Raw genomic sequence first — 118,090 nt, 5'->3', positions numbered from 1 at the left:
TCCATATCATAGTTTTCTTCTCTCCACATACGATTCAGTTAGGTTACAAAGGTATGCGGTTAACTCTAACATTGGCTTCATATCAGATCCAGTTTCAAGGCGAGTATTGGCCCAGCCAAGAGGATAAATGTTAATGACAATCATTACTGTAGACAGGCACGGCAAGATTGGTACATCTACCATTATCGCGCTCAGCTCTCCACCCGCACTCCCCCTCAATCACTGACTTAGAAGTGCTTCCTACGGTATTTCCGAGAAACGTGAGAATGCGCACGACGTTACTAGGACTGGTTGGTAAAGTCTTTGAGTAATGCCGTTCTACTACCAAAGCCTGCTACCGTACAATCAGCTAATCAAATTAGAGTTTTGTTTGCAGCATTGTTCCCTCGTCCCTTCATCTGCGTTATCGGAAGATCACTTCACAGCCATCCGGGGAACACCCCGGTAGGACAGATATCCTTGAACTCGCAATGCATGTCAGAGATCTTTACCACGATTAGGCGATGAACCCTACCTACAACATCACGTTAGAACATCCACTGAACGCTCTTCGCTAAGCACTACGGTAGAAGTAGATTACCGTAGTTACGCCGTTCTCCCTCATTCTTCATTCTTTAAGCTTATGACCTGAGAAAAGAAAGGAAAATAATTCACCTAGCCCCACTTTGTTTAATCCCGTATTGATTGCGTACTTGGCTAACTTCTTCTGTATGTCCAGAATAGATATATAATGAAAGTCTAAAGTCAGATTACTGCCCAGGTACAGCGCCCGTACGGTATACAATTCTTTCAAAAGCGCTAAAGCTATATGCATTACTAGGATACCTCCACACCCGCCACACCATCCCGGGAATGGCAACTGACAACCGCATGACAAGAGTCAAAATACAAATTAGTCTTTGGTAAACTCGGAGGTGCGTTCAGGCCAATCACCTAGCACGCACGAAACACCCGAAAATCGTGATGTTATCATCGAGATATCACAAAAGATATAGCGTCTCGACAGATAGATCCCTTCTTAATTTACAAATAAATACGTAACCCTCATCGAGCGGCGAAGTGCTTCTATTTGTTGCCATGAGTATTGGCCCACCTATCTACAGAGGATTACGACGTGGCGGTCACTCTCGTTTAATTTAACCTTGAGACGCCAAGGCGAAATTACTACAAGCATAGCCGTCAGGCAGAATCCGCAGGTGAGAGCGTGTGTTTTATAAGGCACATGCACAGTGTGTTAGCGCTGTCTTACCTCGCTAGGCGCCAGGAGGCTCAACTTTTGCGCTACATGTTTGGCTGCCAAGAATAAACCATTGCGGGATCGATCCTTGAGCCAATCAAATCGCCGCCCTCTTAATGCGCATGTCCCACGCAGAGAACGCCCCCACCAAAGGCTGTCGAGCCTCATCACGAACGTTGGAGGCTCTTGACCCCGAATTGCGAAGGGGACGCCGCCCAAACACCCCCGAGTTACATGTAACTACATACATATAACCGCTAATACATACTTAGTAGATACGGCTACATATATCGGAACGCTCTGTCAGCATGAAAAATAAGCACTTCTCAAGCTCGATATTAATACATATAGTGTGTACAATGTTCTACAAATTATCGTCATTTGAAAAGTCTATTTTTCGATTTAACTCGGTTCTGGTATCTCTAACAATCGATCGTGACCACGATTCGACAAAATAGAAATCGATTCACAAATATTCCAAATTCTATATAGCTATATTGGTGTAGGGTTTGTTTTCGAGGCCAGCCATTGGTGGTCGGCTTTGATTTAGGGTGCAAATCGACTTAAAGCGAACCACATGCATTGCAAACCACATTGCGAACCACATTGGGAACCACATTGCGAACCACGGATCCAAGACGCACCGCAAGAATCATCAGGCGACTGATATCACGTGATTTGAGATTACAAGTGATACCTTGCGAAGGTATGTGGAAAACTTGGGGTTGTCGGCTAGTTTGTTGTATCGCAAACTTATTGTCCTACGAATAAGTGACATTCACAGTGTCGTATAATCGATTATCATTACTTCTCGAAACCTTGGACATAATTCTTTGATATACCTCCGAAGCCTACATCCGACGCCCATATCCGACCACACAAAACACATCACAAAGAGATACCGGACGCTATCAGGATTCCCTGATAAGGTAAAGAAGGACAGAAAATGGTTGCTCGATTTGGGACTATCATGCTGTACTAACTCTAGCTTCCTAGATCCACATGAATAAAAGAACGTTATTCAAAAAGACTAATGCCACAGAAGGCTATCTGAATTTTATTCTAGACATGTGTGCCAATAATCCTGGAGGCACTTGAGAGTCACATATTTGTCCGACATGAATTTTTAACAAAAGGCTCTCCGTTGGTAAAGTATTCCCTCCTCAGCCTTGGAACACATCAGGTCGGGAATACCTGCGCCTGAAACACCGGCCGCTAATCTCATGCTTTATATAGTTTGGGCGTCCAAGGGCAGACATTGGTGTTTCTATGTTTGAGAATTTAAAGGTTAAATCAACGTATCAGTAATTACGTGAGCTTCTTTGGACGCCGGCGTTTTTACATACTTGTAACTACAACCATATTTATGCTAGGATCGGAAACTAGCCACACCCAAGAACGAGTGATATCTCATTATTGCATTACCACTACTGCAAAGCTACCCATTTTCTATCCAAAGCGATAATAGACCAGTTGTTGGACAGGCGGTACAGGTAAATCCAATATTTTATAATGGACTTGATCTAGTCAACCTGACGATTCGGCTTATCGGGGGAGATAAGGCAGTTGACCGGTCAAGTCAAGAATATTCTCCGATAAACTGGATTATCCCCAGATTGACTGTCTTCCTGGGCTGACGGTCAATTCAGGAATATCATAACACCAGTATATAATTGGGAAGTGTACCCGACAAATCTCAAAGGGTATTTTCAGAGACGGTATGTCAACAAATGCCATGGATAAAAAGCCTCTACTATCAGTAAATGTTATTATATATATAGGTCAAAATACCTCTTACTAATTAGCGGATATGAAATGGATAAAAAGCCTCTACTATCAGTAAATGTTAATATATATAGGTCAAAATACTCTTAATAATTGGCGGAAGGGTTCAAAGTTAGGCCAGTGCGCCGCCCGTGTTCCAGTACCAAAAGGTTGAAATTATCTTGGTTAGCTTAGGGATACGTTAGACAATGTGGCGATATTCCTGGCTTGACCATCAACCCGGGACACAGTCAATTCAGGGATAATCTAGTTTATCGGAAAATATTCTTGACTTGACCGGTCAATTGGCTTATCTCCCCCGATAGATTGTATCCACAGCTTGACTAGAACACTAATAGCGGCCAAAATCCGGACCTCCGGCTTTGAGTTGATAACAACGTCGACCTCCGGATTCTATTCGACTTGTACACTAAGAGTCTAATACCATGCTCAGATATTAACTTCTATCCACTTACCCAAAGCCTAGGAAACTTAGACCACAATCAACCCGACACGACGAGCAAGCACTCCTAACCCTTATTCTCATATCAAATAGTAACGTCTTTGATGTACCTGGGCCACACTGCCTTTCTATGTGATCACAAGAGTTAGGTTATGAGTAAATATATTCAAATATACTACAAGCGCAATCCTGGTCAATCATCACAACACAACCTTTTTTCGCATAGTACAAGTCCATTCGTAGCGTCGTTTGCCTCTTACTGTTAAGTTGTTCCTACTCAAACACACATATCAGAAAATTTTACACTACTCCAGTGGTCAGTTTATATGTACCAAATCGACGCAACCCTTCTCCAACCAATTCAAACCGGCGGGAACCACTCCGCTCTCTGCCCCTAACCCATCGTCTATTTTCTGCTTTTTCCATATTATCAGAAGTACAATATCAAATGACGGCCTCACTCCCGAGCGGGCCTCCCTACAGCAAGAAGGCGAGGATGGGGGGTACTAATATCTTTCATGCGGCTCAGTGATGAACTCTGGATAAGATGGAGGCACCGACACCTTGTTCTGTCGGCAATTCCAATGATATCATTGCCAGGTCAGAAAAACCGAGTGATATTATATGACTAAGTCATCATCCCCGAGGTTCAGAATATGGACACGTCTACCCCCACCTAAGCTTATACCGTCTGTACAAACAACGCCTTACCCTGTGAATCGAGTGTATGAGGAAAGTACCTTCGATACCACCTTTCATCTAATCATGATCGTACACACAAGCCACCTCCTCCCACTACCCCCGAGCGATATTTTCCGTCTACACTCTGAGGCTATCTCTAGATACTCCTCCCGTACTACCAAGACCGCTCTTGGAACTTAACACGTTCAGTGGGCTCTCGTCGTAGCACACCTCTCTGTCTCTCCACTCCTTTCGCCACATGTTCGGCATCAGAGGAGCGGGGAGGGGGGGGGGAGATATGTAGCTCAGTCGCAGTCGGAGGTCATTTGGCTTATGTTACGATTCCCGGAAGACATTCGCTGACCCTTCTTTATAAGGTTGAGAGCAAATAATCGTTCAAAAATGCCACGCTGATTTTAGACTTTTTGTTATAGCTTTTGGGGGGGGGGGGGGGGGGCAGATGTATATCAAGATATATCTGTTAATAGTGGAAGATTATTTTGTGTTGGGTACGAAGGGAGCTAAATGGGCATATCTGTAAGTGGGTCTCTACCTTACAACATCCAAGTAGCAATGGAGTTTAATACATTCCACAGTTCCTTATCCACAGAAAACACACTGGATATTCACACACGATTAGACAATAGATCAATCAATTAATAATCAATCTGTATATTTCACCAATATTACTGGTGATACTGTCATATATTGTCATAGCCTCCGGGCTCCTCACAATTAATGAATTATGAACCATTTAGTCGCCGGATACCAGTCGGGAAGAGCGATATCCCATGACTCCACTTCCAGGTCGGGGGTGCATCACATCCACACCTACACCTCCCTGGAGGTGACGCTACCAGTCCCCCGCTCCGATACCTTTTGCACCGGGGGTGGGGTCACGTACCTTCGATATCAATCTTCATAAAAGTCGGCCCACGGTAGTGTCGTTCTCGACGTGTAAACCCCCCCCCCCCCCAATTCCACGACGCAGTGGCATTCCTCACCCCACTGCATGCCCCCACCGCCAACCGTATAGGATCTCACAGGTGCATCGAATTAAACGTCCCAGCAGCTGTTCTGATAGCTCCATCCGGGGCTGTCCCATAACAACCAAGCTCAATAAGCCCCGGTAGTTCTAGCGCCACCACCGGTGAAAGCGCTCCCCGTTCCGTCATAAACACCCGTACCAGTGTCAGCCGCTGTGGAGGTCGACCAGTCAGTACTAGCATCGGCGACTGTTGTCCATGACGTTCTCGGTCAGGATGCTTGGGGGGCGGTCCGTACCACGGCGTTGTAACTGTGCGATACCTCCGTCGTCTCTGAGGCTCGCTCGTAGATTTCGGCAGAAAGGAAAGAACGGATGGCAGTTGCGGGATAAAGAGGCTGTGTTTCGAGGCGTATGGATGAGGGGTGTAGTATTCGTATAACTATGCCTCGAGATGGCTGACTGTCGGGAGATAGAAAACCGTTGGTGATGAAACTGCGTGGTGGGACCAAATGCACTTACCCGCATCCACCATCTCCTGAAGCGTAAAAAAGACCGCCTCTCGCTCCATAGAATGGCGTCACCGCATCCCGCGTAAAAATACCACCCCTCCAACCTCCCCGCACTGCTCCTGCCCTCATTCTTTCCTAACCATCTGGTACCGTAGTCTTTCGACTGAATCTAGCCGCCACTGCGTCTACTGCCACCATCCATCCATCCACCATGGACGCGCAGCGGAGAGTGGTGCAGCGGCCGTGAGAGACCGTGCCGATACCCCACTGTCTTCATCGTCGCCCAAGGTTCGTCCCCCACGGGTCCCCAGCTGGCGGCGCTACGACAACGCTCATTATCAGGGGCTACTGGTTCGTGTTCTCTACCGACCCCGGCGAAGAGTTCGAGGCCATGCGCGCGATGATGCGAATGAGAGGGCGCTGGGTGTGGTGCTGAGGGTTGTTGTCTAAAGGTGGTGATGTCAGACTGGTAGCGGGATAGAGAGTGGCGGGTGGAGGGTGGAGAGGTATAGAGGTGTAGGGTGGAGGGCTAGAGGGGCGAGAGGTGGAGAATGAAATGGTGAGAGTGGGAGCTGTAGTTGCTTTCCGTGGGTTTCGTTTTGCACTTTGCCGAGATTGAGGCTCTTTGGGTTGCCGAGGCTTGGCAGTAGGAATATATGCTAGTACATAGTAGGAGTCTCGGCGCTGAGAATACCAAACTTCAGACCAAAAAAACAATCTTCCCTTGGGTGCTAGCGGACTTCATAAGAAAATAGCTCTGTTTCAATAAGCCAACAATCCACTGGAGATACGATAGAGGAGAAATACTTGAGGATTGAAGGTTCTACACTGTCTATTTCTGATAAAGTGACATGTCAGCTGCAATGGCAGACGCAGGCTTGGCTGCATGGATTTCCTTTTCGTTTTCGAATCGGTTTCTACGAGAGCGAGGTGTGGGCTCAGATTCCGATATGAGCTGAACAACCTAATGCTTGTGCAGATTGCCTTGCATGATCTTCCATCTTTGCCGCAGAATCGCAGCTCGGACGTACAGGGTGTTCACGTCCTAATCTGCAATTTCCATTGGATTAGAAGTCAAAAATACACCAAAAACTTGCAGCTGCATATTCGGGTACTTCATGCCTGTCGCGAGTACATACAGCAGACGGGTGCGATGTAGGGTTATTGGATTATTTAGCGAGAGCACACCAATAATTAATCAGACGTGGACGGGCTCCCGGGGGTGCGGTTCTCACGACCGCGTTAGGTGAGGGTATTAGAGTCTTTTAGCCACCGACCGTAGAAAAGTCCCAAGAAATGAGAAGTTCCAAGACCACTCTGCGTGTAGGTTGCATGTGATATGTCATTTTTAATCGCAAGACTTAGAAGTACGCTTGAAGACATTCTGAGTCCCCAATATTGAGGATTGCCCTGTCAAGGTAGAGTATTCCTAATCCCATGCGGGCCAAGTCCCTCTAACGCATGCACAATGGTCTTGGGTCTTTTTATTTCTTGGGACTTTCCATTTGGACTTTTCTACGGTCGGTGGCTAAAAGATTTTATTTAGTTGTCGTTCGCGGATTAGTTTACAGCCGTTTTCATAAAACTTGGCCGCGTCAATCTTTCACACATATACGGTGCGATCTGAAAAACCTTAAATTGATTACCTACTTGAGCAATCCGGATAGCCTTGTTAGGGAACCCTTTTGAAAGTTTAATTCCAGATACTTGTTTAGGCAATATAAATTGCCTGTCTAGGGAATCGGTTATAATGTGTGTGAAAAGTTGACGCGGCCAAGTTTTATGAAAACGGCTGTAATTACCCACGTAAGCGCGTCTACTCTGCCGGGCTCCCAAGGGCGAACCGCATAGTACTCAGCCTAATTGTATGTCCGAACTGCAAGTTTGCAGTAATGTATGCCGCAAAAACCCGACAATAACGAACGGGGCCGGATTGGAATACTGCACTTTCACTGGGAAATTCAATCTTTCGGCGGTCGGGATTGAGACTCAACGCTCATTTGACACATCAGAATGCAAGAAATGTCTTACGATCTCAGCCCAGCCCCGTTCGTTATTGTCAAGTTTGTGAGGCAGCCTTGGTGTCTCAAAGCACATTGCTGGCACCGGAGTGGTTTGTTCTGGGTGACTAGCGTCCTTGACTGCGGAGTCGGGAGCATTTCCGCTTTGTTGCGATGCCCAAACTCGATAAGTACTCTAATTATTGGTTGTTGTAAAATAACCGGAAATTTGCGCTGTAATTAAGGTTTGCATAGGAATGCAACTTCAACGTCGCCTTACATCACAACCATAACAGGAATAAGACAAGAGATTTCATTTCGGTAATCCTCTATACCGCAAAATCTCAGTTCGTTCGCACGGTTGCCAACAGGACGGCTTTGCAGAGGAGCTGAAAAATATCACCCTTAAAGGAAGAGATCAGAGCCTTTTACAGCCAACACCGCTCTTGGCAACCGTCCGAACGAACTGAGATTTTGCGGCAGTTGTATTGTCTAGGATTTTGATACGGGCCCAAGGGTGGCACTTTCAAAATTTGGTAGCTGTAGGCCATTTGCTTGGTTGAGAAGCTCGTTTCCGGTTAATTTTGACAACCCCACAATATCATGCATGTTCGGCGGGCCGTTTAAATTTGCACTGGCGTAACAGATATTTCTAACAATAAAATCGCCGAACGAGCCCTCGGGGTGCCATGATAGAACGTTTCCGTCGAGAAGGGCAAATATGTCAATACGGAGAGAGGTTTGTTCCGCTCTCGCCAGTGAATGTGGCAATGTGTTGTTGTTTTTGCCGAGTGTCCAAGCATAGATATCTTAATCACTGGTCAGAACACGTTGCCTTAATATATTGTGGACACATACACTGTATGAGGAGACTCGAGCTGAGATCTTTCCAGCTCCATTAGTTCTAATCCGACAGACACTTCCATTATCAATCTGACTCATCATCTATCGAATATTCTCCTGCAGTGCCGGGACGGGGTGGTTATCCGCTTCCGCATATGTAGATCAATGAATGACAAGGCTTGCATTCTGTGGGTACTCAATTTCACTCTTCGATTAGCTTGCTCCGAACATTTGTAGCGGATATAAGTAAATTCTCACCTGAGGCTGATCTCTTCCCTACAGCTAATCATCAGGGGAATAATCCCTGCACGAGTCCTGCAGTACTGTGCATGTATGATCACAAATCAGATCTGCGCATGGCGTGCGCAGATGGTGATTTGGCAAGAAATCTCCACCATGGATCATCCCACAGAGTAGGCCGTGCCAACGGATAGATGGTTCCGGTATTATAAGAACCTACAGTCTCGTAGCGGTTTTGAAAGCTTTCTTTAGCATCCTATCCAAATATTCTTCTACCGTCGAATTCGAACACCGTCGTATCAGTGTCCCTACCGGACCTAAGTGCTTTAGTTTTCGGAACTGTCTCCACGAGTGGTAAGTGAGCAAGCCCACGAGAGAAGAAGGCACCCCGCCCGACTCATCTACACGAGAGATCTAATATAAAGTAGATCGGACATCTTATCCCCTATATTGCAACTATCAGATACTTAAAGTTCTTACTCCGCCGCTGGAACCCAAACCTAACGAGAAACTCCTTCCAACCTGAATATGTCTTGTGCCGAGCAACGGGTAAGGAGCACTCCGCGTTGGCGTTTTCCGTTGCAGCCTCCGGAATCTTGCTGATACATATCAATTACTTATTTAAGAGCACCCAAGGCCCCACGTCTGCAATCGAATCAGACAACGAACATGAATCGGACCAGAGTGAGCTCGAGAAGTACCTAGTATGTGCAGCCGAGAAGGGTGACTTGGAGGAGGTCAAACGCCTTGTGAAAGCTGGAGCGGACGTGATGGGGCGCTACTTCCCACCGCTAGGGACTTCGATATGTCACGGATTAGAAATCCTAAAAATATTTAACGACCGACCGCGAGCATTAGTCCGTTTGATTCATTATTTCGGCACGCGAGAGACTGAAAGAGGCGTACAAGAACTCGGCTGGACCCCTCTGCAGGCTGCTTCAGCTGGGGGTCACCTTAGCACTGTGCAGTTCTTAATAGACTCTGGTGGTGATGTCAATGACCCAGCAGGTACCGCCGCCGGTCGGACTGCGTTGCTGTGGGCCGCTGGAACTAACAACCTGGAGCTTATGCAACTGTTACTTGATCAGGGAGCAAAGATCAATGTGCCAGCCGCGCGGTTAGGGAGTGTTACCGCTCTGCAGATGGCAGCAGAGCGTGGGTGTGAAGAAACTGTAGATCTACTTTTGCGCAGGGGCGCAGACATAAATCAAATCGCTGGGAAGAATTTCGGGAGAACAGCCCTGCAGGCTGCATGTAGTCAAGGTCAGCTACGTATGGTTCAACATCTTCTTGATCGTGGCGCACTTATTAATAACTCCTCATCGGAGTCTTCTGGCCTGACGGCATTATCAGCGGCAGCGGGAGAAGGCCATCTGGATATTTTTAAGGCTTTAATCAAGAAAGGCGCCGATGTCAATGAGAAGTTGCAGAATACACGGGACCAGACGGCACTACAGGCGGCCGCAAGGAAAGGGCATTTGGAGATTGTGAAGCTTCTTCTCGAGCACGGAGCTGAAGTCAACGACGATGTTGGAAATGTTGATGGAAGGTCGGCATTGCAGTCGGCTGTCGAGCAAGGAAACAAAGATATGGTCAAATTACTCATCGCCCGAAACGCAAATGTCAATGAGATTGCAGGGTATCAAAACGGTACGTCTGCATTGCAGGCTGCTGCTGCGAGCGGAAACATCCAGATGGTAGAGCTTTTGCTCGCTGCCGGTGCGATTGTAAATCAAAGTGCAGGAGATAACAATGGCAGAACTCCGTTGCAGGCGGCCGCGGAGAAAGGGCACCTTGATATCGTCAAACTACTTATTGCCCGGGGCGCAAGTACCAACGAGACCCCTTCGCCCACCAGTGGCCGAACCTCATTACAAGCGGCGGCGAGTAAGGGACATATGGAGATTGCCCGCTTGCTTATCGACAATCGTGCGGAGATCAACGCGCAAGCACCCGCTGACGCGTTCACCGCATTGCAAGCGGCGGCATCTGAAGGCCACCAAGACATGGTGCGCTGGTTAGTGTCGCTTGGGGCGGATGTTAACGCGCCTGGAGCAGAAGGAGAAGGACGAACAGCATTGCAGGCAGCGGCGGAGCATGGCCATGTAGAGATTGCTCGCTTTCTTCTCGAGGAAGGTGCTGAGGTCAACGCGAAGGCATCGGCGAGTTATAAGGGCGTAACGGCGTTACAAGCAGCGGCCCTGGGAGGACACATCGATGTAGTCAAGATACTTCTCGGCGCCCCTGGAGTCAGTGTAAACGAACCATTGGAATACCAAGACGCTCAAACTCCATTGCAGGCGGCAGCGAAAAGTGGGAATATTGATATTGCGAAGTGCCTACACGCTTCTGGTGCGGATATAAACGCAAAGCCTGCGAAAGACGGCGGTCAAACAGCGTTACAAGCGGCGGCAGAGCAAGGTCATCAAGAAATGGTGCGATGGCTTCTGACACTGAAGGCGGACATCCATGCAAAGGGTGCAGAATGGCGTGGGGTAACCGCTATTGAAGCGGCAGTGCGTGGGGGGCATAAGGAGATTGTTGCGATGCTTGTATCGGGATCCGGAGGAGTAAGCATGTCACTAGCGTTCGGTCTAGCTGCCAAACAAGGGGATCTACATCTCATCAAAATGCTACACTCGAAAGGCGCAAATGTCGACGGAGTAACTGAGGGAGAGGAACGAGATGATTCCAAATCCAATAGCCCACTGCAAGCGGCGGCGACACGCGGGGCTTACGACGTGATTCGGTTCCTCCTAGACAACAAAGCCGACATTAATGTGCCAGCATTAAGAGATGGAAGGACAGTATTACAAACGGCTTCGGCGCGTGGGCATCTACAAATTGTTAAATACTTGTTGTCAAAGGGGGGCGATGTCAATGCGGTTGCATCAGAGACCGGTGGGAGGACAGCATTACAAGGGGCTGCGGAGGGCGGGCATCTCGATGTTGTCGAATATTTACTGTCAAAGCAGGCGGATGTCAATGCAGTAGCTGCAGATGTTGATGGCAGAACAGCGCTCCAGGCAGCGTTGGAGAACAACCACCGTGAAGTTGTGTTACGCCTCCTCAAGGCAGATGCCAATGTTTACGACACTATAGGTGACAATGGACAAAGCGCACTACACAGATTATGCGACGACGAAAATCTGGGTCTATTTCGTGCGTTGGTAGAGACATGTGCGGAGGAGACTTTGAACTTGAAGGACTTCTCAGGATCTACCGCGCTCCACCTCGCAGTCGAGGGTAATCATATAGAGATTATAAAATGCCTCCTCGATATTCAACACTTAGACATGGAGATATGCGACATACTGGGCAACACACCTCTCAGAATTGCGATAGAAAAAAGCCATAAAGGAACTGCAAAGCTTTTGCTCACTAAAGGAGCAAGAACCGACGGACTTACACTTAAGCAGCTGCACGTGGTTGCACATATCCTCGAAGATAAACATACAGCGCCCATGGGAAATATGAATGACGATCAGCATTTTATACTACTCTGTCACAACCATAGTAATGGCACGCACGTTAAAACAACCTCCCGCGAGATGTTTAATGTTGATGAGTGGGAAAGGAATCCGAAAACATCCATCCTCTTTCCTAGGTAGGATAGTCACCCTTTTTCCATACGATGGATAGTGTGGAAAAGATATAAGCTGATTGATACTGGTGTGAAGCTCGTATCTACAGCGTGAGGACTCTGAGATTTATAAGAGCTTTGTAAAACCGAGTTCTTTCGTTTTCAAGGTAGAATACCCGGACATACCGGAGGAGGGATCTTTGATCAAGTGGGCCTGGGCTCCATTTATCAAGAGGTTGCAGTCTGGTGTAGAACTACATCCGTTCCGAATCGGAGTCCCAACCAATCAGGATATGAAATCGGGAGGTAAGAGTCCACGCTAGCAGCGGTAGCCGCTATGGGATAGTATATTGATTGAGAATCCTAGTTTTCTTTGTTCCATATATTCGTTTGGATTGGCCTCGCATATACGTTAAGGCTCCGCCTCTCTCCATACGTGATACTGCAGCGCCAGGCAACACTAGCCCCGACGTCAAAGGATTTACTTCCAACGAACGCATGATCGAAATTTCGTGGATAATGGCCAAGCGAAGTCGTAATGAGAAGGAACTAGCCAGCACAATGCAGACTATCTACTATAGAGGAAACCTTACCTGGAAAGCTCCCTCTATTCCTGGGAGTGCAGCGGAGTTTGTAGTATGGTTTCTAGTTGATGTCTGCGATCATTGGACTGCGTTGTTAGACAAAGCGGCGCAGCAGCTTGTTAAAATAGTGAGTTATGAGACTCACAATACACCATTCTCAGCTTCACCCCAGTTTACTAACTATTTTCAGCGTGATTTTCAATTAGCTGCTGAGGGAAGAAATCCAGACGTAATCAAATCTCTACTAACACACAGTCGTGAATGGTATAAGCTTCGAGAAACGCTGCGTAAGCATGTTACGCAAGCCAGCGATCTCTTAAAGCAGTTCAAGGAAAGGGAAGCATTATTTGGTGAGTTGATATCAACCATCAAAAAGCCGAAAAAAGACCAATTTGATAAAACCCATAATACAAAAATGCTTCATGGAGCACTTTTATCTCCCGCCGCCATACCGCAAGATTATGATTTAGTTGCGACGGAGAATGAGAGATTATTTGAGACCTGCGTGCCCGAGCCTGGCATGGTAACTCATGCGGCTGCACAGGTGATTACAAGGAATGCCAAGAACCTACAGCACATCATAGTACCTCGACCTCGAACTCCTAGATTACCTCCACCATCTCCTAGGGTGGATCAGGCTGGCCAACCTGCGGAGCTTGGAGCTCTTGAAAAAATCTGGGAATTAGAGAAAAGGGTCGATTTTCTGAAGAAGGATTGTGAAAATCGTTTGTCAGACCTCGATAAAGAAACAAAGGAGATGATCGAGCTTGTGAGTTGCATCGACCATGCCCCTGCTTATACAACCATTCCGGCGATACCTAACATGTAATATAATCCAGGAGTTTAATCTCGTCTCTATATACGAAGCAAGGAAGTCAGTAAAGATGTCAGAGAGCATGAAACGTCTCAGTTGGATCACGGTGAGTTTAACCATGCGAGTACGGGTACCTACACTGACAATGTACGAAGTTTATTTTTCTCCCTTTGATGTTTGTAGCTGTAAGTATTAAGTAACGCCAAACCATGGGGCGAGAATCTCACTGACTCGACTGACGAGATATAGGGTTTGTTCGGAATGAACGTGGATGTTCTCGAAGTCAATCCTTCATGGAAATGGTATCCAATCTCAGCAGCGCCTTTTATGGCTTTTGTCATGTTAGCGTGGTTCTTATTTAAATGCACATCTGTCAGTGTGCCCCATTTCCCCAAAATAAGAGGAAAACTGACCGAAGCATTAGATTCCGAAATTCTACAAGTGGCACAAGACGAGAGACCCTGCATCAGTTACTCGTAATCCTAGGGACTTCTTTGGAAGGATGAGGAAATGGAAGCGGGACGAGGAGATGGGTTATGGGACGAAGGAACATAACGACTAATGCTACTCTTTGGGAGGTGAACTTGTCATACCTCTTTTGGAATATCCTCTTCTCCCCTCCGGCGTAAACATAACGAGGAGATCTGTCTACACCGGGTTTTTTTTACTTGTATGGCTTTATATATTTCAAATAGAGAGCTGTTCTCTTTTAACTGCTAAATAACTCTCATCATCTCCGCCATACTGTTCTCTCTTCGCGTCCATCCTTAGCCGTTATATGGCTCATAACTTATTCCTGTCTATCCCAGATTCCATGTCCCAACCTGCCAGGCATAACCATACTCTCTAAAGCACCCCACATACCTCGTAACCGTGCACTCTCTATCCCTCCCACAACTTAAATAACCTCATTGCGGAGGAGTCGTCACAGGTCACACATCGTTTGTGGTCTTGCTGGGGATTAAGGCCCGGTTGGTGTGATTGGTGGTGTGATTGGTGGTCACCTCCGAGACATGGATTATCCCTCGGTCTCTTGGCAGGTGTGGTTCGGAGGGAGGGTATAGGTGCTGTTTTGCGCTGCTGCTGCTGTCATCGTTAGGATCTGGCGGGTACAGAAAAGGTGGCATAGCGTTGGCGGGGATTATGAAGGCCACCTATCTACATATATATTCTCTCAATACTAACAGATTCGGACTCATGAACAGATATCGTGGTATAAAATAGGTAGAGCACAAGTCGACGCAGAAATCCCCCAAGAAGAGACATGGAATGTCACTCGGATACTGTTTATCACCCGGCTTGTCAGCTTATTCCGGTCTTGGCATGGTGCAGGTCCGGGGGGTGTGCGAACGGCTATATGCTTGAGGACTTATAGGGGTACGGTATTGATCATCGCATGCGATGGATTATGGTTTCGCTATGTGGTGGCATGGTCGATTGTTGATGCCACGGGTGTAAGTTTAAGGTTGACAGTAGAAGGATTTGTTTCTGTTTTTTTTTTTTTTTTTTTTTCGCGATTGTTACGTACTAGGCGCTTTACTATCAGAAGAAGACTACAAACTCCAACTACCACACACCCGATATAATATCATGTTACAGCCTTGCGCTGTCAAGACTACAGTATGTAAGTACTTCGGCGATGTCGTGAGTTGGTGCTAATCTCAATTCGGCTTGGCATGATCTTGACCAACTAATAACAACAAAGCCAGCCGAACCGATAAATGGTACGACCACGACCACGAGTGGTGGAGAACTAAACGCTGCTGTGCCCGCATACCTACGTTTCCTCCCCCGTCCTGTCGCGTCGGGCATGTTTCCTCTGTAGCCCATTCTATGTATTACTAAGCGCCAAGAGCCGAGCACCAAAACGTCTGACTCGAGACGAAGTTGGTGATTCCGATTCGTTGGCCCTACTATACTACCTACGGCCGCTGGATGCTAAAATGCAAGAATAGAACACCAAAACTCACCGCAATAATGTCTCGAAGACGATAACGTCAGTAGCGTCAGAGGTTGTCAGGATGCACTAGTACCAATAGGGCTAGGCGTTCACTCGAATGATTTACCGGGGTTAGGGTTATCTATACTCAATTACGTATGTGTCCGGAGTGGTGGGGGAAGGTTCGCTGTTCCGATATGCTCCCAAGCGTTTGGAAGACTTTGGTTAAGGTAGCATATTGGTGTGCAGAATGATTTCGGTGATGAGGGGGGCTGGGTTTGTGGCCGGGGGCGGGGTTCGGTGGTCAGAAGGACGTACCTGGTCACCAATGGGGTGTGCCTTATGTCTTCACTCCTCACTTATATTTGCAATGTAAAGCAGAGGGTGGGTAGAGTCAACTTGGATGACGTGACGGGAGTGAAATTAAAGGGACGAAGCTGATGAGAACTTACATGATACTTATGGAAATATAGCAAAACCTACCATAATTTTATTTCCGCGGTTGCCAAGTTTTGCGGGAAACGGATTGAATTTATAGAGAGGTATTTGTAGGAAAAATATAGGTTTGTTTTCTTTGAATGTTGGACGTGTTTGTAAGGATGGAATTCCGATAGGGTCGAATTAGTTGTGATAGATTTTTACTATATTTCTATAAGGGGGTTTCAGATGAATGTTTATTTGGCCTGGTAGAGTAGAACATGCTACCAGGAGTCTATCCGATCATCTCATCACCAGAATCGATTCTCGTCCTCATGGATAAACAATATTGTACCCCAAACCAACCGAAAGCCTTAGCCATAAACACCGTCTACCGCTGACTGACTGATAGGGCGCAATTGATGAGCAGGTCAGAATATCATCTATGCAGTTAGAAAAGTATCTATGGCCTATCCCCCCTCTCCTCTCGACGTGGGTAATTATTTGGGGCTGGTAGTAATAGCATAACGAGAGATCAAGTACGTCGGAGATATAGGAGAAAATAAAATGTAAAAATCGAACTATTCTAGATCTCCGCGGCCGCTCTATGTACTATAGGCATATCTGATATCCAACAACGCACCGCAAGTCCTACGACAGGAGGACTAGTATTACCTGTCCAGCGCCAGTCAAGGATGTCATTCTCTACCCCCCTACTCAAAACAGCTCAAAGATTCTGGCTACGGCATCAGATAGTGGCCTCTGAGCCTCTAAAGAGCAAAATTGAGACGTCTTCCACCACCGGTCATGACCGAGACAGTACGAAACTACCACTCCACCACCAGCAGAAGGTACAGGAGACGACATATCCACACAGAATTGGAGTCGAAGTTTTGTTGGATAAGTATCCCGCCCCCAGCAATGCATGGATACTCGTCTGCAGCCCGGACACACCTTACACCTCGGCGTCATAGATGATCACTCGAGAGGCGAGTGATATAACATGATTCTGTCATTTAAGAGATGTGTGTGTATTTGTGTGAAAGTACTGACCTATGAGCCTGATAGTCTCTATCTAGCTTCGTATATAATCTTTTGTATGTGTACTAAGTCATAATCTAATCGTACTGTAAGTAACTCTCACCCCCGAGGACTAGCTGTGGCGTGGGGATACGACAATTGGTGGTTTTACTTGGGTTCAAGAGAATCAAGGTTCTTTATACCCATTTTTGCTTTGCCCTTAACACCTTGGAGTATTCCTGGTCACTTAAATTTTTTTCGCAAGTCTAGTTACCGATTTTAGTGTGCTTTGTCATGTTGTGCAGCATCTATTTCTGGCCGGATGCCTTGTTTTGTCGCCTTTCTAGGTGGAACAAACAATGGATTTTTGTATCGTAACAGTGTACTACAAAGGTTTTTAAAAATCCCGTTGAAAGTCTTCGTCAATCATGCTCAAACATACACAATTTCTTCGGTATATTACCTACCAGCGCTAGTGATGGCCACGAGACAAGACGTCTCGAGCTCTTGTCTCGAGACTTGCCTACAAGATCTGGCAATACAGCGATTATGGAAGGACAAATATCTTGACACGAGTCTGAGGTTGGTCTCGAGACTGAATGCAAGACTTTGGCACTACTTATTTAGTGATCTATTCTCCAAAATCTTGAACTTTATGGATCACGTGATTATACTTCTGTCTAAATTCAAATATTCTCTCAATTGAAGCCGTTTAGTGCTATTGAATACGAGATCACAATTATCTCCCGGTACTCTCGAGACATCTCGAGACTCCCGAGACCTATCCCTCACCAACTGGATACGAGACGAAACAACTGTCAATCTGGTCTCGTCTTGTCTCGTAGCCATCACTAACCAGCGCCAGTTCAGTCAGTGGAGCACTATCCTAATCAAGACATAGTTACAGTACAGCACCTAACTACAAATCAAGAGTCTCCCCCGGCAGTAATGATAGACCTGTCTTTGGCTTCTTCACCTCTATCCCTGTGATAGTCCCGCAACACCACTCGCTCACCAGACGAGTGATAAACCACGATTCCAAGATTAGAGAAATAACACTTCCACACAGCACAAATCCCAACAGTGCCAAAACGTACTATCTACTTCTTGAAACTCCCTTGATTCACGTTATTCCAATAGCCTTTGTTAGTCATATCTAGTGTTCCGATAATATCCCGCCAACCAACACCCGGGCCCAACACCTTCCAACGGGAGTGATATCAATCACCTCCGATACCGAGGAAACCCACACTCCAAATGCGTCGTTTCAGTCTTGTTACCATTTTTGATCGATGTATACCGTGATGTTTCGGATTGCGTTCTAACGGGTACATAAACAGACAAGTAGATGTGAGTCGTATTCTGACGGGAATACAGCAACTTCCGTAGGAAGGCGTAGTGACATCAGTCGACTAACGCCATTCTGCTTTTTCCACCCCCGTACCTGCTCCAATATGGTTATATCTCACGAGGATTAATACATTTCCACCAGGTTATCACAGCCACCCCTAGGCCTGCTTCAGTTCCCAACGGTGAACCTAAAATACCCACGCAATTCCACGACCTCCCAAATCCCAACCATAGACCCTCTCGATCAAACATAGCCAGCGTCTTATTCGGCAATTTAATCACAAACTTATGCTTGAAGATCGTATTACTCCACGTAAACTGTGTATCATTGAGACCAGGGTTATGGTTATGAATCGAGTGATCATGTAGATTATGTTTGGGCTCTTTGAGGTATAAAGTAGTCCGGGATTCACGAAGTAGAATCTTCGACTTCTTATGGCTAGTTGTGGCGAGTTTGCCATAGTCGGACTACTATAACTTCGTCCAATGCTGCTAAATACTGCATGCAGCTATGTCTTCTCCGATCGAATCGGGTCTGTTTTCGTATGTTCAAGAGGTAATTAAAGAACTATCATGTGGGCATGTGTCGGCGGATCCCGGTAACGAGGTATTCTTGCGTTCGGGAAAGGAAGTCATTTGGCATGACAGGAATTTATGTACGTTATGTAGCCCATACAATGATTTTGTGCTTGTGATGGGGTTGTACAGAAGTGGTTATGCTGACCAGCTGCAGGCTGTAATCTACATGCAGTACGAGATCGTAGAAATCGGCGTAGACTATATGGGCCACACGTATAACGGTCAACAGGAGAGTCATGGCCATAGTGGTCTGGGAGGAATGGAAGAGACTGATTGGGTCGGGCAAAAAGAATACAGGATAAATAAGATAAGTATATATATATTCTACAAGCTGGTTCTGGTCTTTGATTGGTGAGGATAATGAAATAAGGAAGAATGAAGAGTGTCACTAAATACATGTAGACGCCCTACCGACACAATAGGGCCGGTGTACAGTCAATATAGGTGTACTGCCGCTGCGCTTCCCTGCTAAAGAGGTGTACCGTCACCATGGTGCAATCGCCAAAAACATATCACAAATACAATTGCAAAACACTCCCAAATAATACCTACAACATATCAAAATCACAAAAACGTATAACAATCACCGAATAGCAGAAGGACAAAAAGAAACAATAGCCTCCAACATAACATTTCTTTTTCGCTGACTCCCCTATTCAATAGCTCGAGGAAAAGAAAACGTCCAAAGGGCGGCCAGTTAGGACCTTTAAAATACACATTGTATACTCTTTCCATCTATACACTGATTAGATGTGCCTCGAATATGCCAATATACATACTTGACGATCAATAAAAAGACGAGATGTTTATATGTAGCACCTTTGACGGACATGCCGCCCTCCCGTTCAAGGTAGCATCTCGGTCCAACTGGACTTCTTCGAGAGCGAGAGGTCCTGATGGGAGAATAGTCTCACATAGAACCAAGTCTGAGTGATCAAAGTAAACACTAGCATAGCATAGACCAGTCCTCTTAAATTGAAACAGCCTTGAAACACAGCCAAAGATAAACTCTCCACCGCGAAGGATGCTATCACCACCTCTTCGAACAAGGAGTCCCCCTTGCCCAGCACAACCATCGATGCATTCACGACAATCATCAGGACAAATATCCCCGCGCATACCGCCGCCGTAAACCAGAACGCATCCTCAGAGGGCACCCTACGTTCAGGTGTAATTGTCGGGCTACTGTCCGGTAAATCTAACGTTTGGTTGGAACCCGCTATGTAGTATACAATCTCGAGGATTAACCAGGAGACGAGAAGAAGTGTTGCGAAGGCGAAGTAGTTCCCAATATTGCTATATCCGCAGAGCTTGACGTATAGAAGAGGTCGCGAACTAGAGAAAAAGGCTTTCAGAGGTGGTCCGTTAGCGGCCTCAGTGAAGTTTGCCTTCTCGCGGCCGTACGCAGTCCCTTGAATGGCGCGCCTTAGCCTCACCATACCGCTGACCGCGGTGTGACCGTTCTCGGCGTTGTCGCGTATATGGTACCAGATCTCCACTAATAGCAAGGGCGCATCAAGGAGAGGGGCATAAAATGAAATGTGAACGTGAAACTCGTAGCACGGCAGAATCCACAGTGACCTATTTAAGGGACGTGTGACATATGTAAAGTTGAGAGATACGAGTGCCCATAAAATGTTGAAAGGTGTGACCCAGACATCGCAATGGGTGACACCCAACCCGGGCATCACCCGGGTAGCACCCGGCGGGTATAGGTTGGGTACGGCCTTTTCTTCAACGGGTCGGGCCGGGTATGGCCTATATTTTGACCCGGGTATACCCAGCTATTTCATCGGTGAGAAAAAGGCACTTCATAATTAAAAGAATTAATACATTTCAAATCCCCACTATAGTAATTCTCAAATATCTCCCAAATTACATGAAAGAAATAGTATACCCCCGGATTTATACCCATATAAGCGACGGGTTTACCCGGGTAAAACACCCATGAGTTGGGCCGGGTTGGGTACACATATTCTGAGGCCGGGTCGGGTTGGGTACAGACTCTTTTGATACCCGGGTGTACCCATTGGGATGTCTGGTGTGACCTGACCAGTAGCCGGAGGTTTATCGCTTGCATCAGGTCGCGTATCAAGGGGGATGCCCACGAGAGCGCTGTCCCTCAGATCAAGCTTATTTATTCCCCCTGGTTCTGAGTCCGTTAGCCCCAGACTGCCAGGAGGAACCCCAGCTCCGGAGGTAGACAAGATGAGGAAGGCAGAGAGGATCGCAAGGTATAATATGGAGGAAAATATAACTTTGGCATATGTCATGGCCGGCAAAAGTGATTCTATGCTGCAGTGTTTCTTCGTGCTGTACTTGTGAGGTTTCGCAATTGCAAGGGGAAAATTAAAGTTTGTTTTGAACTGTAAGTACTGGGATCCGGAGGACTATGGTGCGGGGTAAATCGGAGGGTGCCCAGAATGTAGAATTTGTGAATAAAAAATATAAAGAGCTAGAACCTATCGGGTCACTCCTAACGCGAGAGTGTTCTGGTTAATGACAGGTGTTGATTAGAGTAATGACAGGGATTATTGACAGGGATCAGGTTCGACAGAGGCTTTGAGACAGCAGCGAACATAAAAAAGAAAGTTCGGATGACTCCGTATATATATCTACCAGTGAGTTCGATATCCAATATCGCCATCAATGTAATGACAGCCTGCGTACATCCTGAATTGTCGATCAACCTTTGACATTGCTCCGCTGTAATGGTCATGACCCCACTCCCCCGCAGTGCTGCTCACTACCTCCTTACGCCAAGACGGCCTTGGATTTCAGCATTAAAAATGGGTCTAAGAAGATTCCGAATGTTGTCATATACTTAGGCATGCAAGTAGCCGGAGTACTAATCAACCTTCGTTTTCCGACCGTATCTGTATTTGTTTGGGTATAGTTGGGCTGTCACAGGTCTTCGCTGCAGTGAAGAGAAGAAGGTTTTGGTATTTAAAAGTATGCGCAATCAAATACCTGCATATAATGGTGTTCTTTGTAGTTGATAGCATACATACAGCTACTCAGCAAAAGTGTTCGTGATTTAGTTTTAATGTCAGTGCGCAGTGTGGCGCACCCGTATTCTTGATGTTATTAATGTTGAGATTCAAAATAAGGAAAAATATATAATATTGTTGGTGACTATATATAAAAGAAGATAGGTCATTGATCTTATTCTTCATTGATTCCGGGCGCCATTGATCACTGGGAAGGTCTTCTGTTGGAGTTTTTTTGATGCTCCGCTACGGTTACCTATGGAAAAATGTCTCACTTCGAAATCAGAATCACGAACACTTTTGCAGAGTGGCTGTATATTAGTTCGAACAGTTAGTAACTATCGCCGAGGAGTAGTAAGGTCGCTCACAACCAATAGGAACGACTAACCTCGGTGGCACTCGATATGCATGTTTCTATAACAATTTCCGAGCGTTCGGGCTATCCCACCTCAGGCCTTTATTACATATATGCATGTAACTTCTGCCCCCTATAACACTGTTAATTCATACCAGGTTACCCTTATATCCTACTTCTGTAACGTATAGGAACAACGCAGCAAAGACAGATATATATCGAGAAATAAGCCTATGTATGTACTGATCTCCTATCAATATAATATTATTTTTCTTTTCTTTGACTCGCGGAAGTGCCATGCAAGGGAGCACCAACCTCAACTTCAATATCGGAATCACATCCTCACCGCGTCAGAACAGCTCCCACCACCATGCACACCAGGCAACCGTCCAGAAAAACCGCAGACCGGGAGCTGGTGAGCATCCAACTATAATAAAGAACTATACTCGCCACGTTTATGTATTAGAGACAAAGAATCAAGAGTTAAACAAAAAATGACAACCATAGGGTTAGGTTTCACAACCGAGTGATATCCCATGAATGCGCGGTATTGCACGTGCGCGTTGCGTTCCGGTCTGTTTTAGAGGCACCGGATAGGCTGCGTTAGATATAAATAGCATGTGAAGAGGATGCCTTTAGGACCTCGGCAATATTTCTTGCGCTTTACATTGGGATGAAGAGCCCTAACCCTGGACACTAAGGCTGTGGGATCATTCTGTTGTCCTCCTGCTGCTGCTTCTTGCGGGTAGCGCATTTTTATCAGGTCTAAAGGTGCTCAGATGGGGAGGTAGATAGTAGGATGGGCCTCTTCAGGGTCAAGAAGTGCTTGCCAGTGGCCAGCCACGCCGAGGTTACGCTGTGACGGAGAACTCGTCGTTCTATAGATCGAGGGTGAGTAGCTGCACCTGAAACCTTTTCTAGGAATGTTTTACTACTGCTAATTGTAAGGAAAAGTCTTCTAATATCATACACACAGCGTCTGACCTGGGGGCTCAGATTGAACACTCACTCACATCTATTATATATTGTTCTTGAATTCTGGGGCGTAATTAGTCTATATTTCGAAAGATTAGTGAACGCTCCATCTTAATTATCTAAGGTATATATGTGTATGCCTCAATACTCTTTTCTTCCTTCGGACCATTTTTCCCCCTTTTAATTTCATGTATTACTCACGTCGGAATGGAGAGCGCGGACGTATTCCGTAATTGAAAAGATGTAGTTCCTTAATGGCCTGACCAAAAAGAGAAATTGACGGTAGAGATCTCCTATATACGAAAGGACGGTCTATATTAGGAGATTCTTCCATTATCAATCTTCCCATATGGACTAAAAAGCTCGGAGTAGCACCTAGTTTTTCTGTGTTAATTTAGGCGCTAAAGACGGCTTCTTTTGACTGAAGATATATATCGGAGAGCGATACTGTGTGGACTCTGCGGGGGGGGTTCAATGGAGATTTCGTTCGTTCTCAATAAAAAAAAGGGCTGAAACCCTAACCCTGCCTTCCCGCCAAGCCAACCCTAATCCACCAACTCAGAACTTTTCTTTTTTTTGTTTAATTCATTAATTCACCGACTCAGACCAAGTAGGTAGAAGCCAAACCGACAAAGGTAGCTTTATCCTTCTACAAGCTACCCCCTTTCTCCGATATTGAGAGTCTCAGGAATTAATACCCTCACTAATTGCAATTGTTCCTGGTTAAAGGTTATCGTTTGATACCAATGTCCTTTTGATTCATGACTTCAGCCGTGTCGGGTTAACTTCGCTAGAATAGTTTAGGACCATGTAGTGATAGAGTCTCTCTCCAGAAAGCATTTTCTGCTAAATCAGAGTTGCCTGTCAAAAGGTCGGGAGAGCGAAGAGGTCGATCTAACGGTCTTTTCCACATGTTTGTCCGCCTATTCTACTAGCTGACTGTCCGTACATGATGTCAACCTTTACCAGATTGTAGTACGCACACCGACATAAGGAACGGTTGTGGAAGTATACTCTTTACGATGAACTACGCGTTCCAGTTTCAGCATAGGCCATTTCCCAAAATACGAACTACATGCTGCAAAGGCGCGAAAGAAGAGCCTGGCGCATCTATTGAGTCTAAACTGTTCAATTGGTTGCCTTACGTCTCGCCGGTTCCAGTCACCTTTTATTTTTTGGATGATCAAGCCCGGGCTCATCTCCCGAGACAGTAGCACTATCCTCCCAGGGTTAGGGTTCATTACCAGACAGAGCAGCGCCAAGACATTTAATCAATCATTAATACACCCAGGCTACATATAGATATACACTGCCGAAGATTCCTCTGATGTGGCTGAAACGTGGCTTTAGGATGAGGTAGGGGACAGGGTTCCGAAATCTATGTTTCCTGTTAAACACCCCCCCCCCACATCACCAACAACTTTGTCGACACCCCTTCCATGGCTCTCTCTCGGTCCTTTTCTCAGTCTTTACCAATTCTATTATATTTGATGAGAGAACGGAGACGATGTAAGGTATGCAAGTAAATATTATATGGAGTGGGGCGTCCTTTCGATTGAAGATCTGTCGAGAAACCTCCATCCGGCTCCATGGCTTAGTAACGTAACTCCCATCATGAGGAAAGGATACGGTCAACGAATCACCTGGAACTACTGACCTACAAACTACGATTTCTCTTGTCTTAAAACATGCACATGTGAAGAGGGAGGCTAACCGAAAGGGAAATGATAAAACATTAATACCCCGCCCGCCGTCTAGAGCGATATCGGACTGCCCTACCTATTTCCTCCACACAGCAATTGGAGATTCTATGACATGATTTAGAATTAGGTATTCCAAATTCCACCATGCGCCATTCCCGCCTTAATGGTAAAACCTGAGTTAAAAATTGCTACGGTTATCCCGCTAGCTCTGGGCACCTCCGGTGTCACACCCCTGTACCAAGATAGACATTGTGTTTATTAATAAATACAAGGACATAAACGGAAGGACAAATCAAACAAACATTACAAAAGAAACTGAGGGCAAAGCAGAAACTGTCAAAACACATCAATTACAACCTCCGGCAGGTGTCATCTTCCAACATCATCTTAGCCACTACAACAAATCCACCTACAGTTGGAATCGCTAAGAGGGCAGTGATGAGGGCGGTGATTAAGAAGGCCAAAATTGGTTTACTTCCGGCAAAGTACCGAAACTTCTTACTCCCACTAATGAGGGCCAATAGCGGTGAACCCTGTTGCGTAAGGATAAAGAAGCACATGATCCATGACCGCTGACTGACGGTACTATGACCTGGATCAAATTTGGTGAGAATATAGATAATTACGTAGGGTGCTATTGAAAAGGCTATAAAGAGCCATAGTAGTAATAATATACTAGTCATGAGAAGAAGTGCCTGTGGTAGAATTAGCGTCTTCCGCATTAAATATTTCACACCTGAGATAGCCTACCCTTTTCATTTCATGTAAAATTCTAGCTTGCTGGGGCGAGAGATAATCCTGCTTGGTCGAGCCATGAACCTGCTTGGTCGAGTCATGATCCTGCTTGGTCGAGTCATGAACCTGCTTGATCGAGTCATGATCCTGCTTGGTCGAGTCATGAACTTGCTCGGTCGAGTCATGAACCTGCTTGATCGAGTCATGATCCTGCTTGGTCGAGTCATGAACCTGCTTGGTCGAGTCATGATCCTGCTTGATCAAGTCATGATCCTGCGTGGTCGAGCCATGAACCTGCTTGGTCGAGTCATGATCCTGCTTGGTCGAGTCATGAACCTGCTTGAGCTCGCCAAAAACCCGCTTGGGCGTGTCAAAATACCACCTCCAGAACCCCCCACCCACCACTACTTGATCAATCCATTGTGGTTCTGGAAAGTGTCCGTAGACCCGTCCCACCGCACCACTTGTCTGTTGCTCTACTAGCAACCTTTCATTTTCGTTCCACCACCCCTGAGGATAGACCTCCTGGCTCCCACCGCTTGGTGTTTGTTGTTCACCCTTGGGGTCCTCCTGCTTACCAGGAGCGTGAAGCCCGTGGTAATGAACCAAATATCTCGAGGGGTACCGGGGACCTGTGAGCCCAGCGATAAGGTTCGCCAACGACATGAGGACATATGGGATGACAGTCAGTTGGTAAGAGGTATACCCGTATCGGCTTAGTTGTGGTCTCGAAACCTGGTACAGTTCAAAGGAACCATATATTATTTGAATAATGGCGGCGATGGTCTTGACGAAGTCAAAATTACTGGCTAAACTGGCATCAGCAACACCCACCGGTTTTGGCGCATGTTGCACTTCCTGGGCAACAGAGTCTCCCGCCCCCGGTTTTTCAAGTGATGCCGAACCCTGACCGGATGGAGTATTTTCGGACTTCTTCGATTGGGAGAATTGCTTCTTGAACCAGTCCTTAATAACGCCATAATAGTTGTTCGCTTTGGAGACTTGCTTATCGCTGGGCTGGTCTATATTCCCACAAACTGTGAACGTGCGCGGTACTACAACCAAAGAGTAATCACGATGTGAAGGAGCCCCGCGGGCTCCGTTCTCCAGATCTTTGATCCCGACGGCGAGTTCCTTCAGATCTGTTGGATATTCGCCATGTACCTCCGTCAGGGAAGTAAAAACTGGCACGAGCGATGCGCTCTTGAACGTTTTGCTACGATCGACTGTACATGTAGGACTGCTAGAAGGTAGGTCAGGAGAAATCTGGTCCGTCTCAATCTTCGACGGGGACTTTTGTGGATCAACGGGGGTCGGGGTGTCCTCAGTCGTTGAGGGGGATTTCTCGAGATCAGGCGGAAATGTTGGCACCAACATGCAAAGGGCGCCCGCCCGTAGTGCAACGTCGAGGTCTGTCGCTCCCCATATCGCAAAGAGACAAATCTCGTCAAAGGCACGCAGGATCCCCGCAGATGGCATTAAAATAGCTGTGAATGATGTAAGGATAGAGGCGAGGGGTTTGCTCCCAGGTTCCGTGAGCACTGTAACCGCGTGTAGTCCATAATTCAGCAAAAAGAATTGTGCCACGTCCCTCCACCCTGAGGGCCTGCAGACGGTGTCTCCCCGCTCAAACCCGCCCAGACTCGTAGTGTTCATGTTGATAAAATCGAGGGGGGGGATGGATTCGGGAAGAAATTTAGGATCCAGGTGGGAAAGCAAGTACGTGTGTAAGGATTTCGATGGGTTCAGAGAGGCGGCTACTTGAGAGAAATAAATCGGCGAAGAAGAAAAGGGGGAGCAGTAATATAAATCATAGAGATGGTCATGCAAGGCAACTCACGCTCCCATCTTTTGACCTGGGAGAAGTGTGCCAGGAGCATTCAACACTAGACCGAGAACACCGGAGGGCCGGCAATTACGTTTTCTTTTGGACCGCCTCCTAATTCGATAAGAATATTATCCCGTATCTCGTTGGTCCTGTACTAGATATCTGCTTAGCCGGGATTTGCCAAGTCCGATTGGATGAACCCTGGGGCTCTTTATGGCGATTGGAGCTAATACAAACCCTTCGCCTAGCTTATTCTCCCACAGGATCTGCGCTGTATGATTGCTGGGGTCACGACGACGGACACTGGGTGTTGATGGATTGCAGTGAAGTGAAACAGCTAACCTTAATTTGATGTTTTCTTATCCCAAGTATGGACAACAGCCAATACCGAGTGAACGACAGTAATTAAGTAACCTTTTCTGACTCCACTGCGGGGTTACAGAGTATCGACAGATCAACTCTACTCTATCACCAAAAACGAACTGATTGGAGGGAGGAGTCGATTGACTGGCTGGGTGCTTCTATCATGCGGCCTCCACTCTACATACGGTCTGCGCAGTTTGACTGAGACTCAACGCGCATAATAATTATACAACTAGCTCGGTGGATGATCTATCCTGTGTGTTGGCGCATGTGTGCAACCACACGTAGCGGCGATCTCCGTATTTATTTGATGGAACTCTCTTAACCACAGATCAAGACGGAAATATTCAAAATGCAGCTCCGCCCATCGGCAATCAAACCTGCTACCCGCAGGGCGATACAGCCGCAACTTCAATTATCAAGTCCTGGATTAGAGGCTTTCAGTTGACCCGAATTTTTATTTTCAAAGTGAAAGGAAACCTCATGCAGCGAAAGTTGCGTCTGCTTCTGCAGCTGACATGTCACTTTCTGATGAATACTTAATGCTAAATATTCCGTCCTCGAGTATCTCTCAGTCTGCACCTGCAGGATGCTCTGTTTGTCGATAGTTCAATGCACTTTGGACAGGCTCTTGGCTGCAGGAGTTTCCTTTTCACTTTGAAAATGGAAAACAGGGATCAACTGAAAGCCTCTATTGTCGGAATATCGACCACGGATATTCAAGGTTCGGTTAAGTCACTTACCCCGACCTTCGCTACCTGGACCTATCCCTTGGGCGCGTGAGACATTTGAGAAACCTCTCTCATGCATAAATATTGTCATGTGACCTCGAAATTTAGCTGAGGAAACGTCATGGTAGGCTGTTCAATGCGTTTTCCAGATAGTACTGTACTCGTAACTTCCTAACGTTTTTGAACGCGACTGATATTGCATACCATACAAAAATACGCCAAGACCCTGATTTTGGGTGTGTGCAATAGTGGCCCAGTCCAAAAACGCCAGGAAACTACGAGTACTTGTAGTACGCCTGCATGTCAAAAACCTCGCAGGTCGCCGCTTTATTCAGTCAATCACTTTCTGGACATATCACGCTAATGCATGAGAGAGATTTCGCCAATGTCCCACGCGCTCAAGAGGCCCGTGGGGATACAGGCTCACCTATGCATTGCAGCAACAACACAAAGAAATTTGGTCCTATAAGGAGCTGCGAGTAGGGCACACTTGCATTTTGTTAGTTGCATGCCACGAAACACACCTCGTATTTCCCGCCCGCCCGCGCGCGCATTTGCCGGCATGCAAACATGCGCTCCCCCTCGATTACTAACCGGTTGACGTAACGTCTGAATACACCCATTTGGCGAATTTGTATGTGGCAACCAGTCAGCAACCAGTCAAGCGGCGAGTTTGTCTAAGATGTTCTGGTCCTTATTGGCCTTAATCCCTGTTCGCCAAGTGGGTGTATTTCCCAAATGCCTGTGAATTGCTGTACCTAACGGTTGCTTTTGGTGACCTGCCCTGACCTGAGTTCCCCACGTAGTTACACAACCGCCTAGCCTGCGCCACAACATTCAGTATTTTCGGCGGGTATGTGTGCGCTGATAAGCAATCATACAGGAACCCGGGATCAACAAACCAGGCCGGGTTAGACTGGACTACAGAGTTGCGTTGTCATTGGGCTGACCAAAATATCGGTGGGCGAGATACATACGGTTGTGTTGTTAATTTTCGTCCAACACGATCTATGAGCTGAATGAGCTACGTTCTCGATACCAAAAGGGGAAGGGAAAGCTTTTAGGTAACAAATATAAGGTGTCCCGGCGCAGCGGAGCCCAGAAGGCGCATCATTTACATCATACATGGTCCATGGTCTGCGGTGCACGCAGAGAGAAGACGATAAGTGGAAGTATTATCTTATATTTATACTTATCACCCATACTAAATTTAAACGATATAATGATGCTATGTATTTATCTAATTATTCCTAGAGTTCCTCCATGCAAAACGGCGTTGCTGATCGATAATCTGTGTCACCAAGACCCATAATTTGGTTAATATGTATCAGAGGTGCGGTTGACACGCGGGCGAGGAGTGGCGCCCGAGCGGCCAGCCGCTCGCTTGATGTGGGGTACAGGGAGTGGTGTAGGTTTTAAGATGCTTAAATCAGCCTGCACTAGCGCGCTTATCCATGCAGGCTATCAGGGTCCGTGCCCGCACCTCACGACCCGGGTAACAACACCGTCGATCCGATTCCCAACCACAATGGTCCCTGCAGGGTGGTTACGTTATCTATGCCGGGAAGCTATTCCCGCGCCTATCCGCGTGAGCAATCGCCTGACAGAAATTTTGCTGAGGCTCAGCCTGCAGGGATGCAAAGCGACCCCCCGCAACCACCTAACTTCAACCAAAGCAAAGCGTCTCAGACGCATGAAGACAAGCCGCTGTAAGGACTGCTCTAAATGGAGGATCTACACACTCTACAACCTCGAGGATGAGATATGTGTGTAGGTAGGTAAACCAGGATCGTTTATTGTTCCGACCTTCTGCCAGTCTTTTTTCCCTCGGCATGTTGGAGGTTCTCCGACGTCGGAGTGGCTTTCGAAGCTCAATTTAGAGGACATATGTATGTACAAAAAGAAATGTTCATTTCACTTCCGACACAACTCGGACTCCTATATCACATTCCAGTACCTATCACAAGTAGTAGCCCACCTCGCCACCGCGAGGTTTTACTTCCACCTGAAAATCTCTCCCACCTTCATGTACTCGTCTATTCATAGCGTTTCCGAACACAACCAATATTGCATGACATACAAAAAGGTGGATTTGGCGCTTTTTTATATGGTATGCAATAGCAGTCGTGTCCGGAAACGTCATGAATTTACGAGTAGTAGGTACTTCCAGTTACCCATGTATCCCTTGGACGTACGAGACATTTGGAGAATCTCTCTCATGGATTAGCGCGAATTGGCAGTCATGTGATCTAGAATTTGGCTGAGAAAACGTCCGGGTAAGTAGTTTGCTGCATTTATTGGTCTTTGGAGTACAGTTCAGAGATGCCAAAAACTTCGCAAGTTGCTGCTTTATTACAGTAAATCGTTTCCCAGATAGGCCACGCTAATGCATGAGAGAGATTCTCCAAGTGTCTCGTACGTCCAAGGGATAGTAGTTAGCCATCACGAGTACTCTAGTTATGTGGTAGCTGGCCATCTCCAGTAGTTGCCCACGGCTAGCTCCTACGGTTGACCATGGCCAACTCGATCCCGTAGTTGTCTACAGCCAGCCCTCGGAGTTTACCATGGCCAGCTCCAGTACTTGGCCAGCTCCAGTACCTACCTGGCCAGCTCGTACTCTTCTCTCAGTTACGGCTTCCAGCGAGATTTGTTGCTCTCAGTCCAGTACAGAAATTACCCCCTCTTGCTTCCCAACTCCAAAACTTCTCCTGTAATGTAATTGGTTACCTCCCGTAGTATAATTGATCCCCTCATATCATACTAAGTTAATTCCTGGTATGCCAGTGTCATGTTCGCAGCCCGCTCCCAATTTTTGGTGGGTAAGCCGGTTTCTATCCAGGGTTAGGGTTCCTCGCTCTCGACCACCCAAACGCCAGAGAGTTGTTACGCCCCAACCAAGGATAACCCTTATCCAGGGACGTCGTTGGATGGTACATAGAGTACCAGCCAAGGACGTCCCTGGGTAGAATATACCAGTCACAACTCACAACTGGTATGTGTCCTGGAATGGCACGCGGTAACTATACCATCCGGAGAGATCAGTGACTGGTATACTAGTAAAGCTCGAGAGTAGCATTGGTCATAACAGCTACTTACGTGTCTTCGGAAGAGCGGGATAGATATATCCTAAGCAAGCAGCGAGTAACCCCCGAGAACGAAACTCAGCATAAGCCAGCAGCTAGTCAACCTTTGAGCCCTCCATACAGCCTAATCCTCATAAGCAAGCAGCGAGTTAACCTCCGAGATCGAGATACAGCATAGGAGCTCGTCAACCTCCAAGTTTAGCAGCGAGCAGCTTATTGAGAAGTGAATCCTCATCCACGAGTCTAGGTTCTGATAGCTAACTAACCTCCGAATCCAGAATATAGCAACTGGCCAACCTCCGAACACAGAATCCAGTATGTAAGCAACAATCTAAATTTTCGAGTCCAGAACATGGCCGCTAACTAACCTCCGACTCCAAATCCAGCTTCGAGTCCCGCAACTAAGCACCCGGCTGGCCGGCCTCGCTGTACTCGTAAGTTCATAGCGTTTCCGAACACGACCAATATTGCATGACATACAAAAAGGTGGATTTAGCGCTTTTTATATGGTATGCAATAGCAGTCGTGTTCGGAAACGTCATGAATTTACGAGTAGTGACCGAGTGATAAATCATGAATCTCATTGGCTGGCGGAATATCCCACGGTGAGGCTGAAAGAAGGTTGCCCTATCACCAACACCGTTATCTGTGCCCTCGTCCCGTTGCCTAATGCAGTCATACGAACCTCGCTACCAACGACGCCTGCCTGCGGAGTGGTTTCGGGCTAGCGACTTATGGTCATTCGGAACCGGCCTGACGCCCTACTGCGCGACAGAGAGATTGAGGCCAATGGCTAAGTGATTGGAAGCACTCAAGCATATGTGTCGGGTTAGAGGGCTGGAGGATATAAAATGCGACGACCCATTAATCCAATCATCGTTTCTTCCATCCTCCACTCGCCCGAAAAGAGTCTGTGCGATTCACGAAAAATCAGTATCCTGAGAATACTCATCGCTTGAAAATGCACATCCATCGTGACCTGGCAGATGCTGATGCCTAGCAGGCATAATATTACAGCGTTTCAAGGGCATTTGGCGAATACACCCATTTGGCGAATTGTATGTGGCAACCAGTCAGCAACCAGTCGAACGGCGAGTTTGTCTAAGATGCTCTAATCCTTATTAGCCTTGATCCCTGTTCGCCAAATGGGTGTATTAGCCAAATACCTATGAATTGCTATCGCCTGGTAGGCCGAGACCTGCTCAGAATCTGGTGCTCTGCATGCTCGGCAACTTGGCAGCGGTCTTAGCTGTATTTGGTACCTATTTGGTTGATCTTTCAACCTCGTTGCTCAAGTTCTATTATGGTATTCCTCAAAACAACGTTCCCTACAAAGTGCCTGTTTACATATATTGCAGATAAAAATGGTTTGTGAAATCCGGCTCTTTCTCTTAAACCTGCACCAAATACATTTCAGACGCTTGACTTTCCCATTTTCATTGTAGTTTCTAATAATAAAATGTCCAGTACCGCCTATATCAATTCCTCTCAGTACATTTTCGGAACTTGAAGGCTCGGCGCTGGCGGGGATCTAGCATGGTACGGGGGTTAGATATAGTGAATCAATCAAGTATTAGGTGCGAGGTACTAACCATTGAATTAGGCAGAGGGCAGGCTGCATGTTTTGAGGCGTATACTCGCTCTGTTTTCTTTTGGTAGTAGCGGGCTCTTAAAGCATGACACCTGAGCGCATGTCCTTCTTTTCTGGAAACCAGTCGATGTTTCTTTGAGTTGGATTCTTTATATTTTCCGACTGCTTCCGTACTTAGGATTAGAGATATGAGGTGTTTTTGAACTTCTACCTGCGATATCCGCTGATAATAGTGAGTGTTACTACTATGTGTACGTTGTAGTAGGAGGAAGGAATTGTTGATTGCGATATCAAGCAGCCAATAAAAAAGAGGAAGCCATGTGCGACGGGATATCAGCTGGGTAGGGCAATAACAGCGGCGTTGGTCTGCTATATCAACTCCGCCCTTATTTTGATTGTAATCAAAAACAGCAGCAGGTATGGCGAACACCTTCCTGTGTTCATTTCCGAAATACTTTTGAATTTCTGGACCACGTGTGCTTGTATTACGGGGTTTCCGCCTGTTGCTTAACACACATTCCTCCAAAGTATGAAGGGTAGTAAGCATTTTGACTGTATTATTATCCTCCCACCGCAGAGCAAGAACTTCTCCATCACCGACTGTCTCCCCCCGCAGGTCATTCCACTGAGATTTTATGCCTTTGATGTCTTCAAGAAGAGATTTAGGGAATTTGTCTTCCCCTGTACGCGTCGTACCGCATGCACCGATTCCAAGACGCCGGAGTTTTCTGTAGAGCGGAATACTACTAAATAAATTGTCCATGTACACGTTGTATTGGTGTGTTGTATAGGAAAGCTCGGATGCCAATTGATAGACCGCAGATGTTGTAGGTGTCAAACGTTTTTGATTTTTGAGTTCCGCGATTCCACATGATCGTGAGGTCAATAACCAACTCCATGTATATCCGTAGTCACATAAAGCAAATATCTTGTACCCCTGATTTATTGGCTTACTTGGCATACGAACTGTATGTTTTGTCCGCCCTTCACACCGGACCATCATCTCATCAAAACTAACATTACTGGCCGGTGTATATAAATTCTTTGATACGAGGCGTAAATGACTATGTAATGGCTCTAGTTTATGCCACTAGTCTTTGTTGCGTATGGTTGTTGATGAAATTGGTTGGGGTATATGAATAAACTGTTTGAGTTGTTTGAACTGGTTCAACGACATCCCAGACCTTTTTCTCAAACTGAATCCTAATAATACTATTAGAGCAAAATTACTAACTCTATCGTATCAGGTACTTACCCCATTCCGACCCTGTCCAACAATTTTCTACTTTCCGAGCCTTTAGAACTCCAAGGAGGATCAAAACTCCTAAGAATATAACTATTTCTTCTGGATTGGTTTTTTTCCATGGACGACACCGGCAAGCAGTTGAATTTGACCCGCATGTAAGATGTCTTCCCCGCTTGACTTTTTTCCTTTTCTCATAAAACTCATCGGCATACTGATTTGTTGAGTCCGCAATGTAGCGCAACTGCTCATCACTCCAGAACAGTTTGAAAACCCCTAACGCAGCCATCTCAGATGGCAGGTTTGTCTTCCCCTCATGCGGTGGAATTCTATGTACTAGAGGTTGAAATGTCACTGACGAGTATATGCGGGGCAGGCGGCTATCATTGATGATCGGTCTCAAAGGAACTCTTGAGTTTTCAACGGCTTTTCTATTTCGCAGCATGGCAATCGACGAACACCTGGATACAAGCGGATATAAGGACGAACTCAAACAGGGACGAGAGCGGACTCAGGCGGACTCAAACGGGTGCGAGGGCGGACTCAAGCGAGGCACCTGAAGCTCAAGCTACAGCTATCGCCAGCTGTTTGATGCCAAGCCGCCGAGCCTGCAGAGCACCAGATTCTGAGCAGGTCTCGGCCTACCAGGCGATACAAGTCGCACCCAATCAGTCACATGAATGCGTGGATTAAGACTGGGCGGCGGAGAGATCAGTTCAAGACCTCGTTACTCCTCAGTATGTACATCTCTTCACCTACACTAGGTATCATTTACTGTTTACATTAACTACTGCCAGATATCAAGATCCCGTACCTCCAGAAGCCAAGTCTTGATCAACTCTCTTCTCCCCCTCTACCTCCTTCACCTCTCCCCTCTCTCCCGGACAATGGGAAAAGCATCTGCATTGTGCTCTCCAATCTTCCGGTACACTTCCGGAACCTATATCTATTAAACTCTCAAATCTCCGGAAACGTCACCAAAACCATCGACCAATCACTCCTGACCCCGATGGCCAATACCCCACCAAGCTTCGGGCGTGGCAACAGCTTCTGCAGGCCAGCCGACTAGATTGCCTTCATCAAGTTCTTTGTCCTGAACCTCGGCCTCCACGCCCTTACCGTTGTCAACCCACCCGGCAGCACCGTCATCACAACTAGTGTCAACTCCTTGCTCGCTATGGTCCAGCCCGTGCAGAGGGTTGATAATTGCGATCCCGACTATATATAGGGTAGCAGTGCTGGCGGAATCGGATTCGGAGGCGGCGCTGAAGTCGGGAGCGCTTTGTATGATGGTTACCACAGCGCTGCTTAGCCTTAATGGTAAAGCTCGAGAGATGGGGCCGTCGCCGGAATTGTGGGCTCCTCCGGTGGATTCCACCTACAGTGGTCAGGAGGTTAGCACACCTCAAGCTCTACTTGGAGCGACGCAGCAGGGGGTGTCTGCTGTCTCCGCTGAACAGTCTTTACCGCAGGATGAAGAGTTGAGAAGAGAAGGCCCATATCGGATGCGTAAACTGGCCCACATCGACCCCCCTACGACAACCATCCATGGCCAGTTTCCGGCAGATGTGTCATCGCCGGGTTCGCTGGTGATGCAGTCAGCAAACACCATCATGCACCAGCACGAGGAAGCGGGAGCGAGATCACGGGAAGCTCTATGGACTGAATACGCTCTAGTGACTGTACCCCCTCCTTCTCTGTCTGTCCACTCCTGCACTCGACACTGCCGAAGCGCAATGCCCTGCGACGGCACTATATCACCGGTTTGTATCCCGTGCGGGGCGTTCAAGACATGACGGTGCCTCGCCGCTGCGGCTGGCGTCGAATTACAGCTTCGTAAAGACGGGCGCGGCTACCCTCCACATTGTGTATGGATACTGGGGTCTCTACGTGGTCAGTGAGGAGCAGATCCAGCGGCACGGTTACCTAGCGTATGAGTTTACTGTCATACCTTACGTTTTCGTATCCTTGATCAACTGAGGCGGAGAAGCCAGACCCCGCGAGTAAAGATCATCCGGAAGTGCCGCCCACTATATTGTCGACAGATGAGATACACGATGGCGGGTGGGCAGAGGCGATGTCGGAGCGGATAGCTAGTGAAGAGGCAGACAACGGAGAAGAGTCAGGCAGTGTATATCCCGAGTATTGGTGGGATGAAAGGCAGAGGCGCGAGGTTGAAAGCAAGATTAGCGGTGCCGTCGGCTATGTCTACAGAGGCTTTGAACGACCAGTGAACCCAACTATGAGAACGGCGGATCAAAAAATGCGAGAAAAGAAGCGGAAGGGCCGAACGATAGTAAGTCCCTGCACTCCCCCCCCCTACCCCGCACCCACCTCAATACCACAACGCTAAACAACCATTTCCAGATCCGCAAATACCTGCTAGCCCTTCTCCTCATCTCATTTTTTGCCGCCCCATACATCATCATCAGCACTCTCACCCGCTGGAACAGCGGCAACAGCACCCCGCTCCAACGCGCGCTGATCATGCTGTGGATCGTCAACAGCAACATTGGAGTACTACTGGCGGTGGTAGTCACTCTTCTACAGCAAGTAGTGGCGAGCGCTCCTCGCAGAATGTGCCGGATTGCGTTCCCGCTGGTGCTTCTCCTCGCGACCGCGGTGATATACGTTCCGGCCGTGGGGGGCATGTATATGGCGGCGAACTTGATACTGGGTGATCGTACCTGTACGAGGCTGTAGAGGTGATCTGGGTAATGAGCTATGAGGGTCTGTTGGGTGTTGCGGGATGCGAGCTGTGGTTGTGGCTGTTGGTGGTCTTTGGGGGGGGGGGGGGGGGGTATTGTGTATTCGGGGGTTCTTGCAGGTGTGTTTCTGTTTCATGTGTGGCAGTGCAACCTATGTCGCGGAAAGTTATCGCACGAACTATTTATTTCCGGCGACAGGAAAATTGGTCGAGATTGTTCCGGAATTCTTAATCTTGCTATATGAGTCCAGCCTTCAGCATCTCCGGATCTTTCTCCGCAGACCCTCTTCTAATGGCAGAACAGATCGCTCGTCTTTCTCACTGTACCCCCCCCCCCCCCCCCCCCAAAACCTCAACAAGCACCTTGAGAGCGTTAGCTTCTTATAACCGCCGGCTCTCGAAGATTTATTCTCCAAAAAACTCCTGCGCTATATTCTACTTATCGTCAGTACAGGGTTAGGGTTGTTGAACGGTTTTCTTTTTTTTTTTTTAATCCATTAATTGTATGCAGACCGTAGTCTATGGCAATATCACACTGCCCCAGAACTTCCCAATCACTCCCTCCACCTCTCACACAGTAAGGGAATAAAGAGATAATCACAAAATAATAGGCTAGTAGCCTGTAATAAATGGAAATCATCATAACTTATGAAGGTAAAAAATAGTGACTTATGAAATAAGAAATAGTGACTCCTGAAACAATCACGGGGCTATGGACTCTCTCTCAGGCCGCCCTACCCCATTCTCATTTCCCTGGTCTCCTCCTCGCTATCTTCATCTGAAAGCTCTTTGATTGTTTTTCTTTCTGATTACTACCGGAACGTTACCGAAGGGGCTAGGGAAAGCTACTTAGTACAATAATCACTGCAGGGTGTTGAACCATTCTACTACGAGGATTCATACATCAGGGAAATTCCTTTTTTTTTTTAATTGGAGTAATGTGTACTATAATGTAAAATACAGGCTTCAAATAATACATTATTTCGAAAGTATCAGGGAACGAATCTGGTAACGAATCGGAGAATAAGCTTTTTATGCATCAGGCAATGTATGAGGGAATGTATGAGGAAATGCATGAGGAAATGAATCGGGCAATGAATCGGGGAACGAATCGGGAATGAATCGGGAAATGAATCGGAGAATGAATCGGGGAATAAACCGGGGGATGAATCGGGTAATGAATCGGGTAAAGAATCAAGAGGTATAAAGCCATCGCAAAATGAATCATATTTATTGAGAAAGAAAAATTGAAGTCACCGGAAGTTGAATCTGTGACTTAAAGGATGCTACTCCATTCTTTATCAACTAAACTACTGATAATATGTTTTTTGCCCTTCTTCTGTGTTAGTAAACTGTCTCGAAATAGTACGCTCAGTACGTTTCATAGTATTGGAGAATTCACATTTGTCATTAGGCGTCACAGGTTCTGACTCATTCTTTCCCTGGTATTTATTAGTGATGTTTTTCTATTACTCATACGGCTATGATTCTTTATGTTTTGTACTACCTTTCTTTAGTATAAATACTGGGCATTCCCCCTTCTAGTTAGTTTGTATAACACGCTTAATTACTAAACTTTTCTATAAATAATTTCTCTAGTTTATGAGCTTGGAGACTATTTACGCTTATACACTCCAAACCATTTTTATTATTAAGTACACTTTATCATTTCACTTGAAAACATTTCGAACAATAGCGTAAAAATTCCCACTTCACCATGCAAGCTGTCTGGCCGAGGACATTAAACTGTTTCGAGGGACTTCACTTATCGCATGTTGAAAGTTCACGGTTTGTGGATTCTAGTCGATCGTAAGAGTAAGCGTCCTGTATTCACCACAACCACAACTACAGTTACAGCGACACTAACTGCAGAACAATCTGCAGAAAGTACAGCAGCAGAACCAGCAGAAGAGGAAGAAGAAGAGACCACAGATAATGCTGAAGAAATCAGCGAATGAGACAAGAAAGATAACCTCGCGGTCTTCTTCCTTCAAACCAACGTCGAATTTGAAATCATTCTCACGCTCACTCCAACAGATACCACTCACCACCTCTGGACTCAACTCAAGGACAAATTTTTTTTGATCGAAAAACTGTATCTTCCTTCCACTCGCTTCTTGCCAACATTGTAACCCTACAGTATACGCCTGACAAAGGCATCAAGAAACATCCAACCAAGTCAAATGCTTTTTGATCATCCCTCCTTACTAGAACCAGCATCTGCGGACAAAACCAAAGACCTACTCGGTTATCACCTCCACCAACTCGAAACTGTCTCAGAAGCGAAGGCATCTTTCCTACTTCTCTCACTCCGGTACGAATTCCTCAAATCAGTTGTTAACAAACTGCAAACCAAGCTCAGCATCACCTTCAATAATGTGTATGAAAAGCTGTTGAATTTGGACTGACAGTGTGACAATGTTTGATATTCGGCTGGAGAGGCCTACAATATCAGGCGAGGAAACCTAGTACATGGAGGTAACAACAATATTGGCAAGGCACAGAACAAAAAAAGTACAAAAATGATGTCAAATGTATATGGTGCATCAAAAATGGCGATTATAGAAAAGGCCACATGCAGAAAGACTGCCGGAAATTCAAAGCTTTCAGAGACAAAGAGAAGTCCGCTGCATCTGGCAATCTCAACGTCGAGTCCGGTACTGAATTTTATACAAAACTAGACCTCTCTTGGATTATTGACCTCTCTGACCTCCCTGAACTCAGAGAAGCTAATGCATTTACTATGCTGGTTTCCTTCGACTTTACCGCTTTCTCAAATACTTCAAATGGAACAAGGAAAGATGACTTTGGCTTCGTTGCAGGACCTTCCACATCTGATAATAAGACATGGATCTTTGACCCTGTCGCAACCAACCACATGACCAGAACTCAAGTTACCAACCCTTCACCTTATAAGGGAACAGTCACTGTTGACGGCGGACGAAAGCTACAGATAACTGGAATTGGAAATGTTACCATCACCGGATCACATGGCCCTATTACTCTGCAGAATGTATTTTTATCTCAGAATTCAGCAATACCAATCTAATGACTTATTCATGTATTGCCAAAAAGAGATTCACTACAACAGGAATGGAAAACGGCTTTACCATTTATAAACCGAACAGCAAAGAAATCATTGGGCTCGTTAACGCAAATAGTACTAGTCTTTATATTTTTGAAACCAAGGAACCTTGCGCACACATATCCATCGCCAGCAACCTCGATGACTGGCACCAACGACTCGGACATCTCCCCGCTTCCTCGCTCTCACGGTTACATAACATGGTCACCGATCCAAAGTCTCTCCCCACAATAGGTAATATAGAAACATGCAATACATGTGAACTCGCCAAATCCACCAAATCACACCTTGCTCCTCTTACCGAATCACGATCCAAATAGCCACTAGAACTATTCCACTCAGATATGAGTGGCAAGTTTTCCACTCCTTTTCTTGCTGGTTTTAGTTACTATATTACTTTTATTGACGATTATTCCAGGTACTCTCACCTCTACTTCCTTAAAGAGAAGTAAGATGCAGTAGCTGTCACACAATGGTATATCGCATACATGTAGAATCAATTGGATAAAACGGTCAAACGGTTCCAAAATGACAATGACAACAAATACATCTCCAACGACCTCCAACAATTATTTGCGTCCAAAGGCATAAAGCTTGAACTCACTATACCCTACTCTCATGAGTCAAACGGAACAGCAGAATGCTTGAACAGAACACTAGCAACAATGGCACAATCCAACTTGCTCAATCACGACCTTCCACGGAATCTATTGGCAGAAGCGATCAATACAATGGTATATGTCAAGAATCATTTCCTGCATAAAGCAATCCCAAATATGACACCAGATGAAGTACTCAGTGGAAAAAAACCCTTCATTGGAAATCCCCGGTTCTTCGATGAAACAATATTCATTCACATACCTGTCGAAACACGATCAGCTGAAACAAAGTTAAACGCTAGGGCAATCATGGGACAATTCTGCGGCTATGGAAACTCTGATAAAATCTGCCATTTTTATATACCATTATAAAGGAAAGTAGTTCTCTCTCATCATTTTAGGTTTAAAGGTACATGTGTAGGGGAAGACATTGAAATTATATCAATCAAAGCCCATGCATCCGCTAAACCAAACAAATTGTGATCAAACAAGAACCATACTCACGACCACTAACACCACTTGCTGAACTCTCCGATTCCGATGTAGAAAACTTGTTCAACCAGCAAATACTTCGGCAAAATATAGGACATATTACTGATGACAAAACCGAAAAAGAAGAAGATGAAGAAGATGCCAATTTAGGGGGGGGCAGCTTTTCGAGACTTACTCTTGAATGTACCAAGTACAATTATGTTGACACAGACACTGATCAACCGAGATGCAACCCACTACGGGAACGGAAACCTGCGGTCAGATACGGATACAACATTCAGTATTATACCAACATTGCAGAACCAACAAACTATCACTAAGCAATCAACAGTCCTGACTCTGAAATATGGCGAAAGGCTATAGAATTTGAACTAGACTCACTCGCAAGGAATAATACATGGAATGTGGTTGACACACCAGAGCACTGAAAACTGGTCGACTGCAAATGGGTATATAAAATTAAACTCGGGCCCGATGGCAACCCAATTCAGTAGAAAGCCCGACTAGTCGCAAAAGATTTCTCACAGGTACCTGGTCAAGATTTCAATCAAACCTATACTTCCCTCACCCGATACGAATCCATCAGACTATTTCCTGCTCACTGTGTTCAAACCGGCGGCCAATGCGATCAGATGGATGTTACTAGCACTTTCCTATACGGTGAACTTCAGGAATAAATCTATATGAAATCTCCACCTGGCTACCCTACTCCCGGTAAAGCATGCAGACTTATCAAACGTATCTATAAGCTCAAACAGTCATTTCGGGAATGGTATACTCATCTTTCTAAAACGCTAATTAAAATGGGATTCAGAAAAGTGGACTTCGACCCTTGTGTTTTCATTCACAAAGCAGCGGAAGTTGTCATCGCCATCTACGTAGACGATATACTTATCTTCTACTGGTTTGTTAAACTCAAGAACCACGTCAGCCTCCAACTCCACGCAGAATTCGAAAAGACGGAAACTGTCACAGCCAACTGGGCACTTGGAATCCACTTGATCCACACTAAGACCGGCATGATCCTATCACAGAAAGTCTATTTCAAGTGTGTACTTATCAAATACGGTTTCGATGAATCTAGACCTGTTGCTACACCTATCGACAACAATATTCACCTACAAAAGGGAACAGAAGTGGAGAAAAATTGACCTACAACAATCTATCAGTCCATAATCGGTTCATTAATATATGCAGTAATCGGTACCAGACCGAACCTCGCTTACCCTGTCAATATGCTCTCGCAATTATTTTCCTGCCCCACTGAAGCTCACCTGGGAGCAGTCCATCGCGTCCTTCGTTACCTAAAGGGTACCCTCGATTGGTCACTCGTATATGCAAAAACGCCTCCAACTGCTCTCAAGGGGGCGAGTAACGAGTATTCCGTAGGGTACGAAGGGGGTAGTAGAGGTCGGTTTGGGAATTCACAATGGGGTCCCGAGGGACTCTAGGGTCGGTAAGGGTCAACGAGACAAGGGGGCAGCGAAGCGGTGATCTTCTCGAGTAAAGAAGAGGAAGATAATATTGTATAGAAAAAGACAGTGTAGGTATAGAAGACATTGCGTAGTAAAGAAAGAAAAGAAAGAGAACAAGAAACGAGAAAGAAACCTCCTAATATACTCAAGGAAATCTCAGTGATGACAAATCCAAAGTGACTCATACGCTTACAACCCACAGAACCCGATAGAACCCAATGGAACCTTTCTGACTAATCCAACTCCTCGTAACCCAGTGTATTAACTAATTAATCCATGAAACTGTACTCATCGGCTTTAGTGACGCAAGCTATGCCTCTGACATCGACGACCGCCGCTCTTTTACCGGCCACTGCTTTATGCTAGGGGAAGCTCTCATCTCCTGGCGCTCTTATAAGCAGCGCTCCGTCGCTACCTCTACCACCGAGGCAGAATACATGGCTCTTTCGGATACCAGTCGACAAATGATATGGTTAAGGAATGCGATACACGAGTTGGAACGGAAACCGAAACTTTCTTTTATTCTTCGTGGTGATAATAATGGTTCTTTGTCATTGGTTAAAACTCCTGTCTTTCATAAAAGGTATAAACATATTGATGTGCATTTTCATTTTGTTCGGGAACGATACGAGGATAAATTGTTTGAGTTGGAATATATCTCTACAAACGAAAACGTGCCGGATTTACTTCCAAAGGGATTGGATAAGGGTAAGCATGTTTTATTTTCTTCTACTATTCACTGTGGTTCACGAGGGGAAGTCTTGAAATAGTACGTTCAGCACATTTCATAGTATTGGAGAATTCTCATTTGTCATCATGATTCACGAGTTCTGACTCATTTTCCTCTGGGATTTATTAGTCATGTCTTTCTATCCCTCATACGACTATGATTCATTATGTTTTGTGTTACCTTTCTTTGGTATAAATATGGGGCATTCCCCCCTCTAGTTAGTTGGAATAAGACGCTCAATTACTATACTTCTCTACAAACATTTTCTCTAATTCCATGATCCGGAGAGTGCATTCCCTCGTTGAAACGACCAAGGCATACGGACTCTTCAGCACGAGTGTCCACTTCACTAGATAAACAGGTACATCGTGTTAAGCATGATGTTATCGTTTTGAATCCGAGCTACTGTTTAGCTTACAGAGGTTGGTAAAATTATTGCGAAAATAGGGGTAAGTAAGTGCGCTAAAAAAAGCCTAGCGAGTATCAAATTTTGAGTGGCGAGTGGTGAATTTTCTACAGTACAGTTTCTAACAAGAGTTCTAGCAACGAACACCTGGTTCCTACAACGAACGCCTGAAGCAACGATCACTTGTTCCAGACGATGAACCTCTACCTTCAAGTTACCACCTGGTATGACTCCCATTGGCAGCAATGACTGCCTCTATCTGCTGTAGCATATTGTTGATACATTTGATGATGTCCTGCTCAGTAATAAGATCCCATTCCTCAAGTATTGCCTCTCTAATCTCTGCTCTTCCTCTAGGTCTCGGTCTTCTATCATGCAGGCGCATTTTGAGAATACTCTAGATATTCTCAATTGAATTAAGATCAAGAGATAAGACAGGCCAATTAGGAGACAGCATTCCAAATTGATTTCTGATATTCTGTATATAATAAGTAAATATTCATTAACAATCCGCTGAAAGGTCCAACCTGCATGCTGAAGAGCTTACACATAACATCTCTTACTGTAACTGAAATCCTCTGTACGAATAGACATCATTGCGAACAGCTGAGGGAATCAATACAGGCAAGAAGACATAGGTGAACTGATTGCTTTTTAAATCTCTATTATTATTCTATATACTATAACACGACAAAAAAAATTTTCTCTCCGTAAACCATTGAGGTCCTCTACCCACCAATTACAGCACTCTCCACCTTCCAGCCGTACAGCACTCGCTAAACCCCTGTTTTTGCAATAATTTTACCAACCTCCGTACAATTCTCGGAGTTTGCATATTACATATTTTGGTGGCTAGCTGAGGCCACTATTAAGACCGACCTAGGGTTGGGTTATTTCATGAGAGGACCTTGGTAATTGGGAAGTATAGGTTGGAAGTCACAAGCGGGAATCTCTATGGTGAGTGATATTGCCAAGTCATTAGAAAATAAGATGGTTACATTACCGGTTTTGGAGGTGAAAAGTAAGGCCTGAAAGAGGCTTATACATGTTTATATAAGCCTAAATTAATCATTTTATATGATTTATTCCTTTTTTATAGATAAACCTACTGAAAGCAACTATGAGTGGAAAGTCCGATTTTGGAATAAGCCTTATTTGAGATTTTAAGACTTATTTACACCTTATTTCTAGATAAGAACATGTCCTTGGTGGTTAAAAAAGAAAAAAAAGAAATTTGAAAACAGAGCATTGTAGGTACCATATACCGGATGCTACTTCTACCTACAAAGCTATGGGAGAACTGAAATTTGCTTGCTGGAGGTAATATATCAGCAGACTAGCCGGTGAAATGCTAGTAAAATCGGAATCTATAAGTCTTATATCAACCTTATCCATCAAAAAACCTTACTTGATAAATAAGACATATCTGGTATAAAGGCTTAACTTATTTAATAATATTTATATAAATTCAATGTGTATGGAGAGCTAAAGGTGTATATAATCCCTTTATTCGGTGCATGATTACCTAATTATAGCCCTTAGACAGAGAAAATGCTAATACCACCCTTTTTCGACAGATAGGCTTGATATCAGTCTTTTTCTTCTGGGTAACCTTACTACAAGCCTTGAATTTTTACCCCCGTTGCTGGTAAAGTACATTCACGATTTCGAGTGTTATGAGTTGAAAGCAGACGCAGAACCTCAAGGTCATAATAACATTTCCAATTCTGAAAGATTAATGAATTATCAATCAACCATTTCCGATCTTAATGTGTTAAACAAAAAAAAAATTGATTTCCGATCACGAATCCCTGCTGTGCGAGTGATATTATATGACTCATCCCTCGGTCATGGGCCATCACTCGCCGCCCGAGTGAGAACGTGTGATCTCGCGATGGAGTGTGAAAAACGGCGCTTATTTCCTTATATCGACCTAGAGTATTAAACTGCGTACTCCGAGTAGGTTTCTCGAGATACAGTGAACTAATTCGCTGTCTGGTAATCGATTAGATGGCCATTGACGATTAGCTTGGCACGCCGCTCGCGGTGCGAACACCTTCAGACGCGATAGCCGCGTATATAATGGTGAGTTGGGTAATAAAGCTACGTATTAAATCCTCGGACTTACATTCATCAGCGCCCTCAGCGTATCACGAGGCCGCAAGGGCGCTCCTGCCAGGTACACATATTAGATTGGTTACTTGCAGTTACCGAGTCTTAGAACGCCCCTCGCACCCAGCAATCACTCACAAATGCTCTTTTTGGGGACACTTACCAGGTATGATCTTGGTTCACATATGATGGCAGCTCGAGACCCACCATCTCATTAGTGTTCCAGAGGGCTTTCTTCGTTCAACACCTCCTTAGCGGAAGGTATATTCCACGCTCAAGCATCCACAGTAACCCCAGATGCGTGGTCGGGTAGCGAAGGTGGTAGTGTTTGACTTCGATATGAAATCGCTGCCTCGCTGGCGAAGCCTACCTACACTATGAGGAGATACGTGCGGACGCCTAATTAAACGGTTACGAACGCTGAGTGTTCAGCCACGGAGAACGTATATCAGCGCTGAACAACGGCTGTACGATCATCCCCGCGACACGTTGAGGAGATTCACTGTGTTGTATCATTGGACCGGGCTAAAATGTGCGATTTCTATTATGACCATACTAAGACGAGAGTGGCGAGTGATATCTTATGAAATGATTGTGTGGTGCGGGCTATGCTCGGTTATTGGGCCCGGCTGGTGTCTTTTGTCATACAGTCTAGGTATCGGCCGCGGCATATGAAAGACGACAGAGTTCTTGTCCACTTGAGATGAAAACATTGCCTGAGTACCATGCATTACACCTGACCCACGCCAAGCCGCCAAGACGCAAGGAGTGGTGGTTGGTTCACACCCCAGGTACACAGAGGTCAGATCTCGGATATACTTCTTACGCCGGGCCATGTAAAATGGTATCGTCGGCGTTTCTTACAAGGGTAACGATCCTAGCGGAGGTATCCCCTTACCACACCAAGACTACGTTTTGGTGTTAAGCGGAACATTAGTCGTAGGCAAGAAACGACGCACCCAGAGCGAAGTTATTGGTGTCAGGTGATACCTGATGTGTCGTCATCACATGGTAAGGAGAAATATCGTTAATTCCTTAACCAATTGTGAGTAAATGGCCACTGGAGGTAACGTTCGTAAGGCAGTCCGCGTCGACAGGGGAGGAGATATTTGCAGGGTGTACGCTCGCTTAGTTCTCCTACCAGCCCGCACCACCCGCCCCGGCGTCAACTAGAGAATGCTCGAAATCAGATACCCTAGATATGGTGAGCATTATCACGGAGAAGCTGTGGGGAGGTTCGCGGGGGTGTTGGCTGCGCAGGAGATTACCACGATTATAGCCGGTGTCCTCACGTGCTGGGAAAGAGTTCCGGTCCTTGACTTTTTCTCGAACTACACCACCAATCCCCACCAGCCGCTCCTCTTGCGCCACCATTTCCAACAAGAACGGCGATCATGGGAGATCACTCGCACCACTTAGTGGGTCATGAGCCATCACTCGACCCCTTAGTCTCCACATATCACGTGGACGGCGGGTCATGATCCATCACTTGGGGGAATCAGCAAGGATTATCGCTCGGTGGCTGAGACATTGTTCAGCACACGATGGGTGAGTAATCACGCAGTACTCGGCCTCGATGCACCTTGGGTGGTCGCTTGTGACGCTGGGGATCATAAATTATCACTCGCAGATCCGCCGAGTGTATCATGGTTTATGACTCGTTTAATTAAGACTGAAACTGTGACTTTGCAAGATACCGATCATCTTTGATCAACTAATGCTTCAGCTCTCGCCACTCAAGAGTTCCTCACTCGGATTATTCTGTGTGGCATTGATCAGATTCTCATGCAATTGCGGTCATGACTTATCACTCGGGCTCATCATGATTGTTAAAGAACGAGATGAATTCCCGCGATCGGGGAGGGAATTTTGATCCAATCGATAAAGCGACACATCTGCCAATGCCCTTGAAGGCTTAGGCGACGTATCCGACATTGCAGGTCACCTGATTCCCAGTTAAATACTGAAAGCGACCCCAGACTATGTTCATATAGTCAATCCGGTAAGTGACTTGCTACCAGAATCCTAACCGTTTGAACTAACCTGTACCGCGCATAACCGCCTTTCCTTCCTTCTCCAGTAGCCCGTTCTCCGATCTTTCGGTCGTGGAGCCATACTGAACACCACTGATGTTAGTTTTTGGCAGCGAAGACAGAAGTGGTGGGGCAAGATAGGAGGGGGGCTCATGGGTGATCATGGGGGACTCGTGGTGGATCGAACATGTACCATAGATATAGTTAGATCTCCCTGTCTTTCTGACCTCAAATAAACAGCACACAGTTCATGTTAAAACCTCCGAAGGTTACTAAGAACTATAGCCAAGATATTTTACATCCCTCCATAACCTATCGCTCTAATAGCCCGGTAAATGCATCAATTATCCCTTTTCCCAGACAAATAAAATAGTAAAAGGCACAAAAGGGCACGAAAAAGCACATTTATAGCCCATGTCTTGTGTAAATGTATCCGTTGATGCTTCTACCTATGACTTTAGAGCTTGCAATACATTTTACCTACGATTTTACCTATGACCTTACCACTTCCGAACGCTTTTCCATCTCCGCCGGAAAATATCTCTTTTTCCGATGAAGTCTTTACCAGAATCTCAAGATAATGGATCTCTGAAACTAGATATGTCAATAGGATCACCAGATGTCCTCCTATGTCAGTGGGCTTGTAACATTTGGGGAATACAATTTAAATTTAGAAAATGCATTGTTCAATTCGAATATAGACATAGTTCTGACTTTTTAACTTCCGCCGTTGTGTGATTTCCTTGATCATGATATTGGACTCAAGTTCCCGGCCTTTGTGATCGATCACAATCACAGGTAAGGAGGCCGCAACTTATTCCCCCTCCCTAAATGCCATGAAGTCGCTGGTAAAATGTGGTGTAAAGTCGTTGGTTAAGTCGTCCAATTTCTTTAACTACGACTTTACTGATGCATTTACACACCCAAAATTACTATGTATATCGAAAAACGACCTTTCCAATACAAATTTACCCGGATGCCTTTACCGACGACTTTGCTGATTCATTTACAGAGTCATTAGAGTCGGTAGCAGGTATCCTGTTTATCCCAAAGATTCACCTCGCGCGTGTTTAAATTAGCAGAACCATTTTTGTGCCATAGGGGACTTGAGACAAGTCGACTCGTCGACCACACTGCCAATCACAGTTTCTGCTGCACAGCACGCTCTTACGACTCGGACCGAACAACGCTCGTACGACCCGCTCAGAACAGCACCAATATATCGTTTGTTAGATCACTACCACACGCTCGAGCTGCATCACTTAATCCATGATTTAATCGGTATAGAGATTCGCAATAGAGTAATGTTCTCATGGGGATGAATCTCGGCTTCAAAGTTCCATCTTGAACAACGTGTGAAAGAATAAAGGGCGAATAACCTTTCTAACCTAAGAGAGGTATGCCACCAATATATCTCTGCGCCTCCATCGAGCCTCCATCGGTACAAACCCCCGGCCAAAGGTGCCAAGGGTATGAATGTCATATACATGTGGTGGGTAAGAGGAATATTCGTTTACCATCTCCCGGCCCTCGTGCGCCGCCCATTCCCGGTCCTGAATAAATTCGAGGCACATCGTCTTGTTTTTCCTTAAGTTCTCAACGTTCTTGCTCGATGTTAAGTCAACCCTCTTACTGAAAGCCACTGTCATATCTTGGCCTCCCATCCACATCACTGATAATCCGCCAGCTTCTCCAAGCGCGTCATCATCCGAATTCTGACAAAGGTTTCACAGGTATACGAAAGTGGCGGTGTGTCCCGTATACCACCCCTCAACGGCCTGAGAGAAGGGGAACTTCGGAAAACTCAGGTGTGAAATGAGCCTCTCTCCGCGATAATACAAGAAGTTGCGGCGATCTTCAATGTATGTATGTACCGCCGAGGATTTTAGAAATCTCAAAAAAGGCTCACAGGGCTCGTTCTTGTCCCAAAGATACACGTGATTGTAGAGATTGATCATTGCGTACCCCCAAAGCGGATACAGCTGCTTGCGGCTCGCGTACTGTTCGCGCGATTGACATGGCCTCTCGAAGCTCTTCAATGATAAGAAATTGAAATAGTCGGCGGTGACGTTCCTCGAAGTGTTTGGGGAAATGCCAATGCTAAGCGATAGTTCTGTAGCTTTTAAACTTGTAATATTGTAAACCGGATTCCGCTCGCTGAGTGACTGATGATGCCACTAAGACGAGGCAGAACCCTCCCTATTTATACATGTTGGAACCTATGCCAAGGCCCGCTTTCTAATACTAATGAGATAACGATAATAGAATATAACAATCAACCCGAAGATAACCCCAATAGAAAAGCGCCCCCGCATAGTTCCGTTCCTCCATTCTAATTCTGACACGTAACCATGAACCCCGCAATTGCCAGTAACCGAGCTGTGTCATGCTATTGTCCTAGAGCTACTTCCCTAAGTAGAATGGCCTGCAGCCATAAGCCCCGCTTCTATTCCGTTCCGGGTGAGACACCCAATAGTAAGCGTGCCCTCACAACAGCCTAATACTAGTGTGGTTGCACCCGGTGCCCCCACACCCCTCGGTACCTTTCTATGCTTGTTCCCTCGTTACCCGACCGTACTCGCATCACAACCCATCACTCATATTATCCTTATTCCTTGACTTAGGAGCAGTGTTCGTATTTCCTATAACACTACTCCCCCTTCCTAGACGTCGCCCTCGACCGTTAAAACCTTTCTATGATAAAAACCCTGTGGGAAAAATCATAGAGTAGGAAAGGTATCGAGCTAGTCTTCCCTAGTCCGTTGTCGTTTCGGAGGCCGACTCGAGTCGATGACTGGCCCTTGACTCCGTGTATGGGGCCGGATATTCGTGGTTGGTTTGAAGTTCTCATCTAAGAGCGCTTCTTGAGGGTCGGGTGTTGCGAGTCGTTTTCGTGTGTTCTGTTGCCTACCAGGGTTGGGATCCTCTCGATAAGGTCGCAACAACATCTCGTGGAATACGTCATGAACCTTCCATTCTACCGGGAGATTCAATCTATAAGCCCTATTTCCTACAGCCGCGGCGATCTCGAAGGGGCCTGTAAACTTGTCCGACCATTTATTATAACCGCCGAGGTTCCGAGTGTCCAGCAAAACCTTTTGGCCGATTGTAAACCGCTGAACTGCTGGCCCTGGCCTTGACGCCATCCTGTCAAAGGTCTTCTGCAGCGTGTCTCTCGCTGATTCATGGGCTAGGAGAAGGTCTTCCAGGTAGGTGCTTCCCGTGGCATCCAGCTGTCCGATTTTCGCATCCGTTGGCCAATCTGTCCGTGGGTGGAAACCATAGTTACAGTAGAACGGCGATTGTCCTGTCGACGAGTGTTTCGCATTATTATATGCATACTCGCAAATCGGTAGTAGGTCCTTCCATTTCTTTCCTGTTCCTGCGGTATAGGCCCGGATGTAGGATTCGAGGTGCTGGTTGGTCTTTTCTGTTTGTCCATCCGTCTGTGGGTGGAACGAGGTCGAGAGTCTTCTACGAATCCCTAGTCGTTCCGTGACCGCAGCCCAGAATGCCGATACGAACTGTGTTCCCCTGTCAGAGACAATGCTCCTAGGGAGTCCGTGAAAGCGCCAAATGTCCTTGACAAAGGCGTTAGCGGTTTGTTCCGCGTTGATTCCCGTCATTGGAATGAAGTGAGCCATTTTCGTAAAACGGTCCACGACTACCAATACGTTACGGAATCCTGACTTCTCCTTTGGCATTTCTACTACGAAATCCATTGAGATATCAGTCCAAGGTGTGGTGGCTAACTCTAGGGGTTGAGGGAGTGACAAGTGTCTCCGACGTTGCTTGGCTCTCTGGCATACGTCGCAAGTCTTGACGAAGTTGGCTACATCCGTGGGCATTCCTGGCCACCAGTAGTTCCTATCGATCAACTCAAGGGTTTTATCCCTTCCTAGATGCCCCGCTACGGGTCTGTCATGATGATCCTCGATGACTTGTCTGACCGCGTATCCTGGCACTACCCAACGACCATCGTGGGTGGCCTCATTCGATCCCGGGGTCCATTCAGTGGCAAGCTCCGTTATTACGGCATCAGCTTCCTCTGTCCCGAAGACTTCAAGGTTTGCGTCAGGGAGAGGTTCATCCCGGAACACTCTCCGAACCCATTGTCTGTCCTGTTCATATCAGTCTTGTAGTGGCTGAGGCAGCTCAGTACCTGGTATGTCGTACCACTGATCCAACGGAGTCCATTCTTCTTCGGGGTTGCCAATAATTTCAGGGCCAGTTTCTACGCTGGTCCGTGATTTTCTGACAAATTGTTCTGCGCTGAGCAACTGTTTTACGGGTTGTTCACGCATTACTCCCCCTTCCATAGCGAACTCTGGGCGCCTTGTAAGTGCATCTGGCTTGCCATTCTTTTCGCCTGGTCGGTAATGGATCCTGAAGCGAAAAGGTGCTATCTTTTCGGCCCATCTGGCTTGTCTTCTCGACAACTTCTTGGTCGTTGTAAAGTACTGTAGGTTCTGATGATCCGAATGTATCTGGATAGGAATATCCGTTCCTTCCAGCCAATGTCTCCAAGTCAAGAGAGCAGAAACTATAGCGAGCATCTCCTTGTCGTAGATCTCGTAGTTTACCTCTGCCTCGTTAAACTTGCGAGAGTGGTAAGCTACCGGGTGTAGGATACCGTCCTCGAACACCTGAGAGAGTACTGCGGCCTCAGCCCAGTCACTCGCGTCAGTTTCTATGATCGCTTCACGGTGTTCGTCATAGTGTCGTAGTATTGGAGCAGACGTAAATTTCTCCTTCAGCTCGTCGAAAGCGCTTTGCTGTTCACTGCCCCATCGCCATACGGAACCTTTCTTCAAGAGATCAGTCATTGGTCGGCAAACTTCGGAGTACCTGTGGATGAACCGTCGTAGGAAGTTGGCGAACCCGAGGAAACATTGAAGTTCCTTGACCTTGGTGGGTGGTAACCATTCCGTGATTGCCTTTACCTTCTTAGGCGAGACCTGGTTCCCTTTCCCTGATAGTACGAATCCCAGGAATTCTACCTCCTGTTTGTGCCATTCCGTTTTCTCGAGGTTCCCGTATAGATGGTTTTGCTGCAGTCGTTCCAATACCTTTCTCACAAGAGTCGTATGCTCTTCCTTAGTCTTTGAATATATTAGAATATCATCCAAGTAGACTACTACGCCTTGATCTAAAAGATCCTTGAATATGGTATTGACCATGACCTGGAACGACGCCGGCGCATTGGTTAAGCCAAAAGGCATTACCCTATATTCGAAGTGGCCGTACTTCGTTCTGAAAGCTGTTTTCCATTCCTCGCCAGCAGCAATCCTAATCAAGTTATAACCATTTTTCAGGTCTATCTTGGTGAAGAACTCCGCTCCTTTCGTCGAATCGGCCAACTCTGTCATGAGGGGAAGGGGGTAGCGATTCTTGACTGTGATAGCATTTAAGCCACGAAAGTCTACGCATAACCTCAGTTTCCCATTGGCTTTTTTCACGAACAGGATCGGTGCTGCTGCTGGGCTGGTGGAGGGGACTATTTTGCCAGAGGCTAGCATTTCGTCCAAGTACTCCCGGAGTGCCTTTTGTTCCACTGGGGAGAGCGCATAGATCGGTCCCCATGGAGGCTGCTTTCCTTCCATAAGGGGAATGGTATGGTCCCATTCAGAGTGATCAGGTAGTCGATCGGCTCCCTCCTTAGAGAAGACATCGACGAAGTCCTGGTACTCCATCGGTATAGCACTAGCGAGAGCCTCGCCTACCAATGCCCTTGCCCAGAAGGGGTGTTGCTCGATCATCATCTGTGTCTCGGGTGACGACCTCAACAGCCTGATGACCAGCTCTTCTGGGTCTTCTTCGTATATATCATACATGGTCCTGAAGCATCCCTTCACTTGACAATTGATGTTGTCGAAGGTGACCTTGTTCTGACCCCAATGTATGGTGGGTTGATGCTCCTTGAGCCATCGATGTGGTATGACGAGGTCTTCTCCTGCGAATGAGCCAACCTCACAGACGATGTCTCTGTCTAGATGGTTGCCGACGCGGAGGGTAAGAGATTGGGTGATGTGAGTGCCGGAGTTAGGCATAGGGGTACCGTCAGCCTGTCTGATGATAAGGGGCTTGGGTCGAGGTTGAGTTGGGATCTTGAGACGGTGGATACAGTTCCAGGACATAACCCAGTCCTCTGTTCCGCTGTCTAGGAGTGCGTTGACTATTTCTGCATGTTGGGTACTAGTTGCGGGGTGGTTCCAAGAGATCTCAATCTCGAGGCGGGTTTCTTGGTTGTGTAAAGACATGTTTGTATGTTTTTGAAAGTGTAAGGTAAGGCGGATTGTTCTTTGAAAGTGGGTTTATGTTGATGGTTCTTGTTCTGAGCGCGGGGCGAGGGAGTTTATATAGAAAATTCGAGCGTTGATGAAGATCATAGTACAACACTTACGCACCAGGCGTTTCGGAATGTGACCCCGCTTCTCAAAGTGTGTGTAGAGAGAATTTAAATTGCGCGAAATAACAAAACCGATAGAACATAACATAACCCGATCCCTTAAGAAAGTCTTTTTTCCAAACAGAATGAAAGCCGTAACACAACATAGAATAAAACACCGCATAAATAGAAATACCCAATCAATTTAGTCCTCCAAATTCGTAATCCTTGCCCTGAATGCCTCATTTTGTGGCCCCAATTTCCGTTTCTTATCACCCTCCCTTCCTTGGTCCTTTCTCCCGGAAGGATGTTCTTTTCTCTTCAGGTTCGTCAACCTGACCTTACTCGTCGCCACGCAATCCTTTACGAAGTGGTTATCTCTACCACAACGGAAACACTTTCCTTCCTTCTGCCATTTCTCCTTCTCTTCTTTGGTGACACCTAAGTCATCCGAGATCTTGGAGTTGTTGGCTGATGCGGGAAAAGTTTTCCGAGGATTTGCGTTGTTGCGCGATTTCCGCCGTTCCGTTTTTTCCTCGCGAGGTTTCACCGTATCCTTTCCTCGCAGGATTTCTTTCCGAGCCTTCACCTCGTGGTCCTTGCGTCCGACTTTCCGTACCCAGGCTAACCAGTCCACGAAATCATTAGGTTCCTCAATCGCATTGGAGAGCCGTTGTTCCAGCGAGGAGTTTATTCCTGTTAGGATCATGGATCTCATGACAACTGGTCCAACTCGTGCGTCCCATTCTAGGTTCTGCATCTCGTTGATGTAGTCATCGATTGGGCCAGTTTGCCGGAGTCTGTCCATCTTTTGCTTGGCCTTTTCCTGACTCGTGCGGTTGCCGTATTGGGTGCGGAGTTCTTGCTTGAACCGTTCCCAGGTTCCGATACTGCTATCCACAGCTAACCTCTCCGTGAAATTCCGCCAAAAGTTTGCCGCACTACCGGTAAACTCGAGGGATGCCCACATAATCTTAGTGCCGTTATCCCATTGGACCTTCTTCTGGAGACTGATTAGGATTTCCATCTGATCGATCCAGAGTCTTACGTCTTGATCTGCTCTTCCGGAGAAGGGAATGTTGGCCTTTTTGGGTGCATCACCTACGGTGGCACGAGGGGGGTGCGAGAGTTCTTGCTCTCGTTGGCGCCTCCTTTCATGTCTTCGTTTCCTACATTCCAGCCGCTTACGGTGTTCGCCTTCCGAATCTGAGGAATCCGATGGGGATGATCCGGGTGCTTCCGGGGCGTTACCTCCCTTATTGCCATTCCCATTACCTCCACCTTGTACTCCTTGACCTCCTTGCTTCCCTTGTTGGCTTTGGTCTTCGAGGTCTTCACTGGATTCGGAGCCAGCTGGAGGGGCGACTGGTGGCTGGGGGGGTGGTTGGGGAGGTGGTCCTGATCCGCCGCCACCTGTTTCTGGGGCCAGTGGTTTTTCCGCAGCCGCTTTACGGGCTGTTTCCTTCATCTGCTCCATCATTTCTTCTAAGGCCGTCTTTGTTCCGGAGAACCCATCTACCAAGGAGACCTGCTGCTGCATGGTCCTTTCCAATTGTGCTAGTGTGGCTGCTACGCCTTCTGGGACTTGGGCTGGACCATCTTTTGGCAGTCTTTGAATCCAGTCAGCCAGCATGGTTATGTGCTGGCCCTGCTCCTCCTGCCGCTGTTGATGGGCCCTAGTAGTGGTGGCGATCTGTTCCAAGACTTGACCGAGGTTCGTAGTGGTTGCGGCTGTCTCTGCTCACACTTGCGCGAGGATAAACCCTTCGCGACGCTCCCGTTCTTCTTGGTCCTGGTTGAACTTCATCTGCAACTCGCGGATGAGTCTGGTCTGCTCTTCGTGCTGCTGGGTAAGCTGCGCCGCATGCTGCCGAGTAATTTCCCTGATTGCGGGCAGGTCTTGGACGCTCACAGTGAGGTCTCCAAGTCCGCGGCTCAGCTGTTGAACCACTGGGGCTCCTCTCCGTTCGATTTCCTGCCCGATGATTTCTCCAAAGGGGTGCTCGATCCGGCGTTCCTCTACGTCCATATCCGTATCCTCGTCTTCGTCCGTTTCCCTGGGGCCCGAGGGCCTCGGAATAGAAGATCGTTCTCTGATTGGCGTTTTGTATGGGGAATAATCTCGATAGTCCCCTTGCCTGCGGGAGCGGGGTTGGCCATAGGATGCGGCCGGCTGAGTCGATCTGAAGAGGTCGCTGATTGGCATGTCCAGATCCCTCCTGTGGCGCTGTCTCGCCTGAGTCTCGACTATACCTCGATCTCTCACTGTGATTGAGCTCTCCATGTTGTAGTCTTCCTCCGATCGTTGCTGATGACCCCTTGACATTGCTAAGTTGCTCGATGCTGAGCTGTGGCTGTCTCCTACACCAGGGTTGAGCGACGAACCAAGGGACGGAGTGAGCTAATCCGTAGGATTGCTGACTGAGGGTGATTTTAATGGGGAAGAGTTCGGGATAGTTGAGGATCTCCGGGTCGTGTTCTTCGAACGTGCAAGTAGTACCTGCTTCGGCAAAAAACCCGGCGTACTCAAGGTATCCGCAATAGAGGTGTTCGGCACTGCCTCTGCGAACGACAAAAGAGGTGGTGCAAGTGAAGTTGTTGATAGCTGCTGTTGCTACTCGGGGATGCATACGGTATCAAAGAGTCCTTCTAATAGACTACTTTCTTATTCTTTTACTTGAGCGCACGGTGACTATCCGCCACAAACAAAATACTCTCAAGTATTGGTCTAAGCAAGTAGTTGTCTTATCGGGACGTTGATAATATGCGATCGATAAAATAATAGCGTAGTGGATAAGGTACAATATAGTGTTTGGGGAAATGCCAATGCTAAGCGATAGTTCTGTAGCTTTTAAACTTGTAATATTGTAAACCGGATTCCGCTCGCTGAGTGACTGATGATGCCACTAAGACGAGGCAGAACCCTCCCTATTTATACATGTTGGAACCTATGCCAAGGCCCGCTTTCTAATACTAATGAGATAACGATAATAGAATATAACAATCAACCCGAAGATAACCCCAATAGAAAAGCGCCCCCGCATAGTTCCGTTCCTCCATTCTAATTCTGACACGTAACCATGAACCCCGCAATTGCCAGTAACCGAGCTGTGTCATGCTATTGTCCTAGAGCTACTTCCCTAAGTAGAATGGCCTGCAGCCATAAGCCCCGCTTCTATTCCGTTCCGGGTGAGACACCCAATAGTAAGCGTGCCCTCACAACAGCCTAATACTAGTGTGGTTGCACCCGGTGCCCCCACACCCCTCGGTACCTTTCTATGCTTGTTCCCTCGTTACCCGACCGTACTCGCATCACAACCCATCACTCATATTATCCTTATTCCTTGACTTAGGAGCAGTGTTCGTATTTCCTATAACACGAAGCGTCCTGAATGGCGCTGCATTTGTCTGTAAGATACTCGTTCACAGAGAAATGTGCAAACTTGACCTTTTTATCCGTCAAATCGACCAGTAAAAGACCCTCGCATACCTCCAGTATCATACTTATATCAGGGGTATCTCCAGGGCCGATATCCTGAAGGTGCTCTTTGATTGAGACTGCTTGACAGAATTCGTGGACAGAAAGGGGTGTAATAGCTTTAACCGCCCATGAAAGCGACTTAAGCGCTAGTTTACGTCTGCTTTCGTGCTCATTCTTTATGTCATCCATTACCCTTTGATAGATACCAAGGAGTGAATCTTCTTCTGCCAGTGTTGAATCTAGATCTTGTAAAGATCGCTTTATCTCGTTCACAGTCGTTCGCTTGCAGATATCTTCGATAAAGAAATGCACAAGCAGGAACCTATTTTGTAGAATATTAGTGGCACTCTGTAAGCCTGTGCAACGGTGATCATATACATTCCCTTCGCACAGTCGACCAACTTTTGGATAATATTATCCTTGATCGTAGGCGATATGAGCCTCCTAGCGTGTGTATTGCCGTTGATTTTCTGCTCGATATAGATCCTCAGATCTTCCTCCTGCGCCGCAAGGGTGATAGATACAGCGCCAGTTGAGGCCGAGAAGGATTCATTTATATCAAGTGGATAGGACCGACTGGTTATGAATACACTTGCACCTGAGCTTGCAAGCCCATGAAACATGGGAATCAGATTTCGGCGTTGAGTTTCTTCTTCACACTCATCTAAGGCATCGAAAACAAAATATACCCTCTTGAACATCTTCAGGATCTCCAGCAGGAGCTTGTAAGCAGGAGTAGGTTCAGAGCTCAAGGATTTGTTCTTTTGAGAAAGGTCATTGTACAACGATTCAAGAGGTGCCGGAATTAACGACAGCTGGGACGCCAATTGATGAATAAGACTGCAAAGTATCAGAGGGGGCGATTGTTCTGCTCGCCCTTTATAATCGAAGTAGAGGAAGGCGACACCAATATTTGCAGGTAATCTGGAAGTTATATTATTGGTCAAGTAGTCAATCACCCTTGACCTATGGAGATGAAGTCAGCTTCAACCTTCAAGAATAATAGACGCTGTACTTAATAAATATTGCCTACCTGAGGAATGTTTTTCCAGCACCCGCTGTTGAGTAGACTCGCGTTAACAAAATGACTTTGAAACACACTACGAATAAAAGGCAACGGTACTTACGGATGCCATTTCCCCACAAAATCTTAAAATCTGGATTCTCCTTTACCCAAGATTGGAATTCGGGTTTTAGAGTAAGCAAGGTCCCAGTATCTAGTTGTCTCCTACCACTGATCTCAAGGTGCCTCTCATCAAAGGGTGTTCTATAGACCCATTTGAGGATCCTCGCTCGGCTTTTTGCTTAACCACATAGACAGTCAGCACCAGGGTTATGATATAGAGGATAGTTGATCACCTAGGCCAGATTCGATCTTTCTGTTCCTCTCCTGCTCTGCAGCAGTGAATTCGACTTGAACACGATCCAAGAGATCGCGCACCTTCATGTCGGTATTCCTAGCAAGGACTTCGATTCCAGTAGATAGGTAGCTAAGAGCATGCTGTCAGCTGGATTTCTAGTGATGGTCGACGGTAACTTACTGTTGCTCGGCGGAAATTGCAAGTCCAAACAAACTCTTATACCTTTCAATCTTCAGTAGGATTGCCGAGAGTTGGCCTTCCAACAAGGGCCATCGGCTCCGATGAAATGCCCTTCCGAGCAAACTCCTCTTCGGTTTCAACTGTATCTGGATCTCCTTTATCACATGGTTGCATTCCTCCAACGGGACTTCAAGAACTAAAAGATGCTTAGCCGATGATTTATTGTCGTCCGTCTGCTGTTTCAGAATCGACAATACACTAAGTAGAGCCGAAAGCTCGCTATGGATGCTTTTGATCTCCTGATGACAAATCTTTCAGTTTAGCTAAGTAGGTATAGCTGAGTCCTACGACTGTCCAAGTAATATGGATTAGCCCGGCAATACTGGCAATAAGTCCGGCAAGTTCGGCTATTCTGAACGATTTGTTTTAAGTTTGTTTGTGTGTAGAGTTGTAATATGTACGCGGCAGGTGAGGAGTGACAGCCTTTCCGAGGATGTGGGGTAGAGCAGAACAATGAACATTGTATATCGCCGACCAACGAGAATTCTCATCTTTCGTTTCCACGAATATCTTCCTACAATGGAATTTTGATGAAATCAAAGGTGTGATATGTAATAAAACTGACAAGAGAAGAAATTTATTTCCTCCTAATCTCCTAAATCTTATTAACCTCCAGAAGAATCCATATACTGGGAGGATTACATACCCGTGGTTACTTATGAACGACAGGTTGAATAATCTACAGGAATCTGGTTTGTGTAAAGGATTCAAGTATAGATTAGTATCTCAAGAGATAAAGGATCCTACTACTATCCCTCTATATATTCTAGTGTAGTACCGAGGGTGTGGCTAGAGTCCAATATGTGAAGATGCCGCCTTGGGGCATACTGTCCGTTTTGCCAAGACAATGGTGCTTGTAGCAAATATCTAAAAAGTGCGAAAAGCGGTGGAGGTCTTATTACGTGGCCACTAGAGTTTAACCTATTTGCTTTTCAATGTCCACGACTTACAAATGAGATTGTGATCCATAACGCCCGAAGTAATTTACAGATGACATTCGGGGACTCAACCTTTCTTTGTGAATTTGGGCGTATTTGTCAATGGAAGAACGACGAGAGGCAATTTAAATGAATAAGGCAAATGAATAGTAATTGCAAACAAAAATACGGGAAATCGGTGTAGACTGAATACCGTAATAATACAGCCAGAAATAGATTTTTTTTGCAAAACCCCTCGAGGTTAAAGTAGTAGTGTTGAAATTTTTATTTTCTTTTTCGAAATATTTATTGTTGTGACAGCCCTGGTTTTTAATGATTCGTTAATAGAATTTACACAGTTAGCCAAGGAACACCATATTGATAAATTAATTCCAGTGATGCCCAATCATCAAACTACAGTATTCAGAATGTTAGCCTGGAGTTACACGGAAAAAGAATTGTAAGGGACATCATATCAAAACTGTATTCAGGCTGCAACAAAAAAGTGGGTGTTCAAGGTACGGTAGCGTGATTCTATTTGTAGAAGAGGGCAGTAGTGTCATCTTATCGAGAAGAGAACATCTTATATAATATTGATTATGTACACGACTGACTGGTTTTGAAGTTAGTATTAGTGCTATATTCTGTAGAAGCAGCATTTACCTAATAATATCACTTGGGCTTAGAGCCGCAATAAGATCGTAGTGGTACCGCATTGATGTTCAAACTTTAGAACAACGACAGGGTACAGTATTGAGCTCTACTGCGGTTGCACTACGATCTGCCGCACAAACCAGTATTCGCCTAAATCTGGTCAGCCTACCAAATTGATAAAAATGTGGCAGGGCGACGGTATCAATACAGAAGATAGTCTGTTTATAATGCCATAGCCCGACCGTATCCCTATTGATATGAGAGGGCTGCTATACTGTGAAAGTATTTGGGCCGAATGGGGTAGGAGTGCCGGGCTTTACATAGAGAAACATACATGTAATGCAAGAAACTCCGGAATGAGTATAAGTGCATCTTTACCATTATCGAATACATTAACCCTCGGTACAGAATACGGATACATGGATATAATATGTTGCTGCACTCCATCTAACCTCACCAAATAAACATATGTATATGTATGTACTATATAGAGACGCCCGCTGGATAAAAATAGTACTCCCATAAGAATTCTTGAGCATTACAGTGTGAAAAAAGAATACATGAACCCGTATATAAAACCATGGTAAAAACGATGCAATAATATAAGATATGAAAAAATCAAATATAGTATATAAAAGAATAGAGAAGAAGAAGAAGAAATAAGAAACAATAAGTTAAAAAAGAAAACTAATTCACACCCGGCTCAGTTTCATTGTCATTTTCATCGACGGAAAGGGCGCTACTGACAGGAGTGGGGTGAGGTCGAAATTTATTGGTGTGGACGTGGCAGCAAGTGCAACAATGGCGACAGGTAGAGCGACGGGTTCAGGGGTGGCAGATGGGACAAATATATCATCTTTCTCATCTCTTCTTTAACTTCCTGTACCGTACCTTGCTTAGCAGTTTCGGTGGTAATAACACTAAACATTCAATTCCATACAATTTATACTCCTCCGCAGGACCGTTTGTCCTTTCACGATTAAAGGCTTCCCCCCCGTAAAGCTTTCTAGATTATAGCATAATCTGTGAGAGTACACTAGACTGTACATGAATATAGTCTTATTCAAGGCCAACATCGGTTTGTTGGGAAGGGTTTCACCCCAATCAATTATGGCATGAGTGGTGCCACAAAGACTGTAGAAGTCGGCAAAACTCCATTTCAATATGTAGACATCCAAGGTCTGCCAGTGGAAGTGCCGTAAATCCCATGTTGTCACTTTGAATACGGCGCTGAAACGCGTCGACGTTAATAAAGAATTCGCTAAACTGATTATTCCTCCAAGCAAGTATCTGATTATATGATTTGAGATATCCAGTCCATGAGATATTTATCAATCTATCAGCCGAATCATTGATCATCCGTGGAATCCATTGATCGAGGATACCAAAGTAGCGAGCAAAGATCATGTTGGATTTGCTGAAAAGATCGTTGAAAGATTTACCAACATCCTTGAATTCGTCATCAAGCCTATTGCTATCGTGCCACCATTTGGTCTTTGGCTACTCATATATAGCCTTATTTATAGCCTTGTTTATAGCATCCTCTACCTTTTGCAATTCAAGCCCCTTCGGGTTGTTGTTATTGTTAGTATCGGAATCTAGATGCTATGGTGAGCGAGGTTTATATACCTTGATCATGTATTCCGTCTCCACATTTTCCTCTGTCATATACGAGAGAACTAGTTTGTAGCCTTCGGAGGTATCAGAATCTCCATTGGTGTCAATCAACACCTGAGATTCTTCAGGCTCCACTTATTGACGCGAGGTATAGGGGGTTGGTGTAGGAGGCTGTCTCTATGTCCCAAAATGTTGAGCAAGGGCAAAAAACTGAATCTGAATTTGGCTAGCCGGCAACTGCTGTTCCATTTGTAACAATTGCTAATGCTGTTGCAGGGTACCGAATAGTACGGGGGTATACAGCTAAGTTGTTTACTGTAATGGTTGCGATGGCTGCAAGTGCTGCTGTTGTGAATGTTACTGCTGCGATTACTGCTGCTAGAGTGCAGTGGCTGAGTTTGGAATTCATGATCAGGTGTAACGATGGGGGTCTGGACATGATTGTTAGGTATATGGAAACGTAAACGTATAAGAGTGGGTGTTGGAGGACTAACAGGTGTATTTCTTAGCCCGGTATTCTTGTTGGATCGCGAAATATTCCGACGAGGAGTTTTATCCGGCCCTTTTCCCATCATAGTCTATATATGATGACTAAGCGAGTGTAGAGTTAAGATACTGCTGCACGGAGATGAAATAATGGCTGACAGTGATGTTGAGAAGAGTGATAGATTTAGACTTTAGGGGAGACCAGTGAGGAAAAAAAAAGGATGGGCTCTCTGGATTACTGTTGTATACTCGCTAAGCTGATAGAGACTACATGTCAAGCTCTGACATGGGATAGTCTAACCGAAAGTGGTAGGGATTAACAGCTCCAGGAGCTCTAATCGATAACATTTGAAATTGAAGATAGAGAAGACTGTTTATTCTCCACCCAACAACACTCTTACGGATTAAGATATTACTGATTAATAAATGCTTATTATGAGATCTACTCATTTTATTGTCCCCAACAACTATCGACGACATACTTCGGAAAATCTCCCTGTAAATCATCACGCTGTAGCAACGCTCCAAATTCCAAACGAAGAAATTGGGCTTTCCACGAACAGTAACCTCAATTTCCCAACCGTTCTCGATAAGCTCAATAAATGTTCCAGCTTCTTCATGCCGAATTCAACGAGCGTGGGATGGTTGGCCATTCCTATGGTACTGCAATTGAGATTAATAAACCTGATTGTGGGGTGTGGAGTAGATCACAAGGGTTTTAAAGACCGCATACATGATTTTGCACCTGGAAGCAGAGGGATTGACTCTGTTGGTATCGCCAGGGATATTTGAAGTGAGTAAAAAGTCGTGGCTACAAAGCTTCACCGGGGGAGTTCTTGCAGATGATATGCGCCATCCAGAATAGCTCGTACTTCTTCACATCTTGCTTCTGGTCATGTTTCTTGATATCCAGTGTATCAATTAAAATAGTATCAATTGTAAAGTGCACGATGATACCCATACAAGAATGAAGAGGATATTCAGGATTATGAGAATTTGGGTGAGGATTAAGATAACAATGAGGATTACGATGAGGATGAGAGATTTGGAGGATAAGGAGTGCATATAAGGATAGTGGGATTAGAATAAGGCATATGCAGTTTAGGCGTACTTCATGATACACCCATGCGCATTCAGAATCGGGTACGGGAATGGGATACGCGAATCTCTGTCTAGGTACTTCCCTTCGTATCATCCCAGTCTCTTATAGGCTACTGCTGCTAGTCATAAAATTCATCCACAAACTCAATCAACCACGACGGGACATTGTGAGTCAAGTTCTAGTTCAGCTATTGATACCGTCTATCGGGGGGAGATAAGCCAATTTACTGGTCAAGTGGACAATATTCTCCGGTAAACTAGATTATCCCTTCATTGACTGTGTCCCTGTATTGACGGTCAAGTCAGGAATATCGCCACATTATCTATCGTATCTTTAAGCTAATCAACATAGCTCTCAATCTCTTGTGACTGGAATATAGGAAGCGTACTAGCCTGCCTTTCAACCCTTCATATCCGCCAATTTTTAATAGGTATTTTGACCTACATACAGCGGATTGCGGATAATAGTATACGCTTGGGAATGAGAAAGGACATCTCACTATCGGGAATATGCTGTTAGTGAAGCAGGCTTGGCACCTGGAGAGTCAAGCTCGGCGTCAAGATGACCGATTGATATTTCATGATCGCGTTCGAGGGAGGTCGCAGGTGGATCAATTATGGCTTCGAACACAACAACCATTGCCATTAGAGGCCTACAGATTATAGTGAGAATGGAATAGATGATATATAAGAATATTTACACTTTTCTAAAATATCCCTCAATGATTCTCTCTTTTCTTCCCATTCTCTTGCAATTCCCTTTGGATAGCTGATTTCTCTTCCCTTCTAAGTCACTCTGCCCCCGCGACCTCATCCTCTTTTGAACCCCATATAGATGGAGGTACTCTAGGGCCACCAGTGACTATTTACGGGATATAACTTCAACAGGTCTATCCTCTAGTTCCTCCTCAACCCTTTCTTCAGCCTGATGATATTATTGTATAATTCTGTCCTAGAATTCAATTAACTATTATTTGATGGCAGCACAGTATAGAAGGGTGTTAATACCTCTATTTTCCGCTCAGTAAGCTCCTCATCCTGCACTATTTCATCTGCATGATCCAGTAACTGGTCTATCAATAATGGATCATGAGTACCCAAGGCCCTTGAAACTGCTTCTAACTTATCCTCCAACCTATTAATCTCTATTCTCATCTCTCTCGCTGGGTATCGAAGGCGTGGGTTATCAGCATCAGGTAGTCCCATTCCATGTACCTTAACCTTCACCTTAAGGAAGCAATTCTGAATGGTGATTTCCTTAACTCCCTTCCTTCATGCCTTTTTGGCCTAGGAAATTGCATGTAGCAAATTCATATATTTATGGGGTTCAATCAAGGCAGAGTCTTTGTCTAGATACTTGGTAAGGTAAAGGATCATGTGGCATCAGTAGTAGGCATTCCAGGCTCGTATAATACCTGAAAAATGAAGGTTCAAAAAAAAAACGAATTTTTCAGGAGCGATGGTTGATACCACATACCTTGATCCATAGGTTAATGTTCAGAGGTGATCCGGAGTAAAAGGAATAGCACCTTAACGTGGGTTAAATGCTCAGGGATTTTGAGACTTCCTTATAAACTATGGGGGATATTTATCACTAGCATCTACATTTGCACACAAGGCAGCCGTCGTCCTATTTTTGTTCATTTCGAAATCTGAAAGCTGCTCGGTTGTGAGATATATATCAGGTGTCATTTGCCAAAACAATGCCGTCTCATCCATGTTGTAAACTAGTTCTGCTCCTTATACATAAGAATTTCCTGTATCTCATGCATAGATTCCTCTACGTCCTAAATGTCCGTAGCAGATGTAGCTTCCCTACGCTGAATAAACTCACGAATACCATAGCGTTTCTTGAATTTTGATAGCTATCCCGTTGACCATTTTGGCTCTTCGGACTCTGGCAGGTCCTTATACATCGGCAGATTGACCAAAAAGAATTGGGCCTTATGCTGTAGGCTTATGCCTGTTATATTGATCCGAGTCTAAATCTGTTGATGCCACTCAAATAATGCAGCTTCAAGTTCGGGAAATTTGGCCTTTTTTAGGAATTTTTTGCTCTAGCCTAAACTTCTCATTAGACGCGGGTGGCTCTCTTTTCTCCCAACGACTAATTTGTGACTGATATGTTGTCTTTTCCGTATGGTTATCTGCAAACCGTTGCTGTAACTGTTTCCATGTTCTATCAGGGTGTAGATTACTGTAGGTTTGGATTTCTAACTTTTCTTTTTGGGGCCAGGTATGGCGGACAGTAACAGAAGAGAGACCAGAAGTGGCAGGGGCAGAAAAAGGGGGACGGAGGGTGGCTTTTTGTGACATCGTATAAGTTCAAAAATGCGGAAATATTGAATTAGATTGTTCAAAAAAACCCTAAAATACTTCAATATTAATGTTTTTTACCCTCACGCATTTGCCTATACTGTGTATGTGGCCATCTGGGACTGCTAATACTATTCATATTAGCATATATTTTGTTGCCGAATTTAGCATATATTACTCCCGGGATATACAAATTTTCCATTAGCAAATTTCTTGAGATTGCCCGATCATACGCTACAATCGAGACTATAATTATATCGAGTATGCTACTATCGGGATTCTACTGTAGATATCAACATTTACTGATAGTAGAGGCTTTGTATCCATGGCAGTTATTAACATACCGACTCTGAAAATACTCTTTGAGATTTGTCGGTTATACTTCCCAACCAAGTCAGGTATTTACTAGTCGATGTTATCAGATTCCTGAATTGACCATCAGCCCAGGAAGACAGTCAATCCGGGGATAATCCAGTTTGTTAGAGAATATTATTTTCTTGACCTGTGAACTGCCTTATCTTCCCCGACAAGCCGAATTATCAGGTTGACTAGATCAGCCATAACACACAAGGGAATTAATGATGACCTCCCCGATGCACCTATTGAGCGTCTATGTGAATTTATTGTAGTGGGCTACATGATTGTTTACGATAGTTCATAGTATATTCCGATAGTGCCTACCCAACTCGGTGGTTCTTCAGAAACTCATCGTGTAGTTGGGTGTCCATCTGCCTCAGCCAGCCTATCCAGAGAATATATAGGAGGCCGATTAACCTATTGTCACAGTTCCAGCAATTGCAGATTTTCGAGGATGATGTTGACGATCAGGTACAGGATCCTGTTCCAATAGCACACGAACATGATATTCAGCCACCGATGTCTGTGCTTCAGCCATCCCTATCTGTCAACATTATGGGAATAAATTATAATGAAGATCCGGACCTGGAGAGCATCAGCGACAAAGAGAATAACAGGACTGTTGGAAATCGAGAGCCGCCGAAGAAACAAAATACTAAAGCGGTTGAAGAAATATCAGTGGAAGAGTTAGAACTGGATACAACTATGGGATATGAATCAGCTACGCTTGAACCATGTCCAGCAGTAGGGGTGGCAGACAGTATAGTACAACCACTACAGGGGTATTACCGGCGATAGGGCAGTTTGAGGTTTTAAGAGAGGCAGCTATTGTTGTTGAACGAGTAGCCGATGGGCCATATATACCTTCTGCAAATCCTGTTGATGAGATTCATTTGGCTATGATACTCTTTGTCACAGCCTCCGATTTATCGACGTCCCAATATCAAGGGTTGATGGAAGTTTGGGTGCTTACAACCCCTAGTGGTATCTCTTCGCTTCCGAATACCATGAAGACTCTAAAGGAAAACGATCGGAAGACGTTCCCTTTATCCTAAATAAAAGCTTGTTTAGTACACATTTCTTCCAATTCGACACCTCCAAAAACAGAAACATTAAAGTTGGCATACTATTTCAATAAGTCGGAGTATTCCCGTTTGTGGCTCAATGATCTAAAATTGATTCCGCATTTCAGCATGTGTCTAATTATCAACAACCCGATATGTTATACCCCAGCGACGAACGCTCTCCATTCAGGAACGCAATTGTATACCGGAGCGTTCGCCGATAGAACCCCCAGCCAGGAACGCCACACCCGCGCCTACCAACTTAAACCTTGTGTTCCAGCCTTGGATGCATGTATATTGGGTCTAGACTAGTACAAGAGGTTCCTCAAGCACCATTATGTATCTGAGTATATATGTAGTGTATTTGTTTGGATAATTCCTCAGTGACTTGAGATTCAACAAGCGGGTGCCAAAGACAATACCGACATTCACGCCGACACCAGCATTAACATGACCGACACTTGGGCTGGTGCTAACTCTCAGTACCAGTGTTGTCCGATATAACAACGCGTTCATGATTGGGGGGCTAAATTCATACCCCATTCGTGAATAGGATATCCCATTCACGACCGTTCCTGACTGGGGAGCGTTCGTCGCTGGGACATAACAGATACAACCCTGCCATGGTAATGTCTGGCTGGAGAGCGTATGCACTACTTCAGGAGAGCTTGCAAGGGTGGGAAACGAAGTACTCCTAACTACTTTGGATTGCATCAAATTTTGAGATTTCACTGGGAATATCGTATATGGTCGAGTCAAAGTTGTAGGAATTGACTGAAGAAGCTCGGTAATGTCTGTTCCCATAATACCAGAGGGTAAAATATATTCAGGTATTGTAAACAGTCTATTACTGTTACAGGAAATACGAACACTGCTCCTAAGTCAAGGAACAGGGATAATATGAGTGATGGGTTGTGATGCGAGTACGGTCGGGTAACGAGGGAACCAGCATAGAAAGGTACCGAGGGGTGTGGGGGCACCGGGTGCAACCACACTAGTATTAGGCTGTTGTGAGGGCACGCTTACTATTGGGTGTCTCACCCGGAACGGAATAGAAGCGGGGCTTATGGCTGCAGGCCATTCTACTTAGGGAAGTAGCTCTAGGACAATAGCATGATACAGCTCGGTTACTGGCAATTGCGGGGTTTATGGTTACGTGTTAAGATTAGAATGGAGGAACGGAACTATGCGGGGGCGCTTTTCTACTGGGGTTATCTTCGGGTTGATTATCTTATTCTATTATCGTTATCTCTTTAGTATTAGAAAGCGGGCCTTGGCATAGGTTCCAATATGTATAAATAGGGAGGATTCTGCCTCGTCTTAGTGGCATCATCAGTCACTCAGCGAGCGGAATCCGGTTTACAATATTACAAGTTTAAAAGCTACAGAACTATCGCTTAGCATTGGCATTTCCCCAAACAATTACCTGCTTCTGCAATACCAGATAACGTTAGACAACTTGAAGAAGATATGCCCGGCAGCAGCACCTACCCATCCCAGTGCTCAGACTTGCCTGAACTCATTCTTTTGGGCACTTGAGATATTATCGGTTTTTCGGAGATACTGTCAAAAGACTGGGTTTATTTCACAGATTACGACTCGGTGGATATACTGTCAGAAAGTCTTCTTCCGCAGTTACCTAAAGTTTGTGTGCGCCGAATCGTCTACCAAGGCAGCATCGAATTCCTTTCCTCCTGACCTTTACATCGGAGGAACCGTATTATCACGGAGTCGGAGCTTATTACACTAACTCGTACCTATCTCTTGTCTAATTTCGTCAATGGTGTGCTTCCGACACTGCGTTCAGAGTCAACACCAGTGTACACTAAGAGTGTCTCGCTTCCTTATTCAGTGTTCTTCAAGAGCTTTGGCTTGTACCACAATGCATATCACAGCATTACCGGCATGTACATCACCACAGTGGGGTTCGAAGTTGACAGTCTTACTCAAGTGGGTAATATGTTGGTTTTAATGATAGGCCCTTCCGGGAGCAGCGAGAAGGGCATGACGGAATGCCTAGCAGTGAATAGCAACAAAGTCGGCAAGGGGTTTCAATTACAGCTAGTTTTCACTAGTGGGTCTTTTAATAGGAGTTAATATGTTTCGAAACCGCGTGGAATTAAATATAATTCAAACGATAAACATTACATATAACTGTTCTAAAGGATATAATTCACAGTAATTACCGAAATAGGTATAACTATGTAAATTATATTCTTATTTCTCATTTAAACTAAGTTTAACAGCAGGTTAAAATACCCGGTCGTTGAACACTAAATTTACAGCTAGATACTGGGGAAGAGGTCATCGTGACAACATTCCTAATCACATTCATTGGCGTTATGCCTCAACAAAACCAGAATTCTTGGAATAAAACACATAACACGCAATTAATTTGGATATAGATATTACTTTGTCCCGACTTTCAACGCGGAAACGTTCAGTTCGATTTTGTGGCCTCTGGTAGGTATCGATATCGCGTAAAGAGATTTAATGATCGCGCAATCTCGTTAGTGTATAAAGCAGAATCTCTGAATAAACTGCAAAAGTATTTGGAGTAGAGATTTTACACAAACAATACGGGATTGGAAGGTACGTTCTTACAGCTTACAGACCATACTGTGCTCAGTGCTATCCCATTCTAGATTCACAGGGGACCAATTCAAATTACACCATGCATGCAGAGTTACACCAGAGTAAATACTTTCCTGAGATACTTGTTGATGGGATTTTATCACCGACAGGTTTAGTTCCTGCTCCTCTTGTAATTCATTCTGTTCTATGATCTCTTGTCGCCTTCAGCTCCTCTACTCCCCATTTTTCTTTGCTTACTCGTTGTTCCCTTTCCCGATCATTTTCCCTCGTCTCTCAAGTTTGTTCTAAGATTTTCTCGTCGCGATGATTTCCCCCCCCCCTTTTTTTTTCCCTCACTCTAATATTTGCTTTCCTTGTCACTTTCCCCTTCCTTGATGGGATCAAGATCAGGCTTAGGGTTATGTAATTAGAATTTTGGCGAGTGTTGTATCTAGAGTAGAGTATGTATCATAATAAATGATCATTGATTAGATAAGATCTGGTCAACTGTGCATGGCATGAGCAATCTCGTACCAGTAAACATTTAGAGAAGGTGACATGATCATAAATGTGGATTCGATCATCAGACCATAGCTCTACGGCATTGAGAGGGCATAAAATAGTAATCTTGTAGCCCAACTACACTCTCAGGAATATAACCTCGAGGAGAATACAGTAGCATATCAGTATTCTAACGGTTAGGGAGAAAACTGACATTATATGGCATGCCGTCGCCAGACTCTCTCTGTCTGGTATTCTGTAGTACATAATCATCGAAGAAATACGGTAGAGCGATGGTAAGACGACTACCTCAGCTAGCAAGACATATTATTCTACATTCAACAGTGCCTCGATACCCCCTACCGCACTCCGAATTAGGTAATGTGACATAGAATGCGGTACTCCTACCACCGTGCTACCAGCTTCTTCACCATACCGCTCATCCCGCAGTCTTGCACGCTATGGTTGCGCTACTGCAATCCTAAGAAGACGGCATTAAAGACCTAATGCCGATTCATCTGCAGTCTTGCGTACTATGCTCGCGCAATGACATTTTCTAGAAGACGAGAGTTTGGACAAATGGCATTCTTCCTGTAATGCGTATCACCTGTCTGACTTACTTCTCGAGATGACTGACCTATATCGGCATCTTGGGGAATGTATCATTCTTGAGAAGACGGTATCTATAATGCAAGACCACCGCACGAATATCACCCCTATTTCTGTTGCCGTGGTAATAACGTTTCATGTGTTCGCACAGCTAGACGGCCATGATCGCCGCCCCGCCTACCATAGCTACATGTAATAATGATCGCTTGTTGTCACATAGTCCAGCTCCCTCTATGCCATGAAGGTGTCTGTGGGGATGCATTTGAGCCAAACCTCCACTAGCAAATAAATGGAGCAGCACGAGAAAGCTGCTTTAACGGTGCCAATGAACTTCAACTACTCGACTACTCTATATCTAAAGACTCCATTGAAACCTGCGAGCAACATCCCATATATACATATCTAGGAAGATCATATTCGCAGTTGGTTTTTGATTTATGTCTGGGAGCTTTTTCAAGCGTGTAAATGAAGTCTTTCACTTAAATAAGGTTTAACGGTAGAGATTGGGTGTTCCACATCAAAGCCGCACCCCAAAAATCCTGGGTTACTACCGAGTACGAGTTCATGGAACTTACTTTTGGCCAAACAATGCTTACTTTAAACAATCATTTATAACTATTGTATTTTAAACTCAACGCATTTCTTGTTTATTATGGATTCAGTTTACTATTGATACGCGTATCCTTTGACGCACATCTCCGGAAAGCCGCCACCAATATAGGAAGCCTCCTATGATTACCTTTTTGGGAAGGCGCAAGACCTGAAGAAACACCAGGGTATCTGTCAATTATTACCTGTCTCACGATCGTGCTGCCGTCCGCGATTTATCTCCATTTCCGGTATTATAGCGGTCAGATCTAGGGCTTCAATGGGCCCGGGCCTACAACAAGGATCCCAGGCCAGGCGTCTAAAGAAAGCCTAATGTTATCACAAATAAACACCGGTAGTTTGTTTGAGATGCTCTAGTTCAAGTCGACAAACACTAAGTTTCCATGCACGAACATTCATTCATACGGACGGACGCCGATATACTCATCACAATCAACCAGTGCTGGAAATTGTGCAACCCAGTATCGTATTATATTATGTGAACCAGCAAAGCCTTCAAAACGTACTCACCTTCTAAGCACCGCTTCCAAAATGGTTGAAGCGGTGATACAAACCGGTATGCGGGTTAGGGTTCACTGCGATTATTTAGGGGCTGAAAGTTACTTTGAAGGTGCGGAGAGATAATACGTACCAGTTACTTCGTTGGTTCGTGTCTATTTCCGGTGTAACATGGCTGGGTATAAACGCCATATCCTGCAGCTGAAACTCAAATTGCACTAACCGTCTCATGACTATCTAGTCTCAATCACGAAACCTACGTCTTATTGCAAACACTGCACTCGACCCTTGGACCTCTCCAAACCAACCGGTCATCCTCGTGCTCTGACCGAACCACGGGGACGGCCCCAGATAGTGTGAGCTCTGGCTTACCAACCATCGATCACATTCCATATCTTCTTGTCCCAGAATAGAATGGCTGCTGTTGTACCCCTCATCAACAGCTATCAAGTATCAATCTTGTCTATTGTCAGGTTCCCGGCCTTACCAGAGTGTAAAGAAAACGTCAGAGTGCGGAATGTTCAACCAACCAAAATCCTGCACAACCACATCGAGTGACACCCTAAGATGCCTGTCCACCCCTCCACCGTTTCTTCACTCTCATTCCAACGCTCTACAATCCTCACCAACACCCACCCCTCCCCCCCCCCAAACTCTCCCACCTCCCCTGCCTTATCCATCCACTCTCATTTACAACCACTGACACACCAAAACGTCCAACTGCCCGCCAACTAAGCTTTAGCACCCACCAAAATTACTCAACACACCACCCACAGGGCACTAACCGGCCACACCCAAGTGCCAAGCCCCGAAATGCTTGGTGCTTGGTGGGGTGGAGGTATAAATACCCAGCTCCCTCCTCCCCTCTCTAGCTGTCTCTTCCACGAACACTCATTCCGAACTAGTTGGTTAAATCTCACAACCACAACCGCAACCGCAACCACAACCATAATTACACAACCAAACCACCATATAACTCTCGCCCCCTCCTATAACCACAACCACAACCACAACCCTTCTCCACAACCCTTCTCCATAACAAATCACGATATAACAACAACACGCACAACCACACCCATGCCCAACCAGCACCCAACCCCGCCCCTCTCCATTCCCAGCACCTGGATCACCAAGCCCTGGCCCGTAAAGTGCATCCTCTCCGAGACCTTCACCTCCTACCGCATCCAATGGGCCGGCTGTGACCCGAGGACGGGCACGTTGTGGCGGCCGACTTGGGTTTGTTTCTCCCCTCCCCCCCCCCCAGTTAAACTAATCTGTGCTAATGTGCAGAAAGGAACTCAAATCCAACGTCAACGCGGCCGCAATCCACCACTGGGAGGGCCTCAAGGCGAAGAAAGCGGAGCGTGCGCGGGTGAGGGTGGAGCAGGACTCTGGGGGTTCTTATACTGTACCTGCGCCTGGCCCTGGGCCTGGGAATAATAATGGGAATAGGAGGGGGCGTAGCGCGAGTGCGAGTACGACTACGAGTGCGGGCGCAGGCGCGGGTGCGGGTGCGGGTGCGGGTGAGTGGAGCGTCATCGAAGCCACTGTGGCAGCCACCCGTACTGGGGGGGCCATAGAGATCGCAGATTCAGTGGGCTCTGCGGACACTGAGGATTCGGTTCTCAGTGTGGTGTATGTGGAATCTTCCAAAGTACAGACTCCGGCTAAGTCCAACGACCAAGCTATCTCCGAAGGGCAGGCTGTCTCTAAAGAGCAAGCGGTCTCCAACGACGAAGACGTCACCATGACCACCGATGAGGCTCCCATTGCAGCCGTGAGTCGCGATATTAGTCAATGGAACTTTCTTGACGCTCCTCGCGCTGCTGGGAATAGGGAGATTGCGGATTCGGTGGGATCTGCGGCCTCTGAGGATTCTGTGCTAAGCGTGGTGTATGTGGGGACTTCGAGAGCGCGGAGTTTGTCGAACAATGAAGATATCGACATGACTATCGACGAAGTTCCCTCCGCGGCAGTGGGTGGAGGTGCGCATCAGTGGAGCTTTCTTGACGCTCCTCGTGCTGCTGGGGGTGTGGAGATTGCGGATTCGGCGGGATCTGCGGATTCCGAGAGTTCTTTGCAGACTGTGAATGCAGTCGAAGCTTGCAAAGCTGTCCAAGCTCTGTCTGCTGGTACTGTCACCACTTCGACTATTCCTCTGGAGGTTATTTCTGCCGTGGATTCGGTTTCCAATGCCGAGTCTGTGTCCAACAACGAGGATGTCGACATGACCACCGAAGATACCATCCTTGAAACTGCAGTTAGCACTATCCTCGCGGAGGCCTTTTACGGTGTCCACGTTTCTCAGTCTGGCGATGAGTCTGTTCGGGCTACGGAGTCTGTCTGCAACAACCACGGCGAAGATACCGACACCACCGATAACACCCCACCACCTACCCCCATCATTTTCAAGCGGGCTGTCAAAGCCGCAGAAATGACAGGGATTCTATATGCCGTAGAGGTCGTGCACGCTGCCGAGTCTGTGGATTCCACTGATTGTTTGTCCGACCAGGAGGAGAGCGATATGACTACCTCCAATACCTCCGCTGCTAGCATCACTGTCGAGGAGACTGCCCATGCTGTGGAGGCTGTAGGGGTTCTCTCTTCTCCCGAGTCCACCCATTCCGCGCATCATGAGCCCGACGGAGATAGCGACATGACCATCGACGATGCCGTTAACTCTTATGAGGAGGCTATGGCGAGCGACGACGAGACTATCACTGACCCGAAGTTCATCTCCGACCCGGAGACCACCGACGACGAGTTCATGTCTCCGTCCCCCTCATCGTGCTCCGATGCCGGCTCTACCTACGAAGACGACGCGTCCATGTCCGGCGACTCTGACGGCTCCGACACCTCGGACACTCCCTCGCCTTCCCGCACTACAACCACCACTGCTGCTCGCCCCGTCTCGCCGGCGACGATGAAGCATAGCATCCTGCTGCACCACATGGTCGACCTGAACAACACGTTTGACGCGCTCGAGGCTGAGTTCCATGAGTGTGTGCGGATGGGGGATCGGGCGCGGGCGTTGAGAATTAGGGAACGCATGGGCGGGATTGTGGTGTGCATGAATGGGGCGAGGACGGCGTTGGCGTTGGCGAGTTGGATTTAGATGGAGCATGGGGGGGGATTGGCGATGGGGATGTGGGATGGGGTGGGGAATTGGATTAAAGGGAGAATAGAAACGGGGGTTGTTGTAAGTTTGCCTGTAGGGCGCAGGGTAGTTTAATCAATCGCTCCTTTCTTGTAACATTCGTAGTTCCGTCGTAGTGATTGTGATGTGCGTGATGTGATGGTAAAGATGATTCTGACGTGATGTGGTGTGTTGTGGTGAGATGTCGCTGTGCCGTGGTTGTGGTGTCTTACCAGGGTGTCTTTTCTCGCAGCTGCGCCTTCCGGGGTATCGTAGATCCCGCCCATCATCCAATCAGCCGCACACTCATCCCCATCCTTCCCCCCGGGGGTGCATCACGACATCTCACTCGCACCATTACCCCTCGCGCACCCAGAAGTATTCCCTTGTCCTCCGACCTCCCGAGCACGACAAAGTCGAGCCACCGCCCCTCACCCAGCGCTCACAGTGATCTCATCGAGGGCAGTCGTGGGGGTGCGTCGAATGACTCATCGAACCTCCATTCTATGGAATTCAACTCTTTAAGCGTGCTTTCTACGGCGTCCCAACCAGCACACCCCACCTAGTTGGAGAAGTCGAGACCAATCGCGGTTAGTTGACTCGTAAACCCCCCTATGGATGCCAGTGACGTAGAATTGGCTAGTTCGGTGTAATGGCAGCGAGTCTTCGCGGGCGTCGGTGGTGGGCGGTCGGAGGAGAGGATGCTCGTCAGGATTCAGATATACTGCCCCCCGGTGATGCCCACGGGTGAGGCGGCGCACCGAGGACTGAGGTGTCCGCTAATAACGAGTCTGCGCGTATAGACACTACCGTGAACCCTTCCGGCGACGGTAGGCTATACGGAAAACACTCAATCTCCTCTTCGCCGCCGCTACAGGGACACTAGAAACCTCTCAGGCTACTATCCGCCAACCACAGCACCGCACAATAACCCATAATGCCCAAGCCAAGCCACCAATCAACCAGCTCTCATACCCAGAGTGATATCCCATGATGCACCTCCGTCGTCGACAAACGGACTTATACGCACTCCCAACCAGCACCGACACCACCGAGGCATGGCGAGTCGATACCTTAATCTCCATGGCGATCTTCTTGCCATAAATTGCGAAATCATTATCTCCCCCACAACCTCCGGTACACCATCCACGACCTCCACCAAAAAAACAAAACACCTGCAACACACTCCAAAATTAAAAAAAGCCTCGCCAGCCATCTACCACCCTGCGCGCAGGACAACAACCCCGGCACCCAAATTAATGAATTAAACAAAAAAAAAAAAAAAAGCCCCGGGCACCCAGCGGAGGAGGGTCTCCGAGTGATAGTTCATGATGCACCGCCAGATGGGGTTCAAGGGCTGCAGCGAAGAGGACCTGGGAGGTGCAGGGCCACTTGCACGTTCGCTGGTACTGAAAGTGGTGCCGGGTGCGGCACAAGATGAGATGAGACGTGATGAGAGTTAGATGTAGATTTGGTTTGGATTGGGTACTCATCCCGAAGCATTGGAATCCCGAAATATTGGATAATTGGGTGTCTTTCCCGAGACGAAAGTTACCGGACTTCTTAACTACGGGCCACTCGCCTTTTCCAGCCTCTTGCCCGCCGCCCATCGCAAATAAGCCAAACCACAGCTCGAATTGCCACAATATTAATGCGACTGGAAGCACGCCAAGCGCAGCGCGGCAAGCGGGTGGCTGTACACAAGCGGTAAAGCCACGAGGACACGAGATCCACAACCACTGAAAAGGGGACAACGGGTCTATCTCTTCCTGTCGCATATGCGCTCCATGATAGAGACCTATTTAGTATTATACCCACCGGTCAAGTGTCCCCGAGATGGTGGTTACGTCTAAAGAGCTCGAATCGACCTGGTACAGTCGCGGGAAAGGTTGCCCAAAGTATAGTTACATCTGCAGCTACCTGCGAGGCTGTACGTCGGAGTATTGCCTGCAGAACCAAGGCCCAGCTCGCGGGATAACCATCCTGCGGTGGTGGCACTACGCGAGTGATATCTCATGATGCACCTCCGGGTCTGTATTTCGAGGACTCCGTGTGCGAGTCGGGATTGCAGGACTACATCAAGTGGGCGGGAATACTAAAATCCTTACGTCTCAAAATAAGACAGTTTCCGGAATTCCCTGCAAAGCAAAGTCTAGAGACTTGTTAACTATACTCTCGAGATCTCGTTAGGTGTTGTCTCGCGCCCACTATTCATCCCAAGTTTAAGGAAAAGTGGGCAAGGCTTGAAGTATCTGTAATTGTGACTTGGATACAATTATTGGTGGTAATTCTAAACGAGGAGAGGAGAGTCTTCTGCCTCTTAACCTGTGCTAATCTCGCGCTTCCTCGAACTACAACTCATTCACTTCGCTTAGCGCCTCTCTCAGCCTCACCACCACGCTTTTCTAAGCCTTCAATCTTGTCATTAGAATCTAGGTTTTTGGATTGAGATATCGCAAGCTTGTTGTACAGTGAACTCCGACGCTCTTCTAAGTATTTTTGAGCACAAAACAGTGGAGATCGCTCCTTGCGCGATCTCAATTTAAGTGTTTCCGGAGAATGAAAAAAAAAACTAAAGATGTTTAATGTACAGGTACTTGGCTTCTTTGAGGTCTGCGGTGGTTCCACATCACACGCACATGCACGAAGCCTCCGACTCCAAAACAGAACGATTTCAGGGCCCAGCTCAGACTGAAAAACTCCACCTAAGATATGTACCGAACACCTTTTCTGATCGATAGCTTTTCTCAGAGTCGTTGCCAGTGGGTGCATATCCGAAATATTCCATTAGCACATGCAGAAGGTTGGCATGGGACAAGCCCCAACAATGCTTGAACGAACTGATATAAAAGAAATTGCTATAAGGTTGACAGAGTATCTTTATGCGCTATCCCCTCTAGCGAGAGAACGAGACATCTCTTCTCTATATGTACCTTACAGTACATTGTGCTTGTGGGTTCTGTGCTGTCGCAGCACAAGCATAGCTAGATGATCCGATGAGATTAGATGGTGGATAATATCTTAGCGACCGGCCCCTCGAGATTAGATAGCAGACCGAATCTGATCGGATCGCTTGGCGCGCTAGCAACATGCACATCATCTTATCTTCCTCCGGCCCCCCCCACAACCCAAACACAGCGTGACGCGGATAAAGGGTCTTGAGGCAGTGTAAAGCGATTTTGTTTCGACAGCGTCTTGAAATTCTTCGTGCCCATTTATTTTGAGGTCATTTGTCACAATACCTGTATCTTCGTTGAAGCATGGCTGACGTAATCATGTCATGTCAATGATATCTGTAGGAGAGGCCACCATTTTCGCATTCTTTAGTACAAGATGCCAGTATTGTGTAATTATCAAGGGTTTAAGAAATTCGGAACTTCAGTTGCCGCGCTTTGAAAGATGATGGCACATCATAGCAAAAAGAGTGATGTAAGACTTCCGGGGGTGCTAATAGGTACATATGGTACATAATGGTGACTCGAATAGAATAAAAGCAGGACAAAGCGAAGATAGCATCGTGGCCTGTCACCCCTATTGATATTATCTACCCATAGAACAGCCTGATCCTATATATGGTACCCAGTAAGAACTATGCTACAGTTTGCGCGGCCACTTCTTTGGTGTACAAAAAATTCGAGATGATTCGCACTGAACAGACTTTAAATGAGTTATATGAGAGCACGTAAACAAAGGAGATTGACGAAACATGAATTGGGAAGGACCCACACTTCGCAACAACATAAGAAACGTATGTTACGACAACATTGACAAGTTGCGAGTGTGGAGATTACCGACACCTGTACCAACCGCGATCCTGTCATCATCGGGAGCTGTCGCCTCAAGCGGAAAGGAAAATGTTCTCGAGTTGCTCGAGTACACTGTCTTCTGAAGCTCGGTCCATGGTCACTGAAAGATTGATACCGACCTGCACAAGTAAACTATGATGTTCGTAGATATCTAGGCTCAATATCTCCCATAAGGTCTTAAGGCGTGCCATAAAAGACTCCGGTTCTAGACTCAGAAGATTTGTAGCTGGATGAGCACCGCACTCTATCAAAAAGTTGAATACACGTATATTATCGGCAAGTGTGGCATGATAGAGAGCAGTCATCCCAACGGAATCAAGTTCGGATATATCGGCGCCTTTTTTAAGGAGAGCTGATATCATGGGGACCCCAGAAGAGGAATGTGCTGCCGCATGAAGTGGTGATAAGCCGGAAGGACTACGCGCCGAGATATCGACATCATGTTGCAGAAGGAGGTTGGTTATAATAATGTCTTTAGCCTGTATAGCGAGATGTAATGGCGTTAAGCCGTAATCGTTTGTTCCACATATGTCCACGCCAGACTCTAACAACAATCGTGCCAAGCCTTCATGACCACCTTGTATGGCTTCATAAAGTAGGCTGCTACGATTTTCTACAGCCCTTAAGGCCTCTGCACCACTCTCCACTAGAGCACGAACAACGTCCTTACGTTTGAACCGTATGGCAATCGAGAGTGGTGTTTCATCATGGGCGCAAACTAGGGATGGGTCTGCACCTTTAGCCAGAAGAGCACGGACAATATCAACCTTGTTAAATTGGGAGGCAAAGTGTAGTGGTGTACATCCGGAGGAACATCTTCCTGACGGATTGGCGCCAGAATCAAGGAGTAGCATGACCACATCCAGCTGTATATTTGGGTGTATTCTTTCAGACCGGTTGCCAATCCAGTATTGAATAAACCCCTCGGAACCGTCTAATAGCGTAATTGGAACCCTGGCTACCCTATTCCGATCTTCATGTTTGTTGAACTGGTGTTTGAAGACATCGGGCTGTTCAGCACCACCATCACCGCCACCATCGTCCTTGGCTGAAACGAAAGTAAATTTCCGGCCAATACCAAAAGCGATGAGGTGAAGTGGGGTTATTCCACATAAGTCTCCAGAGGAGGGGTCTGCTCCACCTTCTAATAGAAGTTTGGCTATTTCATACCTACAAAATCCATAGTGTAGTGATGTACAGCCATCCCGTGCCTGTGCTGATGGACTTGCCCCTCGTTCCAATAAGACACGAACAAGCTCTGGTATTTCCCTATTTACTGCGTCGTGTAATGGAGTATGACCGCCTAGGGACTGTGATGACGGGTCCGCCCCTCTTTCTAATAGAAGTAGAGCCACACCTGCTGATATTGCATGGTGTAATGGTGTCCGGCCACGTTTGTCTCGCGCAGACACATCGGCGCCCCTGTCTAAAAGTAGCCGTGTCATTTGGATATTGCTTGAAGCTAGATGAAGTGGTGTCTCGCCGCCAACGTTCACTGCTGACAGCTCGGATCCTTCGTCAAGTAGGATACGAGCTGTTTCTAAACACTTTTCTTCTACAGCCAGGTGAAGGGGTGTACGCTGGAACTCTGCGCAGCGGGAGGATGCGTCAATGCCTTGCGTTAAGAGTGATTGCACACGTTCAGGAAACCGTATGCAGAGGTGTAAAGCCGTAAAGCCATCATTCGTGAGCTCCAATGGTCGAGCACCGTGTGGAAAGATTATATCAAAGATCTCAATATGGTCACTGTTCAGTGCAAGGTGCTGAGCTGTATAGTTTTCCAAGTTCGCTATGGAGACATCGGCACCTTTATACACCAGTATACGCGCGATCTCGAGATGACCACAGTCTATTGCAATATGGAGTGCTGTATTTCCGTCATCATCTTGTGATGACGCATCTACGCCACGGCTGAGAAGTTCAACCACCACATCCAATCGTCCTGCCAATACGGCAATGTGGATGCCTCCCCGCCCACCCGGTAGTGTTAGTGATGGGTCAGCACCTCCTCTGACTAGTATGGAGAATATATCCACATCCGAATCAATAATTGCGTGGTGTAAAGGGGTAAACCCATCTTTGTCTTGTACAGACAAATCAGTACCAGCCTCGAGTAGTTTGAGTACCACATCATGATGACCTCCGATTACTGCATTGTGTAGCGCTGTTCTCCTATAATTTCCCACTGCCGAGACCTCTAAGCCCGCAGCGAGGAGTGCACGAACTACCTCCAGACTTCCCTTTCCTGCGGCAATGGTGAGTGGTGTAGATCCAACGGAGTTTATGGATGATAAATTTGCACCACTCTTCATGAGTGAAATAGCTATCCTCTCGTGACCATTCTGCAGCGCAAGCTGCAGAGGGGTTTCTCCATTGAGGTTCTTTAAAGACGGATCAGCTCCTTTCTCTAGAAATGCATTCGCAAGGTTCAGACAACCCTTGTCTGCAGCAATATGAAGAACTGTATTTCCATTTTTGTCTTGAATCGAGGGTTCATCACAGTATGGGAGAAGAGTATGAACTATTTGAGAAAGATCTCTGCTTCTACCATACCCGAAGTCTTGTCCGGCGCAGGTAAACTGGTATATATATTAAAGTTACCAACTTGTGCGTGAAAAAAAGGGTCAGGTGTTCTCACCACACTATGATACAGAGGCGTGTACCCTGAAGCATTTTTCGCAGACGGATCAGCACCGAATTGCAGCAAGCAAGTAACCAAATCTGAATGGTTTCGAGATGCGGCCATATGGAGAGGACTGTCCTCCGCAGAGTCAGGTGCAGAGGGGTCACTACCCCTCTCAAGGAGAATACGGACGACGTCTAGATAACCCTTGTATGTAGCCCGATGAAGTAATGTATTTCCGGCAACGGCTATGTCCGCACCCTTATCCAATAGCAGTCGAAACATATCTGCGTCCCCTGCGGCATGATGGAGTACGGTGTTTCCATTTTTATCCTTCACAGATATATCCGCGCCTTTTTCCAGTAGGTGTACGACTGCATCGCTGAAGCTGTGTCGGACGGCATAGATGAGTGGGGGATGTCCCCCCCATCCACGAGCTGCGGGGTCTGTTATTGACATTAGCAGAGGATGGAGAGCCCGAGGGCACCATTTCGAGATTCTCTGCAGCATCAGCGCCCCTGGAACCCCAGGGCGTAGCGATAGGCCGCGCTTAGTGTATAGATAACGGACAATGTTAATATGGCCATGATCTACAGCCAATTCGAATGCTGTAGATCCGTCGTAATTTCTTCGCCAAGGGTCCCCACCCCTGTTTAGTAAAATGACAAGAATATCCAGTAAACCAAGTGAGGAGGCTTGATGTAGAGGCGTATTCCCAAGCTGGTTCATGATCGATATTTCAGCACCTTTATCAATCAGGAATCTAACTGACTCTAGTCGCCCATTCTCAACCGCTTCATGCAGCGGTGTATTCCCTGACACGCCGTTCCCTAAAGTTATATCCGCACCCGTAGCCAGCAATAGGCTTAGTATTGCTACATGCCCCTGCTTGGATGCTACATGCAACGCTGTTTCGCCATAGGACACATTGGCATGTGGGTTTGCGTGATTCTCTAGTAACACCTGCACTATCTCCTCATATCCTTCAAGTGCTGCGATGTATAGTGCTGTATTGCCGCTGGATGTGGGAGTTGAGAAATCGACGCCTAGGTTTATGTAGTGTTTTACGACACTCACGTGACCAATACTAACTGCGTGTAGGAAGGAAGATGGTCTGAATCTTTGGAGCGCAGAAGGAAGCTTGTAGATACCCAAATTGATCCCCAGACACCAGCAGGCTTTATAATAGATGGAGAAGGTGGGTGAATCTAAAAACTTTAGGTATGGCCCGTGCGTGAGGCTGCGATCAAAGGTGCGTATATGATCATGAACATGGTAAATTGCATGCAACCAGGGTAGCTCCCAATTTGGCTTAAACCTGAGGATCTGGTAATAATGACGCAATGATTTGAGGCCTACTATGGTGAAGCAAGTGTTTATGATAGCAATACCCGCCCGACTAATGAAGTCAGGGTCTCCGACAAGATATTCTTTGACCGAGTAATGCGCGAGAGTGATCCGTTTGGTGTTTTCATCCATGATTGTCAGGCCTTTGCAAACCTCCAGAATCATCGTGACATCCGGTAAACTTTCATTATCGATATCGTCGCAATCAGCCATTCCGTCCTCAACCGCAACCGCCAGAGAAAGGGCTTCGGTCTTATCTACTTCCGGGGCCCATGAAAGCCATGCTAGGGTCCGTAAAGCAAGGATACGTCTGCTCTTGTGCTGTTTCCCGATATCGCTTAGGGCACGTTTGTAAATTCCATTTAATGCATCCTCCTGCCTCAAGGAAGAATCAAGTTCACCCAGAGCGCTTCGTATCTGTTTCACTGATGTATACTTGCAGAGGTCCTCGATATGGAGGTGCACTAGTAGAAACCTGACGTGCAGGTCAGAATGGAAGAGAAACGATATGGCGTGGACAACTTACATTCCCTTACAACAACCCACTAATCGTTTAACTATGTCCTCTCGTAGTTCTCCTTGAATCAAGTACTTAGCATGTATGCTATCCTCTATCTTCTGCTCTATGTACATTCGCAAGTCTTCCTCGTGTGCCTGAAGTTGAATCTGGGTTACGCAGTTGGCGTTTAGAGACTCTTGCATATCTCGCGGATACGGTCGACCTGTTATGAAAACACTTGCACCTCTAGTACCGAGAAGGTGAAATAGCGGGAGAAATTCCTTGCATCTATTGGTCTCATCACATTCGTCTAAAGCATCAAAAACAAAGAAGACTCTTGGTAGTGTTTCTATGACCGCAACCAGGACATGCTGTAACTCGTTCACGCTCGGTCGCTCCTGTGTTTCTTTGTATGCCTCATGCAGAGTTTGAAGCTTGTCAGGAACTCGAGGCGCTTTACGAGCAAGCTGTTTGATGAGGCTTTTCAGCACATTCGGTACCGTCTGCTTGTTTTTTTCGTTGTAATTAAAGTAAATATATGCCACGGCAGAGCAGGACTGTTGCGATGTTGATTGCAGAGTGTCAATGACTAAGGAGCTATGTAGTTTCTCTCCAATTAACTGTCTTGATATTGGTTCAGCTGTATAGATTATCATACCTGATGAAGGTCTTACCCGCGCCCGCTGTTTAAAACCGAGAACTGGTTAGCGAATGAATGTCCGATAATAGTATAGCCTTGTCGGACAAACTAAGATTTGCATTCCTGATCAATCCGTGGAGGATGACGGCTTAATACTTACGTATTCCGTAACCCCATAGTAATTTAAAGTCTGGTTGATCCTTAATCCAATTTCTGAACTTTTGTTCCCGGAAAAGCCATTGTCCCGTATGCTTATGTCGTCTACTGCTGATTTGGCAATGCATATCATCGAAAGAATGATTGTAGAGCCACTCTAAGATTGCCGCCCTTTCCTTAACTTTGACGGGGGTAAGCATTTTGAGGGGTAGCATATAGAGAATTGAGGAATGAGTAGGCCCTACCCTTGTGACGCTCTTCTTCCAAAGCTCTTTGCTTAGTTACGATGGCGAGCTCTGCTGCGAGAGAGGACTTGATATCGTCAAGTTTCCGGTCCGCATTCCGGGTATAAACCTCGACCGCGAGGGTTACATAACTAAAAGTAGTTAATATCAATTACGTAACTGGGGGATGAGGCAGCTAAACTTACAACTGCTCGGCTGTCAACGCTAGCGTAAAGAGACTCTTGCTGCGTTCGATGGATTCTAAAACCTTAGAAGTATGTGTCTCGTTAAGGGGCCATTTCCATCGGTTGATCAGTCTTCTCTTCTTCGGCCGCAACTGCAATTCAAGTTCCCTCATCTGCTTGGTGCATTCTTGGATTGGTACACGAAGCTCGACGAGACTATAATTCCGGTTTGCTTGATCTTGGAGTGTTTTGAGGACCCTTGCCAAAGCCACGAGCTCTAGGTTGAGAGCTTTCATGTCTTGCTCTGCGCTCTTCACCCCCGAGATGTAGCGAGAGCCCAGCCCAATGACCTTTCCAGTGAGCTCTGTGAGGGCAACAATACTAGCAACTAGACCAACGAATTCGGCCATGATCTGTAGATGGTTTTTGCTCTGTCTCGAAAAATGAGGCTGTTAAGCTAGGAGAGATGTGGATTTGGAAAAGAGGGGAAACAATCAGGCAGCTATAGGGCTTGGCGCCAAGGCCTAAGCGTCGCCTACATTAACATCCCAGGTATGGCTCCAAAATTGATCGGAAGCGACCCAGGCGATATCCTGCCCATAGAAATAGAAGAAGCTGTTAGTCTACGGTTACATCGGTGTCCCTCTGGTTTCGGAATTCATGGCGAGGTGGAATCTCCGCTCACCTTTTTCTTAAAACGCCGTCTTGAGTGCTCACACGACTGCTCCCCGTCGATAAATACCATAACTTGACACAAGACGCTGAATTCCATGTATCGAGAAATTTTCTTCCAATTGATTGAATTTAGATGTATAGGCGGTACTTCTCCACTAATATTTCTCACGAACGAAGATGAATGATGGAGGGAAGTGGTGATGGTATCCTGTGTCTGACGGAGAAACAAAGGATGATAAACGAAGTGCTATTGAAGAGAGAGAGAAAACATGATAAATATCCCAGCACCGGACTCCTACATCACTTAGCTATACACTTTCCCCCGCTTCTTTATAAACTCCCGTGTAACCGTCCGTATCCCACATCCGTAATCAAGTGCCAAGAGATTTGCCGAGTGAAGAAGCTTGGCAGATTTCGCGCATGATGAGGCTGATGCGGAAGCTACCGAGAAGCCCGATTGCCGCAAAAACAAATACAGATTCACGTGGGAGACAGGACAATAGTATTATCCCCTTGAGCGATTGGAAGTATTCCCTGCAAGTCCCGGCCACAGTCTATCACTCGTACTGGGTGCCAAGATATCTCATCCGACAAGTACAGCTAAAGTTGCCAATCGATTATCGTTACCAATTTACCAATAGTGGTTCCATATCCTAGGCTAGGTGCAGTACATCTAGATCTCCGTCTCAATGCCTGGAGATGAAAATATTGGGTTTAATTCCTAGTCGTTGACTCTGCCTATATTCCGCCCCTGACCCTGAGTAGTTAGTGGTCTGTATCAAGTGCCTACCCCAGCTCCCGTCGCCTGTGAAATTAATGTCTACTGAGAGCTTGTACACAGTGTATCGGAGAGGTTTGCATGCCACGTTCGAGTTTGAAAACCTTCGAAGACTAAACAGAAGTGTCCGGTGATTAGTCATCAACATCCACATATCCCAGATAATACGCGGTAGAGTATAATTCACTACAATCGAAGATATTCTACAAACCCGGGGGAAGGGAGATGAGATAAGATCCTTCCCCGTCCCATGTGCGGCATTTCGGTAGTACCAATTGCTAAACCGTCTTTTTCTATTGACTGCCCGCACCACTATTCCATGCTTGGCGACAATTATCTCCCCGAGTGCCAGGTCTGCAGAGGAAGGCATACATATTCTACTGGACAAAACCATCTTCAGATATCACAATGAGTTTCCCCCCCACATGCACTCGGCATTGTATTCTCTGTAGTTCCCGAATCCGATAATTGAATACAGCACGTCTTAAATACCCCACCAAAAGCCAGGGTATAAATAGCCGCCGCTCCCCCCTACACCACTAACAACTATCTCTTACCCGCGATCTATCACTTATCCAATATCTACCGCTCCATCTCTTAATTACCCACCACAATGACCACCCCCACCCCCACCCCCACCCCCACCCCGTGCCCTGTCGCCCCCTCCGTCCCAGCACCCACAGACGATAGTGAAGCCGAGCCCACGTCCAGAACGCCCCAGGCCACTGTCGCTGGGCGTATTCTACTATTCGCCGCTCTGACATCCATCTTCCAGGAGGTGCTATATTTCCTAGGGTACGTACCACTGTGCAGGTCCTTCCCCTGGACGGGGGTGTCCGTGGTGTCGGCCGTGCTGCTGGCACTAGTGGAGATGGTGGATGGTGGGTGGTTGCCGTTCTTGAGCCTTTTTGCTGCGTTTTGCGTGTATGTCTATTTTGCGGTGGGGCCGGGGGCCAGGAGGGGGGTGATAGTGGCCTGGCCGTGGTGTTGAGGGGGGGTGTGGTTTTTTTTTTTCTTTTTTTTTTTTTTGTTTAAGTCATTGAAGAGGGTGCGGTACGGCTTGCGGGTGTGCATGTATGTGGTGGGTGCGGGCGCGGGGAAGCATCGTTTTTTCTTTTTTTTTTTTTCCTTTTCTTTGTGTGTTCGTTTGTTATCTTGTTGTTGAGAGGTTGGGATATATATGTTATTCGTCGATTTTTTTTTTTCCAGCTAGTTAATACCATATTTTAAAACCTCATTTCCAATCTTTACCCTTTCGCGACACATAGCAATTTGATTTACTAGTTACAGCCAATTATGACGAGCTCCACTGGTGGGGATCGACCTTGCTTCCGATAGGGGCGCGACGCCTCGCTCGAGGTCGTTGGGTCGGTGGTTCATACATCAGTTGGGTCAGGCGCGCGTCGAGGAAAGGAAGTCGCTATCGAGTGATAATACGCGATTCTTCCATCGCTGATTCTGGGGCGTGGTCGTTCGGGGTGGCGGTTGTTAGGACTGGTTTCAGGGCTTGGCCGGAGATGTTTTGGGGCTGAGAAAGGTAGGAAGGCTTGGGGGTATGGGTGAATTCTTCCTCGCTATTATCAGTTTGCGTTTCCCGGTATGAGAGGATCTCAGATACTGACTGACTGACTGACTGACTTGGGGGGGGAGGGGGGAATTGGTGACCTTGTGGCATCTGCTATTTCCGGAACTAGTCTTGTGTATGTTATATATGGAGAGAACAGATAGCCCGAGCTGTGTGCCGGCGGAAGTGGTCGGGTAAGTAAGCAAACATGGTATACACTAGCAGTGGAGGGGCTACACCGTCAGAATGAGCCCCCCCCCACGTGCGCTCGGCTTTGTATCCCCTTTAGTTCCCGGACACAATGATGTAATTGAATACAGCACTTCTTAAATACCCCACCACGTAAAAACCAGCGTATAAATAACCACCGCTGCCCCCCTACACCGCTAACTATCTCTTACACACCGTCTATCACTTATCCAATATCTACCGCACCCAACCCAATGTCCACCCCACCCACCCCCACCCCGTGCCACCGCGCAGCACCCACAGAGCACAGCAAAGTCACCACCACCGCCAGCATGCTCCAGGCCACTATCGCAAGGTCCATTCTAAAATTCACCGTCGTGACATCCCTCTTCCAGACGGTGTTCTATCTCGCGGGGTACGTACCACTTTGCGAGACATACCCATTGCTCGTGGTGGCCGTGCTGTCGGGCGTGCTGCTGCGGCTGGTGGGTGGTGGGTGGCTGCCGTTCTTGGGCTTTTTTTGCGGTGTTTTGCGTGTGTGTCTTTGTTGCGGTGGGGCCGGGGACGAGGCCGGATATGGTGGTGGCTTGGCCGTGGTGTAGCTGTGATGCCGTGGGGTGTGGGGCGGTGGTGTGTCGTGTGTGTGCGTGTGCGCGGGATGCGGCGGTTCTTTTATGCCGTGTGTTTTCGTTCTGTAGGCATATGCTTTTGTTGAGTTGTTGGTGGGTGTGGTCGTCGTTCTGGCGATTTAACACTATATTCCGGTGCGTCGTTTTGAACCGTTGTGATTCCGCCTCTGTGTGGCGCTCCGGTGGGCTTTAATCAGCGGCAGCCAGATCACCGGGCGGGGGTGGCTTCGTTTACGAAGTGAAAGTTTCTCGCAATGCAGCTTTGTACTGTGCTACAGGAGGTGATCGATTGTTTTACATGCACGGTATCTGCTAGTCTCGTACCCATCCCCCAATGGAAGGATGGAAGCAGGGGAGGTTGGGGACGAGCCTAGGTATACTCTATGCAATAACGCATCAACCGGCGAGCGAGTCCGTTCCTTGCTTGAACCAACCTCACCCCCAGCTACAGCGCCGCCACCCATTTCCCCCACATACCCCAGCGCCCACGCCCGCAAATCGCCCAAGCAAAGGCGCACCCCCCTCCCCCAATCTTACATTGGCTCTTCCGACTATATAACCGGGCAGGGTTAGGGTCACTTCAATAACTTTCAGCCTTCACACGATGACATTTCTGACCTGACCCAGCTGCAAAGTAGGAGACGATAGCTAGTGGTAGATGGTTAGGTTGCGCCTGAGATGGATGCATTCCCGGATCCACTATCTACCGGCGCGATCTACCCTCTTGACGCCTCTCCCGCACAACCCGGGGGGGGGGGGGGGATGGATCAATGGTGTCACTACCTCGCCAGCTAACCCTCTTCCAACCCGCAACATAGTCCATCTCCGCAGAGATGAAATGTTCCATAGGCTATACCTAGCGCGTTCTGTGTGTAGCTGGTCGGATCATCTGCAATGCATGCATGGCCGGAGGAGGTCAGTGCCAGTTGCGGCGCATCCCCGCCGTCTCGTCTCGTCTCGCACTATTCGCGGCCCGATCGACAAAGATGACTACTAGCCAGAGACATGCATCGCACATCCCGGACAAAGAGCCCCCCCTTGCATGTAGTATTTGTGGGCTACCCGTCTACCGCCGCACCGCATCACCGTGCGTAACTGTACGTACAAACCGCTAGCTACAAGAATCAATGTGCCGAGGAAGGAAGGGGGGTCGCTAGCGAGTGATACTTTATGATCCACCACCTGTGGACATTGATTGATTGGTGTGGTGGTTGGGGGGGTGGGGTGGTTGTTGCAATCAGCCAGCTTGGGGGTTTGCGCGGATCGGGGACGGTTTGGTTGGTTGGGGGCAGGGAGGTGGATGTGGGAAGCCAATGGCTGAGTGGACTCTTCTTCGCCTTCGGTGTCACCGTTATCCGATGAAGGTGAAATAAAATCCGACTCCTTCGAAACTCTGAGAGTGGCCCCAACCGCCCCATATCTATCCACAGCTTTTTCCAACCTGCGTCGTCATCGATCACAAGCCATTTGGTTTGGTTGTTAGCCCGGTACTGCAAGAAACCGTCCGAGCCCCAAGTTAGGTATTGTTTCACCGCGTCTGCAAGTTTCTGGTAGTTAGCGTCATATCCAACAAGTGGGGCGGGGAAGCCCTTAATGTTTATTCTGAATTGTGGCCGAGATTCCTGTTGACTATTGGCGATAGCACTTGTGTAGTGGGTAAAACTCTGGGAATTAGAAGGTCCCGGAAGTGCCGGAGGTCCATACTGGGTGGATTAAACCTGGGTATATCCCAATAGCTCCTGTGATAATTCCACGCCGAGGCGGGGCTGAGAATCCGGCCAATCTATTTCCGAATCCAGCTCGAGTAGCTGTGTATTCTGACCATGCAAGGACGGCACCTGAGATGACATAAACCCGACCGAAAGAGAGTAGATGGGGCCAGTTTGCAGCCGTACACGGCCAAGGGCGGGAGTGATAGGGGATGGGATTTGATTGGGATCCTCAAGGGATGGGTCGACGGTGATTGGTCTTTGGTGGCTACCACCGGGGGGGGGCCCCGCTTTCGCTCTGCCAATGCTTTGCGACGGTCTTCGTCCTCATCGTTCCGGGGTGGCCGGTGGTGCCGGAGGTGCCAGTGGTACATTATCGCCCGTCTGTGAGATAAGTACCGACACGCGGTCACTCGTCGCGGAGGACGTGGTGGGTCGCATGGCGTCTACGGTGTAGGATGGGTAATACCTACCACGTCCTCCGGAGGCTTTAAGCACCCCCCCCCCCACTTCCCAGCTCGGTTGATGCCCCACATCTCTTCTATCCTCACTTTGTAACACAATGTCCTGGAAACAGGTAGTGTTCGCGGGGAGACAGCAACCTACATCACGTATATCAACTGGATTTCGCCCGCAAGGTGCGACATTGACCTTGACTCTTGGATGGTGGGTGTTGGGCCGTCCGGCTGTGCACTCGAAGAAGGGGGGGGGGGGGGGGTGCGCGTGGTCTGCAGAGGATGAATCGAGTATCATGCGTTGGTTTATAATAAAAGCTTTGTGGTTTGAGGTTTTTGCCGCTGCCTAGGGTGCTGATATGGGGTTTTTAGAAGGGTGTTGTACTAATACTGCATAGACGTTTTGGGAACGAAAACCGGTGGTGGGTGCCATAGTCTGCTCTATGGTGTTAAAGATAGAGTTTCAAGTGATCATTGATGTCAAGGGATAACGATGTTTAGGCGACCAAACGAAGGATATCTAGCTACGAAACGAAGATTTCGGTCCCCGACGTTGACGCTTTTCTAGTCGCACTGTCCTTGATCCATCTCTAACTGCATGGGAAGCGCCGTTTTTTTGGCGTGCTTGACCTGTTTCGCGCGCATTGGCGGGAAGCGCGAGAGCTCTCGAGAAATTATCTAGAAGGTGGAAAGAGGATCACTACCAAATAGAACGTATAGTTGAGGATTGCTTTGGTGTCCGAGCAGTCCACTGACCGTTAAAGCTAGAAACTCAGTAGTATGTTTATGAGAAGTTCCATTTAGGCTTTGGGATATAGATAGAGAAGGGTCTAACTACAAGTACGTCTGAATGGGTAAAGAAGAAAAAAAGAAGATATTCCAGCAGATCGTTCAAAAGAGGTGAGTCCCTTAACCGGGGGCGCGTCGTAGTATATCACTCGGTGATATAGGAGCGCTTAAGATGATTTTGCGGTCTCTTGCAACGTCGTTCACAGCTCATGGGTGCGTTAGAGGTCCTATCAATGCATCGAGATCATTGTTGGAATAGTGCAGCCGTCCTGGTCGATCTTGAAAGATATGATTGGTTTGATGTGACTGCGTAAGAGGTTCTTCTCGGGGCATGTACAACTCCTTAATTAAGTGGGGGAAGGCGAAGATAACAATAATTTCCCGATTACTATCCCCACTCACTTTGATTAATTTTGAGCTCTAAAAGGTAACCCTATCAAAATAATAACCTGACACATCCCCAATAAAAGCGCTGGAGGGAGTTAGGTTTAGTGCTGAAATTGACCCATTTCTACCAGAGGGGGCACCAACGACAGGAACAGGGCCTCCCTTCACGATAGAAAAGTAATGATTATATCATAACAATTTTCTACTTCTAAACGAGTTCAGCCTGAGGAAAGAAAGACTTGATTACTCGATCGATAAAGATGCAATACCAACCTAGTATGCTCCAATACAACTAGAAGGATCGCCGGAATCTATAAAAATCTTATTATCACCACCTTGATACAACTATTAAACATTTCAGGCGTCAATACCTTAGTTCGGTCAGAACAATCAAAACTTACGGACATGATATTCGAGTGATATAAGAAGATCGAGTGATGGCTGATGAGCCGAGTGATGTATGGTGACCGAGTGATAGCTTGTACATACGCTCTCGTGTTGAGCAACGTGTTACAGGAAACACGAACACTGCTCCTAAGTCAAGGAATAAGGATAATACGAGTGATGGGTTGTGATGCGAGTACGGTCGGGTAACGAGGGAACAAGCATAGAAAGGTACCGAGGGGTGTGGGGGCACCGGGTGCAACCACACTAGTATTAGGCTGTTGTGAGGGCACGCTTACTATTGGGTGTCTCACCCGGAACGAAATAGAAGCGGGGCTTATGGCTGCAGGCCATTCTACTTAGGGAAGTAGCTCTAGGACAATAGCATGATACAGCTCGGTTACTGGCAATTGCGGGGTTTATGGTTACGTGTCGGAATTAGAATGGAGGAACGGAACTATGCGGGGGCGCTTTTCTATTGGGGTTATCTTCGGGTTGATTATCTTATTCTATTATCGTTATCTCATTAGTATTAGAAAGCGGGCCTTGGCATAGGTTCCAATATGTATAAATAGGGAAGGGTTCCGCCTCGTCTTAGTGGCATCATCAGTCACTCAGCGAGCGGAATCCGGTTTACAATATTACAAGTTTAAAAGCTACAGAACTATCGCTTAGCATTGGCATTTTCCCAAACACAACGTAACGAACAGAGTATATTCTACTCTATCAGTATCTTTACACCCACTCCCGTAATAGCTCGAATACCTTCTCCAGCTGCAAATTGTGGTTAATCTATTAGTGCTCTTACCTTATTTACAGGGACATCCAGAGGCCACAGAATAGTGTCAATATATCAAATGGTCTCCTCCGGCGGGGTTTGCCGGGCTAGATGGCTGGGAGCTTCGATAAAGGCTAGAGTGGAAATTACGCATAGCGGCGGCTGGGATTGAGTTGGGTATGGAGGGTGGGAGGGGGGTTTACTACGAGGGAAATGTATGGTCATTCTTGACCGGAGGAGGGCATGAGTCACGGGGGGTCTGGGATTAACAGCTCCTGGATCCGACTGGGTTGTATGGTTCACTTGTAAATGTAAAGCAGAAGCCCCCGAAACGTATTGATTCAATTGAATTGATATGCGTCTATAGATCTAGACGTTAATTAGCTTCCGCTTTACCCATGAACTGACTGGATGAAAATTAATCGATTAAGTGTTAACTTGTCTCATGATTTTAATGTATGAATATTATGTTTTCTGTTATAGTTGAACAGTTACAGGATGAGCCTAGAGAAATTCAGCTACACCTCTACGCATATTATCAATGGAAACCGAGAACTTGGAGATATTACAAGACTGAAAAATAGATGAATTATAGAGTTGAAATTGCACCTATACTAGTGAACTCGTAAGGAAATGGGAATGCTATCCACGAAATAAAAGGTATATCAAGTCTTTACATATGGAGACAAATTGGCATTAAAAATAAAGGACAGACGACCGGTTAGTAAGCGGGTCCAAAGGCTAATCGAGCTGGAGGTTGCCATCACCAACACCTCTCCAGCTCGACGATTAGTAGAGACCTACAGTGAATCCGACCTAACGCTAAACGGGCTGGAGGATGCCGTTACCAGCACCTCTCCAGCCCGAAGATTAGTAGTTCCAGTAAATCCGTCCTAACGCTAAACGGGCTGGAGGGTGCCGTTACCAGCACCTCCCCAGCGCGAAGATTAGTAAAGATTTCAATTTAAAAGGTTAGTATTAACTCTCATCTAGCTGGAGGGGTGCCAGCACCTCCCCAGTTCGAAGATTAGCAGATCAGATAGTTCCCATCAGCTCAGCGGCCTGAGGGGTTCCGTCACCAGTCAACCTCCCCAGTTCGAAGATTAGTGGGTTCCGTGAACCGATCCCTATTAGCTCAGCGTCCTGGAGGGTCCCGTCACCAGACGACCTCCCCAGTTCGAAGATTAGCGGAGTTTCAGCTCAGCGGCCTGGAAGATCCCGTTCCCAGACGACCTCCCAGCTCGAAGATTAGCAGATCGTTTAATTCCCAGCAGCTCAGCGACCTGAGGGGTTCCGTCACCAGTCAACCTCCCCAGTTCGAAGATTAGTGGGTTCCGTGAACCGATCCCTATTAGCTCAGCGTCCTGGAGGGTCCCGTTCCCAGACGACCTCTCAGCTCGAAGATTAGTAATAGGCCATGCCAGGTAGTTCCAAGAGTTCAACCTCGCCAAGAGATGCCGTCACCAGACCACCTCCCAGTTCAGAGATTAGCAGTTCGTTCAAACCTCACCGAGGGATCCCGTTACGAGACGATCTCCCCAGCTCGGGTGTTAGTAAATTCAGAAAATGAAAGAAAGCCTGCCCCACCCGGGCGCCGGTCGAGCAGTCCTAGAGCTCTATGATTAGTTCCCTATGATTAGTTCCGAGTCCTATGATTAGTAGAGAAAGAAGGAAAGCCTACCCCACCCGGGCGCCGGTCGAGCAGTTCTCAAGTTCTATGATTAGTAGAGAGTTCCACGAGTCCTATGATTAGTAGAGAGTTCCATGAGTTCCAGAAGCTCATCGCCCCAGAGGGCTCCGGTCGTCACCGGAGCCTCCCCAGTTCGAAGATTAGCAGAGAGTTCTAGCAGTTTCAGCTCATCGAGTCAGAGGGTCCCGTCACCAGACAACCTCTCCAGCTCGAAGGTTAGTTGGCCATGCCAGGTGATTTCAGCTAAACGTTCCGAAGGGTCCCGTCACCAGTCGACCTCACAGTTCGAAGATTAGCAGAGTTTCAGCTCATCGACCTGAAAGGTTCCGTCACCAGTCAACCTCCCAGTTCGAAGATTAGCCAAGAGTTAAACTTCGCCAAGAGATGCCGTTCCCAGACCACCTCCAAGTTCAGAGATTAGCAAATCGTTCAATCCTCACCGAGGGATGCCGTCACCAGACCATCTCCCCGATGCGGGTGTTAGTAAATCCGAACAAAGGAAGGGAGGATTAATAGCTACCATTACATACCATTCGAGTAGTTTGTGGGGGTGTTCGTTGCTCAGAACTGTTAGTGGTGTTCGAGTTTACCTGACGCCACCGCAGGCTAATTGTTTTTTGGTGAGGATTTTGGGCCAGGAAGAGCTGAGGAATGAAAGAGGGAGAGGGAGGGAAGCCCAGTATATACACTCCCTGGGATATGGGAAATTGCATTCTTTTGGAATTAGGGCTAGCTGGGGTTAGCCCTCCCAGGCGGCGAATTCTAGTGTTCGAAGGTTCTCGAACGTAGGAGACGCTCCAAAAGAATCTTCTGGAGTAGCAAACATAGGCAGAGAAGCCTTTAGAATGTTAATAGACATGGGCTGGGAAGGCCTAGACCGTAATAAACATCGCTACGGAATCTTCTAGTACGTAGCAAACATCATCAGAGAGGCTTCTAGAAGGTAGCAAACCTGGGCTCGAAAGGTCTAGAATCTAGCAAATATTAGTATAGAATTATCTAGAGCGTACCAAACATTGGAAGAGAGCGTTCTAGAGCGTAGCAAACATGGGCTTGAATGGCCTAGAACATAGCAAACCTGGTCTAGAAAGGCCTAGAAGGTCGAGAATATCGCTCGAGAATCTTCTAGGGTGTCGCAAACAACGTCAAAGAATCGCCTAGAATGGAGCAAACTCGGGCTCGGATGGCCTAGAACGTAGGAATGCTGGGCTGGAAAGGCCCAGGCGTTAGAGTTTTTGACCTAGAAAGACCTAGAACATAGCAAACAATGATACAGAATCTTCTAGGGTGGCTGAATTGAGCTGAAAAGGTCTAGAACGTAGCAAACATTGGTAGAGAACCTTCTGAAGAGTAGCAAACATTACCACGGAATCTTCTAGCAGTTAGCAAAGGTTGATGGAAAACCCTCTGGAGTATAGCATCAATTTCCAAGACGTAGGCGTGGCATGATTAATAGCGAGGTAAAGGGTAAGGGTTCGGTAGTTCGAGAGACGAGTTGAAGAACGATAAGCGTACAGGTGGAGACAGAAATTGAGATGAACGGGGGCAGAAACGTGTTTAAAAGACAGTTGCTCAATCACTAGTAAAATAAAAATCGGCGTTCCTGCTTCCGGAGGTGCCAAGTGCGATCAAAGTCTACCAACACGTCACCTCAGCATTCGTGCCTTGGGGGGGGGGGGTCTCTCGTTCAAGTTCTGAGAGTAAAGAGAAATTACTAGCTCAATGTTCTTTCAGGTTTCGAGGACGGATGACACTGCTGTCTACACTTGGTATTTAAACCTTTACATCACTGTTGTAACCTTGATAGAATATATCTCATCACAAGCCAGCTGTCCGAGTTACCAGAAACGGTAAGGTGTTTCTACCCGAACCTTTTATCTAGTTTAGCAAGCGAGTGAGGGACCGTGGTAAACATACAGCGAAACGATCCAATTAAACATCGTCGATCTGCTACATACGGTGCTCTAGTCCGTATGCGAAGTTGGTCTTTTGGGGAAGATTCGGTGACTCGCCGCCACAAATCATGAACGGTCATCCCGCTCGCATCATCGTCACGGGTTATCACCCGATGCCTGATACATACACTATCACTTGGTCAAGCCTTTCGGAGCCACAAACTATCACCCATCTTGTGGTCACGGCCACTCACCCGCCACCGGGATCATGGGGCATCACTCGTGCAGGAATCAAGATTTGTCACCCGAGTCTTTTTTTTTTTTTTTTTCAACTCATTTACTTATATTTTATCACCCGAGTAGTTCTCGCGAATGTTGGCCCTGTCTACCTTAGACTTGAGAGCCTTTGTTGCAAGATGAGTGTCTGGTAGTACTACACTTGCTATCAACCGCAAAAGGCAAAACAAGAAAGAGCCTAATCAAACCTGTGCGGACTTCTACTAGTATCAGCATCACCCGATAACCCCAACTCCCAGCGGATCCTGCTGGCAGTATTGACGGTAGCAAGTTCCGATAGATCACCACTGCACATAACCCGATAGCTTGGGACTTTACACTAGGCATACCTAAGCCACTGTCACTTGCAAGCACCGGTAGGGTACACAGTTTCAAACCCCCACCCGCCGGGGACCCCGGGGGGGGGCAGGCTTAACCCCCCAACAATTGTTTTTCCCCCAACCTTTTCGTCCTTTCGGTTCACGGCCAACACACACCAGCAATCAAAGCACCAGACAAACCTTCGCTAGTAGCTACCCTTACAACCCTCCATACCCGCCCACAGCAGCACATACCCCTCCGCACTCGCGCACGCGCTACCCCACATTCACTGCCAGATACGAAATTCTACAGAGCGTCGCGTTCGCCGCCGGCGTACTCACCACCCGCGTTACCCCCGCGGCTGTGACCAACCCCACTCCAACCGCCGGTGTACCCGCGCCCAGCAGGGGCCCCACAAACACGCTCGTCTCACTGCTGCCACCACATTAGCGCTCTATCCTGCTTGGAAGGGGGGGAGATAAATACCCTACCAGCGGGACCAGCGGGGCGGAGCTGAAGAAGGTCGCAGTGCCCTGGGGGCCGAGTACAACTGGGTCGCCGATCTCGGCGCCGAAGGTGATGCTGCCGGTGGTGGTGCTTAAAGTGAAGGCGTCGGCAACGGCGGCTGAGAAGCTGATACCCCACGGGATCACGCAGGGGGTGAGAGAGGTCGCGACATTGCCAGAGAGGGTCGGGCAGAGCTGGGTGACGCCGCAGGAAAGTCCGACGGAGCCGGGGAGGAGGACCATGGTTATTGGGCGCTGTAGTGGTGGTGGTGGTGGTGGGGTGGAAGGAGATGTAGAAGGTGGGCTCTGGGAACTGGTATGTTAGGGAAGTGGCGATAGAGAAACAAGATTGGGTTGAGGAGCCGAAGGATGGATGATGAGCGCGTGCTTTTATAGTTATCTCCTTTAGCTTCGGGGGTGAACTACACCACGCAATTCACCCCGTCACCCCCCCCCCCCCCCCCAGACCACCACAACTCCAAACACTATCCACCACTACGATCACAGTCCCCGATGTTGGTCACGAAGGAACCACACATCAAACGCAGCATCAACGAGAACAGAACAGACCCGCGGGGGAAAGAGAGTTTCCAACTTCCCGTTATCGCAACCCCGCGTCGAGAAAATAAGTGCGATAATGCATTAAATGCATGTGCCCCCCCCCCCCCCAGCCCGGAACGTGGCACGACAGACTAACTGTCGGTTTTCCCATCCCAAACAGCATCTGCCCCGCTCCCGCTGGTGCCATCAAGGTCCGATACACATGCAGGGGTGTTGGTACATTCTGCACGGCGGAGGACTGTTGATTGAGAGCGAGAGGCGCGTGAGTTGGCGTTCTGGGATGGTCGTAGTAGCTTCCGGGGCGGACGCGTGGGGAGTGTGTGTGTGGAACAAAGGTCATTGCGGCTTCCACGAGTGCGACGTGGTGGCGCGCTCGCTGAGGGATGGAGTGGTTTTTGAAGGAAAGCGCACCCCTCCAGCAGCCGCTGGGGGTTGTAAAAGAAACTGTCCAGTAACGAGATTTGTTGAGGAAAGGATATGACGTGATGAAGGAAGCTTACCTGATCGATCTGCAAGTGGAAACCATTACTGGTGGATGTTGTATCTCAGGCCAAGTGTTTTACAAGCCATACAACGGTGCCGGTGGAGAAAAGAAGAAGAAAGGCATACTAATGGAGGTGGTGGGCAAGCAGAGTGAGATACTGAAGAAGGGAACGATTACCCCGGGGGTACTGGTCGAGAAGACGAATCAGGTACTGCACTCCGTCACGAGATTGAGAATGACCAGGACGGTGCCGGTTGGTCAGTGTGAGATCGATGCAAGGAAATATGCCGTGGGACCGGGTAGGTGGAGTAGATTCGATGGAGTCCTGAAAGATATAAAGAGAAGATTGACTCTTGTGTTCCAACCTATCCACCAAGACGTCGGTTTAGTCAAGTGTGCGCCTATGGTTGGACCGATGGCCAAGCACCTCAAAATACCCGACCTTTTTTGAGAGCGATTGAGAGTTCAATTAGCTCAGAACACCGTGACCGAGAGCACCGACGCCCGACACCCAGGCGCACACCCCAGACTCGAGTCCAGGCTCCTCCTACCATCCATTATTACATGAAATTGTCATCTCGATATATTCCTTACTTCGAGAACCGGGATCTGAGATTTATATTTGTTGGTTTTCCCAATCGGATGTGCATCTGCTTTCTCCAGAGTTACAACCAATCGGTGGGGGTCTTGGTGATCGGGCGTGATGTGTGCTTGCACCTTGAGCAACAGGTTAGACCGTCCAACTGAATATCGGCCTTCAAGACGGGTCGCCTTCTCCATCAAACGTGACGAGCTGGTCATGCACTTGACCAAATCGATATCTTGATCAACGGATCAGAGCATACTGCCCATTGCGCGAGAATACATTGCTTACCTAGTTATCGCTGCGCCCTACTTTTTATCCCGTATCATTTATAGCCTCCGGGAACCGAATGTTGAGCGGACACAACTATCTGTCAAGATATCGAACAGGGAGTAAGGTCAATGCGTTGCTAACCCGGGTGCGGTAGCCGCCGGCCAGTGCAGTCGCAGCGCGGGGCGGGCAGTGGAGTATCCGCTCATGTTTCCGAAATCGGCTAGTTGATTAGCGGCGGTTTTTGCGATTGGGTGATTGTCTTGTGCCTGTATATTAGCAACATATACTTCCATCGCTTTCCCATCGCGCAATCGTTGTCCGACAGCTACTATGTTTGAAAACGGTCATTGAACCACACTCGACGTGGTAGTTACATATCTCTCCTTGTCCTGTAGTCCGTAGCTGATGCGGACATGACGGCATGTATGCTTTCACCGCCGGGCGCCAAGACGCCAAGAGAAGCGTACAAGCTACACGACACCCCTCCATCAACTTCACAACTACAACAAACATCACAAGCACCTGCTCTCTCCTTAATTTCAGGTTCTACCACCATCGCCAGTTCCCCGCCGTTAACGACCACGTCGCTCTACACTAAACGTAAAACCAATGGGGAGGTCTGAAACATCCCCGCCCGCACCTCCGAGCTATTTGAATTCCGCTCGTCGTCGGTTAGCAGTACGGTGCTTGCTACTGCACCCTGTGTCGGCGCAGCGGCCGTACGGTACCTGGAGTATGTCAGGTAACGTGGAGGGGTCTCTTGTTGCGGTGGCTGCCGGGGGTGCCCATGACAGGGACGGGGGTGGGGTTGGGCCGCGGGCAGAAAGGACCATAGGCTATCTACGATGAAGACGGCTAGAACAGGAAAGAAGGTTTCTTTGGCGTATGGCCATGAAGCTCGTTGAGTAAAGAGCATGTCGCGAGCTGAGAGACCAGTTATCACTAGATGCTTGGCGGCGTGGGTGCTTGTGAAGCGCGCCGGAAATGCTCGTGGAGTCCGGTGTTGTGTGCACAGCCTATAGCTGGGCTGGGTTCTATTACCCATTATCGCAGTACTAACTATTCCACCACCTCTTCCAACATGGTCAAACCGGTAATACCATTTAACTAAACGGTATGTGGGTTAGGGTTCTTGGCGGGTGTTTCAGAGCTGAATGTTGCTCCGGAGGGTCGAAGGTTCTACCGGAGGCGGCGGAGAAATAATATTCCGCACTATTTAGTTTGTTGGTTTGTATCGGTTTAGGGCGCATCATGTCTCAGCATAACCACCATCGCCTGAAGCTTAAACTGTACTAACTGTCTCGTTATTATTTAGTTTTGAACCGGTTTGTACCACTAAACCGACGTCCCATTGCAAACGCTGTCTACAGCTAGGCTAGTATAGCAAGGTACATATCAAAGTAGAAACGATGCCTACCCTTTGTCCTGGGTGCCGGTCGAGCAGATGATGAGGAAAGCTGAGAGCGAAGAGAGCCTGCCTTCCAAGTTTAATAAGGACCTATTGAACACTGACCGAGGAAAGCCGGGGTTCTAGTAAAGAGAATAATCATAAGAAATCGGAGGTAGAGAAAGCTGGCCTTCTTCCATGCGCCCCTCGGGCCGAATATCTAATCTTTAGCAAGAAAGGAAAGTCCCTCTTTTATGCGTCCCGCTCGAAAGATAGTTCTGGGATAGAGTAGGGAGGCCTGCCTGGGAAATGCCCGCCGAGCTGGAGTTCTAAAGGAAAATTGAGACTTCTGGGAAATGGGAGATTTCTGGGGAAACTAAAGAAAGCCTGCTTTCTGATAGGCGCCGGTCGAGCAGGAGTTCTACGAAAGGTAGAGCACGAACACCTGCCTAGTAGGGTAGGGGGCGGGTATTGACTGATCTATAGCAATATTAAGATCGAGGTAAACCCTGCCTTGTTAAGGTGCCGGTCGAGAAATGTTGATCTAGGAACGCCTGTCCTTTTATGGACTCCGGTGGAGGAAAGTAGTTCTAGGAAAAGGGATATAAGGCAAGCCTACCCCACGAGGATCCCGGTCGAGCAGGGGTGTTCCATGAAATAGGAAAATTATAGGGAATGAGATATCAGTAAGAAAGGAGAAGACGGCCTACCTTTATGGAGGCACCGGTCGAGCTGAGGTCGGAAGAGACGCAACAAAAGAGGAAGAAAGGCTACGCCCGAGGACGCCGGTCGAGCTAAAGATCCAAGATAGAGATGGTTTCTAGGAAATGGAAAGTAAGGAGAGCCCACCTTCTAGCGTGCCGGCCTATCTGGTGTTCTTTGATGGAACATGAAGCCTACCTTTCAATTAGTACCGGCCGAGCAAGCGCGTTCTAGGACATAGGAGATAGGACATACGAAAGCCTGCCCGAAGAGGGTGCCGGTCGAGCAGAAAGATTATACGAAATCGGCGATAGAACATAAGAAAAGCCTATCGAGTATGGTGCTGGTCGAGCACTGGCCAAAGTCTAGGAAAATTAGAATCGAAGGTTAGTCTGCCTTATATGGCGCAGGTCGAGGCTGAGCCAGTGTTCGCAACGGGGCAGTCCGTCCGTCTTGAGCTGAGGACCGGACCGGACTATCAGCGCCGTCCGTCTTTGACAGTTGACGAGGACGGACATTACCCGGGTGTTCAAGACCACAGACTGTGGTTAAGCCCACGGGCCTCTAGTGTTTTGGGTAATAATAGAGTCATTCATTTCAGGTACAGTTGATAATAGACAATCTAGCTAGCTATATAGTTGTAGTGACCTGCAGTTCAAGATCTCGTAGCATGAGTTCCATCTGTGAGATATCCGACACCTCCTCTGAAAGCACTAACCCTTCTGCTGCCCAAGACTTTAGGCACTCTGACGCCTCAATGATATCATCTCCCAATCGATTTCGGCGGTCTGATATGAGCAGCTTAGAGCTGTTATTGTCAGCGAGCTCTGGTGAAGGGGGTAGAGGTAGTACCTGCTGAACAGCCGTTCAGGGTCAGCAGACATTGCTGGTATGCTATGTATCTCAATGCCCATCCTTTCGCGTTGCTTCTGTCTTGGCTCATTTCTTTGTACCCAATATTGGAGTGGACCCAATGTTAAATCCTCATCACAGTCTCGCGGCTGGAAAAGCTCAAACTCGTCCTGATTTGATCCTGCAAGACGGGCTCTTTTCTTTCGTTTCGAGATAGGCAATTCATCCACCTCTCTATCATGGATTATAGTAGGGGCCGCCGCTGCAGACACATCATCCTCATCAATATTCGGAGTTGACGATTTCTTTCTAATATAGCCATGTTTGTATTCAGTTTCCCAAAGTCTGCGCGAAGAATTGTGCGCATTCGATATCCATTCAGGCTTGTCTTCCCATTCACCATCAAAATAATCCAGCTTCATTTCAGGATGGAGTGCAATTGCACTCATATGCACAGGAGTAGGACCGGTAAGGTCGTAGTACCTGGTACAGGTATTGTTAGTAAGTCTTCATGCGAGGGAGATATTACGCGTTATTCATATATGCAATAGGACAATGTGGCTTACTAATTCAGTCTCGACCATGCACTGTTAATTGAGGTAATGGATGCTTGGTTTGATTTTCCGGTAGTTCTGCTTTGTACCGGGTGCGGGTGTCCTCCAAATGAGTGAGAAGCTCATCCATAGCCGGGAAAATGTCATGCAGTGCCCCGTTATGTGTCTTTCCCTGCAATATGAGCTGCCATTTCCGGAACGGTCCTAGAATATCAATGATATCACGAAGCTCATCCCAATCTTGAGTACTCAGCTCATCCCATTTAAGGGCTTTGATATTCTCCTCTCCTGCACCCTCCACGTTCTTTCTAATGGTGGCGGAAACAAAATCCTCAATCGATTCTCTCAATTTGAAAGCTCGAACAATTGAATCATAATCCCCACTCCATCGTGTATCATTCCCCTGTATCAAGGATAGTGGATTCGTAGCTGGGTCTGACAGTTTTACCTATATGACAGTTTAGCTCGTAGTTTGTTTGTGTATTTATAATGAGCAATAGAACTGAGCGTAGGTACCTTCTCTTCAAAGGGTTCCCGCCTTTGCGGACTGCATCCTATACACGTAATGATATTGTATAGGTTCCCCATCGGTCCCTTTTGACGCCATCCAATGAGCTCTTGTTCCTCTTTCCGGCGGTTTTGAAGGCTTTGTATATCCTCCTCAAATGCCTCTGCCGTATCTTCCCAAAGAAATGCTTTTACCACAATATTAATAACATGTCCAAAGAAACGTAAACGACGTCCAATATGATCAAACTCAATATTCATAGACTGCAGACGTAATTTGATTTCTAGCATCGTCGTATCATTGTTACTGGCGTTGTCTAACGTGAAATATCCAATGTGTTGGATAATACCATAGTCACAAACCACACGCCAAAAATGAGAAACCTGGTTTTCCCCGGTGTGCCGACCTTTAAATCGCTGCATCCCTAATACTGTTGATCTGAGAGCCCCTCCCTTATCAACCCAATGGGCAACAATACCAAGAAATGCTCGGTGGTTTGGTGAGGTCCAGAGATCGAATGAGTAATGTATTGTGGTATCAAGCATAATCAATTGGGACATCAAGGATTCCTTTGCGACGTTGAAGGCGGTTAGTATCCAGGAGCGTACCGTGTTTTCTGACCTTGGAAGGCAACGCCCTATCACTGTATATGAAGAAGTCTGAATCACCAATAGAAACGGGCATGTCAGATGGGTAAAATACAGCCGGAATTTAGGTATACTAACACAAGCAGAAAGATCCATCAATAGAAGGCGGAACGACTTGTTCTCAACTTGTCTGAAGCTGATGTGATTTGTGACGATCCATTTTATTAACAGTTGTTTGAATAGATCTTGATTGAAAGCTATTCGTGGTAAACCATTACCAAACACGGCCTTGATTCGATTCTCCCCATGTTGGAGCAAAATTGGACCATTCTTATCGAATTTGTGTATCTCTTTGACATGGTCAAGCATATTTTTAGTCGAAGAATCTGAAAATGTAACAGAGCTCGATCCGGTTTGAGGGCCTACTACAGATCAGCTTTATATAATCAAATTCGGATTGCTTTCTTCATTTACTTACAGCATGCACATCTCAACCTCGTCCCCCCAGCTTGATGATACTCACTCCCATTCTCTGGCCGTTAAATCCAACTCTTTCTCTTCTTGTTCTTAGGCTGATAAATACCCGGAATCTGAGACTGCGAGAGCGCAGACGAATAACTCAGTATAGTATTACTCTGCTCATCTGAAAATACTGCATCTGAATCAATTCTATAACCCATATTCTCTAATATATCTGGCTCGATAACAGTTGAAAACTGAGGGGGTGACGAAGGAGGAGTATCAGATATAGCCTGAGATTTGAAGAGGCTTCTCCCCGGCGAACAAAAATGGTATCAGAGTATTGGGACATGAAGAGAGTGTAGCCTTTACTGTATAGAGATATTCGATTGTGGCTTCTCGGGGATATCATTCTTTTTATATAGAGTCATCCTTACACTCGAGTAATCCTGTAACCTGTATCAAGTCAGTTGAACTACACACATGTAGAAGCCATCCATCCGCACTCTAAACTGACATAATTTTGAATGGTATATCATGAAGCATGCCATACAAGCCGTCACCCGCCGTCTTACATGGCTTTCTGCAGTCATTCACCGGTGACTACATTATTCACCGGTGACTGCAGGCTTTGCTCATGGACCGCAGTCCCCCTGCCATCGACTGCAGTCCACCGCCGTTGACTGGAGTCCTGTGCCGTTGACTGTAGTCCCCCGCCGTGGAGTGTAGTCCACTGGAGTTGACCACAGTCTCCGGCATCAGCTGGCATCTACTGCCGTGCTCCGGCGTTGACTACAGTCCTCTGGCGTTGACTGCAGTCCGCTGGCATTGGCTGCAGTCCGCTGGCATTGGCTGCAGTCCTTGGCGTCAACTGCAGTTCCCCGGTGTTGCCCGTAGTCCTCTGCCGTCATGCATCTCGTGCAGGGCCCCGCAGACCCTTTCGGTCCTTTGCAGTCCCTCAAGTTCAAGACCCGGACGGACTACATCCTCTAGCCGGTCCGGTCTTCATATGAAAGAAGGGCCCGGCCGGCAGACCGGCGGGTGCCCTAGACCGTTGCGAACACGGGTCGAGCAAAAGAGTACTAGGACATATGAGATAAGGAGAGCCTGCCTTTTTATAGGCACCGGTCCAGTAGAGGTGTTCTAGGAAAGTGTAGAATCCTGTGAAAGCCTACTTTTTATAGACACTGGTCGAGTGGAAAGGTTCCAGGAAATGGGAGATAGTAGGTAAGGGAAGCTTACCCTATGAGGGTGCTGGCCGAGCAGGACATTTAGGAAATAGGAGAGTTCTAGGATGAGAGTTCTATGAAATTACAGACAAGGAAAGCCCACCCTAGGAGCACGCCGGTGGAGCAAGAGATCACTGGGAGATAGGAAAGAGCAAAAAAGGAAAGCCTGCCTTGTTAAAGTGCCGGTCGAGCAGAGGAGCTTTAGTAAATAGGAGATATGAGACAAGGAAAGCCTGCCTCAGGAAGGCGCAGGTCGAGCAGCAGTTCTAGGAAATAGCAGATAAGCAGAGCCTACCCTAGGAGGGCGCCGGTCGAGCTAGCTGAAGAGTTCTAGGAAAGAGTTCTAGGAGATAGCAGATAAGGAAAGCCTGCCCAAGAGGGCGCCGGTCGAGCAGAGTCTTTAAGAAATAGGAGACTTCTATGAAAGCCTACCTTATTGGGGCGCTGGTCGAGCTGGTGAAGTGAAGAGGAGGAGGAGGGGAAGGGCTGTATATATACTCCCTAGAAATCCAAAAATTGCATTCTTCCGAATTAGGGCTTGGTGCCTAGCGGCGGCCAAAGTCCTAGGGTTGGGTTACTTGGCGGGCGCTAAAGGTAGCAAACAGAGCGCTAGAAACTAAGGGAAACTAGCAAACAATGAAATCGTTCGCTCTGGAGGCTTCTACCGCGCTCGAGAACAAGCGAACATCACCATAGAACGTCATGGAATAGGCAAACATTAACTTGAAACCCCCAAAAAGACCCCAGGTTTGATAAACAGGCTCGTTTTCTAGGGCTAGGCCGGGCAGGCGGGTAAGAATCGAACCCACTAGATAATTCCAGAGAGGAAGCAAACATAGAAACACCAACATAAATACTCTAGCATCTTCGTTCGAGCTCCATGAAGCAAACAAGCAAACATCCGGCGCCCGAGAGGATTCTAGTCAGCTGGCAAATGCACAACGTTTGCATGGAAGGCCACACAAACGTAAGTAATACCCAGAATCCTTCCGCCAGGTGATGATTGCGAATCCGCTGAAGCTATCACTACTACTGGAATCCGCCCGTCAGAAGCTTTCACTCACTTTCATCCCCACCGCCGACAACAGCTTCTTTATCGGCATAAACGAAGCCTCACGCAGTCATCTACCCTAACTCAGTACGATCGCCAGATATCACTCGGACGCCTACTCACAGACTATCACTCGTCATACCAGCACACACACTCAATCGGTTAGAACAGTTCACACGTTATCACTGGGTTCTACTGTAATCTATCACTTGACTCAGAAATTACAAACTATTATTTAACCTTACAGTTACGCGCTATCAACCCACCTCGCGAGTCTTAATCCGTCACTCGCCGCTTCATGCGCTCTCACTCGTCACTAAATCATGATGTCTCACGCGCGGGACTGATCACACGTCATCACCCGATTCCAAATCATTCGACGGTAATGCACCGTCCCGACCACGAGTCATCCCACCATCCTGTCTGCGAGGGAGCCACTTCCCGATGCCCGGAAAAGTTAAGGACGTACGATTTAAACCTCACACACTACCGATAGAACGTTCCATTGTATTTCGTAACGAAACGGAGATACTTGCTCCCGATAGGTACAGGGGTAGTTGGTCGCATTTTGTCGTACGGTTGACAGCGGGAATGGAACTGGGAGAGATTTGGCATGCTGGCACATGTGACCGTTGCGTTGATGTCTCAGTTGCACACCGGGAATGCAGTACTTAACTTCAAGTTAACTCGGCGCTGTGCAATCCGCAGTATTAGACAAGAGCGCGGTGATACTCTTCGTAGAAGAAAGCTGTTTGACATGACACTGCCGAGGCGGATATGTATGGTAGTAGTGGCACTCCTGAAGGTGTAAGAATTTGTAAGTATCTTTGTAAGACGGAAACTTAATCGGTTTAGCATGACGAGGTGACTTCCACGTCTCCGAAGATATGGTTTTCGGGTACCACTTATGGGATTACACATGTATTCTCTGCTCCGGTCCCTAGATATTGATATTAATGGAAAACCGGGCCAACCTCACGACATGTTTCCGAAGTAGTACACCACGCGAGATCAATTTCTCGCTGCTCCGCCGCAGTTGCTGAGCTACTAGTGATCATGTATATAAAGCCCATGTCCACCGGAAGCACTCCCACAAAAACACCACCACAAACACCGACTCCCACCTACATCTACCACCTTCCATCACAATGAATCTCATCAACGGTGTTGCCCTCATCACCACCGGCACCGCCTCTCTGTGCGACTACCGAACCCCCGGCGCCGTCATATCCACCGAACCCTGCGGGGTGTGGCGCATCACCGTTCTGCAAGAAAAGCCCAACGATTTCACCCTTAGCCGCAACGACACGCGATCACTCACCCGCCGTGTAGTCATGGGTCCCATTCGTAGCGTTGTTCTTGCGAACCTAGGTTCTATGACCCCTGAGCAGGTTTGGAGCTTCAATGGAACGAGGAATATCAAGTGTGTAAATACCTTCAGTGCCTAGGAGATGTGGGATGGAGAATGAGCTGACAGAATTAGCCCCAGCCAGCTGCCGGTGTATACCGGTGCCTTACGTGCGGGGGAGGCTGGCCTTGCATTGACTACAAGGGAAAGCGTGTACCTAGAGACTGAGAAGTATCGTGCGGTGGTGGCAGCGGATGATGTCCCGCCGCGCATGTGGACGGTGAGATACATGCCGGAATGGTAGATCGGAGGATGCGAATGAGCATCACCACGAGGTCATTGCTGTAGTAGCGGGATGATAGCCGCTGTACGTTCATGAGGAGATATTATTCAGCTTTTTTAGTTTATCGCTAGGGTATCAGGGGCGAGTGCTGGACCGGTCGCCGATTTATGAGCTCAATACAAGAAGTTGTTTCCTGGTTCCTTTTCAGTTCTCAATTGTTTCAAAATGTGACCTGTTTCATTTAACCCGCGTTGTCTGAAATCGAAGCCAGTTACCACTGTTAGATTTGACATATAAAGAGGTAACCCCAACAGTAACAGATCGATTGTTGCATCCTGACTGGGGTTGTCAACGTTGGCGGGTATTGCGTGACGTTCACGTGCAAGTAAGACCAGCTTCGGAATGATGCATGGCTCACCCACCCACCCACCATGGATGCATGCTCTCGGGGTGGCGAGGACGAAGAGCGAAATACATATTATGGGAAAAGGTATATGCATATTTCTTCCTCCTCCACTGTTCCTAGGCACAGGACGAGACACGACTAAATTGATATCAGCGAGTTTCTCACTGGTATCCGCACCGAAAGATGTCTCGTGGGGCCCTGTTATGTGTGCAGAAACGATCATGTGTACGAAACAGGATAAGAAACTATTCCGGCTGGATTGCATATGTTACATCCCAGCGACGAACGCTCTCCATTCAGGAATGCAATCCTATACCGGAGCGTCAGCCAGTAGAGCGACCAGTCAGGAATGCCACACCTACGCCTAACAACTACGCACTGTTGGCAGATATATAAGCCTTGGTAGACCGGTCTCGGGTCATGTATATTATCTCTGAGCCAGAACATCTCCAGACCAGTAGAGGATATTCCATAGAGGCATTCCTCAAGCACCACTACTTATCTGGGAATATACATAGTATATTGTAAAGTTCTGCTAAACTCCCTCCAGCCTGCTGTATATTTTGCTGATATTTCTGAAGTGACTTGAGAATAAACAAGAAACTGACATTGACACCGACCTTGCAGCTGGAATTGATGTCTAATTACCAGTCTTGTCCGATATAACAGTGCGTTCGTGATTGGAGCGCTAAATTACTACTCCATTCGTGAATAGGATGTCCGATTCACGACCGTTCCTGAATGGGGAGCATTCATCGCTGGGACATAACACATACCCTAAAAATTACGTATCAAGTTTTCTTGCTATTGTCTGTCTGTATCGGTACCCTTCACGCAACCCCCACTGGTCATCTAATCCATACAACCAGGTCTGAGATCATATAGACATCCGACGGTTCACTCCCTTGCAGTAAGTGCGGTATAGACACGGTACTCATAGAAGAGCTCTAAAGCGCCGGTTGATTCCGTTATATGTTTACAATAGCATGAGCTGCTTGAACCTCATTCGATGTCATCATCACCTCAGAGTTAAGGGAGATAATGCAGATGTCAACCAGTCCGAAGTCATGCTATATTAATCATGATTCATGATCACCGATATCGGGCATTGCGGGTTCACAGGAAAGTGAGACCTGCCCCAGCCATGATTGACAGGTCATCCACCTACCTAGCCTTTTTCCTCTGGAGTAATTGTATCACCCCTACAGTCTCCTTTTTCTTTTCTGAATCTCCCTACCTACACACCTATATCGCTACCATGCCCGTCCGACTGGCTCTGCACATATCACCTGCGCTGACGGGGGCTTCCTTTGTCCGCAACCTAACCTCTACACCGTCGTGTCCAGAATCAGATGCGACTGGTGGGCAGTCGTAGCCTCGCCAGATAACATTGAAGAGTTCTCTCTCATTCAGAATGGCAACAGCAGACTGGCGCTCACCATTTCATCACCGGCAGACTCCATAACTCCGGTCATCATCGAGCTTCTAAAGGATCCCCCCACTGCTAAACAACTTTGAGCGTTTTCCGAAGCAATTAGGGCGCCGAAGTGTGAGCTATTTTTCTCCTTACTATAGTGTCTAATGGATCAATGATAAAACGCTAATACAATGAGCTTCAGGGTTCCTCCACTGGACCTTGCCAGGGTGAGAGGTATTGAGGAACGTGACCATTCCCTGGCGGTGGGCGACACACACTGGAGCTTCTCCAGCGCATGTGCATGCCACTGGAGCTGTATCACACCCACTGGAGCTTCTCCAGCGCTTGTACACGATGCTGGAGCTGTACCACATACACTGGAGCTTCCCCAATACCTGTACACAATGTTGGAGCTGTACCACACCCCTCACTGCTATGCCAGCACAAGTGCACACTGCTGGAGCAGTATCACACCCACTGGAGCTTTCCAGCATCTGTGCACAATGCTATAGCTTTACCACACCTATTATAGCTGTACCACATCCACTGGAGCCCTACCAGCCATTGTGCACGCCACTGGAGTTGTAAGGGTGCCGGTATATCACAACTACTGGAGCTCTACTGGCATGCACAGGCACTGATATAGCTGCAGTGGCGTGCACAGGCCCTGGTATAGCTGTAGTGCCATGCACAAGTACTGGTTAAGCTCCAGTGGGTGTGGTACAGCTTCAGTGGCGTACACAGATGCTGGTATAACTCTGGATGGTGCGGTACAGCTCCAGCATCGTGCACAGGCACTGGGGAAGCTCCAGTGTGTGCGGTACAGCTCCAGTGGTGTGCACAGGTGCTGGTAGAACTGCAATACGATGCACACGTGCTGGGGAGCTATGATGAGTGTGGCAGAGTTGCAGTGGCATGCACATGCATTGGGGAAGCTCCAGCGGGTGTGGTATAGCTGTACGAGTGCTTGTACACACCACGGAATTGGAATACTCTAATCCACTATATATCAAAAAAGCCCCGTCCTCTGTGGCAGCTTCATGACAGTTATACCTTTACCCTTTCTCCATAGGTTTCAATGGCTTCCAGCTCTTCGATTCACAATTCACCCTTTAGCTCAAATGCACGTGTTGCCTTTGAACTCTATTACTCTCGTTCAGAGAACCGTAATAGGTTTTACCTCACCGAACCGGAACACTCACTTCCGTTTGCATTCTGTTTGAACCGCGCAAAACCAGCGAAATCTGCCAGGGAGGATGACTTCAAGAGCAGAGCTAAGAAGGAGTTCTTTTTATGTGATGTCAAGCTATTTAAGAGACGTATCGATGGTTCTACTGATGGCGCCAGGTATGTTTTCAGGTTCAATAAAGAATTCGTGGTGTTGCTGATAGTGTCAGGTATGTTATCAGGCCCAACGAGGTATTTGACGCGATTGTAGCGGCACATTGCAGCAATCAACATCCGGGTATCGACAAGATATACAAGAACATCAAGAACAGATACTATGGAATTGTTCGAGCTGAGGTAGCATAGTTACTCAGTCATTGTTCAACATGTATTACCAAAATAGTTTGCAAATCCTACACCCCATTACAACCTTTGGTAATGAATACTCTCTTCGAACTTGTACAAATCGATTTGATTGATATGCGGGGTGATCCCCATGGTTCATACAAATGGATATGTCACTCAGGTGATCACTTTAGCAAGTATTCTATTGCCTTCCCGATGCATACTAAGAGTAGTGAAGAAGTGAAAAAGGTGGTGGTATATTGGATGATATTTTTTGGGCCGCCTCTAGGATGCGATAATTGAACCGAATTCAAAGGTATGTAAAATATAGGTTGATTTATTTATTCATAACTGACTAGTGTATAATAGATGCCCTTATCAGTCTTCTACGGGAACATGGGATTCAGATTATCAATGGCAGACCGCGCCAACCACAAACTCAAGGACTAATAGAGCAAGCGAACAGCGTACTGAAGCAGAAGATTGGAGCTTGGCTCAGCGATAATCAATGCTCATCATGGGTAGCGGCGATTCCGGAGGTTCTGCTGTCTATGAATAACCAATATCATAGTACTACGCGTAGGACACCATACGAGGTAGTGTTCAAGCAAAGAATGAATCCAGACGATCGTGGTCTACCGAATGAAAGACCTCAAGCTTTAGTCCAATATGAATTAGTCGAGATAGAGGTTGATAATGCAAGGACCCCCTCCTATCATATTCAATCCACAATCTGATGATCTCTAGTAGATACCAGTTCCCGAAAACATTCCTATGGACCCAGTTCTGTCAAATCATGATCAGATGTTGGTTGAGGTCAGAGCGAATACCGAAACTGCCAGACAGAAAATGGTAGACAAGAGTTCCAAGACGCATGATCAGGATGTTTTCAACATTAGAGAACATGTTAGTGTTCAAGTTCCTAGTAAAGACTGGAGGCCAACACACCCTCGTCGTCTCTTTGGGTTGATTCATTATAAACCGCACCCAAATAGGTATCAGGTAAAAACCAAGTACGGTGTGTTGGCAAATACATTCATTGCCAAAGACATTGAGACGCTACCTGATACCATTGATATATCAATCCCAGAAAACAACACCAATCGTTGGATTGGTCTGGGTACAGCTACCTGTCTTGCAGCTCGATTAAATGATAGTCAGGTAAGAAACTTCTGAACCCTTTCATTCATTTGTCCATTAATACTGTACACAAGTAATACGGCAATCAATCAAGAAAGATACTGATACTGTTAGATAGGATGTGACTATCGGGGTGCTTGCAAGAGCAATCGTTGTATCTGTATCAGGTCAAATGAGTCATGCTCAGAGCGTTGCCATTTTTCCAACGCTGGGGGTAAAAGCATTTGTGGAAATAAGATGCCTGAAACACTCGAGGGATTGGAGGAACTCACACCAGGTGATCAGAGTGATAGAGATGATTATTGGGCTCCGGAGAATCAGGGTATCACACTTGATAGTCCTCAACGATTTCTGATCACTCCAGTTATACCTAATTCAACTCATACTACCGAACCCGCCACTATCCCAACTGCGACTACCATCGATCAAAACAACAGGATCATCTCCCCGAATCACAGTTACAAGGTGTCTCAAGCCCGATCTATGAAAGTATTACAGTAGCTCGTAATGAGCCAACCTTAATTCATAGTTCTGAAGGTACAGCCCTTATATTTCACTCTCTCGTTCTATAATCACTAATGTATATAGGAGTTGATTTGGGTCGAAGTGATAGGGCTAGTAGGGTACAAAAGAAAAGGTCCCGAAGCGTAAAAGGATGTCTGCTGGCGAAGAGTAGGCACTGGAGGATGCATAGGTACTGGGGGATCGATTGACTGTTCTTGCTACTCGAATATTGTTTATGTTAAGCTTAGGATCTCCTCTCAATGAATTATACTTTACCATATCCTTTAGGGATCAGTGAAACCCGAACACCATTGGTGTTCACTTGATGAAAGGCACAACCAGAGCTCTTCTTATTGAGTAGTCTAACCCCGTCATCTTAATATGGGCCTTCTCACAGGTTCGCCCTATCCATCAATCTTGACGAATTGTGCGCGCACTTGCCCAAATCACCGTCTTGGTCAACGGATCAGAACAGAGACTTAACACTACCCCGGAGGGTATCGCTCAAGCAACGAGTTCTAGGAAATAGGAAATATCTAGCAAAGCGTATAGCTACCTTTTTATAGGCGCTGGTCGAGCAGGGAAAATCGAATATATTTGGAGAACTGAAATTAAAGAAAGCCTGCCTTTTGAAAGTTGTCGGTGGTGTAGCGCGGGTGGGATGAAGGTGAGAAAACAAAGCTGTCTGTTTATTGATGGCGGTCGAGTGGTAAATTAGGAAGAGAAAATGAAAGGAGACGGTGAACACTGTCTCAGGAGGATGCCGGTCGAGCTGATATCTTAAGAACGGTTTCAGAAAAAGAAAGCCTATCCAATCTGGTTCCCGCTCGAGAAGATATATCGGGAAATATGATAGGATAAAGTAAAGCCTGCCATTCGAAAGGTGACTCTTTATGGGCACCGATCGAGAAGAAGTTCAACAAAATAAGAAATTCGAGAATAAAGAAGAGTAAAGGAAGCCTGCCTTTGAGTAGGCGCTGGTCGGGCAGAGGCTTAAGGAAATAGGACGTAGAGCAAGCCTACCGTTTTAATGCCCTGTCGAGCTGGAACTGTGAAAACTATGAGAGTAAAGAAATCCTGCGTTTGGAAAGCGCAACTCGAGCAAGGGTATTACGAAACAGTAAGAAAGGAGAGAAGACTGTCTTCGGAGGGTGCCGGTCGAGCTAGAGTTCTAGGAAAGAGAGGTAAAGAAAGCCTACCTTTGATAGGTACCGGTCGAGCGGATCTACAAAGAAATCAGTGAGTAAAGTGAAGCCTGCCTTTGATAGGTGCCGGACGAGCTGGAACTCCAGGAACTGTGAGAGTAAGGAAAGCTTGTCCTTCTAAAGGAAGGTGCCGGTCGAGCATAAAGCTAAGGAGATAGGGAGTAAACTTGAAAGCCTGCCTTATAATAGCGCCGGTCGAGCTGGAGTTCTAGGAGAGTTCCAACAAAGAGGGGTTGCGGAGAGTAAAGAGAGGCTGCCTATTTATAGAGTAGCTAGGAAAGATGGTAGTAGAGGGAGACTACTTTTTAGGCGCCGGTCATCGGTTGAGCAGACAGGATCTATGAAATTGGGGAGTTTTAGAAAATAATGATAGTCCTAGGAAATAGGATAATGAGGAAAGCATGCCTTTTTATGGGCGCCGGCCGAGGTGTAACTCTAGGAAATAGGAGAGTTCTAGAAAGATATCAGAGTTCTGGGAACATGGGATTAAAGAAAGCCTACCCTTTTATAGGCGCCGGTCGAGCAAGTATAGATGGAAATCAGCGAAGGAAATGAAGCCTACCCTTTTATGGGCGCCGGTCGAGCAAGTATTGAAGGAAATGTATAGCAAGGAAGGCCTGCCTTTTGCTGGGCGCCGGGCGAGCTGGAACTCTAGGGACTAGGAGAGTAAGGGAAGCCTGCCTTTCGATAGGAGCCGGTCGGGCATAAGAATTAGGAAATAGGTAGTAAATTAGAAAGCCTACCTTTTTATAGGTGCCGGTCGAGGTAGAGCTTGTGGAACGATGATGTTCCTAGGAAAGATGATCTAGGAAAGAGGACAGTTCCAGGGAACAGGAACATTCTAGGAAATATGAGGGTAAAGAAAGCCTATATATTCTGGTGCCGGTCGATCAGAACATGTCTAGGAAAGCCTACCATTATATAGGCACCGGTCGAGTGGAAGACTTTTAGGAGATAAAAAGAGTTCTAAGAGGGTTCTAAGAAGAAGGAGAGTTCTAGAGAAGAGGATAGTTCCAGGGAAGCCTACCCTAGGAGGGCGCCGGTCGCGCAAAGGCTTTCTACGAAATTGAAAGGTTTTAGAAACGCCTGCCTTTCTACAGGCGCCGGTCGAACTGAGATTAAGGAAAGATGAGAGTTCTAAGAAATGCGGGAGTGATAGAAAAGCGTGCCTGTTGTGGGCTCCGGTCAAGCAGAGCAGTCCAACGAAAGAGGTGAGATCTAGGAAGAGTGGAGTTGTACAAAAAGGTAGAGAAAAGAAAGCCTGCGCTTGGAGGGTGTTGGTCGGACATGGTAGTTCTAGGAATGAGGAGATTTCAAGGAAAGACTAGAGATTTCGGAAATAGGAGAATAAAGAAAGCCTACCTGTTTATAGGCGCCGGTCGAGTGGAAATAGTCTAGGAGATAGAAGAGCCCAGGAGCTAAAAGAGTTTGAGGAAATAGACGAACCGCAGGAGATAGTTGTGTTCTAGGGAACAGGATACTTCAGAAAAGCCTACCCTCGGAGGGTGTCGGTCGAGCTAATAGATTTTGAAACTAAGGATAGGAGATCTAGAAAGTAAAGCCTGCCTTCTTACAGGCGCCGGTCGAGATAAAGTTCACAGAAGAGGAGTGTTCAAAGAAATGAGGGAATACTAGGAAAACAAGGAGATCTAGCAAAGCCTCCCTTTTGATAGGTGCCGGTCGAGCAAAGGTCTTCTAGGAAAGCCTACCTTTTTATAAGCGCCGGTCAAGCAGAAGAAAGCGGAGTTCTATGAAAGCCTGCCTTTCTCTAGGCACCGGTCGAGCAGATGAAATAGGAGAGTTCTAGGAAAGTTAGAGTAAAGAAAGCCTACCATTTTATAGATACTGGTCGAGCAGAAGAGTTCTAGGAACGGGAGAGTAAGGAAAGCCTACCTTTTTATAGGTGCTGGTCGAGCAGGAGTTTTAGGAAAGCCTACCTTTTTATAGGCACCGGTCGAGCAGGTGAAAGCGGAAGGCTCTTAAGAAAGCCTGCCTTTGTATAGGCGCCGGTCGAGCAGAAGAGATCTAGGAAAGTGAGAGTAAGGAAAGCCTACCTCTTTATAGGCGCTGGTCGAGCAGGAGTTTTGGGAAAGCCTGCCTTTCTATAGGCGCCGGTCGAGCAGATAAAAGCGGAGAGTTCTAGGAAAGGGAGAGTAAAGAAAGCCTGCCTTTTTACAAGGGCCGGTCAAGCAGATGAAATGGGAAGGTTCTGAGAAAGGGACAGCAAAGAAAGCCTACCTTTTTATAGGCACTCGTCGACCAGATGAAAGCGGAATTCTAGGAAAGCCTGCCTTTTTATAAGCGCTGGTCGAGCAGAAGAAAGTGGAGTTTTTAAGAAAGCCTGCCCTTTTCTAGGCGCCGGTCGAGCAGATGAAATAGAAGAG

At 47.0% G+C, this 118,090-nt stretch overlaps 19 protein-coding genes across 19 annotated transcripts; 11 read left to right on the top strand and 8 right to left on the bottom strand.

Moving 5' to 3' along the window:
- Positions 1-9,253: 9,253 nt before the first annotated feature.
- H6S33_007119 (uncharacterized protein) lies at positions 9,254-14,268 on the top strand (the record flags this gene model as incomplete). The annotated part of the gene is made up of 9 exons (XM_044838466.1): positions 9,254-9,274; positions 9,352-12,332; positions 12,406-12,614; positions 12,676-13,019; positions 13,083-13,661; positions 13,732-13,812; positions 13,862-13,891; positions 13,956-14,078; positions 14,131-14,268. 9 exons carry the CDS (start codon positions 9,254-9,256, stop codon positions 14,266-14,268), a joined length of 4,506 nt encoding a protein of 1,501 aa, XP_044689283.1.
- A 451-nt stretch (positions 14,269-14,719) lies between these two features.
- On the top strand, positions 14,720-15,531 carry H6S33_007118 (uncharacterized protein; the record flags this gene model as incomplete). Its single annotated transcript, XM_044838464.1, has 5 exons — positions 14,720-14,746; positions 14,806-14,826; positions 14,912-15,160; positions 15,306-15,330; positions 15,416-15,531. The coding sequence occupies 5 exons, from the start codon at positions 14,720-14,722 to the stop codon at positions 15,529-15,531; spliced, it is 438 nt and encodes a 145-aa protein (XP_044689282.1).
- A 4,325-nt stretch (positions 15,532-19,856) lies between these two features.
- H6S33_007117 (uncharacterized protein) lies at positions 19,857-21,284 on the bottom strand (the record flags this gene model as incomplete). Its single annotated transcript, XM_044838463.1, has 2 exons — positions 19,857-20,509; positions 21,038-21,284. 2 exons carry the CDS (start codon positions 21,282-21,284, stop codon positions 19,857-19,859), a joined length of 900 nt encoding a protein of 299 aa, XP_044689281.1.
- Positions 21,285-25,384: 4,100 nt separating this feature from the next.
- Positions 25,385-27,425, bottom strand: H6S33_007116 (uncharacterized protein; the record flags this gene model as incomplete). The annotated part of the gene is made up of 4 exons (XM_044838462.1): positions 25,385-25,729; positions 25,785-25,895; positions 25,959-26,000; positions 26,064-27,425. 4 exons carry the CDS (start codon positions 27,423-27,425, stop codon positions 25,385-25,387), a joined length of 1,860 nt encoding a protein of 619 aa, XP_044689280.1.
- A 5,713-nt stretch (positions 27,426-33,138) lies between these two features.
- On the top strand, positions 33,139-35,168 carry H6S33_007115 (uncharacterized protein; the record flags this gene model as incomplete). Its single annotated transcript, XM_044838461.1, has 11 exons — positions 33,139-33,141; positions 33,242-33,313; positions 33,378-33,405; positions 33,559-33,597; positions 33,664-33,685; positions 33,894-34,088; positions 34,157-34,192; positions 34,277-34,333; positions 34,613-34,766; positions 34,848-34,909; positions 34,985-35,168. 11 exons carry the CDS (start codon positions 33,139-33,141, stop codon positions 35,166-35,168), a joined length of 852 nt encoding a protein of 283 aa, XP_044689279.1.
- Positions 35,169-35,602: 434 nt separating this feature from the next.
- On the bottom strand, positions 35,603-36,108 carry H6S33_007114 (uncharacterized protein; the record flags this gene model as incomplete). The annotated part of the gene is made up of 2 exons (XM_044838460.1): positions 35,603-35,986; positions 36,025-36,108. The coding sequence occupies 2 exons, from the start codon at positions 36,106-36,108 to the stop codon at positions 35,603-35,605; spliced, it is 468 nt and encodes a 155-aa protein (XP_044689278.1).
- A 577-nt stretch (positions 36,109-36,685) lies between these two features.
- Positions 36,686-37,311, top strand: H6S33_007113 (uncharacterized protein; the record flags this gene model as incomplete). The annotated part of the gene is made up of 2 exons (XM_044838459.1): positions 36,686-36,904; positions 36,976-37,311. 2 exons carry the CDS (start codon positions 36,686-36,688, stop codon positions 37,309-37,311), a joined length of 555 nt encoding a protein of 184 aa, XP_044689277.1.
- A 4,983-nt stretch (positions 37,312-42,294) lies between these two features.
- Positions 42,295-42,642, top strand: H6S33_007112 (uncharacterized protein; the record flags this gene model as incomplete). The annotated part of the gene is made up of 1 exon (XM_044838458.1): positions 42,295-42,642. The coding sequence occupies one exon, from the start codon at positions 42,295-42,297 to the stop codon at positions 42,640-42,642; it is 348 nt and encodes a 115-aa protein (XP_044689276.1).
- A 15,364-nt stretch (positions 42,643-58,006) lies between these two features.
- On the bottom strand, positions 58,007-60,178 carry H6S33_007111 (uncharacterized protein; the record flags this gene model as incomplete). The annotated part of the gene is made up of 8 exons (XM_044838457.1): positions 58,007-58,033; positions 58,126-58,438; positions 58,495-59,082; positions 59,150-59,174; positions 59,244-59,420; positions 59,476-59,606; positions 59,658-59,956; positions 60,119-60,178. 8 exons carry the CDS (start codon positions 60,176-60,178, stop codon positions 58,007-58,009), a joined length of 1,620 nt encoding a protein of 539 aa, XP_044689275.1.
- A 7,582-nt stretch (positions 60,179-67,760) lies between these two features.
- H6S33_007110 (uncharacterized protein) lies at positions 67,761-68,854 on the bottom strand (the record flags this gene model as incomplete). Its single annotated transcript, XM_044838456.1, has 7 exons — positions 67,761-67,820; positions 68,030-68,062; positions 68,139-68,216; positions 68,293-68,334; positions 68,394-68,407; positions 68,689-68,695; positions 68,768-68,854. 7 exons carry the CDS (start codon positions 68,852-68,854, stop codon positions 67,761-67,763), a joined length of 321 nt encoding a protein of 106 aa, XP_044689274.1.
- A 5,243-nt stretch (positions 68,855-74,097) lies between these two features.
- H6S33_007109 (uncharacterized protein) lies at positions 74,098-76,135 on the top strand (the record flags this gene model as incomplete). Its single annotated transcript, XM_044838455.1, has 2 exons — positions 74,098-74,256; positions 74,315-76,135. 2 exons carry the CDS (start codon positions 74,098-74,100, stop codon positions 76,133-76,135), a joined length of 1,980 nt encoding a protein of 659 aa, XP_044689273.1.
- A 3,859-nt stretch (positions 76,136-79,994) lies between these two features.
- Positions 79,995-86,046, bottom strand: H6S33_007108 (uncharacterized protein; the record flags this gene model as incomplete). The annotated part of the gene is made up of 8 exons (XM_044838453.1): positions 79,995-81,010; positions 81,137-82,541; positions 82,601-84,407; positions 84,459-85,028; positions 85,090-85,114; positions 85,232-85,408; positions 85,473-85,603; positions 85,658-86,046. 8 exons carry the CDS (start codon positions 86,044-86,046, stop codon positions 79,995-79,997), a joined length of 5,520 nt encoding a protein of 1,839 aa, XP_044689272.1.
- Positions 86,047-87,702: 1,656 nt separating this feature from the next.
- H6S33_007107 (uncharacterized protein) lies at positions 87,703-88,080 on the top strand (the record flags this gene model as incomplete). Its single annotated transcript, XM_044838452.1, has 1 exon — positions 87,703-88,080. One exon carries the CDS (start codon positions 87,703-87,705, stop codon positions 88,078-88,080), a length of 378 nt encoding a protein of 125 aa, XP_044689271.1.
- A 1,016-nt stretch (positions 88,081-89,096) lies between these two features.
- H6S33_007106 (uncharacterized protein) lies at positions 89,097-89,444 on the top strand (the record flags this gene model as incomplete). Its single annotated transcript, XM_044838451.1, has 1 exon — positions 89,097-89,444. The coding sequence occupies one exon, from the start codon at positions 89,097-89,099 to the stop codon at positions 89,442-89,444; it is 348 nt and encodes a 115-aa protein (XP_044689270.1).
- An 8,986-nt stretch (positions 89,445-98,430) lies between these two features.
- H6S33_007105 (uncharacterized protein) lies at positions 98,431-98,904 on the bottom strand (the record flags this gene model as incomplete). Its single annotated transcript, XM_044838450.1, has 2 exons — positions 98,431-98,590; positions 98,642-98,904. 2 exons carry the CDS (start codon positions 98,902-98,904, stop codon positions 98,431-98,433), a joined length of 423 nt encoding a protein of 140 aa, XP_044689269.1.
- Positions 98,905-103,281: 4,377 nt separating this feature from the next.
- Positions 103,282-104,855, bottom strand: H6S33_007104 (uncharacterized protein; the record flags this gene model as incomplete). Its single annotated transcript, XM_044838449.1, has 4 exons — positions 103,282-103,459; positions 103,504-103,986; positions 104,147-104,505; positions 104,574-104,855. The coding sequence occupies 4 exons, from the start codon at positions 104,853-104,855 to the stop codon at positions 103,282-103,284; spliced, it is 1,302 nt and encodes a 433-aa protein (XP_044689268.1).
- A 4,184-nt stretch (positions 104,856-109,039) lies between these two features.
- On the top strand, positions 109,040-109,543 carry H6S33_007103 (uncharacterized protein; the record flags this gene model as incomplete). The annotated part of the gene is made up of 2 exons (XM_044838448.1): positions 109,040-109,314; positions 109,375-109,543. 2 exons carry the CDS (start codon positions 109,040-109,042, stop codon positions 109,541-109,543), a joined length of 444 nt encoding a protein of 147 aa, XP_044689267.1.
- A 1,993-nt stretch (positions 109,544-111,536) lies between these two features.
- H6S33_007102 (uncharacterized protein) lies at positions 111,537-111,857 on the top strand (the record flags this gene model as incomplete). Its single annotated transcript, XM_044838447.1, has 1 exon — positions 111,537-111,857. The coding sequence occupies one exon, from the start codon at positions 111,537-111,539 to the stop codon at positions 111,855-111,857; it is 321 nt and encodes a 106-aa protein (XP_044689266.1).
- A 566-nt stretch (positions 111,858-112,423) lies between these two features.
- Positions 112,424-113,307, top strand: H6S33_007101 (uncharacterized protein; the record flags this gene model as incomplete). Its single annotated transcript, XM_044838446.1, has 4 exons — positions 112,424-112,692; positions 112,743-112,869; positions 113,147-113,173; positions 113,227-113,307. The coding sequence occupies 4 exons, from the start codon at positions 112,424-112,426 to the stop codon at positions 113,305-113,307; spliced, it is 504 nt and encodes a 167-aa protein (XP_044689265.1).
- Between the last annotated feature and the right edge of the window lie 4,783 nt (positions 113,308-118,090).

Source organism: Morchella sextelata, assembly GCF_020137385.1.
Source record: "Morchella sextelata strain SCLS chromosome Unknown scls_22, whole genome shotgun sequence".
NCBI lineage: Eukaryota > Fungi > Ascomycota > Pezizomycetes > Pezizales > Morchellaceae > Morchella > Morchella sextelata.
Note: the sequence above shows the minus strand (reverse complement) of the source record. Positions and strands in the feature narration are given on the sequence as shown.